Genomic DNA, 144,179 nt, shown 5'->3' on the forward strand with positions numbered 1-144,179 from the left:
GTTTTTCGCCTTTCCGTGTTTGTTGTTTTTTTTTATCCCGCCCCTAGAGCCGAACTCTCAATTAAGCATAAAGACAGCTCCGGTGGGTGTAATCGCCCCAAACTCGGCAGAACTTAAGGTCCCACCCAGGTAGCCGGAACAGGTCTTTCGATTAGCCGCCATGCCTTAAATGAGAGTTCCCCGAAGGGATCTCCCAACCGGGACTCCGGTCTTTACGCCTTGCTACTAGTGAGGAACCCCCATAGTGGTCCCTCGCCGGGACTACGATGTTACATTCCCACCGCCATGCCTCTAATGAAGAACCCGCGAAGAGATTCCCACCGGGACTTCGGTCTTATTTACCCGTCCACTCTCGGTTATGAGATTTCGGAGCATTCCACCGTTCCCGGACGAGGCTAATCCTGCACCGAAGCCACCATAATTCTGTGCTCCACAGCGAGTTCACCTAACTGCCGGTGTACATCTATGCAACCTGGCCCCCCCAAAGCGTGGCCAGAGGTTTTGCAGGAAGTGCAACGGGTTTCCTTCTGGCAGTTATTTTTGACATGATCAACCTCTCCACTCCGTGGCGCGAGTGGTAGTTAAAAATGTGGGGAGGTTTTCGTTTTTTGTTGGTTTGTTCGTTCGTTGTTTGTGTATTGTTGTTTTATTTATTTTGGTGTCTGAGTTTATGTTATTTAGTGTTTTTGTTGAGTTAATAGCTGTTGCTATGGATTGTTTTGCTAGCCTAGGCATTCTACGATTTTTCGAGTTATTTCCTTTATTTTCGTCTTTTGTATTTTTACGGTGTGAATAGTCTGGAAAGCAATTTATGTTAAGTCCTCTTGGAGTTATTAGAGATTGTTTTTGTAATAAACTAGCTTCCATTCAGTTGTTACGTGTTTGCATAGTAACATCTGAAAGTCGTTTACGTTCGACTTGGAATAAATTGTAGGTCGAAATTTGTTGTTTACGTTGTCATCGAAAAATTTATTTTTTTGTATTTGGACATGGAACATTTTTTTCGTGCGGTTTCTCGTCATGGCTGATCCTGGAGGTTTGAAGGGTGCGAGCCCGCCTCCTGTTGATGATTTTTCTACTCCCGCTAGGAGACGGGTGTGGTGGGAGGAGGAGGAACCAAGTACCCCGGCAGAGTTTTCTGGTGACAGTGACCCGTTGTTGAGTGTGGACATTGATATGCGCCGGTTCCATTGCTTTAATTGTAGGGAGGTCGGCCATGTCAAGAAGAACTGTCAAAAGGAGACTCGCTTTGCTTCATGCTACACCCTCGGCCACGCTCAGAGTGGCTAGGGATGCAGGATTGCATATCGAAATTGAGGAGTACACGTTGATGAGTGTGGAACTACGGTGGCCACGGCATGGGACAGCTTCGTCCAGGAGATGTGGGACGCTCCGGCGTCCCATCGTCGATGAGCGGACGGGGACTCCTGGTGGAGCCACCAGGAGGGGAGTAAAGGTCGAAGACCCAGTGAGGGATCTCTTCGGGGATTCCCGATTTAAGTCGAAGGCATCGTATAGAACGTAGTCCCGGTGAGGGGACTCCTTCGGGAGGCACTGCACGAAAGGACCGAGCCCCGGTTGCCTGAGTGGGGCCTTGGCAACGGCACAGCCGGTCCCAGGGTTACTGTTCAGATAGTTTGAGGCACTTTCACCCTCCGGGGCTGTGTTTATGCGAATCCGGCTCTGGGGGGGCGGGGCAAATAAAGAGGACAAAAAAAATAATTGCAATAATTACTCGATTTATTATTAAATACTCAAAACATTACTGTTAATTAGTAAAGGAGAGCGAGAGTACATTATATTTGCTTATATTTATAAAATAAATATAAATGGTTATAAAAATGGTAACATAAATGGTTATATCGGCTTATTAGGTTATTTATCCTACTAGTTATTGCCCTTATTTCCTACTATTTTGGGTTATTTCCAGGTGAAAAACTTGCAAACTTTTGGGGAGAGGAGAAAACAAAAAAGTACTCAGTAATTGGCTGTGTTGGTCGAGCCACCGAGCTACGTCGGTGAGAATACCATCGCAACCCTTAAAAAATCTAAATTAAAAATCACTTGAAAATGATTTTTAGAAATTTAACTGAAGAGTATTTGTAAGCCCCAATAGCGAATATCTCGTTTAGTATAATAGGAAATGGGACAATTTTGTAATCTTTGTTAAAATTATTTTTTACCTTTCTTTTCACTTCTTTCAAGAAAATTGTAAAATCTGAAAATTGGTTTTTAGATATTTACATGAAAATTACATACTCCAAAAATCAAGAAACTTCTACATATACTGGACCTTAGTGACTTTATATGTCTTAGGTATAACTTCAGCTGTGAGTGCTGTGCATCATTCCTTCAATTTTTATTTTCCGATTTAATGCATATTCTTTTCTTTTTCTTTTTCTTCTCATTGTTTCATCGTTGTTCTTGCTATTTATATCTTCTTTTATCTTACTTTCTCTTGTTCTGCTGTTAGTTTTAAATATTTCTCATAATTATTACATATGTCTGTGCTGGTTGCCATAAAAATTCTTTCTTTGCAATAATAATGGGTAATTTTTGAGGAGTTTGAGGGGAAATCCTTAATATGTGGTTAGGAGTGCCTTCCAATTTAGTCAAGGTTTATATAAATATAACCGATTGTAAATAAACTTTGAAACAACAAACAAAGAAAAAAATAAAAATAAATTAAATATTTATATAATACTACTACTAGACCCGGGATGTTTAGCCGGTCAGACCTCGCTTCAATGCCCTTCTCATCTATCCAGAGCGCTCTAATCCCTGGACCCCACTGTATTCATTAAACTCATGTTTGTAATAATAATAATAATAATAAATCAAAATTAAGGCCTGTTCAATTTATAATAATTATTAGCATATTGTAATTTTTTCACAGCAGTGTTTGGTCTGTACAGACCTTAACTGATCTAAGAATGTGAGTTTTAAAACAGTCGGCCTCCATCTTAATAATATTAGTTGTACCTGTACTTCGTACGGGTAAAAAAATATTTTGCCTACACGACAAACACCACTAGGACGTGACCGTAATTCGTTTCTCATTTTTACTTCCTTATACGAAGTAAAGGAAGTATTGTGATCGTGAAAAATTTCGGTTTCCAGAATTCAACGGAAATATCCAATTTGACCATTCCTGAAACATCGAGAGGTTTTCAACGATGCAATAACATACGTGTTATTTATTTTCATTGGTTTCAGAGTTATGGACAAATAAAATGTTAATTAATGAAATATTTGGATCTTACAAGGGGAAGGCACGTCGGTTCGAATTCGACTTCATTTCTTTTTTTTTTCTTTTTTTGTTTAAATATATTGATTTATTAATAATTATTAAATTATTAATCTCTGATTGTAAAAAAAAAGATTTATGATAAACAATAATTCAATAATAAAAAAAAATATCAAAAGTTATTAATAAAATAAAATTTCATGTACTTTTCATTTAAAAAAAAAAGTATATGTAATTTAATAAGCGTACGAAGAAGTCAAGTGGTGTTCACATCAATTTTTTTTATGTTAGTCTTAAAAGATGAAATCCAATGGAAAATTTGTTCGAGAAAAAATAACTTACAGCAAGACATTCCTTTCATGTGTTTTCTTTTTTTTTAGATAATTCTTGTGGGCATTTCTATTTTATCAGATAGCTTCCCTAAGATGTAGTAATTTATTGCAGCCTAGTTTAGTTTGTTGTTTTCATGTAACTTTTCTATTATCTCTTTATGAGAGGAAATGTATCAGGGTAATTTTAGAGGTTTATGAGAAAAATAACAGTCATTATTTGTTTTTTTCTTTATTCAACTCGAAGTTTTCTAAAATCGTAAAATTACAGATTTTTCCCAATTTAGCTGATACACTTTCAGTAATAATTGTTAGTTTATTATGTGATTTTCAATATACTGTTATTTATATATTTAAATACAAAAAATACAAAAAAAAATTACAAACATATATTTGATTACATATAAAAAATTATTTTTTAAAAAAGCTTTTTAATTTAACTTATATTAATATTAACATTAATAAAAAAAGGAAACAAATTAGAAAAAAAACTCTGTAAAAAGTGAAAAATAATAATTAAATCAAATTGAAAATTTTAAACAAAAATATATAATATATTAACAAAAATAAAAATGCACTGAAAAGTAAAAAATAAATTATATAAATATCTAATAAATAAAAAATAAATAAATGTAATAATTATTAAATTTTAAAATTAAAAGTAATGAAAATATTTAGTTAAATAAAAGCTTGGCGCAGTTTTTATAATTCATTTAAAACAACACAGCATTTATTTTTACAACAATTAAACTTCATTTTCAATAACGACGCGAGGAGGCGGAAAGGTCTGCTGGAACCTCTCCAGTTGAGAGTGACTAGCTACAAATAACAATCTGGGAAAATGCACTCACTCGCTTTCTTTGTACGTGTTCTCACATAGTTGAAGTTCATCTTCGAATTCTGCTTCCATTCAAGAATGCGCAGCCCGGGAAAGTGTCCTTTAAACTCAAAGGAGGCCTCCCCACCCCCCGCCAATACGTCCGGCACAGCAGGTCAGCCTCCCCGGTTGGATCTTTTGTTTTAATGTGCCTGCTTCAAGCCCCCCCGACAGAGAACCAGGCCCGACAAAGCCGTCCCTAGCCCCCACCGAGGGAACCGGGTCTCGGTCTTTTCATTACCCAGTTGTTATAATCCCCAAACGAAGGAATGATCTTGTCCTCATAGCTGCTTGCCTTAACGAAAATATTAAACTACTAAGTTACCACGGGGCCTCAATGGCCTCTTAAAAGGGCTACATCATCTTTACCCTTTAGCACTATCTTGGCAAACTCCTCCATTTTGTTCCAATTGTCAGTGGATCGCAGGAGAAAAAGAAGCAGATTCTCCAGATTTAATTCTTGCAGCCTTGCACGTCGTCTATGTATAGTCCATCTATTACAGTGGAACAGAGTATGTTCGGCAGTATCCGAATCCTGGCAGAACATGCAAAAGGTGCTGATCTTCTACCGAATCGATGTAAATAATATTCGAAGCTACCATGCCCAGAAAGTATTTGAGTAAGATAATAACCAACTTCCCCATGTCCTCTATCAAGCCACATGCCCAAGTCGGGTAGCAATCTCCTGGTCCAGGTAGCTTTAGTGGAAAGATTCCATTTGTCCTGCCATATGCGCCTGATGTAGGCTTGGGCTTCTTGTTTTGGCATGCCACGATACCTAAGTGATCGCTCTTTAACTAAAAGGTCGATAGGGGGGAACCGATGATAATACACAAGCCGCATCGTAAGAGATGGTGCGTTATGCAGAAGTGATGTTTATAAGAGCTTGCCTATGCAGAGTTCTAAGTCTTGCGACATTTCTTGCAAAGTGCTTTTGCCATATAGGTGCAGCATACAATAATACAGAGGTTAAAGTTGAGGCAATGACCCGCCGCCTAGATGCACGTGGAGCTTCATGTCCAGCCAACAATCTTGTTAAAGCCTTTGCGGTATTCTTGACCTCTTTACATTTCTGTGCGAGATGAGGACTAAACTTTAGAGCTGGGTCTATAATGACACCAAGATATTTTGTTACTGCCACACGATCTAGTCTACGATCGCCCACGCGGAGATTTAGGTCTCTGAGTCGCCTTCTTTCAGCCAGAAAAATATAGTGACATTTATCTAAAGACAAAGATAGTTGTCGGTCCGAGAGCCAGTTATTAACCAATGTTAGCACTTCATTACCGGCAACTTCAAGGTCACGTTCAGTTTTAGCTTCAAATCATATAGCCAAATCATCGGCACAAGCAACTATTTCCGAGCCTTCAGGTAATCTCAGTCTGAGTATTCCATCAATTACTATTAGCCAAAGCAACGGGCCTAACACAGACCCCTGCGGCACCCCTCCATGAAGCTGATATCTAAATTTACCTTCAAGCGCCTCGACCAAAGTCCACCTATCAGTCAGATATTCTCGTAGATGTCTTTTGATATAGGAACTAATCTGTTTGTCCGTGAGAGCTGCCATAATCGTATCCCACCGGACCGATCCAAAGCCATTTTTTATATCTTAACAGAATAAGCAACGAGATTCTTCTGGTACGCCACGTACCAGATCTGACAGACAATACCCAGTTGGCAATTTTATCCAGAGCTTGCAGCGTGGATCTATGTTTCCTGAACCCAAATTGGTTATCATGAAGCCCGTCTTTGGACTCTAATTCTTGGATAAGTCTGTTCGCTACCAAGTGCTCGGTAACCTTTCCCATATTATTGATGAGACTCAACCGCCGATAGCTAATGATTTCTTGATTGCCGGACTTCTTAGGCAGGAAAACAGTCCGTGACTCCTTCCAGCATGCGGGGAAAGTCTTGTTTTGTACTTCATAATTGGCCACGTCAGTGATTTCCCAGGGGATTATCTTCATTAATCCTTTGAGGAGGGAAGCCGGGATTCCATCCGGACCCGGACTTTTTTTATCCTTCAGACCAGAAACGCCAATAGCGACCTCGTTTTGTGTAAAGCGTTTAGCGTCACAGTCTATTATGTTCGTATGTCCCTTGTCGTGAACAGGGAAGAGGCTATGAAGATGTAGTCTGGCCGTTTCTGTAACTAGGACAGGCAAGCGGCGTCCTAGTCTCTTCATTACTATTTTGTATGCCCGTCCCCACGGGTCTGAATCCAAGTCAGCACACAACTGTTTCCAACAGTTTCTTTTACTAGTCTTTATTAGATGATTCAAAGTACGCCTAGCTTGGACAAATCTTTCCTTCGCCTGGTCATATGACGCACCGCCAGCGGGCCGCAGCATTTGCTTTTTCCTACGCCAAAATTGTAACATTCTTCTCTGATCTGCATTCTTGCTAGGTGATCGCTTCCGGTTTCAGATTCAAGAACGCTTCAACTAAAGACGGAAGGATTCCATCTGCCGTCCACCAGCGTACGATCCAGCACTGATCTATGGCCTCTTGCCTCGTAGGTATAAGTGCAGTCATTCAGGCAGATCAGCCCTGTGGTCATCATCATGTCAATGAAGATTCGTTCCCTTGCACTGGTATAAGAGCTGCCAGTTAAAATGGACTTACAATTAAAGTCGCCTAAGAGTATAGGTCTACTAGGTGCCCGCTGTATGACTCGCTGCAAATCGTTGATGTACTGCGCAAAGTCCCCGATATTAATGTTTGGACTTACGTAACTGGCTATAAGGACAAAGTCCGGGAGTGCTACTGCCAGAATTCCCTTACCTCTATGAAGTAGGTGCCCGCCAAGACGGCCGGAGACACTACTGATAGCAACATCCCCAACCGCGTCAGCCCACCAATCACCTCTGGCCGCCGTTCTCAGGTTGGGCTCTGTGACTTTTTTTTTTCTCTTCTCTCCCCGACCGGATATCCAATTAAGTATACTCAGTCGGGAAGAGTGTCCTTTTACTCTCAAAGGAGGCGTCCCCCACCCTCCGACTATACGTCCGGCACGGCAGGTTGGCCTCCCCGGTCTCGGATCTTTTGTTTTACATTGCCTGCCTCTAATCCCCCGCTTTAGAGCCAAGGTCCGGCTATGCCGTCCCCCAGCGCCTCAGCAGGGAACCGGGACTCGGTCTTTACGCCTTTGGCCTCTAATCGACAGCGCCGACCCCACAAAGAGCCTAGGCTCCCGCAGGGACGACCCCGCCGACCGGGACTTGGTCTTTTATTTTAACCCAAACTCAAACTCCCCTGGAGTTCACCCCCTTCTCAGGTACACGCACACCAAGGCGTACAGGCCCTCCATGGAGTGACTGTCCGCCCTACCCTACTGATTATACTCCCATTCTTCTCTCTTCATCCTCTTTGGCCCGCAGGACCTCCCCGGCGAACCAGCGGAACCATTCCCAGTTCTCATTGTTGTACCCCAACCAGTTTATGAGATTTTCTGGTGTAAGACCATTAATTACTATTTGACCTCTGTTAACGGCCCATCTTGGACATATGAACAACGTATGTTCGGCATCGTCGTTCTCTGGACAATAGATGCACTGCGGGGTGGCTCTCTTCCCGATCCTATACAGATACTGACCGAAAGAGCCGTGCCCCGACAGTAATTGTGTCATGTAAAAATTGACATCTCCAAGTCTATTGTTATTCCAGGTTTTAATATTAGGGATTAGGCGTCTGGTCCATTCTCCCACTCTGGACCCTGCCCACTCTTCTTGCCATTCTTGTTCTATAATCCCTTCCATCTCTTCTTTCGATATACCGCTGTGTCTGAGGGTTCTGGCTTTTATCTGAAGGTCTATGGGTAGGACCCCGGTCAGTACGCACAGCGCGTAATACGATACCGTACAGTAACTAGCAGCTACACGCAACAATGCCAGTCTATGGACACTTCTCAACTTCTTTTTATTTCGCTGTATGTTCATTGCCGCCCCCCATACGGGAGCCGCATACAGTACCGCCGAAGTGATAGCCGCGGTTATCAATCTTCGAATAACCATTTTAGGTGTGTGGACCGTACCAAATGCATTTCTAACATCAAGCATTATGATCATGGGGATTTTTCTAGTCCTCCATGTACCGCTTCTGCAATTTAATGCCCATTTTTTTACCTTCTCGACTGCGGTCACCGTGGACCGTCCCTTTCTAAATCCGTATTGTTCCGGATGTATACATTGTTTTTCCTCTATTTCCTCTCTAAGTCTATTTTCTAACAACCTTTCAACTACTTTTCCCATATTATTTATGAGCGTAATCGGTCTATATGCTGTGTTCTCTTGAATTTGTCCTGCCTTTGGGAGGAAGACTGTTCTTGCTTCCTTCAAGCATTCAGGGAAGCTTCTATTTTGTAAGCCGTAGCTGGCTACATCGACTATTTCCCAAGGTACGATCCTAGCTATTATCTTAATGATGGCTGCTGGGATGCCATCTGGGCCGGGGCTTTTCTTATTTTTTAATTTATTTATAGCTTCCATGACCTCTTTTTGTGTAAATCTTCCTCCCTGGCATTCTATCACCTCTCTATTATATTGCTCCTCCGTTCTGGGGAATAACTTTCTGATCTGCAACGCAGCCGTTTCTTCATTCAGTGTCGGAGCTTGTCTCCCAAGCCGCTTGGTTACTATTTTGAAAGCCTTTCCCCAGGCATCAGCATTCAAATCTTCGCATAATTCTAACCATTTCCTTCTTTTGGCCTGCTTTATGAGGAAGTTAAGCGTCTTTCTCGCTTGCCTATATTGCTCTGTCGCAATGTTACATCCTATTTCTGAACCAACTCTAGCTCGCAACCTCTGGGCCGTCCTCTTGTGTCTTTGCATAATTCTACGCTGTTCCTCTATCTCCCTGGACCACCAGTAGACCATATTATGTTTAATATTATTTCTCCTCGGTATGTTCGCCATCTCTTCTTTAACTATATTTTGGAATATTTCAGGTGTTATCTGAGTACTATGTCTAATTCTATTTGCCGCATTATTAGCCACTCTATATATCTGTTGATCAGACAGTCTGATATTGTTATTTATCTGTCTAATTTCTGGCCGTTGCTCTCTGAAGTTAAGAAAGATGGCTCTGTGATCGCTGGCTGTTTCGTCATTAAGAACCATGAAATCAGCTGCATCAGTGCGCATCCTTCCATCAATTATAACTAAATCCAGGACCGATTGATGCCCTCTTGCTTGGTAGGTGGCTGTCCCTTCATTAATACATGTCATTCCTGTCGCTGTCAGCAATTCCTCCTTGGAGTTTTCCTCTAGCGTTCGAGGAGACCGCTCCAGCTAGAACAGTCCTGCAGTTAAAGTGTCCAAGGACTACAATTCTCTTCCGAGCTCGTATAATGACTTGTTGGAGGTCAAGGAGTCTGTTCTTAAGAGATTCCCTGCTGCAGTTAGGGCTGATATATACACCTATTATAATCTTATCGCTTATCTCAACAGCAATGAGTACGTCACCTCTACCATACAGATCATAATCCACATTTCCAACGATCTTTCTAATTGCCACATCACCATTCCCATCGGTCAGCCACTGTTCTCTGGCGGCCGAATACACATTAGGTGCGGTGGCCACCAGGAAGTCCGCTTCGTATCTAGCTGCTATTTCTATGCTCAAATCACTAGAGAGTAGGCTCCTGTTATAATTAACTAGTATTACTTTAGTCATGACCTTTGTTACAGCACGGGTTCCCGGTCCTATGTGAAGTGGCTCCACAGTCCAGGCATATGGTCGCCTCCTTGCAATCTTTAATTACATGGCCGGGTTTACCACAGTTGAAGCAGAGGTTTGAACGGTCCTGGCCTCTGCACTCTCTTCTGCTGTGACCGACATCCCAACATCGATAACATTTCTCTATATCCGTCCGGATGTAGGCCCTGCAACTCACCCACCCTACTCTCAGCCTTGCTGCAATTAATTTCGTTGCATTCCTTTGACTTGTGACCACCGTGGCATTTTTTGTGTTTCCAAATACCTCCCTTAGTGATGTGCCCTGAAAGTTTTCACCTTGTCCTAGTACCTTCTCTACCGCTTCCCTGACCTCTCGCTCAGTAGTGTCGCCTAGCATCTCTTTTACATGAACGACTGTTCTGCGGTCTCCTCTTGTTCTTATATCCACCTGGAGATCCTCTGCTCTGTTCTTCAGCAGGGAGGAAAACGCCCCCACCTTCTGCGCCCCACTAATTCGGACCTCTAGTTGTTGATCCCTTCCCTGTTTAATTGACAGTATTTCGCCGGCCTCCTCAACCTTAACCTTTTCTTTCATGGTTTTCAACAGATCGGCATAAGATTTACCGGGGGCCCTTACTACGACCGTTTTACTTTCAACGACCGGGGGGGTTCCCCTTCTTGTTGATACCGACCTTGACCTTGCCCTCCCTTGTTCGCTCAGGCTGGGGAGTAACATCCTCGGCAAGGTCTTACCCTTCCTCATCATGTATATTACTATTTTTCTCACTATGATGCCCGCTGGACCACTGGGAACCACAAAGACAGCTGACTCCAGCTTACCTACAGCTCTTCGTAAGGCCTTTATAATATGAGAGGCCATTATCTTATCTCCTTCTCTGGAGTCATAGATTACCGTGTACCTAGTTCCGGTATTTGTGATCTTTCCATCTTCGAGGATGGTGGAGTCTTGTAAGATCATTGCCCCAGGTGCCGTCCCAGCATACCGGATGGCTTTAATCCATTCAAATCGATGAAAAAACAGCTGTCATCTCCTGGTCTTAGATCTTTCTCCTGGGTCAGCCTGTTCATTAGCCAGGTTGATCATCGTGTGGGTAATCTGTCTATCAGTTCTTCATCTGTCAGCTCTACATTTAGAATATCTGACATCTCGTTCCTTCCATGACTTTCGGTTTGCCTACTTTGGTCAACTGTGTCTGGAGTCTCATCATTTATTCGTTGTAAATCTTTATAAATTTCTGTCAGCTCCCTCTCATGAGCCTTGATTGCCGTTACACTGGCCTTGCCAGTTAGTTGCCTAAGCTGTAATAGTGCATTACCCAGACTGTACGTAACCTCCTTCAAATTAAGGGGGGGCCTCCTCTTCTTCTGATGAGCCTGCTCTCGGCCGCTTGGTGGTTCTCCCCTCTACTGTCTTCCACTTTGCTTTTCCTTGATTTAATCCTGTAATGTCCATGTCTTCTGAGACTTCAGAAACACTATCCCTCCTTCCGGCAGTTCCCCTCGAGGGCCCAGCCTCTGGAGAGGCCTTATCTTCTATTGGAAGCAAGCTTCGTCTTCTCATGACTCGGATTCGAAATCAGGTTGATTCCGAGTCCTATGATACCCCACACGGGCGGGTGCCCCCCAACTTACTTGGGGGGAAGTAAAATGTATGTGTCCAAATCCGGGGTCAAAAACTTTTGGGGGGTGGTCAAAATATGAGGGGGGCCAGAAGGTCAGAAATCTTTGGTTTCGGATAGATATTTGGGAATTTTGGTTCTATGGTAAAAACTATAGGAGATATGGAGGATAGGAGTTTGCCCGTGTAAAGTATCGCAAACACTTAGAAAAATTTCTACTAGTACACAGTAAAACTTCTGAAAATTTCACAAGTCCTTGTTTACTTGTATTTCAATGACGTCACAAACAAGCCAGAGCTTGTCGCTTGACTTGCAAAATTTGTCTCTTTATAAGTTAAATGTATATACTTAAACACTTAAAAAAAAAAACCTTATTCAAAGTACTTTTTAACTCACTCTGTCCGTGTAGTTGTATTTACTTACAATCCCACACCCCTTCGGTTCTTAACCGTTGTCCAAAAGGGCTGTAGCACTAAAAGTTCTCTACACTTTCCTCAAAATTTTGTATTTTCAAAAAAAAAAACACCAAACCGAAACTCAAAAAACTTTACACTTGTGTCCATTAACCATACCACTGTAATTTCCGATGTCCGTATCCAGTAAAAAATCAAAAAAACCCAATCAAAAAGTAAAATATCGCGGAGCTAGGAAACACGTCTGCACTCGGTGCCGTCCACAACTCGACTAGGTTAGGCTCTGTGGTGACTATAAAGTCAACCTCAAGATCGTTCGCAGTCTCCCCCGCCAGATCGTGGGAAAGGATGCTCCTGTTGGCGTTAGATAGTATTATTTTAGCCATTATTTAGGTAGTTCATACTGCACTCCTCCCGTGCGATGGTCCGTGCCGTTGCAGTCAAGGCATTTAGTGGCCTCCTTGCAGTCTCTTTTCACATGACCTTTCTGATCGCAGTTGTAACAAAGGGTTGACCTATCCGGGCCCTTACATACCGTACTCGTGTGATCAGCGGCCCAGCATCTTTGACACCTCATATTATCAGTCCTTATATAAGCCCGGCAGTGAAACCAGCCGACCATAATTCTACTGGAAATTAACTTAGTTGCAGCCCTCTGTTTGGTTATTACTGTCGCATTTCGAGTATTTCCATAAGCCTGCCGTAATGAGGTAATTCTGAAAGACTCAGTGTCTCCAATAACAGCCGTAGTAGCCTCGCTTAATTCTTGCGCTGTGGTACTCTCTTCCATGTCTTTAACATGTACCACTGCGCGTCGGTCGCCCTTAGTACGAAAATCCACTTGAAGGTCAGAAGCTCTGTCTCTAAATGTTGCGGTAAACTGAGCCGCATTTTTAGGATCTTTAATTCTGACTTCCAAGTCTTCATTTCTACCCTTGCGAAGGGACAGGATTTTCCCTGCCTCGTCTTTAAAGATCTTATCCTTTACAGTCCGGAGTAGATCAGCATACGACTTGCCCTGTGACCGGACAACCACCACTTTGCTGCCCTCCACAGGAGGTGTTGATCGCCGAGCAGAAGCGGATCTAGAACGCGTTCTACTCTCTTCAGTCTTTTTCGGTGCTACCATCAATGTAGGCGTCTCACTAGTCCTGAACAGATAGATAACCATCTTCTTAATCATGACACCAATAGGAGCACTTGGCAGAACGATCGCCGCATTAGGGGCCCTTAGTAAGATCTTGTTGACCGCGCCTAGTATAAACCCAGCAGCAGCCCTGTCGCCCTCTGTCGAGTCGTAGAAAACAGTATACTTATTGGTCTGAGTATCGTATTCGTCATCCATAATGACAGAAGTGTCTACAGCTATCATTCCAGGCTTCTTGCCCTCTGCCATTGCCCTTTTGGACTTGGTGATATCAATAAATTGACAGGTATCTGTAACGCCCTCTGCAGGCAAGGTAATTAATTTGGCTTTAGACATTGTCTGGACAATGGCAGACCATCTCTTAGCGGTCATATCCAGAAGTTCATATCCATCAGTTAGTTCAAGAGTTAATATGTCTTCCTGATCTGCACCATTGGGCATATCAGTCTGTGTATATTGCGAACTGGTCTCTGGAGTAGTCGTAGTCTCCTGTAGATGTTTTAAAGCAGTGTATATTTCTCTTAATTCTTTACTATGGTCATACATATAATTTAACATGTTTTTTCCCAGATGTCGTTTGTATCATCGCTTGTCCTAGTCGAAGAGTAACCTCCTTTAAGCCACCAGTATAGACCTCTTCTTCAGAGGAGGATTGTCTAATTCGTTTTTTGCCCTTGGGATCAGTCGGTTTCAGCGGGGGAAGGCCTGAGGATCCCTGTCCACTAGCATAACTTTGTTCTGCTTTATCCGCCATGGATGATAAATAAACTCAACAACTATGTAGCAGTTGTGTTCTTCAAGTAATTCCCTTTAATTTGATACCCCACACGTGGGGTAGCCAAAAATAAGGAGGAGTCAATGGTCCCCCAAAATCGAAAAAAAATTAGGGGGGTCAATCAATCGGGAATGATCCAATTCGTATAGATCCTGAACGGTTTTGATCCAGGACCAACGGGGCGTTCAAAAAAAGGGGGATCAAAACAGTCCCCCTAAATAAAAAATATATAAGGGGGGTCAATCGATAGGAAATGACCCAATTCGTATAGATCCTGAACAGTTTTGGTCTACGACCAACGGGTAACAAGATATGACCGTTTAAAGTTACCCCTATAAAAGTCTGTAAACAAATTCAGTATACCTACTGTTATTAGTGAAAATTTTCCAAGTCCTTATTTACGTTAAATACAGTGACGTCGCTCTCCTGTATTCACTTGCATGAAATGTCCACTATGAAAAACAGAAATAACTCAGTTGCCCAATCTCTAATTTTCACAAAATTTTCAACACTTACTTGTATATCCATCCTCGATGTGAATCCAAAATTTCCGTTTAAAAAAACAAAAAAGTTTTTTTTTTAAATTTTAAAAACTTAGTAATCCGTTAACCAAAAATTCTATTTTTTTCTTTAGAATTGTCCAGTAGTCCAATCACAATGTTAAACAGCACTTTCCTGATAGATAAAGCCGAATGAATTTTTATTTAATGAATTCATAATTACGATTACAATTATAATAATGATAATAATTAATAATTTTTTCAGATGGGTGGCATTTTGACGGAAATGGATTACATTTTGACTGTGCAAGATTTATAAATTTCATTTTTATTTTTAATCTTAAAGGTTATCTCGGTGCAAATTTGAACCATCAAAGAATTAAAACTTGAGTTATTTTATTACAGATAAGTAAAGTATATACATATACTAAACATCCTCATTAAACAAAAAATATATTTTAAAATACAGCAAATATCTATAAATACTTATTCGAAAACATTGTTATAAATACTGCGCCATGCTTTTATTTAACTAAATATTTTCATTACTTTTAATTTTAAAATTGAATAATTATTACATTTATTTATTAGATATTTATATAATTTATTTTTTACTTTTCAGTGCATTTTTACATTTGTTATATTATATTTTTTTTGTTTAAAATTCTCAATTTGATTTAATTCTTATTTTTTATTTTTTAGAGGGTTTTTCTAATTTGTTTTCTTTATTTATTAATGTTAATATTAATATTAGTTAAATAAAAGCTTTTTAAAAATAATTTTTTATATGTAATCAAATATATTTTTGCAATTATTTTTTTTGAATTTTTTTTAAAACTAAAAATAAAAGCCTTTAAAAAATAAAACATATTTATGTTTACACATCGAAGTTACATACGTGTACCAAATTTCAATCATTTTCATACGGCAGTTCATGAGAAATGAAACTTTTCAACTAAATGCATGAATTTAGCGTAGGGGTAGTGCGTGGTGGGGTGGGGGTTGGTCATATCAAATTCCGATACCGTAGTGCTGTATTGTCATCGATGTTACATACGTGTACCAAATTTCATTGATTTTCATTCGATAGATCAAAAGATATAGCAGTTTGAAGATTTGATTATTCCTAAAGCGAGTTAAATAAAAGCTTTTAAAAATATATTTACATTTTTTTTTCTTGTTAAACAGTCGGTGAAATTCAAAAATTCTGATTTTTTTATGTTAAAGTAGTATTATGTTGTCTTTTTATTTGGTAGTTCGTTTTACGTCTTTCTCAGTTTTGTGTTATAGTAGAGATTTAATGCGGTGCATTTCCTTGAACATGTCATTTAATTATTTATTTTTTCATTCATAACATTTTCATAATTGCAGTAATACACTATGATTATGTTCTAATTAATTAGATATAATGATAATAAATTGTAATTAATTAATAATTATATATATAATTATATATGATTAATTATAATATTAATTAATTAGATATAGTGAACGAATTGTCTTTTTAATTTTCTTCTTTCCTTTTAATTTTCTTAAACTAATCTAACATTAAATCATGAAAAAATGGAATGAAATCATTTATTTTTGAGGGTAATATATTTATAAAAACAGTCAAGAAATTTTTACAAATTTTTAATGTTATTTGTAAAATTTAATTAAATCTGTTAAAAAAATGTAAGGCGAAGTTTATAATTTATAACAAACTGGTTGAAATTTTTAACAGTCTCAGTTAGAGTTAGTACTTCTAGAGTATACTTCCATCTAGAATTAACTTCCTCTAAATAAAGGTAAACAATCCATTTACTTTAACCGGCTGGAGGTTTTAAGAGTTGTACGAGGCTATAAGAGGCTGTCGATCTGAAAAATTCTAGGTTTGTATTATAGGGTTTTTTGATATGGTACAATCATTTTTTCAGTTTGCCAGTGGTCTTATTCATTCTCAGTACTAAGTAATTTGATGCTAATGAAACGTTTTATTTACTTTGTTCGCTGAATTCACCGAATTAAAAATTCACCTGAATTGGTTTTTCTTTTATTTTGATGTTTATTATTGATAAAAAATCAGTTGAAATTTAATCAGCACAGAAAAAATAGTATGCTTTGCTAATTGAATGTACTTAACATAAAAATTGTTGTACTGTAATGGTTTTTATGCAGTACTGTGTTGTGAATTATACAAATTTTGTTCGAATGTATGTTTCATAATACATACAATTAAACATGTATAAGCCGTCACGGTTATTTATAAAATATAATCTTCAATTTAAGTACGAATTATCTTTACCAACGTATTTTGCTCTGTTTGGGAAACTTTATATTAATCTCTAAAGAAACATATTAGTTGTATGTTTCTCTCAAATACTTGGAAATCGTTTATAAATGGATGGAGTTTCATACCCTTTAGAAAGATAGTAGAAGTTATTATTATATGTTATAACTTACCTGACATTTATATCCTTCTAAACTACTGTAAAGTAGTTTATATTCTAAACTAACAAATCACAATCGTAATCAAAACATATTTCAACAGTAGACAGAGTAACTGTTAAACTTATGTAATTTGAATACTTAACATATATTAGAATGCTGATGTATGCTTATATAAATAAGCATTTACATCAAATTGCTTATTTACTATTTTAAAATCGTTTTTAAATATAACCAAAGAAAAAAAACACTTTGCATTATTTATTATTATTATTATTATTATTATTATTATATCTATATTAAAAGAACATGTCGTGAGCGATTAATAATCAACGCCCAGAAAAAACATTAAAGAAAAATTGATTAAAATTTGTATGCACGTTATTCTTATGGTTGAAGAGCGCACAAAGATAGGATTTTTTGAAATCCCGAGTGTAAAGGGGTAAAATGGAGTAACAATGAGATTTATAAGTTCTTTAATTTCTCGTTAATAAATGGAAATATCAACTTGAGTTATGGTGAGTGTAACCTTTATTTGAACATATAAAAACATATTTCTAAATTTTTCGAAATTCAACCTTAAAAAGGGTGAAGAAATGTATAACTTTTTGAAGAGTGTTTGCAAATTTTTCCTATTTCTGACTATACTAAACGAGATATTCAGTAAATTTGAGTTTCCTAATACTCTTCAGATAAATATCAGATAAAACATTTTTTTGTGTTTTTTTTTTTTAATTTCAGTTTTTTAAGAGGTGCGATGGGTGCGACAGCTCAATCAGCACAGCCAGTGCCACTGTTACTGTATATGCAAATGAGTGGCTTCAACTGCCTCCGGTTACTTGATTAAAAAACATAAAAAAATTGGTAACTAAGTTCGGTCACATCCTAATAGTGTTGGATAACGCTGAGAACCGGAAAAAATAAATTTTACCCGTCCTTCGTTTGGGCAACAAGCTATAATTTATATTTTGAAACCGGCAATCTTTAGATCACTCAAAGTTCTAGGTCCTGTACTGATCAAACTCTGAAACTCTGAACCAAACTCTGAAGTGAATACAGTACATTGATAATTTTTACAAATTGAACAGCCTTTAATTTTGATTAATCATTATTTTCTTAACGAGCATGAGTTTAATGAAAATAGGGGGGATCTAGGGTACAGAGCCCTCTGGCTAGACGGAAAGTGCTTGCTTCGTCACCTCGAGTGCTAAATATTTCTGATCGCCACAGAAAGCGCAAGTAATCATATAACGCGGGCAAAGCCGCGATGACGATGCTAGTATATATATATTAAATTACTGTTATGATGTAGTAGTACTATCTTGGTAAGTTCATGATTGTTATCATATGATTCATCTTATCATAAGTTCATGATTCGTCATCACATGTGTGTATAAATCTTACTTATACTTAAAAATGAATGTTTGTTTATTTGTCCCGTATCCGTTCTTATGCCATTCATCCAAATGATTAAACTTTTGTGAGTTGTTGTGGGCACGCCCGCAACAACTGAATTAGTTTTGAACCTACTAGGTTGCGCTGGAGTCGAGATATTTCGAAAAATTGTATTTATGGTCCAATTTGGCTCATATTTAAAATAAATATTATTTACGTGAAAAGAAATATCTCTGCAAAAAATGAACCGGCTAGGTGGCGATGAGTTTGAGATATTTTGAAAAAATTTATTTATAGTCCGATTTGGCTCATATTCATGTTCATTGAAAAAAATGGATCCGCTTGATGGCACTGGGGTTGAGATGTTTGGAAAAATTGCATTTATGGATTTGGCTCATATTCAGATATATACGTTACGTAAAAAAAATTTCAAAAACTATACCCGCTAAGTGGCGTTGGTGTCGAGATATTTACGAAACAAACAAATATATATGCAGACTTTCTTCTTCTATGTAAAATACTTTCTTCTTCTATATATATTGTTGGGTAAAATTAACAAAAATAAAATGACACAGCTCGTATTTGCCAAAAGAAATTGGACTTTAATTAGAAAAAAAAACAACTTAACCTTTTGTTAAGTCATAACCTTAAAAATTAAATGAAATAAACATAACTTAATCCTATACAGAATTTATACAAGGAATATCAGCTGAAATTACCATATCAAATTATAATATTAAATGAGAAATACATAAACATACATTTTTCAAATAAGAGTTTTGAGAATCTACAATTTAACAAAGCCTGAAAACAAAAGAACTTAAAACACCTTTTTTACAATTATATACTTATAAACATAACATCAATAAACATAGTGTTAACTGGAAAACTGTTGCATTACCGACATATTCTGTGATAATGAAAAATTTGTAATGAACAAATGTCATTATCCGAGAAAGAAAATACAACAATTCTTATTGGCACTGGCCTTTTCTGATTTATGAACATCAACATACTTATCATTAAATAATTAAAACTTGGATTTCTAGTTTATTGTAGAAAAAAACGCCACGATAATATTCCAGTATAAAAAAGGGTTAATTAAAATATAATCAAATCGTGATAAGTAATCATAAAAAAGAGTTCATTTAGTAAGCAAGCTTTCTTGAAAATTACAAAGAAGTCCAAAATCATAACTTCACATCAGGAGTTATTTTCTTTAGATAAATTTAAGAAAAGTAATATGATTTCAGTCCATGAATAGATAAGAATTAATCTCTGCGATTAACAAATTAAATTAAATGAAAGAGACAGTATTTAAAAAACATTACTTCATGTATATCGTAAAATACCAGATAAATAATAATTTGAGTGAACAATACATATGGTAATTCATTTCACAATTAATCATTTTAATTGACCTTAATCGCACATAAATTTTGTAAAAGATGAACACATGAATTAAAGTACATATATACATACAGTTTATCCTTGGCGTAGTCTGCAATGGCGTATCAAAAAATACAGAGGTAAAACTTTGTTTAGAAATTGAATAATACGGAGCGCCTCAGATTTGTAGTAATGAGTTTGGAGAGAATTCTGCATCGATAAACTTGGCTGGTTTGTACCAACTGAATCACTATCAACAGAGACGATATCTACTGAATTTGAAAATTAACTTATCAAAGAAACGAGGCAAAACGAACATAGAAATTTGTAAATTCACAAAACACTGATGAGCAGAAACAACAGGAGAATATGACGACTGAGAATAACCACAACGTTTATGAAGGCACGAAGACGACGAGAGAATTAACACATTAAGCGAGATAGACAGAATCGCCAGCGAGATATGAATACACTTACACCAAAGATGACACAGCAGTCCGTCAAACTGGCGCCGGGAGAATCGAGAACGAACACAATAAACCGAAACAAACTATACAAAAAAATACACATAAGACAAGCCCATACGAAAGAACACAATAAATCTACCAAGCCTGTAACAACTACAAGACCCAACCCTAACTTTGAATTCATTGGAATAAACGCAACTTTACGCAATGGCGTAAACATATGGCGTTTACTTATAGATCTATATAGACTTTCTTCTTCTATATATATATATATATATATATATATAAAAGGCAATGTTCATATGTGTGTCTGCTGTAGATTAAAAACACTAATGGACCGATTTACGCGCGGGGAAATGGGAAAAAGGGGGAGGGGTAGAGAAATGAATAGGGGGAATGGGAAAAGGAGGAAGCTGGGGAATCAATAGGGAAATAGGGAACAGAGAAATAGAGGAAAAGAGAAATAGGGAAATACGGAAAAAGGGAAGTAGGCAAAAGTGAAAGGTTAAATTTTGTGAAATCCTGTAATGTTCAGGAATCTAATGTTTTATCAAACTTTCAGTTTTGTTAATTTAATCTATATATACTCAAATTTATCAATAAGGAAGCATTGCCGGGTCAGCTAGTATATAATATTTTTACATTATACATGATTTCGTACATAACTAGCATAATTAACAGCGTAACTGGTTTACATTGTAAAAATTCTCCTGTCTGCACATTGTCAACCACCACATCATTCCATTTTATGGATGATATATTATTATCCAACCCTTTAAAGGCTTTAAACCTGCAAAATTGTTTTCATACAGATTTTCATATTCACTCATGCTTTCAGCACCAAACAAATGATTTTTTTTTTTCATTATTCCTATTAATACTTCAGTGGGACGCCGATTTTTCGGGATGTCCAACAATCTGAATACTTAATCCGCTACAGGCAATTTAAAAAATAAAAAATAAACTATTTAAAAACGTAATATGTATTCAAATTCAACAGTAAACGTATTTTCATCTATGTTTGTTTTTACTGGACGTTCCAATTAATTTTTTAAATATTTTTATAGCATAAAACATACGTAATTAAGGCCTGCGTTAGCTAATTATAATATTAACCTTTGAAGTGATTGATGGGAACGCATTAATTGGTCAACCATCAACTGTGTGCCAGTATCGAAGGACTTCAGTCCATAATCTATTTCTTTCCATTATTTACTTTCCTAGGTTTTATCGATTCCTTTATCGATATATCCTTTATCGATATCCTTTAGCGCGCCTTATCTTCCGTAATCCGAGTATACAAAACGTGTAACTGCATTGCAGATGAACGGAACAGTATCTTATAATCAGGTTGCTTTTAATTTTTTAGATAAGTATTTCAATTTCAAGCAAAACCTACACTTGGTTTCTTTTTTTTTAACTGTTTTCTTTTCAATTTTCTTCATGATAGACATATGGGAACACAATTCATACTTCATTATTAGCTTTTTTTTTCATTTTTGCTAGTATCTAACTTCATAGCACAAAACATACGTAATTTAGGCCTGCGTTAACTATTTATAAAATTAACTTTTGAAGTGATTGATGGAAGCGCATTAATTGGTCAAGCATCAACTGTGATATAATCTTGATTTTCCATTATTCTGATTTGGTCAAAAGAATAATGACAATTCTTTGCTTTATCTAAGTTTCATAATTTTAACTACATAATTTTCATGATGTTATGACGAAATCTCTGAGTTTTACTCACCCAATTATTTTAAGTCTATACCGTTAACCTTATAAATTGATATTACTGATATTAAGTCCCATGTGCATAGATGATTAAACTCTAGTGTTGTTAACATACGTATCTATATCATTAACATTATGTCTGCAACAAAAACGATAAACAAGATGTTTTATTAATGAAAGAAATAGTAGAAATATTAGAATAATTGAAAAATGGTATATCAGATTTATTTGTAGCGGTTAAATAACACTTAAGAACACTTAGTACTTCAAACACTAAGCAGAACGCAGGGTTTTTTTGTATAAACTAATTATTTAATTATAAATAGTGAAATATTGGTTTGGAACGTAATAGGCTTGAATATACTTTTCTGTATAATTATTATATTATTGGTGATATTTTATTGGAAAAAATTTCATAATATACATTTCTTTTCCTTTTTGTCTGATATATAAAAGCTTTTGTTAACAGTACAATGCCTTATTTTACACTGTGTGCAAATAAAAACAAAATGCTGTGTGTGGCATTCAACTCACGCCAATATCGAAGGACTTCAGTCCATAATCCATTTCTTTCCGTTATTTACTTTACTAGGTTTTATCGATCCTGATATCCTTTGGCGCGCCTTATTTTTTCCGTAATCCGAGTATACAAAGCGTGTAATTGCATTTCAGATGAAGGAAACAGTAACTTATAATTAGGTTGCTTTTAATTTTTTTTTTTTTAGATAAGTATTTCAATTTTAAGCAAAACCTTCACTTTGTTTCTATTTTTTTTAACTGTTTTCTTTTCAGTTTTCTTCATGATAGAAATATGGAAACACAATTCATACTTCATTATTAGCTTTTTCATTTTTTGCTAGTATCTAATTTTATCTGGTAGTTGAGTGAACGAAAATAGGTTTCTTATGTAAACTAACTGTTACAGTGATTCACATTGTGGGTGTGATTATTTTGTAGTATTACATTCTACTTTGATATGAATTAACCTTTTGAGTATTGTTTCTTAGAAGTAAGTCATACTAAATTCATTAGAGAAGAAGATTGTTTAGGTTTTGAGGCAACATCGGAAAACGTAGATTAATCCTTTTGTTGAATACAATTTTTTTACTAACATTATTTTTATTTCATATTCAGTAAACATTATTAAAAATAAAGAATAATTAAATTTCAGAGTTAAATTTTTTTTGAAGATTTTTCTGTGATTAATTTCCAGAATACAAAATAATGACTTAATTACTACTAACAGCGTACTGATAAGCCAATTTTTTCGTGTTTTTTAACAAAAATATTTTTTATTAGTAACATTATAAGTTAAACTGAATGTATAGATAAACTCGTACTACGCAAACTCTATCTGTATTACCATTTCAAAACAAAAGTGGAATAACTAACGTCAAATTATGCAACTAAAGCGTCAGTGATAGGTATGGGTAAACAATATTCTTTGAAAAATGTATTAAATATTATATAAATTGCTTATTTGTAGCTATGAACTGAAACAATGCTTTATTTTGACTTAAATTGAATAAAACAGCTTTATGATGACTTAATAGAAAAAATTTCGGAATAAAAAAAAATTATTAGCTTAATAATCAAGACGGATGAAAATTAATATTATTATTTGCATTATCATGATCATTATAATGATTATTTACACAGTCATAAAAAACGTTAAAATTAGATTAATTTTCTTTTGTTATTTTTAGAGAGTAGTACTCTTTCATGTCACTAAATTGATATTACCCTGAATAATTTTATTTTCATAATTATCAGCAGTCCTTAAGTGTATTTTGTTTCAATTCCGAACATTATAAAAAATTTATTTAGACGTAGATAATTTATAATTTTTTCTGCCTCAAATCCCAGTCAATCTCACCATTGGTTAATACAAAAATTTATTATTCATCATAAAGAAAAGAGTTGAGTAATGTATGATTCATACAGTTTCTAGTTACCGAAGAGAAAAAATAAAAAATTTCAACTCTAACATACTCTTTCATAAATTGTAAAACATTTTATTTAAATAAGATGTCTGTAGATATTAATGTATATTTTATTTACTTAGATACATTTTGAAGTAAGCACTTCATTAGTTATTTAAAACCTTAGACGATTGTTATTCAAACCATAAAAATGTTTATCTGATGAGGATAACGTGATATTTTTATAATTAGGGCATAATCTAAAATTAGGCGAAATGTATTTCATCTGGAAGGTTTTTGGTTCGAATCCTAGTCAAGCTTAATATTTTCTTTCATACAATACAAAATGTATTTATTTTCAAAAAAAAAAAAACAAGAAAATAGGGTTGTTATATTTGAGCTGTAGTTACCAAAAAGAGAGGAAATTATTATTTTTAAAATAATTTTAAAAATATAACTAAACTAATAGCACGTGCAATAAACGTGTTAAAACACATTTTTGTAAATATAGATCAGTGGGAATGTGTAAAAGCTTAATAGATAAATAAAAATTTATAATGTATAAATAAATCATTGTAAACGTTCGAGACCGACTCATAAAGAATATGTATTTGTATTTTCGTTAAAATAAGCCAAATTGGGCTTTACAAGTTCTCCGGTGAATGTTATGTATAAATTTTACTGTTTATTACTTTCTTTTTTCTTTAGTCTCCAAAACCACCGTAAGGTATTGCTTCAGAAGATGAATGAAGATGATATGTATGAATATAAATGAAGTGTAGTCTTGTTCAGACTCAGGTCAACCATTCCTGAGATATGTTGTTAATTGAATCCCAACCATCAGAGAACACCGGTATCCATGATCTAGTATTCAAAACCGTATAAAACTCGGTTTTATACGGTTTTGAATACTAGATCAATATCTATTATTAGTTGATATAATAATGACTATAATAATATCTATTATTAGTTGATTTGCGATGACGAGTTCACCACTTGACAAACTGGTTGGGTGAAGTTTACTACTAGGAGTAGGTAATCGTTTGAAACTGAATATCAACTCTTTGTTTAAATCAGCAGCTCGTTTAATTTAAGAGTGGAGAGAGGCATTTAAACAAATGTATTGATTCTGTTACCTTATGCACTGGTAATGAAGTAATATATTAGACTGGAATACTCTCTATGCATTTTATTGATGAAGAATTGTTATGAAATTTTCAATTCATTATCTGTAGTTTTTATTTTGTTGATTGGCAATCAATCAAACAGCTTCTTTCCTGATCACTCTACATATTCAAGTATTAGACATTATCAGTTCTTGATTTAATGTATTTATATGTATTTTATAATTTTTTATTGTATAACGAAGTTATACAAAAAAGAGAATTATGTGATTAACCGTTACACTTCTCTCATCTTAAAATTATCCAGTGTTGCACCTTATTATTTTGCAACAGAACATTTATATTTTAAAACTTTGTTAAAATATATATACCTTGCACAAAAAGCTCAAATAAAGATAATTATGCAATAGTACTGTGTTTTACTCGGCCAGAATTTGTTTGTATCGGTTTCAATTGGATGTTAACATTTTAATAATTCATATATCAAAATTCAGAACGTAAATATTTTTTGAATTTATTTCTGTTATAAATAAAAAATAATAATTAAATACTTTATTTTTGCGTATAAATTTATGCCTATATTTTATATTAGTTTTTGATCTTTTCGTATTATCTATAGAACAAAGAGCCCCATCTACAACAAAATAAAATCAATGTTACTTATTTTATTTGAAAAAGAATACCTTGATTCTAATTTCAGGTAATTTCCTAACCGTTGAAATAAATATCACTTTCCTATAACGATGCAGAAACACAGCCACATTCATCCTTATCATCCCCTCCATAGATTAACACAACTGAACCTTAACATCGCCTAGTATCCATTAACCAGAGGGAAAGAAGAAGCAGTGGGCAGGGCATGGGGACGAAGCGTGGCGACGTTTAGGGCCAGGGAGGCAGCCCTACTGTGGAGAGGGTGCAGGTCCACCTGACATGTAAGAGGAAGGTGGGTCGGCGCTACTCGATGAAGCACTGGGAACCCTCGAGGTAACGAGATGGGTCGCGAGGGGTAATGGGGACATGTAGAGGACATGTTGCCCATTATAGGATAGGATGGTGAGGGTAGCCCTGCGGGGGAGGGGGTCATGGGCATGCCAGAAGAGGGATGTCTGTGGTCTCTGTCGATACCGTGGGGACCCCGTTGGGAGAAGCCCTACTAGAAGGGCCAAGCTAGGGGGTGGTAGTCTGCTGCCACGGCATGCCTATGGTAACTGCGTTTGCTTAACGGCGGGGACCGGTTATCATAGGGGTGCTTAAAAAGAAAGAAAAAAAGTATCCATTAACCGTTATTAAGGTATGATAACCTAATTTGATCAAAGTCCCAGGACTTGTAATATCTTGTCGGTATTGTCACCCAGTATTAAATCAGTCTGATACCGACGCTTTATCGATGTACATTTTAGCTAGTTTTGCTGTTTGGAGAATGGATTATGGATCGTAAGATGCTGGATAGTATATTTGTACGAATTATTGATTCATATGACATTCTGGAAGTTTTTACAACTTGTTAATTTGAAGCTAATTTGTAAGTGTTGTGAGTATGTCTGTAACTTGTTAAAACCTAATAAACCAGCCAGGATGTATTGTTAATTACAACCCATTAAAAAATAGTGAGCTAAACACATTATCAAAGAGACGCTAGCGTTAAAAATTAAACCGGTTTTCCAATTTTTAACTTCCGTACATGTATGCAAGCGTCAGTATCTCACTGACGCCCAGAAAAATCATCAAATTTCAATTAAAAAGAGTATATTATTAATTTTTGAATGTTTTAACAAATACATAAACAGCCTATTTTTGTTGAATGAATGTAAGTCTATGAAAACATACACCAATTAAAATTTTTACTTGTAAATATAATGCCATTCGTTGCCTGCGAACTCCACACAAATTGACTGGAATTGAGTGCTTGTGCTACGTTCCAAAAGTGTTTGTGCTAAAGCATCATTTAGGTGGTATTTGGGAAACGTCTTTTTATACAGTAGCAAACACTATAATTAGATACTCCCCAAGATTATCAAATCCTTTTGAGAAGAGCCAGTCATTTTTTTCAGTAGCGTGGTGTTTTCTAAATAAATTTAACGTATAGAAGATTATTAATTGAGTCATAAGCTACACGCTACATTGAAGTAATTTATATTTTTTGATAGCGTTTTCGAAGATGTTTGAAAATAGATAAATCTATTTTTTTGTATTATATCAACAGTAGAGAATGATTTATAAAATTCTGTACAAATTGAAAAGAAAATTAGATAGAACATGTGAAAGCTACGATCCAATTTTTTATTTCATTGATTTTAATATTTGACTTTAAATAATATAAAGTTGACAGACAATATTAAAGCTGTATTTACCTAAAAATATAGCTTTATTGATGAAATAATTTATGAAATAATTTAAATTTAGTAAAACGAAAGGTTTTGTTGAATATTGGATTAAAATGCAAATATTATACGAATGATAAAAATTTAATTAAGCTCTTATTTAAAAAAAAAAAAATAAAAATTAAATAAATAATATTTGTTGTTTTTAATGTGGCTTGGATACAGATAAAAATTTACCTAACCTTATTTTATTCAAAATAAAAATGAATAATTAAATTCCATAACTATGGTAATGTGATTAACTCGTCTTTAATTCAAATATTTATTTATATTTTGTTGATACCGCAGTCAATTTTTTAAATTTAAGTTTAAATTTATTCTAACAATTTATTATTAATTATTCTTAAATTTTTTTTTCATCTTTATTTAATCTTTGGGAATTAAAAGACAGTTATTTAGCGAACAGCTATAATAATAATAATGAATATTACAAGAAATTAAAATTTATTTACTTAAGAAAAGAATACCTTGTTAAAGAAAAGAGTTCCTTAAGCGCTTAGAAACCAAGTCGCTAAACTATATCTTTTAATGTTTGAAAACAACATTTTTCTTTTAACTGTAACGTTCAATAAAATTTTCTACTTAATATTTGATAAAAAGATACTTTTATGGTTAACCGACGCTGATTATTTGTTTAAATACCCAATTTATTTCTTTTTAATTAAATAAGAATGCTATATTAATAAATTAAAATTAAATTAAATTCCTCCAACGGAAAGGATAAGATAGATTAAGTTTCCTTAAATTCGATATAAATTCAATTCGATATTTGTGTCTAATGTATAACAGCCGGTTACTGGAAGTCGGTTTCGTACGTTTATCGTTAAAGCAGTCTAATTTTGCTACCGACTTTTTTCATGAATTTTTGTAATTTTCCTAAAAATGAACTGGGTTAGCGTAGATTTCTTTGAACTGGGTTATCTCGGAAACCAGTGCATGTTACAATGGGTACACTGTGATTCTACGAAATTGATAGCGTTGCAACAAGCGTACTTGTCTGTCGAAAGTAAATATGCTTGTCGATAATTATCTGAAAAATTTGAATGTTAGCTTCATGATAGTAATACGGTTTCTTTACAGCTGGTTTTCAAACTATCAAGAGTTTCTCAGTGTCACTGTGAACAGGATGTCGGTCTAAACAGAGTTGTCGATTGGAATAATTTCATTAGAGAAGTTTTTTTGGCTATATTCAACAGCACAGGTAAAATAAAATTTGGAGAATAGTTACGATCGTTGAAATCGGTGGCAATCCTTGAGGCGCAAAAATCATGCTTGCCGCGTCTATTCACAAAAGTGGGTATGTGTAGTGAAAACTGTGAGTTTTTCATGTTGTTGACCGATCAATTCAAATCCTATCAGAGAAAACGTTAATGACGGAAGCGTAATGTACTCGGATTCCTGGTGTGCGTACCAAACCGATACTTTGGAAACAGAAGGGTTCAACCATTATTCTGTAAATCAGCAGTACCATTTCGTTGATCCTCTACAGTGCTCATCTTCAAACAAATGAACACTTATAGGATCGCAGAAATGGCGGAATGAAAACCTTGGGGGAACTGTCAAAGATCACACGGAATCCGACATAGCCGAATTCACGTAGCGCCGCTTGATAGGGGACGAGGACCTGTTTCAGGAAATACTCTGCAATAAAGGATTTCTGGCCGCCGCAAGTTGCCATGTAGCCTACAATAAGTACATTTTCTGTAATATTTTTTTTAAACTGCAGTAGGACAAAGAAATAAAAAAATTCATTCGAAAAATCTACTAATTTGAAGGTAACGATTTGGCGCAGGTATTTGATAAAAGTACCGATAAATCTTATTGATATTTAAATGAGAATTATTAAATTTAAAATTTTTGATTTCTTTTGTTGAACTTTTCATTAAAATGTTCAAATGTCATTGGTTTTCTTGCAGCTCAACTCAAGAGAAGGTTATGTTGATAAATTTTTATATTTCAAAGTATGATTTTATTGTGCAATAGTAACTCGAGTACGGTGGTGCGCCGATTTTCACAGATCGCTATCAAACGAATCCATTCAATCGTGAAAGTGACATCACTAAATGAAATTAAATTATGAAACTCATTAAACTGGTCTTAAAATTAAAAGTTTAGAACATTGAATTTAGGCACATAGCTTCGAATCAGACTTAAGCTCTTTTACTTTTTTAAAATTTAAATCTATTGATTTATTAATATTTATTAATTCGTGATTGTAAAAAAATTTTAACAATTAAAAATTATTCAATAAAAAAAATTAAAATATATCAGAAGTTATTACTGAAATAGAATTTTGTGTACTTTTAAAAATGTGTATATGTAATTTAATAGGCATTATTATATATGTTTATACGTAATAGATTTAGTGAAACATCTAATTATTTAATATTAATTGAAAATTGTAATTTAGAATCGTATTATTTTTGGATTTTTAGTTTAATTTCTGTTTAATTTTATCTACATTGCAGTTATCTACAACGTGACTGAAAAATAGACCCTCACAAAAATAACATGTACACATACATGGCCAATCTTTAATAAATTGCAAAAAATTCTTATCTTTCAGTTCATTACTACTACTCTGATATTGTCGGAGTTGATCATCAATCATTTCGTTAATTTTTTATTTTTGGCCAATCATTTAATCTCGCTATGATCTGATAAAATTCTTCTGAACTTAATTTGTGTACGCGTACTCAAGTTTTAAATTTTTTTCTTTTTATATTTACCATCCTCTCTTAATCTTTTTATTCTTTTCTTGGTCTTAAAGTTTTCTTCCTCTTTATATTTATCGTCTTCTCTTAATCTTTTTATTATTTCTTTGTCTGCAACATTTTCCTTCTGTTTATTATTTTTTTTGTTTGCAGCATTTTCTTCCTTTTTTTAACTTTTTTTTTAATTTCAATATATTAATTTTTAATAATTCTTAACTTCTGATTGTAAAAAAAAATTACGATAAATATTTAAATAATAACAATAAATAAAAAAAATTTGAAAAAAAATCAGAAGTTATTAGTGAAATAGCATTTTATGTACTTTTAAAAATGTGTATATGTAATTTAATAGGCGTACAAGGTACGCCTACATCATATCTGATGTAGGCACCACATAACTATGTGGTGCCTACATCAGATATTTTTTTAATCAATTTAAATGAAATTAATAATGAATTGGAAATCTAAAATGGATTCATTGAAATATCTTTAGAGAAATAAGGTTGAATTTTAGAGAAAGGTTTGAATTTTATCTTGAATAACAGATAAAGGAAAAACACTTTTCATAAATATTGCTAATAAAATCTGTTACATAATTAAAATTGTTGCATAATTAAACTACTAAAATGGTTTGATATTGATTTTACAATCTAATTATGTTCGATATTGATGAATGGAATTTGCTAAACTCTTCTTGATGGCAGTTTTAAATTGAGCGAGAATACTGTGTATTTTTTTTGCATATTTTACCTCACACTAAGGACTAGTTTAATAAATAACTAATCAGGTATAAGGTAGAAGTATATTTTCGTCAATTTTTTTAAGTTACGAAGGAAAATACATAGAAAATGTGTCGAAAAGAATGTTTAATCTTTCAATAAAGGAAACTAAAAATTTTATTTCCTAATTTCAAACGTAATATTTTAAATTCCGTTTTTCTAAACAAACATTGCATCTTTAAATATTTAGTTCTTATTTTTTTGATGCTTTGTATTTCTTAATAATCATATAATTAAAGTTATAATTTAAAAATTAAGAAATATCAAAATGGTAGTTGATAATTTTTTGATATTTTATATTCAACTAATCTTGTTTTGTGCTAAAAGAAATTGCTAAAAACATATTACATATACGTTTATTTTTTTAAATATTGTGTATATATGTTTGTTAAATAAACGTATAATTTTTTTAAGTAAAGGTAACCTCATAAAATACAAATTATATATATATATATATATATATATATATATATATATACTTTTTTTTTTAGAAATAAACTAGTCTAATGCGATTATAAATGCAATAGTAACTCGAGTACGGTGGTGCGCCGATTTTCATGGATCGCTATCAAACGAATGTATTTAATATATTTCATTGGTTCCAAAAGAAACACTCAGATAGGTGGTAGATTCTATTCCAAAAATTCTCAACTCTATATAAATATTATTTTACTCTTTACGTATATGATATGTTATTACTATATTTTACTTACTTTGCTTTAAGCAGCATACACACAGATTGCCCCGCATCCTGCCTCCCGATCTTCATTCTTTCCAGTCATCCAATCATCCTCAACCATTCCTCTCTCCTCAATCACACTCAACACTTCTTACCACGTCTTTCTGGGTCTAATTCTCTTCCTTTTTGCACCAGTACAATAACCTAACGCTCTTTTTGGCCCCTCTCATCACTAATCGACAGTAAGTTTTACTTTTAGTATACTAAACGGTTTTACTTTAATATATTTTACTTTATGTTATTTACTGAATCTTTAAAATTACAGGTTACTTAACTTTAACTAAAATATATTTTTTTCTTTTAAGAATTTAATATTTAAAACCCACTTACCTTAATTGATTTATCTTATCATATGCCTTAATATTTGCTATTAAACCCCTTTCATATTTATCATTTAGGACGTTTACATTATACACTTATGAAGTAAGTATCTCGTTTCTTAAAAAAATACATACTAAACTAATTCCATGTGACTAATAAAATGCTTAAGAAATAAGATCTCATTAATGTATTCTAAATTTTTATGGTCGACTTCATAAGTTTTACCAGTGTAAATAACTCTGTGACATTTAAGGTAAAAAACATAAATAAGATAATTATATTATGTTTAAAGTTTTTCTGGTACTCGTATTATTATAATTATTTATTTCTTTATTGAACTTTTAGAAATAAAGAAAGTGATACGTTATTCTTCTGTTTACTCTTGACATCAATTGCCGATTGGCTAATACCCCATATCACTGCACAAAGTTAAATAAAAATTTCTTAAATCTTATTGGCTATCAGTTTATAAATATACGTATTAAGAACTGATCAGATATCCAGTCGCCTTTGAAATGTACCTCCAAGAAAGATAATCTCAGTTCTAATTTAAAAAAATGAATGAACGCTGTATTATTGTTTTTGTGTGCTCTCAAATTGTTTTTAAAAAATGATTTCATTTTAATTTTATAAGATTTTTCATGTATGTAGATCGGGAATTAAGCAATATAATTTTGTTACAACGTTTGACAATTGGTTGATTACATAAAATTAGATATCTTTTGTTCCATAGAACGTTCAATAAACGTTTTATAAAATCTCGATTGATAGGAGCATTTCATTATTTTTCTCTATTTATAATAAGATTTTATAAAATACTAATATTAGCTTTTAAAGAAGTAAATTAAGATAAGATTATAGAAACGAAGTTTTGTTATCTATAACGTCCTAAAGAAATATTTCTTTAACTTTCAAAAAAAAAAAACATACTAAAAAATTATACTATTTTATCGATTTTAGACGGATTAGATGAACAAGTTGATTGCTTAAATTTTTCAATTATTAGTTTGTTTCCTTCCTATTACTATAAATTAATAGATTCAATATCTTTAAATATTAGTTTTACATTATTCTGCAGTTTTAATTTGCCTACATATATTGTTACGTATATGTGGAAGTAACAGTTATAACTGATGTAAGAACCGAAAGGAAATTTCTGTAAATGACATTTAATCTCTCTATAACTAGAGAATTACTGAGCTGTTTTGAATTCAGCTTTTTTAAGGTGGAAGAGATTTCTTTGAGATAACGTCCAGCGTTCTACCTACTTAATCTGAATACTTTGCTTTGTAACCGATTAGAATACTGTCGTTTACTATTTGTTATATTGTTGATGCTTTAATTTGCAGGTTAATTGAAGTAATTATGTCAATTAATTAATAAGACATGATGTTAATTACTATTTATGATATTTATATGTGGGTCAAATTCCTCCTTTTGTTTTAAATTTATTAAAAAACAAACATAATCAGAAATTTCTTCTTGCTTTTTTTTACTTTTCAACTTCATGTTTTTATATCCAAGAGATCTCCTTCCTTCTCCACGGAAAAATAAACAGTGGAAGATGCAATCTTATATTCGCTCACTGCTTAGTATTATAAATCTCTTTGAAGTGTTTTTTGTATTTTCATATCAGCTCCAAAAGAGAATATGTGAGTTATTGGTTCATATTCATTGGTTGGCTTATAGAAAAACGCTGTAGAACACTTTGATACAATGGAACAATGTGATGTAAAATTATTTTCGTAATAATAGTAATAATGATAAAAAAGTCTGCATTAAAATATTTCAATTCCGAATGAGGTATCTGAAAATCGAAATATCTTAAAAATCGATATTTTCACAAAAAAATTGTTATTGTGCTATGGCATTACATCTATTTTTATTTATTTTTCAACACAAGGTAAATGGTACAATATATATATTTTTTAAATTTATAATTGGTATACCGAAGTGTTGCTGAGAAAAATTTTTGAAAAACTTTTCGTAACATTTTTATATTTTAGATTTCATCATTATCATCATCACCACCAAATCAGAAACGATCATCAACGTTGTCCAGGTCTGCCAATATGTAAGTCAGCCTTCTTTTATAAATAATGAGAAATTTGGGTATTCTTTTGTCAAATATACTCTATTAATTTCCATCTGTGTATACTTCCTCGGTGTTTATTGCTTATTCAATTATTTTCTAATGTTCTCATTTATCAGACAGTTAGTACACGTATCACTTTTATCATTTGACACAATCGCATTTAAGACATCCTCTTCTCTTTGCGCCTTGTTAACAGCCGTGCAGTAATGTCAGTTCGAGTCAAAGTTATGTATAACTTCAAACGAGTTACTTTACGAGCCTTGTTCTTTAACGTGAACGGATATTCTAATATGGACAAGAATTTAAAGATTTTTATCGCTTACATAAATTCTCGTTATCTATACAGATCACATCACATCCTAGGTATCTGAAATGTGATAATTGTTCTGTAAAAACATTCCCGATGAGAATATTGGATCTTACTGGCTCGATTCCAAACAAAGCTGATACTTTTGTTTTGGATGAAGGCACTTTGCTATTAAAGAGAGAGGACCCACAAAAACATCATGCAACGGTCTTTAGACATCGTATTCTGTGTCAGCAATTATTACCTGATCGTTTGCAAAGAGTAAGGTATTAAGGAAATAACCGTCATTTAGAGAAATAGATGGCGTAATATTAGAATTAATTGATATCAGTTTAATGTAAATTATATTACAAAATTAGGTAAAATAATAATCTAAAATTAAGAGTAAAGAGACTAATAATTAATAATAATAATTATTATTGTAAATAAAGAAAAAAAAAAGGTAACTGTTAATATAAAATAAATATTGAAATAAAATTTGGATATTTTTATGTAAAAGGTTTCATCAGCGTGAAAAAATATTCATTATTTTATATTACTTTAACATAATTTATTTTCTTTAAAAAGGCTTTACTCGGCTATTTATGACCACTCCATTTTTTCTCTTATAGCCATTTTGTTGTTACTTCAGTATATTTCAAACCATAATTTTATTATTCTAACTATAAATGAATTAAAATAATATTTTTTTAACACTAACGCTTGATCTAAGATCCTAACAAATTTTTTTACTAAAGATGGTAAATTTTTTATTTCCATGGTACAGCGACTAAAAATATTTATAAATTTTCAGTTCATAAACGTTCTTAATATATTTTTGATAAAACGTCTGGTATCGAAATTATTTTTAAAATTCTCCGGACTATTTGGTTTATTTTTTATTTTACTAAGAAGCAGGAAATTTATATGAGTTTTAATGAAAAATTATTATAATTATCTTCCTTTCTCCAACATTCATTAGCACTTTATTTATTTTTACTGAACTAGTTGTACTCACATTCCAGTCAACCATTACGCATAAACACTTTTATTCCATCAAATCTGTCCATAAAATAAACAAAATATTTTATATGATTTGTAATGGCAGATGTTTCAAATTACCTGGCAGCAATTAAAGGTATCTCTTATATAGCAAATTTCGTGCAATATTATAAAAATTTCAAATTACACTTATTCAGGTAACTCACAGGACACGTACGATAACTTTTATACCGTATTCATAAAGGTTCAAACCGTTTTAAAATCAACACTAAATTCATATTAATTTTCAACGTACATTTTGTTATTTTTATGTTCCTATTTTATCACTTTTAAGTACCAAGTTTAAAATTTTATACAAAAGAATTTACATTGAATAAATTTCAATTTTCCTTAAATTACCAACTGATATTAATTTTCTACATATTTATTGATTTGTTATTTAATTATCAATATTTATTTTATTTACTTTTGTTATTGTTCATAATTACTACTAACAATATAGCACATAAATTTTTATAAGTACTTATCAATCGACCTCCGTAGCTGAGCGGGTAGCATCTCGGCATTTGTGAAAAGGTCCCGGGTTCGAATTCCATTCAGGTCTATCATCTTTTCATACCCCACTCAATTTTCACCGAGCTAATGACTATAGCTGTTGATGCTCCCTCTTTCAAAAAAAAAAAAAAAAAAAAAAAATGAAAATATTTATCGTTCTTTACGTCGGCGATAAATCTCTATTGGAAATCCTTTAACATACTCGAATACACATAATAAAGAGATATAAATATTATTTTTACCTCTGGAAAAGTCCGTATTAATACATCTGAAAATATATTTTCCAAACATTTATTTGAAAAATAAATTGAATAAAATTCCTTTATAAAATACTAGGGTAAAAATATATAATCGCTTACAATATGAACTTGAAATACTTTGTACGTATCATTTTTATTTTTGAATTTTTAAATATTTTCTTTACATATTTTTAGCTGAATAAGAAAAATGTTTAAAATTGAACAAAAATTTACAATTTAAAATTTACAGAATGGTGGGTATGATTATTATTCCGAAAATTTTAGATTGCTTCCATATTTTTTATACGATCCATATTAGGAAATGAAATTTCAATCAAGAGATCCGGCGTTGTGTGCAAATAAAATTATACAAAGGTTATGTGAAATCGTAAAATGTTACATGGTTTATTATTTAAACTGAATTAATTCAAATTAGGTAAGTTTTTCTTTCACTATTTAAGCCATTATAATCGTTGATAAACCCGTTATTCTTGGTACCTTAAAGGAAATTATGGATTTTCCCTACACCTTGAAGGAAAGAGCTTCCTTGAAATGCGTAAGCTTAGAAAATTTTCATTTTAGTAATTTTGAAGACAAAATCTTTATCTATTTAAAATTCAATTACAGATTAAAGAAATCAAGATGAAAAATACATTATACGTATACCCAGACTCTACTTTTTAAATTCCGTTATATTTTGAACTCGTACGAAACGTGTTCCAAGAAAAATTTATTTGATTACAAATATGTAATTTCCTGATATGTAATAACAATTCATCACTGTGAATTGTGTAGTAAAATAAGAATTTTTACAAGAACATGTGTCACCTGCAGGTAGTTGAATTTTTTCCTTAATTTTTTTTTCATTATGTATTTTTCTAAATTCATAATCTTCTTGAGAATATTAGAATATAGTCAGTCGTATGTCACACATTTTTCAGCTACAAATTATAATGTTTACTTTCAGAGCAATTTTTTATTTATTAAGATACTGTTAAATGGTATCGTTGATATAAAGTGCTAAGACTAAAATAATAACTGAATCGCATCAAATACAGTTTTATATTAGTTCTTCTGCGTCGTAAATATTATAAAATAATTGAATAACTACTTTATCACCAAAAAGTAAGATCTCAAGATTATGTAAGTTTTTTTTGGAAAATGTAAAGTAGAAGATAAGTAAAAAAAAAAAAAAAATCAAATTTTACGGAGTGTTCTACTTCATTTCTGTCATTTCGTTGTTATCGTTATGTCACCAGCCGCTGGGTCTGTGACTACTTAATGTTAGTTCAAATATAAATTTTATTTACTTATTGTTCATATATCTTGCCGAATATATTGTAAATTACTGTGTCGTTGCAATAAAAAAAAAAAGTTACATATATATGTTTTATACACATAATGTTTTATTACATTACATGTAATAAAACATTTAAAATTATTTTGGTAAATTTGTAATGACTATGAAAACATAAATTCTACGCATAAATTTTCCAAAATGGTTCTGAAAAAAAAACTAAAATATACATGCAAATTAGGCAACATTCTACAAGAGATTAAGAAAAGAAACATAAAATTTAATTTAAATAGGGCACCAAATTTTCTCTTAGTTCTTTATAAAGGGTATCATTCAAGAATATCGGTTTTAACAAGGAAACTTAAAAAAATTACATCCAAAACAGAAAAGATCGAATGTTTCCGAAAAAATTTTTAAATATTACCCCAGTAAATCCAGATTAATGACTCTGAAAATATTTATTTAAAAAATTATTACTTGCATAAAAGTGCTCCAAAATTTGTAGGGAAAATATTTTTAAATCCAAAGACGTACAAAATCTAGATTATGGTAAATTAAGTCAGCCTTTAGCTGTACAAGAAACCACTCGCAGTTGAAATCTATATAAGCTTGTTTTAAAAAAATATTTTATTCCCTTGAATTCAGATTTTATAAAACGGGTTCAGATGTCTATTTAAAATAAGTAAACTGTTTATGCGTGTTTTTTTGGCGATGAATTTCAGTGAATAATTTATATTTAAAACCGCCTGATGATTAGGAAGACAATTACAAAACCTCAATTTCAAAACCGGAGGAAAAATATATATATCAAGAAAATAAGGTTTATCATAAATTAAAACTAACACTGTGATATCCGCTGCAGGCTACCATTGATGACATACCTAGGGTCATAAGCTGTCATTTAAATATAATTCGCCGAAATCGGTCCAGTGGTTGAGTTTGGGGGATTTTAAATTAAAATGTAAAGTTGTGTTTTTGCGATATCTCGAAAATCAGTGGTTCTGGGTTGCAGGTAACTCTCATTGATAACATATCTAGAAATCCTAAGCTTTCTTCATTTTTTAACATTTTTGATGAAATCGATCTAGTGGTTGAAACTGGGGGAGTTTGTCAAGGTTTTATATTGAAATGTAGAGTAAAGTTGTTTTTTTCCGAATTTCTAAAATATGGTGGTCGGAGGGGCGCATGTGACAATTGATGACATATGGGTTGTAATCTTTCATTTTAAAAAAGTCTGTCTAAATTTCGGACAAGTGGTTGGGGCTGTTGGATCCTGTCAAGGTTATTACCATATATATACAGATAGATAGTGATAAACCTAACTGAATGACAAAATTAACCTAATTTACGATCTATTATACAAGTAGTAATACAAAAAAAAAAGATTAATCAATCTGAATTTGAAACGCATCTCTTTCTTTATAACTTTTAAAATACTCATTCTTTGCTGCTTTTAATAAATTGAAATTCTAAAAAGCGGGAATAAGATTGGAAGCACTTTATCTGTGATGAAAAAGTTAGTAACAGAGATGATAAAATTTTATGTACAATGTTTTTGTTTAGTTCTTTGAATGGGTAAATTAACACTATACAAAGCACACTTTAAAACGGATTGAGTTTAAGATACAATGGAAACTTTTTAATGTCTAAATTAGATTACTTCTGGATATTGAAAAATTTTAATGAAAATTGAAATGTAATAATTGTAAATGAGAGCACGTGTATATGTCAAAGATTATACAAAATTTAAATATTTGTGTAAATTTCTCCTTTTTTTCATTGTTATTAATAAAAAAAAAACATATTTTATTAAAAATTGCAGGGGAAACATAATTTAGATTTTAATTGAACTCGCAAGTTGTCTTTGATATTTAACTTCTATCGTTAAAAAAAGGAAAGACGCCAGTTTTTATCATTAAATCAACAAAATCTAGAATCTACCTAGAACTAATAAATAATAATTTATACAATATTACAGAAAATAAAAATAATGAATATTACAGAATAATTAATAAAAAAATATTTAAAAACCAAATTAAGTGATTTTTTATTATTTACTGAATATTTTTTTTATTTATTTAAGAACAAATTAAAACTGGTAGGTAATTTTATATTTAATAGCTTGTTAAACAATCTAAATTTGTTTAACGGCATTTATTATTGCGGTGTTTAGAAATTGTGAAGAGAATACGTTTGACAAAATATACATTTTATGCTCACAGTCTAGATGAATTGCTCGATTCAACTGTTACCAGAAATTAAAATCGTTACCGTTTAACATTTTGAGGGTAAACAAAAGTTACTTGATTTACGTAAACATCAGCCACCATAAAAACTATAAAAGTGAAAAAAAATCTATATTTACGAATTTTTTGATGGCAATGATACTTCGGGGTCGATTTAACATCCAGTGGATTGACTTCTTGTGACAAGGATTATCTATTATTTCACAAAAGTCTATTGTGAAATGATATGGAAAAACGCAGTTGTCAAAAGGAATTGTGTTTTTACACGATAACAGAGTTGCACGTTTGGAAGATGTGCCGTGTCGTTTTAAGTCTACCGTGTACAGTTTGGACGTAGTTCCTGTGACTTTGTCTGATTATATTGGCGTTTTGTGGGTAATGACTATCGCTTCAGCCATTGGTTTAATAAACAGACGGAAAAGCAGCATGACTAAAGTAATTTAGGTGTGTAAATAGCTAAATCGTTTGTTTCAGGGTTGGTGTTAATTACTAAAACTACACTAACATAGTAAATTTTCTGTGATTTTTTCCATTATAAAAATTATGATGGAATTGGATTATACTTGTTTATTCTTAGATTGAATTTAGAAAATTCGATATTTGAAGGGATGGAAAACAATTTTTTCTGTAAGACATATAGCAGCATATTTTTTTCTACTAAATTAATTAAAAAATATCTTGTAAATTTATTTTCATAATTAAGCTGTTTTCGTAATTATTTGTTTTTACAAAAAAAAATACAGATACATTTATTAATAACTATTTTTTTAATTAAATTCTTCTAAGAAATGAATATATGAATTTTAAAATAGAATAAATTTTATAAAAGAAAACTAGCATAGAATAATTTTGCATAATCAACCCAGTTTAGTTTTAAACTGACAATAAACGTAACAGTGTTTATTACGTTTACATATGGAAAGCTGCCCATAATAAGAGAAAAGATCCTTGGGTTTCTCACTTAGAAGACAAAAACTCTAAACTAATTTGAATGATAAACTACTTCTGAAAATTTTACAAATTGTTTAACAAAGTTCTTCTTCAAGGGAATTCATCGTATTTTTTTTTTTTTATTGTTTTGTGTCTACCTAAAATTGGATAAAAGAAAACAATAAAAAATAAATAATATACGTAATAAAATTTTAACAAAGAAAGTGGTCATTAAAAAAGAAGAATTTATTACTAACTTACCTCCCTACTTTGATAAGATATTTAATTTTAATTATTAACATAGCTTTTACTTATGCCTTTCATTTTCCAATCACTCATTTTGTAGTAATAACTACAAATAAACTCAATAAATTAGTAATGATTAGTTAGACCTCGGTTATTTTGTAGTGAATTTAATAAATTGAATTTTACAGTGAAATTGAATTAATAAAGTGAACATTAAGATAGGATACAAAATGGCATTATCTCCCGTAATTGATTGCTGACAGTTTAGTTTGTGCCAAAAATAATTATATTCATTAGTATTAAGTACTTTTGTAGTAATGTTTTGTAATTTTTTGCTGATCAGCTGCCGTAAACCTCAGCCAGCTCACAGATCCGCTTTCACCTTTATCCTTCATCGATATATCCTCCTGTTTATATTTTCCATTAGAAATTTTATTTTATATTTGTTTTAAATGTTCACCATGTAATAAATAAACGAGATATAGAATCTAAGAAGAATCTGCACGTTCAGTCTTAGACAAAATTTCTAAATCACATTAATTTCTAGTTTTGTTTAAAAAAAAAAAAAAATATATATATATATTATTTGCTTAATTCGGAATTGAACTCTGGGGAACGGCCAGTAACAGCAGCGTGGTGGTTTATCATTCAACGTTTTCAGAATACACTTCTACGGAATATAACTCACGCGCCGTGGTACGCGAGGAATACTGAATCCACGATTACGTAGGCATTCCATACGTTCGAGAGGATTTTGGACGTCTAGTTCCTAGGTATGTGTCCAAGTTGGATAAGCATATTAATCATCTCGCTTTGAATCTGCTAGACAACAGCGAGGACGTTAGGAGACTAAAAAGGCTCCATGTACTTCAACTTGATGACCCGTTATGATCCGGTTTGGCGGCTTAATGCACACGTTTATTGTTTCTTGGCTATTTCAAAGTTACTGTTTTTTTTGCTATTCTATTTAAAGTTGTTATTTACTTTGTTGTTTTAATGTTAATGTTGACTGGACATTTTAAAGGCACTATCAAATTTTATATTGTTTGTGTTATACTATTGTTTGTTTGTCATGTTATACTATTGTTTTTGTATTACTTGAGGATTATCATAGGGTGGTCCTCCTTCAAGTGATGGTCAGTGATACGACTTACTTATAGCTTCATTGTAGACGCTCATTGTATGTAAATAAAGAAATTCAGCAAAACCAAAAAAAAAAAAAAAAAACAATTTACCTAATCGATTGGAATATGGTTTCTAAATCGGAAACATTACAGACATTTTGTGGTGCCCTTACTTTATGTTAAATAATTAATGTAATATAAATATAAATATATATATATAAAGCAGTGTTGCTATTACACATATTTTTAGTAATTAAAATAATATATTGCTATTTATTTTTAAAATCCATAACATAAAATTAAATAATGTAGTGTAATGCACAACATAGAGTAAAGTAATTTATAATATTTTATAATTTAAACGATAATTTAACAAAAGAAAAGATAATTTAAATAAAAATTTAATCCTGATATCTTTTTAGCAGTAATATGTATCTCCTGTTTTTAACGTTGGATGCCATTTTTTATGAATATCAAGAAGGTCCCTTGACTATACTTCCTGGTTTTAGTTATTCGTGTGATATATTCTTCAACATACTTTTTAAACAAAGACATCCAAAAAAAATCACTTTGGAGGTGAATGGTCTCACAGACGAATGTTACGCTTAAAGATATGAAAGTAAAATATGAAAGAGTGAGTATCCAACAAATAGCTCATAAAACAGATCAAGGAATGATAGATTGTCAGGAGTTGGGCGTTTAAGATGTAGAAGACAATTTGTCAGCCAGTATGGTTCAGTTTTATGGTATCGAAAATATCGGAAACTTCTCCTCCTTCGCCAATCAATTCTAATTGCCACAGAATCATAACGCCCGAAATTTCGGAGTGGAAAATTTTATGAATCATAGTTCCACATACACAGTTTCGTCTAGTGGGATAAGATTTCACTATGACACAAAAAAAGTAGAGAACTGTGTCACAAAAAACACTAACAAGAATAATGTCCAAAGGTTGAGTAAAAAGAGTAAAAAGATGCGTAGACTTTTTCTCTTCTAAAAAATGTAATTTATAAAAATATATTTCTTTATATTTCGTAGTAATACGGAATATTACTACATGATATGATATTGTTATTGTTCATTTATTTTTAGTACAGATTATAAAATTTATTACCCTTTTTCTATGAAAATAATATTTATATAATAAAATGTACCGAGTAAATTAAATAAATTTGTTTTTCATTTTATTTTCCAAACAGTATTACATATCAGATATCAATTAATTAAATATTTAAGAAAAACTTTTCAATTGTAAATTTTAATTGATGAAATAACACGCAAATGCGATGTAGGCTAATTAATTTTATTTTGTAGTTGACAACGAATTCAGTTTTCATTACATTCAAAGTGTGTATTGCTTATTATTAGTAGAATTTATTTGATTTTTTTTTAATTTAGAATTAACTCCAATTGTATATATTTTGTATTTTTTTATTTATTTATTTGTAATTCAGTTAGACTATTTCTAAAGGTATTTTCACACCTGCTTTTACATCATACATCCACATTCTCTCTCTTTCAGTTGTAAGCCATGATGAAATCTATAAGGGGGTTGTATCTTTGTATGGTTTGTATCACGTATCACAGCTTTTTAATTACATTTACACCAATTAACTCTTTTAATTATACGCGCGTGTACAATTATATATCAATAAAAAGCGCACTTACACAAATACATATAAACTCGTTCATCTGAATAAAGCTCATAACTTTTGATACCTCTGGAAGTATAGTAATTTATAAAAGATCGATATTATTTTGGCAGAGAATATTCTACAACCAGGAAATGTCTGGGCGAGTGAAGAAACCATTCTGATGTCTGAAAGAAATTAAAAAAAGAATAATAAAACTATTAAGTGACGAAGACCGGAGAATAATTGTGTAAAAATAAATAATTGAAACATTATCATTTATAAAGAAGTTAGATGTTTTGCTTTTAATCATATCAAAATATTTGCTTGATTGGTCGTGTAAAATGATTTCAAAGAGAAAAACAAGCATTACTGTTTCCCATGGAAGTGTGTGAGATGAAAATAAAAGATTTAAACTGAGAAAAACATTTAAAATTTGTAAAAGATGATGTAAATATAATAATGACTTGAAACTTTCAAAAAAAAAGTAAAGGATTAACGGGGTGAAGGCAATCGATTAGAAAATAAAAGCAGAATCCGAATAAATCTTTTTTTCAAGAATATTTTATTTTTTCATAAAACAATAGAGAATTTATGTTTCACTTAGAAGTGATATACAAATTTTATTAAAATGTAATTTCCTCAAATAAATAAAAATTAGTTGTGTTTTACTTTTCTATCGAAACAAAAACTGTTTTGTCAGAAGAACATTGCTTATAATACAAAAGTTTTAAATACTTTGATGTAAGTAAATTAATTTTAAAACTTATGAGAATATCAGTGATCATATTAACACCAGTTTGTATACGAAGCATGCTAGCTTTCACGAAATGTTAATTCATGAAGATAATTAAGTGGCGTGGAATAATAAAAATAAATAAATAAAAACAAAGGTATAAGCGTTTGTGAATGTATGTTATTATTAAAATGGAGTAATCATTAAAATGTATAGGTAAAGGCTATTTCTGTAGCAGTTCCACCCAAACCAGTCAGTTGAAAAAGTGCAAATCTTTGATGCCACTCCTGCTCATTCACTCTCTCTCTCTCTTCTTTCTGGTTAAAAGATTTCATTTCATTCAGTTGAGTAGATAGAAATTGCAATTTGTTAAATGTTTGCCTACGTACACTTTTACTCCTTACAATGTTGTTTAAGTTTTGGAATCGTTCATGTTTCTTAAAACTCTCTTGTAATTTAAATTATTAATGTATTTATTTTACTGTAACACCAACAAAATTAGTATTACTTTTTTATTTCATATTTAATAAACTTAAAACCTTATGTAATTGTAAAGAATGATTTTGATTTCTGTTTTGGATTAGTTATTTGGTAATAATAAGTTTGTTAAGTTATGTAGAAATATCTTAATATAAGCAGTTTTGCATTCACAACATATCTTATCCTTCATGATTTTCTTAATCACTGGTCGGGATCTACAGGTACTACCTAGGCATGCGATACGCTTGGTTACTTTGATTTTTAATGCTATTATCCGAATTGGTCATTTTTCTGGTCCGTGTAAAATTTCAGATAACTGTGATAGAAAAACCGGGTAAAAACCTTACAAATGTAACGTATTATAGGCCTATCAGCCTGCTTCCTGTGTTCTCTAAAGTTTTTGGAAAGCTCTTTTTGAGAAGACTGAAGCAGTTCCTGAACGATCAAATTCCGGCTCACCAATTTGGGTGTAGGGAGCAACATGTTGCTGTGGAGCAGGCAAACAGTACTGTTAACGATATAAATAATGTTCTAGACGAGAAACAGTACTGTTCAGTGGTTTTTCTCGATGACAGTCAGGCTTTTGACAAGGTTTGGCATGTAGGGTTGCTCTATGAACTGAAAAAGATTTTACCGCATATTTTCTACGTAGTACTAAAATCTAACCTAGAAAACAGGTGTATTCAGGTTAAAAATGAAGAGATTTAGACGAATTTGTTCCTTATTCAATCAGGGATACCTCAAGGAAGCGATCTCGGACCCATCTTGTATATACTGTTTACGGCTGACTTACCAATTACGACAGATACCACAGTTGCGACGTTTGCTGACGATACTGCAATTCTTGCTGTCCACGAAGATCCGGCCAACGCTTCTCGTTTTGTTCAAGATTATATCACTCTTCTCGAATCGTTGCTTCCATGGTAGAAGATAAAAATAAACGAAACAAAATCAAAGCACGTCACGTACACCCTTTGTAGGGAACACTCTCCTCCTGTTTCTATCTTCAACGTTCCGATTCCGAGATCTCAGGACTGTAAATATTTGGGTTTTCATCTTAACCGACGACTTCAGCGAAACATATGAAATCTAAGTGGAAACAGTTGGATCTCAAGTTTAAACACAAGTACTGGCTTTCACTGTTCACTGGAAAGTAAATTATTGATTTATAAATCAGTTTTGAAGACTATTTGGAGTTACCGAATTGAATTGCGGAGTACGGCGTGCAATTCCAGTATTGACATACTTGAACCCTAGCAGATAAAAACACTGCAAGAAATGGTATTCATACCCTGGTACATAAGCAATAAAATTATCTATAATGATCTTAAGTTGCGGCAGGAAATCTCTCTGGCCAGCCTACGTTATCAAAATCTTTTCGATCGGCATTCGAATTATTTGGTGGTCAATATTGCATAGCACGTTCAGTGATTTTTCAAGATTTCTGCGGAACAGTATTCTTGGTTTGCTTTATCGTTTCAGTTGGGTGACTTTATAGTCTGATTGTACGGAGTGCCCTTCTATTTCGTTTCTTTTGATTCGTTGTTATTGTTAAGTCACCAACCAGTGGGTCTGTGACTACTTAATGTTAGTTGAAATAGATCTTATTTACTTATTGTTCGATTATCTTGCTGAACAGATTGTAGAGTTTCTATGTCGTTTTAATAAAAAAATAATAATAATAATTTTATTAATGCATTATTTTCTTTGTCCTCTCTTACAGATTTTACTCTCAGTATTTGTAATATAAAAGTAAACAAACTTTTAATGCCGTACAATGCAACCCATAATTCTAGATCATCGTGCAAGGTTTCCTAAAACTTTTCTTTCTCAAACAACATTAAAGGAAAGTTTTTTCTTCCTGGCTTTCATATATCCAGCTTTTATTACATAAAGCTGTACAGTCCCGAACTAGCATTTGTTAAAGTGACATCTATCAGACTTCTTTTCTATATAGAAGTTCTTCTTCTTTATTGATAAAGTCTTTTCTGTTTCATTTCTTCATAATTCTACTGTCAGTGTTATAGAATAATCCAATTTTTTTAACATTAAATTTTTCTGTTAATATTTAATTAATTATTCTTCTATTTGTCATATTCCAATACTTTCTTGTTTATTGTTCGTCTACTTTTCTTTTTTCTTTTCTTTTTGGAATTAATTTACTGATATTGTTTTAATATGGCTGTTCACAATGACTTTACTATATTGACTTAACATTTTAAAATGATTTCATATTTTTCAGTTTGATAAAATATTTCTGTTGGAGTTATTTCTTATGTCTTTACATTTACATGTATTATTCAGGTTTTATTATTATTGACTATTATGAAACAGATTTTTCCTATTGGCTATTTATAAAATAAATAATAATTTTATTGTAAAGATGTTTAATTTCAGTCTTTTTAATCAAAATAAATTCCATGATATTATGTTTAGATTTATATTCTATTGTTTTATGACTAAAATAACTGCTGAATCATCGTAAAAATAATAATTTTATAGAAGAAAAATATTAATGAATGACACAATTCCCGCTTAAATCTGTTAGTAATATAAAAATGTTACTTTACAATTTTAAAATTATGAAACACAAACTAACCTAAAAATATAAAAAAACAAATATTTTGTTGAAGTAACTGATAATAATTGCCTTCGCACTATTGTTGAATGCTGCTAAGCCTCATACTACCTACGACTTATCAGAGGCCTGATAAATATTTCTTAATCAAATAAAGTGCAGTGAGCCAAAGTAAGGTTAGTTTTAGTGGTAATAACTTTATTACTAACATTCTAATAATAAGCAGTATGAAAATTCATCGAATCCTGATCATTATTAAAGTAATTTTTGAATTGAAAATTTCTATTTGTAAAATTTGCTGTGAATTTTAGTAGCTATATTTTCGAATCTATATTTACCTTCCTAAATTATATAACCTTCTCTCGTAAATGGTTAGAGAATTAAAAAAAAAAAAGATATAATTTTATTTCTCAACTCTCTCGCTGCGTAGAGTTCAACATGAACCATTTGCAGAAAATTAAATTGATAATATAACTTCCAAAAAAGTATAGAAATTATAGAAAAATTGACATTAGAAATCAAAGTTTGATCTTAGTGTAAATTAATGTACTCAGTTTCAATCCATTCAATCTATACAAATAAAAATTTAAATTTTAATTTTCATTTGTTCAAAATCTTAAATCTCCAAAAGTTCTTCACCGATTCCTTTGAAATTTTTACACAACGTTGCATTCGAATACGCACGTGTTTTTGTATACCTAAGATGCCATACTTGTGACGGGTAAAAATATGTTTTTTTTTTGTTTTTTAAAACAGTGCTGTTTGTTGGACGTAAAAGTAACACAGCTATACTAAATAATTTACAATTCTATTTTAATGTTTCCAATATGTGTATCCGCTATAGACTAAAAAACTACCGGACCGATTTACGCGAGGGGGGGAAGGGAGAAAGGAAAAAATTGGAAAAGGGAAAGAGGGAAAAATCGAAAAAGGTAAGAGGGACGAAGGGAGGGAAAATTGGAAAAAGAAAAAGAGGAAATGGGGAAAAGGAAAAACGTGAAAACAGGAAAAGAAAATGGAAAGGGGGAAAGAGAAAAAAGAAAAGGGGAAAGGGAAATAAGGGAAAGAGAAATGTGCGAAGGAAATAGAAAGGGGGTTGAAAAGAGGAAAATGGGGGAAATGGAATATGGTAAAATGAAAATTTGGGAAATGGGGGAAGGAAAGGGAAACGGTAAAGGAGAAAGGGGCAAAAGGTGAAGAGGTAAGTGGAAAAGTTAAATTTTTTGAAGTTCCGTATTGTTCATTTTGTTAATGTTTTATCAAACTTTCAATTGTGTTCATTTAATCTATATATATATATATATATATATACATATATATATATATATATATATATATATATATATATATATATATATATATATATATATATATATATATATACACTCAAATCTAGCAATAGCGACGCATTGCCGGGTAGTGGTATTATTATATTTGCTTAACTTCGCAAAACAGCACTGTGTGATTTTAAATTCACGGAAAGTTGAATTTTTTATTAAAATGTCGTTAATATTTTAGTCAGAAATTTGTGCAAATCCTTTCCCATAAAATGCATTATAAGTAAGAAAATTTACAGTACTTTTTTCCACTACGATATGAAAGAGGAATTACAGAGAAAATCTCTTGAAAAGGCGAATATTTAAGTTATTACAGTTAACCATATTTGGAAAAACTGATTGGAAAAAATTATTTTCAAATTTCTTCTTCAGATTTTGTTGTCATTTTTGTTCACTTTTTTTATTAAACTATTTAAAATAATACATTTTGAAATGAAAGCTTCTTTAGGCGCGTTATGTCAGATTTTTTGTACATACGAATTTCATGGAAAAAAATCGCTGCCTCGTATTCAAAATCTGTAACGTAACGCAAGACGCTAAACATATATATATAATGAAAGATTTTACCAATCGAATTATTAATTATTCGATCATACCAATCGAATTTAACGATAAAAATCGAGATTTACACTTACAGATTAATAAGTGCAATATTACATCACGGATTTTTGATTCGTAAAGGTCATTATACTATTTTTATTAAAAAGGAAAAATATGGTATGAAGTGAATCATATGACTATCAACAAAATTCAGGTTGAAATACAATTACAAAACTCTTATTGGCCTGATTTCATTTATATGTAATACATATCAAATTTATAGAAATAATACAATTCTTAAGATTTTCGTTGTTTAATAAATGAAGTCAGGCCGGTAAGGTTTTTGTAATAAATTAACATATTTTTGCTTATTATATGGAACGCTTAAACATTGTTTATCTATTATCTGTTACATATATTTTTGAAGTGAAAACTTTCTTTAGGCGCATTGTGTCAGAATGTTTTTGTACATACTAATTACATGGTACATGGGAAAAGAATCTCTGACTCGTAATCAAAATCTGTAACATAACGCAAGACGCTAGGCATATATATATATGAAAGAGAAAAAGGCATAGAGCGGGAATATATATACGCATATATGAGTGTATAGTATAATATGTAGTAGCAGTGGTTGGGAGGTGGGAGAAAAACCTGCCGGTAATTCACAATAATTCTCCCTCTCTATCACTCATTATAATAAACAAAATAATTGTTTAAATTCAGTTCACGTGTAACATATTATAATATTTTTTTATTGAGTTTGGATAACATATGTGAAGATTTTCAATACCTTATTTATAAGCATTAAAAATAATTAAACTTGAAAATATTATCGGTAAAGCTTGCTGTTTATTGTTAAAAAATTACTTTATATGAAATATTTTGGTCCTGCAATTCTATAAGGGTGAATTTCGCTAGCGCTTGTATCTCAAAAACGGTGACCGCTAGACGCATGGGACTAGGATCTATCGTTCCGGATCCGCAAAGCATCGATTTTAGGTAAGCCTTTCAAAATCGCGTTAAAAATGCCCTCTGTTTTTGAGATAAGCCCTTTTTTTATTTAACGAAAGATATGACTGAGAAATCCCGTTCCTTATGTAAAATATAAATAAAATAACCTCAGCTATCAATAATTAGCAATTTCAACTATAAAAAATAAAAAAACCGCTTTTTCTGAAAATAATGATGACTGATTGATGCAGAACATCATTATAAATTTACAACGTTAACTGAGAGTAAACCACCGGGTTGGTCTATTGGTGAACGCGTCTTCCCATGTCAGCTGATTTGGAAGTCGAGAGTTCCAGCGTTCAAGTCCTAGTAAAGCAGTTATTTTTACACGGATTTGATGAACACTAGATCGTGGATACCGGTGTTCTTTGGTGGTTCGGTTTCAATTAACCACACATCTCAGAAATGGTCGAATTGAGAATGTAAAAGACTACACTTCATTTACACTCATACATATCATCCTCATTCATCCTTTTTTATTTTTATTTTTTTTCCTCTTTTCTCCCCGACCGGATATCCAATTAAGTATACTCAGTCGGGGAGAGTGTCCTTTTACTCTCAAAGGAGGCGTCCCCCACCCGCCGGCTATACGTCCGGCACGGCAGGTTGGCCTCCCCGGTCTCGGATCTTTTGTTTTACATTGCCTGCCTCTAATCCCCCGCTTTAGAGCCAAGGTCCGGCTATGCCGTCCCCCAGCGCCTCAGCAGGGAACCGGGACTCGGTCTTTATGCCTTTGGCCTCTAATCGACAGCGCCAACCCCACAAAGAGCCTAGGCTCCCGCAGGGACGACCCCGCCGACCGGGACTTGGTCTTTTATTTTAACCCAAACTCAAACTCCCCTGGAGTTCACCCCCTTCTCAGGTACACGCACACCAAGGCGTACAGGCCCTCCATGGGGTGACTGTCCGCCCTACCCTACTGTTTATACTCCCATTCTTCTGTCTTTATCCTCTTTGGCCCGCAGGACCTCCCCGGCGAACCTGCGGAACCATTCCCAGTTCTCATTGTTGTACCCCAACCAGTTTATGAGATTTTCTGATGTAAGACCATTAATTACTATTTGACCTCTGTTAACGGCCCATCTTGGACATATGAACAACGTATGTTCGGCATCGTCGTTCTCTGGACAATAGATGCACTGCGGGGTGGCTCTCTTCCCGATCCTATACAGATACTGACCGAAAGAGCCGTGCCCCGACAGTAACTGTGTCATGTAAAAATTGACATCTCCGAGTCTATTGTTATTCCAGGTTTTAATATTAGGGATTAGGCGTCTGGTCCATTCTCCCACTCTGGACCCTGCCTACTGTTCTTGCCATTCTTGTTCTATAATCCCTTCCATCTCTTCTTTCGACATACCGCTGTGTCTGAGGGTTCTGGCTTTTATCTGAAGGTCTATGGGTAGGACCCCGGTCAGTACGCACAGCGCGTAATACGATACTGTACAGTAACTAGCAGCTACACGCAGCAATGCCAGTCTATGAACACTTCTCAACTTCTTTTTATTTCGCTGTATGTTCATTGCCACTCCCCATATAGGAGCCGCATACAGTACCGCCGAAGTGATAGCCGCGGTTATCAATCTTCGAAAAACCATTTTAGGTGTGCCTTGGTTTTGAAATAATCCTCTTAATCCCTTTACAGCAGGAGTAACACTCCCACAAATCATATCAATATGCTTGCTGAACCTTAAACTTTTGTCCAGAAGTACCCCAAAGTATTTTGTTTCTTTTACTTCATCAATTCTCTGTCCTCTGATATTTAGATTCACAATTCTTAATGGTCTTCTACCCGAGAGGACCAGGCAACAGGATTTATTAGGAGCTATTTCTAATTTGTTATCCTCCATCCATTCATCTATTGTTCTAAGCGCTTGGTTTGCCTTGTTCTCCAGTTCATTAATATCTCTGTCTTCTACTAATATTGCGATATCCTACTATCGATACCCCTTCGGGGTAGTTCAGCCTGAAGATTTTATCATAGAAAACATTCCATAAGGTTGGGCCACGGACAGATCCCTGCGGCACGCCTCCGAATACCTGAAATATGGCTTTCCTTTCTAGGGTTTTGACCTCTATGAACCTATTTTGCAGATATTGATCTATCTGTTTTACTAAGTATTTACTTATTTGCATGGCTTGAAGCACCTCAATGATGGCTGTCCAGGGGACCGTACCAAATGCGTTTCTAACATCAAGCATTATGATCATGGGGATTTTTCTAGTCCTCCATGTACCGCTTCTGCAATTTGATGCCCAGATTTTTACCTTCTCGACTGCGGTCACCGTGGACCGTCCCTTTCTAAATCCGTATTGTTCCGGATGTAGACATTGTTTTTCTTCTATTTCCTCTATAAGTCTATTTTCTAACAACCTTTCAACTACTTTTCCCATATTATTTATGAGCGTAATCGGTCTATATGCTGTGTTCTCTTGAATTTGTCCTGCCTTTGGGAGGAAGACTGTTCTTGCTTCCTTCCAGCATTCAGGGAAGCTTCTATTTTGTAGGCCGTAGCTGGCTACATCGACTATTTTCCAAGGTACGATCCTAGCTATTATCTTAATTATGGCCGCTGGGATGCCATCTGGGCCGGGGCTTTTCTTATTTTTTAATTTATTTATAGCTTCCATGACCTCTTTTTGTGTAAATCTTCCTCCCTGGCATTCTATCACCTCTCTATTATATTGCTCCTCCGTTCTGGGAAATAATTTTCTGATCTGCAACGCAGCCGTTTCTTCATTCAGTGTCGGAGCTTGTCTCCCAAGGTTACTATTTTGAAAGCCTTTCCCCACGGATCAGCATTCAACTCCTCGCATAGTTCTAACCATTTCCTTCTTTTGGCCTGCTTTATGAGGAAGTTAAGCGTCTTTCTCGCTTACCTATATTGCTCTGTCGCAATGTTACATCCTATTTCCGAACCAACTCTAGCTCGCAACCTCTGGGCCGTCCTCTTGTGTCTTTGCATAATTCTACGCTGTTCCTCTATCTCCCTGGACCACCAGTAGACCATATTATGTTTAATATTATTTTTCCTCGGTATGTTCGCCATCTCTTCTTTAACTATATTTTGGAATATTTCAGGTGTTATCTGAGTACTATTTCTAATTCTATTTGCCGCATTATTAGCCATTCTATATATCTGTTGATCAGACAGTCTGATATTGTTATTTATCTGTCTAATTTCTGGCCGTTGCTCTCTGAAGTTAAGAAAGATGGCTCTGTGATCGCTGGCTGTTTCGTCATTAAGAACCATGAAATCAGCTGCATCAGTGCGCATCCTTCCATCAATTATAACTAAATCCAGGACCGATTGATGCCCTCTTGCTTGGTAGGTGGCTGTCCCGTCATTAATACATGTCATTCCTGTCGCTGTCAGCAATTCCTCCTTGGAGTTTTCCTCTAGCGTTCGAGGAGACCGCTCCAGCTAGAACAGTCCTGCAGTTAAAGTCTCCAAGGACTACAATTCTCTTCCGAGCTCGTATAATGACATGTTGGAGGTCAAGGAGTCTGTTCTTAAGAGATTCCCTGCTGCAGTTAGGGCTGATATATCCGTCCGGATGTAGGCCCTGCAACTCACCCACCCTACTCTCAGCCTTGCTGCAATTAATTTCGTTACATTCCTTTGACTTGTGACCACCGTGGCATTTTTTGTGTTTCCAAATGCCTCCCTTAGTGATGTGACCTGAAAGTTTTCTCCTTGTCCTAGTACCTTCTCCACCGCTTCCCTGACCTCTCGCTCAGTAGTGTCGCCTAGCATGTCTTTTACATGAACGACTGTTCTGCGGTCTCCTCTTGTTCTTATATCCACCTGGAGATCCTCTGCTCTGTTCTTCAGCAGGGAGGAAAACTCCCCCACCTTCTGCTTCCTCTCGGCCGCTTGGCGGTTCTCCCCTCTACTGTCTTCCACTTTGCTTTTCCTTGATTTAATCCTGTAATGTCCATGTCTTCTGAGACTTCAGAAACACCATCCCTCCTTCCGGCAGTTCCCCTCGAGGGCCCAGCCTCTGGAGAGGCCTTATCTTCTATTGGAAGCGAGCGTCGTCTTCTCATGACTCGGATTCGAAATCAGGGGTTGATTCCGAGTCCTATGATACCCCACACGGGGTGCCCCCCAAAAAATTTTGGGGGGGTTTGGGGGGGAAGTAAAATGTATGTTTCATCCTCATTCATCCTATGAAGTATTATCTGAACGGTAGTTACCGGCGGCTAAACAGGAAAAGAAAAGAAAGCGTTAACTGAGAGTAGCGGTTAGATCAGAAAAACCAACAATAATTTTGAAGTTTGAATCGTAAATAATGATCAACACACATCGCTGAAAGTAATGATGACCTACATCGTTATCATAAACTTAAAATTAATTTCGCTGTTTGCAGTTAAAAAAATATGTTTTACTATGAATTTTTCAGTAAATTAACTGTTTCAATATTTGAACACACATCTCCAACCCGTGTTTTACTACGTATTTTGCAGTAAATCCACTCTTTCAGCATAAAAATTTAACTAAAAACCCAGGGGATAATCATGTAAAACGCACGTTCAAATCGTGCGTCAAATTGGTTCTAGAGATCAAAGTTTAAAGTGGCTATTAAATGTAAACATTATATGCTACTTAATTCGAAACGATTGCGATCCCATACAAGTTTTCACTTAGGCCGTGCGGTCTTAAGCACACACTTTTTTATTTTATTTTAAATAAGCTATAAGGAAATCTTTTCTCTTAAATTAATTTTATAAATAGAACACTAATTTACTATGGATATTTCTTTTGAATTCTTTAAAGATAATCTTTTCTGGTATCTACCATAAATCAAAGAATTATAAACCTTTTCGTAAAATGTGAATGCAGTAAAAGATTTACTCTAGGAAATGGAGTAGTGAAAAGAATGGAGGAAGGCCTTTAAGAATATGGTATTGCAAGAAATGTTGAAAATTACGTAGGTTGATACGAAACATGGAGGTTTTAAGAAGAATAGGAGGGCAGAGAAGTTTGTAGCAAAATTTTGAAAAGAGAATTATATTGGCTGGCCAAGTATTAAAAACCCTAATTTAATTAATTTGGTGGTAGAAAGTGTATTGGGTAAAAATTGTACGGAAAAGAAAACCGCAGAGAAAATTATATGTTGAAGTTTAAAAACCATATGGCTAAAGATGTAACATATTGATAATAAAAAACTGGCAGACTAATAGAAGGGAATAGAAAATATCATCACAGTCAAATAAATTTAGAGAAAAAATGTGACCTGTTAAAAATAATAATAAAAAGTACAACATGATTGTTTCTTTGTGTAAAATTTTCCATGTTTTGCTAAGTTTTTGATTAACGTGCATCATTATTTATCTGGCTTAGAAATCTTATCTTCATTTTTTCAGAAAGTTATTACAAATATAAATACGTTTACCTATGTTTAGGAACGATTTTCTTCTTTTTAAATCTGGAAAGCGTATAAGTGTTTTAAAATAAGTTATGTAAAAATCGTTTTCTTTTACCGTTTCTATAATTTTTTATTTCAAAAACATTAAACAGCTCTTTTACAATAACCTTTTTGAACACTGATTCTTGTTTGAAGAAAATAATAGTTTTTTATTATTATTTTTATTTACGCTTTAATTGAATAATATTTTATTAAAACTTTTTCTTCTATACATAAAATGTAAATAAACAATATTCATATAATTAAATCAATAATAAAAGTTTAGATTTATAAAAATAAAATATTTAATCTATACTAATACTATTTAATATATATTAATGTATAAAATATATTATGAAGTTCTTGTCCTACATAATACATAAGTAAAAAAGGAAATAAATAATCACTAATATAGTAAAATTTTCGATATTTGTGTCCAACAGTAGAACGCTATAATCTGCAATTTTTTCACCGACAGAACAAAACCTTTAATCACAGTCATATTTTTAAGCTGTTTTTATAAGTCACGTAAAACAGAAAAATTGGTTTTTGTATCTGGGCATAGTGAGTTGTTATTTTTTATTGTCTTATTTATGTTACAATGAAATTAATCATTGAAAATATTTTTGTGTTTATCAAAACAAAAGCGTTCATACGGTTAATAAATATTAGGTAATAAATGATGACTCAACTGCTACAGAATTTCAAATATCAGGTGAGTACCGTAATAAGTATCATAAATTAGTCAATAAAAATGTTTTGCACGTCATCAGATTTATTACACTTATAAAATAAGCTGCGGATGATGTTAGGTTTCCCATATTTTCCCAATAAGAATTTAGTACGATCTTAAAGTAAATAAAGCGAGAAAAAATGTGCAAACAATACCTGATCTTATACTAGCTGATCTTATAATGGAAACGTAATCGTTCCGAATCGGGTAGTAAATCAACATAACGTTAAGTTTAGTTAAAGATTTTACAAAAAACAAAAAAGCAAACAAACAAACAAAAACAAAGAAAAATAATCTGTTGTTTGTTTATAAAAATACCTGATACCAAAACCCGGCTATTAAAAATAATTTTTTTATTAAATTGACTATAACGCGTGGCTTGCATTTTTATATTTAAAAATCCGAACATTGTTCTATTTTTTTTTTTCTTTTTTTGGCATTCGTTTATTATTTCCATGTTCAAGCTTAAGGATAAATAAAATGTTCCTTCAGTTAACTAAAACAATTCAAATTACAGAGAACCATAAAAATTATATTCATCAGAATACACAGCAGAACAATTATGTCCATTCTGAAGAAAGTTTAAGTTTACTAAAAATGAAATAAAAACATTTATTTTGTAATAATTTACTCTTTATGTTTTATAATTCTGTTACCGATGAATATTTATTTTTTTTATAGTGTTGTATTCATGTATTGGAACTGATGACATTGTTTTTATTTTTCTTCTTTTTACCTGTGATTTTTTTCTGATGCTGTGTTGGGTATTGCTTAGAACACTTACACAAGTGCTTTCTCTATACATCAAGCGTTGAAACTTTGTATACTTTAATTAGAGGTTTCGTTGGGGGACCTCTCTTCACGTGATTATCGTTAATCAAATTTACTTATGGTTCCCTAAAAATAAAAAGTAAAAAAATTAAAATTTCTATAATACGACTACTAGTTCATTAGTTTAGTTAAGCTGAGATAGTTGTTTTGTACGATTTGCAGGGATAATAAAAAGAAGAAAAATAAGGTATGAAAATTTTAACCCGCATAAATGTGGAAAGATATGGAAATGTGTCAAAAGGTCTTAATGAAGAGAATTTGTAACTTATACATGCCTGTTATATACTATCTCTTATGCGAAACAACGCCTTATTGTCTTGAACTATTTTATATCTTGAATTATTATACTCTACACACAAATTGAATGATAGTTTACGAATATATTGTGCTTTAATTATTATTATTTATTTATTTTTTAATTATGCGTACACATCTGTGTTTTAAACAGTGATATATTCTTATATTACGAGATAAAAAATAAACTTAAGTAATGTGTTTTTAACTGTTTCTGGTTTTAAAAACTTCACTCGCACAAGTAAATAAGATAGCCAGCTAAAAACAAATATTTCATTTTTGTTGTACTACAAAAAATACCTTAAGCGTACCGTAACCCATATTTTACAATTTTATGTTATGTGAAACCGAAAGTCTTTCTTTTTCTTGTTTAGTCTCCGATAATTACCTTTCAGATAATACTTCAGAGGATGAATGAGGATGATATGTATGGGTGTAAATGAAGTATAGTCTTGTACAGTCTCAGTTCGACTATTCCTGTGATGTGTGGTTAATTGAAACCCAACCACCAAAGAACACCGGTATCCACGATCTAGTATTCAAATCCGTGTAAAAATAACTGACTTTACTAGGACTTGAACGCTGGAACTTTCGACTTCCAAATCAGCTAATTTGGGAAGACGCGTTCACCACTAGACCAACCCGGTGGGTCAGAAACAGGAAGTCTGAAGCGTGTTGAACTAACGCTTATCATCAGAAAAGTTGTCTTATTTTTTTATTTCTTAATCGTTTTTATTAGCTATTAGTAGATAAAAACTAAGAACGCCAGATTAAAAAATTTTCTTGTTTTATGGATACATATCATTTATAGAGTAGATTTATTTATGCCAACATTTCATAGTCTATAAAAACGAACAATTAACAAAAAAATAAATAAATTAAATAGTCAATAAAAGAAACAAATAATCCAGCGATAGCTAGTCAAAAAAGAATAAAACAACTTGTAGTTAAAAATAAAAAAAATAAATAAAGTAAACAAAAATAATATCATTAGATTTGGCGATAGTAACTGCAAACTGTCATTCAGTAGCCTCAAGTCAAGCACATGGAGGCGTTTCAACCTTCGGTCGTCCCTGCTGTTATCTAGCAGATTCGTCGCTAAGTGGTTGACGAGATTTTCTAATCGTTGTTGCTATTTAACACTGCGCTGTCTCGCAACATCACGAACTGTCGGAAGCTTTAGAAATTCATGAATCACATCATTCTGTGTGAACCATGGCGCCTCTGCTGTTGTTCTCATTACCTGGTTTTAAAAGCGTTGTATGATATATACGTTACTATTTAAAAAAATAATTATTTGTAATATTCGATAAAGCAGTACAATAATTGCACTCCTAATGTTTTATCTGTCTAATAAAGATCAAAACTGTTTCAAAAAAGTTTTTTAAAAAAGTAAAATGCAGCTTTTTTGCTATTTTATTTTTACATCATAATGAATTTTGGGCGGATCTACGTCTATTTCGTAGCAAGCTTCAATTTGATAAATAGTTCATTTAGTTTTAATTACGTTGTTATAACCGTAAATTTTATCATTATTCTTTTTATTTACTCGTGTAAATATATGTATGTATCTTCCCTTCTCCTCTGTGATGAAATGGTAGTGCATCTGTATTCGGAAGGATGACCACTGATTCCAATTCCGGTTAGGCGTAACATTTTCACAAAATATTATTTTTTTATTTTTTTTTATCAAAGCTGACTACAATCGGGCATTAGCATTTATTTTTTTCAAAATATAAAGAAAGAAATATAATTACGCTAACCAGAATGTATCCATTGTGGTTAGTTTGAAATTAATGAGTTATTATCATAATAATGGTAACAAATCCACGATGCGTTTATTTAATTTTCAGAGATTTTCTATTCATATGCGTAATTCGATTTTATTGCTGAAATTAACCAGAAAAATTATAGAAGCTTATATTTTATGCTATTTAACTTAAACCAATTTTATTTTCGATTAAAACGCACAAATATAATTTTAGTAATAATTAACACATTAGTAAAGTATTGAGTTACATTTGTAATATGAGGATGGAAATAGAAAAGTTTCCGTAACAAATAAAAATGGTTATGGTCGTGCCTTTTTCTAAGTATGGCACTAATTTGAAGGTTAAAAAATACGGTATTCATTAATAATCATATTACCTAAATGGTTAGATAAATTAATTCATTCAACATTTATTCACAACTGGCAAATAAGGTTGACAAATAATATTAATTATTTTTTTAAATAAAATGCCTTCTCTTTCTTTGGAAGATTTAAAAATTTGAATTGCTTTTCTAAACATTTTGTACTATTGTTAATCATATGTGCTGAACTTCAGTACTGACGGACGATAATTTTTTTTAATTTTTATTTTATCTTTATATTAGTTTAAATTAAATATAATTTCTCGTTAAAATACTTATGTTACAGAGAGCATCTAATTTAATTCACATTTTTAGCTGTACCTACTTTAACTAGATTTTATGTATTGCTTGTATGTGAGTGAAATAAATTATTATTTTTACATTATTATATTTTGTTGTAAATTATCGTAGTTAATTATCGAATAAATGATGTGTGCTACGCTTAGTTATATTTTTATTTGTTATAATTTTCATTGAGTTTTACTTTGTATTATTATATAAACCTTTATATGATCTTGGAAGGTACCACTGGATGTCATTATTAATCTATACAATTTACTTATAGTTTCATTATTCGGGAAACTGATTGTAAATAAAGCAGGATAGTGAAAAAAAATTATTACTATTATTATTATTACTTCGGTTTTTCTGCCTAATTTTTAATCTTTCTTCAAGGTCCCCAACCTGTTACGGTCTTAATAGATAAGATTTTTTTTGTTATCAGCCGTTTTTAAAACTGTACTTGCACTTAACCTTACAGTAACGTAACTATTTAACAGTTATTTTTCAAACTTCTTGCTACAAATAATAAAAATACAAATTGAATACTGGAAAATTTATAAGATTGGAAAGATAATATAAAGTAATAAAATTATTATTACGGTGGCGCCAGATTGGTATTTGGAAAAAAATTTGATGTGGACAGCAGATAACTTCCTTGTACACCTTTTTTTGCTGTTTTTATTGAATTATTATTTATCGTATTTGTTTTTTTTTTGTTTTTACAATCAGAGGTTAATAATTATTAATAAATCAATATATTTAAATTAAAAAAAAAGGAATTATGTCTGATTCGAACCGATGTGCCTTCCTCTTATAAGATCCAAATATTCCATTAATTAAAATTTCATTTGCCTATAACTCTGGAACCAGTGAGAATAAGTACCACTTATGAATATCGTTAAATAGTTCTCATTTAGAGCTTGTTACAGTTAAGAAATCCAAATTATTCTTTTGAATTTTGGACCTTTTTAGACACTTTTGGTTCAGTCGATTGCAATCAAAAGGGGAGGTGCACAACTAGATGTTACAACAGTCCTAAATTTAAAATTTTAACATCCTACGGCTAATCGTTTTTGAATTATGTGAGATACACACATGTGTACGTACATACACAAATACATACATACGTACGTACAGATGTCACGCCGAAAGTAGTCAAAATGGTTCCAGGAATGGTCAGAATGGATATTTCCGTTGAAATGTAAAAACCAAAATTTTTCGCGATCACAATACTTCCTTTACTTTATACAAGGGAGTAAAAATTTACTAAAAAGGTTAATTAATCGTTACGAAAAGGAAATTCTGCAACGATAAAAAAAAATATAAAAACTATTTTGAATTTTACTCAATAGACAAGAACGTCTAATCTTTATTTTTTGGGGAATTTCTGTATCCTCTAAACTTCCGTTCTAGCGCGAAACTTTTAGTTACAATTTTAATTACAAGTAAAACCAGACGTAATAGTTTATTTTATTATACATATTCCTTCTTTCAGCATAAATGAACAAGTCATTTTTTTGTAATAAAAAATTAAATCGTAACTTAAATAACTGTTACCAACCATATTACTGATAATCAAAAAATCATTGGTCCAAAAAATATCGAATAGAGGGGTTTATAATAATTTATAAAGTAATATTTAAAATCATATAAAATTATTACTTTATTAGGGAGTTGAAAGAACTTAATTTTATAGGAAATGTTGTTGTACTCGTACTACACAGTTACTTAATATTGTTAAAATATTAATCATGACAATTTTCTACGGCTTTTAAAAATTTTAATGAACAAAATTTACCCTATAATGAAGCGCAAAAAAATAGACAGTATTTCGTTTTAAATAAATTACATCTAATTTTAGCTCGCCTACGCCTTAAGAGGATGAGGACATTTTATTTACATGCTGTTTCATAACTTGTCCTGTCCATATTATAGAAGATCTGATATCCGATTGTCGAATAATTTAAAGGGATTATTCTCATTACACATCAGCAAACACACATTACAGTTTGTAATATACAACAATGTACAGTATAAAATACAATCGTGTTGAAAGTGTTTCACTTAGTAGTTTATTTATGATTTTTTTTTTTTTATAAATTATTTTGTTAAATATTTTTTAGTACTTGCTTATGAAACAGCTTTTGTTGTACTTCCACACCCGTTAAGTAAAATATTTTATGTTTTGTTTTTATTTCTTAATAGAATTGAATATAGAACTATGTTAAAGTATATTTACATGTTATTAATATAACGTTTATAAATACAGCGTACTTATAAGTCATAATCATAAAATGTGTACTGTTCGGTAAATTAATAATTAACTATTGATTGAATTAAATTATTAAAGATTAATGTACTAAATTGGTGTATTTAATTTTACTTTTGGCTATAAGAAATTTTCTTACGACTACTTTCTATGGTATTATTTTATATATTAATTTATATATTTATTTTATCTCTTGAATGGCAATAATTGATATGGATAAAATATTGTCTACGGTAGAGTCTAGTGGAAAGAAAATTTCAAGGGACAAGCTCGTGCGTTAAATCATAATGTTTTGAGTTATTTTTTATATTTATTTCTGGGAAAATTAATTTCATTATATTTATAGATAAAGCGTTTGAACGTGCGATTTCGGCTTCAATTTTGGTATATTTTCAAGTATAAATTTGATTAAAATAAAAAGAGGAAAAGTAAAGAAAAATGTGGATAATCACCAAATTTCCTTTAAAAATACGGATGTAATGTTAAAAATTTCCATAAATGGAACATAAAACTGGATTAGTGTAATCAAGTTAAAATTGTCGAGCTGAAGTCTTCATGACAGTAGTCTGTGATCGATTACGATGTTGCCTGTTAAAGAGTTTACTTTATTATTTATAGTGGTAGTATAATTATTCATAATTTTTGTCATTTTTTGACAAAATTCGAAAAATCTAAATGATGAAATTTTCAGTAAATAATAAATTTATACCAAATAATTAATTTTAACTCCCAAATAATTAATCATAATTTAATTTATCAAACAATTAATTGCACCAAATAATTAATTCTTTAATTTATAATTTCAAAATAAATATAGTAAAATGTAATAGAACTGTGTATGTAATTAAAAAAAGTGATTAGGTTTCATTTAAAATTAAAACTATTAACATATTGATCTATTTATCTTAAACAATTGTTTTATAAAAGGATTCTCTAAAAATTATATTTTGTAGAAGTAAAATGTAATTACAGAGTGGAATAGCCCATCAAAATAAATGGCTAATACATTTATAATGTTATGATATAAAGGAAAAAAAATAGAAAATAAAATTAGGGTTGGTTAATAACAAAATTCCGGTTCCAAAATCTGTCTATTACGGTTATTTTAACGAATTATCAACCTGATGTTTTAATCTGTTCAAGGATTATTTAAAGAGAATATTTTCATCTTAGAAAAGCTTTTCTAAGAGTGCTTAATTAGAATTTTATCTTCGTATTGGTTTAGCTGCCGTTATAGTTATAATTGTTCTTAAGAATAACAATAATAATATACACGTATATGTTCGTGAGATAGATAGATGAAGATATTGGTTTAACAGAAAAATTTTGTTATTCCTTTAGTAAAAACATTTTGTTATATTGTTCAAAAAGAATATAAGAGAAATATGCAATTAATTTAAATTAAAATTATATCTGCTCATTGAAATGGGAGTGGGTTTTTCTGATTTGTTAATTATTTATTAAAACTTGATTAATTTTTACTTAATTGTTCTTGTTAAGTGAGGAAATGTTTTGGTTTGAACTGTTAAATCTACAATTTCTATTCTCATTTTTCCTGCTGCTGGCTTCTTTAATCAATTTGAAGTGGCAAAGAATTTATTTTAGGGCCAGAAAAATAGGTATTATAATTTTTTAATTAAAATTTTAAGTATTTCGCATTCTCAGAATTTACCGAATATAAGCAAATAATTATTTCATAAAATGAGTTAATAGGTTTTAAACATTGGTTAAATGTATTTAAAAATTCTCGTTCGTGTAATTTCCAAAATGTATGAACAAAATTATTCTTTTAAAGTTTATTTCATTGTATGTTCAAGATATTACCATAAAATCAATATTATACATTTTCTGTGAAATTCATGAGTTTTATTTTAATCCAAATGATCGAATTACTCTAAAAACTGTTGAAATCTAATTTCATTGTTCATTTGGAATGAAATTTTAATACATTTAATATTACCTTAATGTTCTTGTTTTGCTGGTAATATGATGACACTGTATTTGTGCCTTACTAACCCTTTTCCCATTTAGCATTCATTTGAGCTAAATTTGCATTCTCTACGTTTCTGACAAAACATTTAATCATACATTTATCGTATCATTTGTTAAGTTTGTTGTGAAATTTACGTGACAGATCGTATTTTTTAGATTATTTTTTTTTTTTTTGTTAATGATATTGCTGTTTCTATCTGCTATTATTGGAAAAAAGTCTGTTCTATTTTTCAAATAAAATATTGTGCTTTTGTATGAAATATTTTCATTATTTATTTATTTATCCTGCTTGTAGGAATGTATCTAATAGAAGAAACCAATTAAAAGAGTAAATGTGGTGGTAGAATTTTAAATGAAGCACTTTGCTTATGCTATTACTTGCATAAATAATTATAACCGTTAGTTAGCAGTTATTATAGTAGTTAATTACAGTAGTTAATTATTTATAAGGAAAATAAGTGATTAAAAAGATAACAAGATAATGCAAAGAGGGTGAGCTGTTATTAGATGTTTCATAGAAATTTCGTTTACGCTCTTAATTTATGTATATATGTTGTTCATAAGGTCAACTTTTATTTAATTAAAGCTGAATTTAAGACTCAATATTATCTCAGTCTAATTACTAAAATTAATTAAAATATCAAGAAAATTCAGGAGTTATTGGATGTACAGGAACAAGTTTTATACATTCCGACTAATTAAATATTAAACGTCGATACAGGTATTCGTTCTGATTCTTTAAATCTGTATAAAAAGTGGAAATATTTGAAGCTAACTTTTTAAATATTTTTACATAGAAATAACATTTCTAAAAAAAGAAACTTACGATAATGATAACCTCTAAATTACCGGCTTCATTTAAAATAATCTGACTGTAGCTTTTGTGAGAAAACCCACCAAGTTGGTCTACTGGTGAACGCGCCTCTTTCCATCATCAATATCTTTAAGTAATAATAATGGTTCCTCACAAAAGTTTTCTTTTTTTTCTGTTTAGCCTCCGGGAATTATCGTTCAGATATTACTTCAGAGGATGAATAAAGATAATATGTATGAGTGTAAATGAATTGTAGTCTTGAACAATCTCAGTTCGACCATTTCTGAGATGTGTGATTAATTGAAACCCAATCACCAAAGAACAACGGTATCCACGACCGTTCCAGTTCGACTAAGAAATTCTTAATGCACTCATGAAACGTCTCCATAATGTTCCAAATAAATAAAAGATTTAGGTGTTAAGCAATGCAGATATAAGTGATAATCTGCATTGTAAACTCTACTTAATCACTTCTATGCAGTGACAAACAGCAGTCAACACCAAAATGATGTTCTACATGCTCAACAAGTGGATCATTCCTCACCTCGCAGTTAATGTCTTTGGTCCTGGGTATAATTGAGTAATATTGATATTAAACCACTATTTACTAAATGTTTTTATATCAGATAAAAGTTGGATGCCGTATCCAAAATTGTTGTAGAATAAACATTGAAGCACAAATCACTCTCAAAAATGGGATAATCATTCACTGTTTTTACAGGGTTATTTGAAAGTTTCTTCCTATAGCCAAATGTACTATTGTCCATTGTTGAAATATTCAATTCTACTACTTATATTCTTTAATGCTATTCACCTTAGAGGATGGCTATGCAGGAAACTTTGTTCACAGAGAAAGATACGTGAAATGATAACTCTTGTTTTCGATGTTTCAAAAACTTGTATAAAATAGGAAAAGAAAAAATTACTGTATCTTTTTTGTCATAGGTCTTCTATAAATTCTTTTATAAATCTGTATCTCTTTCTGTAATAAATAAAATTACGCTTACGCTGTTTCTTCTGAAGAAGGAAAGTTAAAAGTTATTGTTGATAAATTTGAACATTTTGCTTTTATTTATCATTCTTGTTCATCACGATTAATTGTAATAACTGTGAATAATTTTAAATTAGAAACATAAATTTTTAGAGTTGTTGGATTAAATACATTAAAATTAAACTTCATGATTTATAACCTTGAATTTATCGAATCCACCATTAAAATATGTTATTAATTTTTACTAACCTCAACGAAGCTTCAGTCGGTGTTGAATGCAATCAGTACGTGGCTGCACAGTTGGACGATTAAAGTGAATCCGGCGAAATCTACCATGTTACGTTTACGACTAAGAGAGTAGACTGCTCTCCAGTCTACCTGATTAACGTTTAAATTCTTCATACAACTACTGTGAGATACTTTGGCTTACGAACGTGGAATCGTGTACTGGATAAGAAGAAACAGACTGACCAGAAACTCAAGCGCATGTATTGACTAATCTATAGAGCTTCTCACTTGTCTTTAACAAAATCCTTCTACATAAGACCTTCTTACAAAGCCGATATGGACGTATGGAATTCAGCTTTGGGTGACGACTAGTGACAGCAATATTAAATGATCACAGAACAAGATACTGAGGAAAATGACCCAACCGCCTTGGTTCATCAGGGATTCTGAAATACATGAATACCTGAGGATTCCGTATGTTCGGGGTGAGTATTCATTTCAGTTCGAAATATGTGGTTAGACTAAATAGACATGTTTGCCTTGTTTTTCCTATATATTGGTGTTGACAGATGATTGAAAAGGTTTCATTTATTGGACCTTAGTGATGGTAGTTGAAGGTACTCTATTTTCATGTTATTTTTGTACTATTTCTGGTTACTATTTTTTCATATGTTTACTACTGTTTTAACCATTATTTTTGTCGCCTTAACGCTATTACTATTTAACGTATTTTCATTCGTTCATTTATTTACCTGTGTTTATATTCTACTTTAAAAAACACATCGCAAGCGAATTGAATGGTTGGACAGAAGCAGTCTATAGATTGGACAGGTTATAGAACCCAACCCACCGGGTTGGTCTAATGGTGAACGCGTCTTCCCAAATCAGCTGATTTGGAAGTCGAGAGTTCCAGCGTTCAAGTCCTAGTAAAGGCTTTTATACGGATTTGAATACTAGAGCGTGGATACCGGTGTTCATTAGTGGTCGGGTTTCAATCAACCATACTTCTCAGGAATGGTTGAACTGAGACTGTACTAGACTACACTTCATTTACACTCATATATATCATCCTGATTCATCTTCCGAAGTTATACATAAACGATATTTCCCGAAGGCTAAACAGGAAAAGAAAGAAGGTTGTAGAACCCGTGATGTTAGTTCTTTTGACGTTGGTAATTGGATCTTCTTACTATAAATATGTTTACTAACATAGATATTTATGTTATTATAATCATTTACTATTTGTTTTCGTGGGGGGAAGGTCATCATCATTGGATGGCCAACTTTTATGTAATATTTTTGACATATTATGTACTTATGGTTTAGTAAGGAGAAACCGATTGTAAATTTTTTTGTAAAAAAAAACTTCAAAACACCGCAGCAGTTTAATTTTCAATTATTAAACTCTTTATTTTGAGTTTTCATTAAATTATTCATTGGTGGTTTAAAATAACTAGGTATCTTACATGAACTTGTCATTTATTTTTTTGATGATAAGATTAGTTATGATCGTCATGTATTTGCTCACTGCTATTGGGCTATTTTATGTGCAAAAGACCTGCAATAAATGAAATCTTTTTGAAATGATATCGCTTTATGGGATTTAATATTAGATGGTCATCACGTCCACAGCAAATACACCAGTGTTTTTGAAGTTAAAACCGTTAGCTATTATCATTTTTACTCGGTTGTTTCTCAATATCCATAAAAGTAAGGATACCGTCTTTTTTTGTCATACTTAAGTAAAACTTACTTTTGTTTTATAAAAATATTAAAATTTCGGTATTTGAGTTAATAAAATTAATACAGCTTAATTTAAACGTGTAATAATAACAACATGCTGACGCACATTAATAGTCACTATGATGGGTGATCAATTATTGTAGCTTGTAATAAATGTCACGCCAGAACGGGACTCGAACCCTTTATTAAACAATAAAGAAATATTTCTTTTAATTTTTTATTAATTCATCTTTATCTACTTCATCTTAACGCTTTTTTGATGTTAATATATTTTACAGCTAATTTCAATTATCCTTCTTTGCTTTAAACTACAATAAAAGTTTATTGTTCTAAATTAATTTTTATATATCTGACAAGTATGATTTTCTGTAAAAATATAGCGAAACAAATAGCTCACTGACCTCCGTGGCTGAATAGGTAGAGTCTCGGTATTTCGTGTGGAATTCCCGGGTTCGAATCCCAGTCAGGCATGGCATCTTTTCATACATTACCAATATCCGCCCGTTTTTTTTCATAATAAAAAATAGCTTAAATAAAATAAAATTGGCAAAGATTAGCTAGGAAATTATTAGAAATTAAGTTTGTTGTTGTTATTATAATTTATTACTAGCTGACCCGGCAATGATTCGCTATTGCTAGATTTGAGTATATTAAACACATATGAAACACAGATTAAATGAACACATATGAAAGTTTGATAAAATATTAAAAAACTGAACAATACGGAACAATACAAAATTTAACCTTTCCCTTTTTTCCCCTCACCGTCTTCACATCTTTACCTATTTCGTTTAAATAATTCTCTTCACGTAATTAATATATATTCTGAATATGAACCAAATCGGACCATAAATACAATTTTTCGAAATATCTAGCCCTCAGCCCATTTTTTGCAAAAAATAATTCTTTTCACGTAAGTAATATATATATTTTGAATATGAGCCAAGTAGGACCATAAGTACAGTTTTTCGAAGTATCTGGAACCCAGCGTCACCTAGTGGGTCCATTTTTTTCAAAAATATTTCTTCCCACATATTATGTATTCCAAATCGGACCATAAATAAATTTTTCTGAATTATCGCGATCCCACCGCCACCTAGCGGGTCCAAACTAATTCAGAAACCTATGCGGTTGTCGCGCAACAACACACAAAAGTTTCATCGCAATCGGATAAATTTTATAGGAACGCAAACGGGACAAACAAACATTCTTTTATATATATACACATAAATATATAAGATTATAAAAATGTAATAAATTGAAGTATGAATAAAAAATATCTATATTTCGTTGAAGGTATATTTAATTGAAAAGATAAATTACAATAAGAATAGAGATTGATCATTTAAAAATTTACACGTTTTTCTTATTAAAAATTGTAGCAGTAACTTTAGCAATTCAATTGTATTTTTCACACCGTGAGATCCTTTGCGTTATCCTTTAGATTTCATATAGAAATTGTAGTATATTGAACCAGTAGAAGTTATACGTCCGAAGTTATTAGTGGTATAAATCAATATAAAACATACCAGAAGAAACAATAAAAATTGTAGTTAATCTAATTGTTGAAAAATATACTCCAAAAATGTAATTTTCTATGCTCTTAGTTTTCATTCTCCGCTACGAAAATGTCTCTTTTGTTATAATTTACACCATTTTAAAAGTTTAAATTATGTTAAAACTAAAAGAAAATTATTTAGTTACACGTTTATGTCATATTTAATTATTGGTTGATTGTAAATTAATAATTTGATAAGCCGTAAATAATAATAAGTTTAGTAGTCGTAAACATGATTTGGATGAATACAAATACGAGTAGATTTTGAATAGCTATTATACTGCATTTAATTTGTTTTGTTTTCAATCTTCCAGTCTTCAACTTGTTACACACTATATATATATATATATATATATAGGTTAAATGAACTCAATTGAAAGTTTGATAAAACATTAACAAAAAGAACATTACGAACTTCACAAAATTTAACCTTTCCTTTTTCCTTTTACCCTTTCTCCCTTTCCCCCGTTCCTTTTTTCCCCCTTTCCTTCTCCATTTTTTACTTTTCCTATTTCGCCTATTTTTTTCCCATTTTCATTTTTATCATATTCTATTTCCCTTTCCCCTTCCTCTTCCCCCTTTTATTTTTTCTACTCTCTGTTTCCTTTTCCCGTTTTTCCTTTGCCCCCTTTCCCTTTTTTGCATTTTTCCTTCTTCCCTTTTTTTTTCGATATTTCTCTTTTCTGATTTTTCCCTGACATACATATCGAAATCATTGAAACGGAATCGTAAAATATTTAGTATATCGTGTATTTTATGTCCTACAAATAGCGCTGTTTTTTTACTGTCACAGGTGTGACATCTTAGGTACTTAGGTATATAAATAATAGGTATAAAAAACAGGCGTGTATTCGAATGCAACGTTGTGTCAAAATTTCAAAGCAATCGGTGAAAAACTTTCGGATTTAAGATTTTGAACAAACGAACATTTACATTTTTATTTACATAGATACATTTTATTTATAAAGATATCTACATCTAATTAATTATTTCGTATTTGCCTTAAATCAAATGGGTAACACTACCAATATATCAATAATAATTTGTTTTCGTTCATTTCCAGCTACTGATAGATTATTTGTTTTACGACAATGTTATTTATTGTTTTCTTTATTAAGTAGGTTTATGAAAATTGTATTATGTAACATCTTATCTATATATATATATATATATATATATATATATATATATATTTACAAAAATCTACTTAGAGGTACTTTGAGTATCGTTTATTACAAAAAAAATATTTATTAGTCATTATAATAATTGACTTATTAGTTATTATTAAGTCATTTTATTAAAATAATATACAAAAAAACGGTTACAATTTTTTCACAAAAACAAAAAAATCGAAAACCGTGTGTTATGTCCAAAATTTATCGTACTGCAAGAATAATATGTCATTCAAGATTAATACTTAAGTAGCATTAAAATTATAATTTAAATAGTTTTAAAACGAAGATAGAAAAACTTTGAACATTCTGTTAAATGAGCATTGACTTAAGGATGACCGACGAGATGGGGTTTAAAATCTGAAATCATATCTAATACTGTAATTCCTACTTCACATATTTCATCTTCTGGCCAATTAAATATGAAGAGCAAAAAAAAATTAGGCGAAGCCTTTCTAACGAACTACCATTTTGTGTAAATTTTACTCAATGAACATTTTATGTAAATTTAAATTCTATACGTTTACATAGTGTTTTAATTTTTTTGTTGAAAAAATGCAAAATATTTTCTTAATTTAAAAAACACTTAAATTTTTTGGTGAATAATTTATGTATTTTTCTCAGTTATATCTTAAAAAAATAAAAAATCTTACTTTATAATTACTTGTCTGATTTTGCAATTAGTTTGATTTTAATCTGTGTTAAATATTGCAAACTAAAATCAACATTGCTAACAACTGTAGTTGTAAATATGAATTCAATTACGTCAATAATGAAAAGATTTGACGCTTTTTATTGAAGGCTTGATAAAAATAATACCCCGTTTATTTACATCATCTAAGTTTTAAATTCTTCTTGTTTTTATCTGTGCAACTCACTGCACAGATATGTACTCTCTAAACAGCAGTTGTTAAAAAATTATCCTATTTTCTAATATTGTTTTAATCAAAAAATTTTATCTTAATTTTAATTAATTTTTTTTTTATGAGTTGTTAAATTATCAAAGAAATGATGAAATAAGATGATGATATGAGGGACGAGTAACTGTAGATAGATCTCCATTATAAGAAATAACAGGCTGGCATTCTTAAGAATTTAAAACTTCCAATTTTGGAAATGGTTCTCGACATTAATATTTTATGAAACGTTTGTGTATCGTAAATTATTATTTCATATAATCATCATTGATATTTTAATAGAATTATCCATTTAGCTCAATGTGTAACCCATATTTCTCAATTATTATAATTTATCTATAAATAGTAAAAGGTTTTATAAACCTTTTTATGTTTTATATAAGCACATCAAAGGGTACATTTACGAAACGTTACTATAGTAAAACTTACAGAAATTAAACTTACACTCACGTACAGATGTTCGCAAATTTATTTTTTTTAAATGTTGTTCAACTTGTACAAACAAAAATGTAACAGCTGTACATCTATACTCATTATTAATGAAGGAAATTTTAATTAAACTGCTGTTTCGTTTTATTCTCATACTGGACTGCACTTATTTCAGATCTGTCATAAATATTAAAAGTTATTTCATTATTGAACAAAATTTAGTTATTAACTAATCTATTATTCGTTTAAATTAACTTTTGATTAAAACATAACGCTTAATAATGTAAAATAAAAATAAGTTTTGTTTGTTGTAATAAAAATCTCGGGTTGTTAATTGTTATACCTTTTTTTTTTATTCTGTTTTTAGTCTGTTGCTTGAGTAGTTTACTTATTTATTTATATTTTTAGTTAATATTTTAACCTTAATTCATTTCCTAATAATAGATTATGTAGTTACATACTTTATATATTACATAATTTCCTTCCAAAGGTTTTTATTTTCAGTAAACCTTTCATACTAAATTTACTAACTCGAAGTTTTAAAAATGTTACAAATAAAACTAGTTTTTCAATGAAAATTTTCCTTATTTTCCTCCCTCACGTCTATATTTCCTGTAATCCACTATATTTCAAAATTAAAAGCTCTACATAATTTTCCTGTGATACCCCGATTTAAAAGCCGCTATTATTTGAAGTTTTAATTAAATTTTAATTGTTTTTTCACTACTTTAAAGTAGTTACTTAATGAGAATTTACTGTCTGATTTTTCCGAGACTATTCCGAATTGATTATCTCATTAGGTAGGATTAGTCCAATCTGGGATGGTTTGGTCAGAAATTATAAAACTGCCACTTTCACCAACTAAGAAATAATAATCCTAAAACTACAAGAATTAGTAGTTGGTTTATACTCAAGATGATAAAGTAGAATATTTAACATACCATAACTGACTTAATTTTTTATTTATCTATTTTTGTCATATCTATCCCTGTAATTTTCTTATCTTAAACAATTGTACCCTACTTAACATAAAATGTTTGTATATTTAAATAATTTTTTTTCATTTGAAATTTTTCAGTCCCATTTGTTTTCTTTATATCCACTTATTTGATTTCGTATATTTCGTTCCTGTGGAATGAAAATTGTTTGAATTTGGTCACTCTGGAAATATTAAATATTAAAAAAATTTGTTTTGAATTAAACTGATTATTAAGGTTACCTCCAAGTTTCACTTCTCATTGCTTAAGTATTTTCTTTCCGAAATTTAGTATGTTATAACAACAGCTTATTTAAACAGTACAATAGTTGTGATGTAATTTCTATTTTCACTGAAATAATTTTTTTGCAATGTATCTTGATCGGAAAATAAAACAAGATTAAATTGAATTCCTTACTTTTGATTAGGTATTTACAAAAAATGTAAATATGCCATCAGAATTTAAAAAAAATTATTTAATATTAGGTGTCTTATAAAATGAAAGTAAAAAAAAAATATTGTTTCCATACAGAGCCTAAGGTACTGAATTCGTTTTCATATTTGTAGAAATAGTTTTTGTTTTTAAATTTAGTTTTAGATGATAAGGGTTTACAATTTTAGAACCTAATGAACCTGCTTTAAATTTTCTTATGTATATAAGTAATTTTGCACCATATTTACGATAAATACTTGAGATTGAGGTTTAAGAAACTTATAGATTTGATGGAGGCAAATCACATACTACCCGCTCATCTAATCATGTGTTTCTTTTTAAACTGACTACTTCGCTATTGTTTTTTACACATCCAAAGAAGTGAAATACAAACACTATTGTACAATAAATATATTACTAAGAAATCTTTAACGAAACAGTGATCAAATCAATGATTCAGAAAAGAACTAGTCTTTCACAAAATAGTAGAACAAACGTAGAATTAGTAATCGGGAATATCACGGAAGAAGTTCATTCTTAAAACTTTTTACTGGTATGATTATTCAATTAACCTATGTTCTTTTTGACCTTATAATATTGCAACAAACCCGGGTTCAAATCCCTGTCAGGAATGACATTTTTCATACACAACAAATTTCCATTAAGGTTAATGACCACAGCAGTTGATGCCCATAAATTCAAAAAATAAGTAATAATAATACTGCAACAGCAGTATTATGGAGGATATTTTAAGTAATTGAAGAAAGTTTTTTCAGTATTTTATCATTTATTTGAATTAATAATCCATATAAGCCTAAAAGTAATACTCATTGTTTTCAACATTTTATTTCTTGAAATTATTACTTCCTACTTAGCTTAACATTTTTTATTCTAATAATTAATAAGGATAAAATTTAAGATTATTTTTGGTTCTAAGAAAATAATTGAAATGGCGTATTCTTACCTTATACAAAAGGAAAACGACTGATGTCAATTTAAAAAATTGTTTTAATTACAATATTACATCTTCTTATGCTTCTTCTATTTATATATATAAACAAGATTGCTGGTGTGTCCGTTTGTCTTTTATGCAAATCTGTAGTTTTATTCTGATCGTGATGAAATTTTATTCCCTGAAGTTCTAAACAAGAGAAAGATTGTTATCTACATTTCATTTTGAAAAAAATAATCCCACCCCGCCTTTTCAATACCATAAGCAGAATTCTAACGCCCAGATTTTTCGGTTTACCTTAAAACGGTAAGAGATATCAATGTGCAAAGGCGATTTTCTATAATAAAATTTAGTCCATAAAATTTACTACAAAATATAATTATCCCGGCTGAGAACCTTCTTAGTTCTGAAGTTATTAACAAAGTTGAAAATGAATGCGCAACTGTTTTGTTCTTTACTCTGTTGTAAGTGTATCATTATTTCATATACCGTCTCCTTACCACCCGTTTTCAGCCCCATTGTTGATCTCACTCGCTCAGTGTTAGGATGTAAAATATCTGCAAACTGAACTTCAAACAGGATCCAAAGCTGTCGTAACTGAAGATCAAACGTGCGTCAAAGAGCTCAAGATACACGTCAAGTACGCGTACAAACCGCGAATAACCGCTAGTGTATTAACAATAATAATAGATTTAGTTACATCTTTAAAAATAAAAAATGCTTTATATTTCCGAATATTACCATAGAAGTTTTAACAGATATTGTTATGGAACTTTTTTCTAAGAGTTTCAATTAATTATAATTCGATTCTTCTATATAGAAATGTAATGAAATTTATGTAGAATTATTTTTGTTTTATTAAAATACTGTATACTAATTTTCTTCTTAATTTTGAAGAAATTTATTTGTGTGCATACATTTTTATTTACCTAATATTTGTCGGTTTTTGCGCAATTCTTTAAATTTGTTTTGTATCACGAGGAGTACCTAATTACAAATTTCTAAAAAGTAATAAATTTGCTTTATTATTTTTATTGTTACTTTTTGGAAATGCGGTTGTCAGTTATGTAGAAATACAATCATTTTTTGACAATTTGTGAAAAGTTAAGTTGATCAACTTATGTTTTACTAAACGTTTTGAAAGATTTTATGTATGTCATTGGTGTAAACATGTGATGTGTAAAATTTTTTATTGGGATCTAACGAGTTCCATTTAGCTACTGTAAATTAATTTTATGTATAATAAATTTTATAAGTTATTTAATATCATTACTTTTGAAAAACCTTAAGATTAAAATAAAATCTTCTTTAAAAGAAAAACAGATATTTTTAGATTACCTTGAAAACGGAAACGAGTAGGTCTTTTAGCTTCATATTTAAATTTAATTGCAGTCGACTATTTCAATGGCATCAAGTTTACATGTTCCCTTTACAATCTTTATCTGCATTTCAACATCATTTGCATAATTTCATTCCTAAGTTACGATAATGGGCTGTTGCTTTAGTAAGGTTACATCTAACAACTTGTCAGTGAAATAATTACTTTAGTTGAGGTGGGAAAAGTCAGATATGTGTTTCCTTCTATTCATAGTACGTCGTATGAAGTTAATTTTGTAGCTAAAGTTATCTAATACTACGTTAACTGAAAACATAAATTAGAGAAATTGAATAATAACGATCTGAAACCGTACCGTATGAAATTGTCTTAAAAGGGACGTTAATTCGCTTGAAATGCCAATATCGATTAAAAAAAAGACATTTTTTTTTATCTGACACTTATAAAATGGACTATATATAAAAAAAAATATCTGCCAAGAGGAAAACTAAGTAAAACAATTCCTAAAAAACCCTCATAAATGAATGTTATAAAATAAATCCATTAAAATACGATTAATGTATGAATTTGATTTTTAATTATAGTTTATTTGTAACTTATAATTATTGTATTTTAAAAGTGATGCCATAAAAATCGCTAAATGAAAAAATATTGAGTTTTAAACTATAGACCTACTGATCTTAATTTTTTTGCATTCTTGTTGAAAATTTAAATTTATTTAATCTGAGATTATAAGAATTAACGAAAAATTTTGCAAAAAATACCTTGTTTTTTCCTGTTTTCACCGTTGTCAAGTTTCAAAGTTTCATAACTTGTTAAAAATCTAATTGTGTTAACAGAATTTAATGTAATTTCTATCTGTAATGTAAGTCATAGAGGCCTAAGTACTTTTTAAATTCCCAATAGTTTTGGCAGTTGGTGATCGTTTATAACAGGTGTTGTTTTTCGGTTGTAATTTCAGGCCGGTCTCTGTAGCGCCAGTGGTAGCACCTCGGTCTTTCATCCGGAGATCCTGGGTTCGAATCGGGATTCAAACCCAGGACCGGGGTTCCTCTCCGGAACCCCTGACCAGGGTCTGGCATGGCATTTTTACGAGCTAAAAATCATTCATCTCATTTTCTGAAGTAGTATCTAACGGTGGTCCCGGAGGTTAAAAAAAGTCCTAATTACAGATAGAAATGTTTTTATTTAAATATATTAATTTTCTTGTTACTTTTTGAAGAAAATTATCTGTGTATATACATTTTAATTAATTTACCTAATGTTTTTCGGTTTATTGCTCAATTTAAGTCTATTTTTTATCACGAGGATATGTAAAAACAAATTTTTAGAAAGTAATTTGCTTTATTATATTCATTGTTATTTTTTGGAAATATCGTTGAGATCCTTACTGAATCTATAACTATTCTTCCGTGCCTTAAAACAATGAGTTTCAAATGGATTTGTGATTACATTTAAGGGAATAAAGATGTCTCAGGAAAGCTATGTATGATTGGAATAAGGCCAAATTGGAATATGGCCATTGTACTGGAGCTGTCCAGTACAATGGCCATACTAATCCTTAGTTATAAAAAAAAAGTTTATGATTTGTAAAAGGTTTCATAGTTCTAATCAACAACATGGTACAAAATGGATTAACATAAATAGAATTTTAGTTAATGGAGAATTGGCTGTTTGGTAGAAAAGTAATGCAGTAGCTTCAAATAAGCTTATAATAAAAACTTTGTCTTTACTCTAAAATTACTATATCACTGTTTTATCCATTTTCCTTCGTTGTTTTTGAAAATTCTGAAATTGACTACACACACACACACACACACACACACACACACACACACACACACACACACACACACACACACACACACACACACACACACACACACACACACACACACATATATATATATATATATATATATATATATATAAATGTTAAGTTAGTTTGTATACGGCTTCAAAAACTCAAAATGTTCTTCACCGATTGAGCTCAAATTTTAGCACGATTTATAACCCGCATCAAAGATTGTTTTCATCTATTTTTAATAAATCTATCTATCCATTTTTAATTTGTACAGTTTTTTAATAAATAAGAGGCTAATAAATCAGATGGAAATGTAAACAATGGAAAACCAATCAGATCAATGCAAGATGGCCGCTGTCAAACACAATGACCAATCACAAAGAGCCCGTATGGCCGTTGCCAATGTAAACAAAATCACAACTTATTAAGTAACAAATTTCTTTGAATTATATTTAACAGCAAAAACATCTGTATTTTATTAAAAAAAAAAAAAAAACACCAAAACAAAAAGAAAAGCCACCAAGAAGGATGACTTACAGTAAATAAATTAAAACACCCAACTTTCTTATACCCCAGATAAACTTAAGACTATGCAAACAAAAAAAGTCGAAATAACCAAATACACACAAAATAATATCCCTACATAATGATCAAAAAATTATTTGTTAGGTTATTTTTTTGCATATATATGACCAAACAATCGTTTTTTGGTCATTTAGCGTTAAAAGCATAGAACAAAATTCACAAATAGTAACACTGAAACTACACAACTAAGTATTCGTTTTTTTTTGGTTTTTTCTAACCTCCGAAACCACCGTTATGCATAGCTTCAGATGATGATATGAATGATTTATAGCGTATGAAAATGCCATGCCTGACCGGGATTCCAACTTGGAACCACCGGATTAAAGTCCGAGACGTTACCACTCGCGCCACGGAGGCCGGCAAACATATTCGTTAGGAGCCGAATAAAAACGCGACTTACCAATATGGCGTTGTGTGTCAAACCAATTTTATACGGACTATAATTATTTTTAATACGCGAAACCCTTTGCAATGATTGAACATAAACTTAAACCTCTTCAAAAATTATTCCTTTTGAACTAAGCCACATTTTGATATCATTGTTTTTCTATAACACGGCTGGAATTCTTTTCGTTTAATGATAAAAAGCGTTGTCGAAGACAATAACCGAATTCTCTTCCAAAGGACATAATACACCGCTAAACTATTTCTAAATAATTCAAATTCGTGTAATTTTTTTACGAATCGCGTTTTTATCAAAATCTCACCTTTTTCTTAATTGACCTGCGGTGTTTTGTTTTCTTTGGAGACCGTAATGAATTAGTAGATTCATACTCGAGAATCACGTTGTACACTGAAGCAACACAACTTCTCCTTACGTTAGCAGTTTATTAACATCTGAAATCAAAGCCGTTTGATTATTCTGTTATTCTGTAATTTGTAAGCATTACTCTGCTTTTGTAAGCATTTAAAATGATGTGTATTTTCTCACAACTTAAGGGCTTTTTTCGCAACCCACAAATCGTTATATATAAAAATGTTAAGTTCGTTTGTGTACGCTTCAAAAACTCAAAATGTTCTGCACCGATTGAACTCAAATTTAAGCACTATATATAACCCGCATCAAAGATTGTTTTTATCTATTTTTCGCATCAGTTACATACCCGCGACCACGAGAAAACAGTTTTCTTAACAGTCAGCTGTGTACCAGTGACCGCGCCATCTGCTGGAAGCGAGGGGAACACTCGCCATACTAGATAATGACAACCGCAGTCACATGTGAAACAATACCTGTTCCCAATTACATTGTTTATTAACAAAAAAAAAAAAAACGTATCCACTAGCATCTGATTCAGATTATTATACAATCTGAATTAAAAATTCACTTTATCAGAGGTACTTTTGTATGATCGTGTCGTGATTGAGCTGCGCCTTTCACCAAGCTCTGAGTTTATTAGAAAATGACCAACAGTGGGATATATGTATTAATGACGCGTGCAACACTGCACATCCAAACCAAATTCGCGCATTATTCGCAATTATATTGACCGCTTGCTTCCCTTCATCTCCCACAGAGTTATGGGAAAGATATCGATCGCATATGGCTGAGGATATTTTGCATAGAGTACGCCTAGAAAATACCAATATGACCATGAAATTTACAGAAGGCATTTACAACGAAGCATTGATAAATATTGAAGACAAATGCTTAGCTATTGCAAATAAAGTTGTTAGTCAATTGGGAATGGCAGCACCGACCCGAGCTGCGATTGCTTCCTTTGATGTGGATTTACGCCGCGAACAGAGTTACAACATTGGTGATCTTCAGTCATATGTCCAATCAAACATTCCCAAATTAACGCGTGAACAGAAAGGCATTTATGATCGCATAATGCAAATGATAAATGACGGAGTTGGGGGGACCTTCTTCTTGGATGTGCCAGGAGGAACTGGGAAAACATTCCTCATTAGATTGATTCTAGCAACGGTTCGATCAAAAAATGACAATTATCCTGTTGCGGAATATTAATCAGCCAAAACTCTGTAACGGCACGCGACTTGCAATTAAGAAATTGATGAATAACGTAGTGGAAGCAACGATTTTAACGGGGCCTTTCAAAGGTGAAGATGACCACATTCCTCGAATACCCATAATCCCGACCGATACACCATTTTAATTTAAAAGATTGCAATTCCCAATTCGATTGGCATTTGCAATCACAATCAATAAAGTTCAAGGTCAATCTTTAGAATTGTGTGGTTTATATTTAGATGCGGATTGCTTCTCACACGGGCAACTGTATGTTGCGTGTTCTCGAGTCGGCAAACCAGATAGCCTTTATATCTATGCAGACAGTGGAAAAACAAAAAATATTGTATATCCACAAGTTTTGCAAAGTTAAACTTCTATGAAACGTATACTTTGTTTTGTTTCTCATTTCTCATCCATGCAACCACAATGTGCCACAGCGAAGTGTGGCGGGTAGAGCTAGTATATATATATATATATATATATATATATATATATATGTATATATATATAAATACATACACTATTAAAAATTAATTTAATCAAACGTTTAAGTTGAATTTTTTCCTTAGAATGAAATTTTAATGGTTTATTAAATATGTTAACCAAATCTAATCCGGCTGTAAATAATTTCTTTTTGCACGACTACCCCCAAAAAAAAATGTAATGTATTTAGGGTGTGTATATATATATATATTTGTTCCACGTATCAGTTCAATGACTGAACTGATTCAGATGTATGACCCCGCGTTGGAATCCTTATGTTACCGAGTGTGTCATTTATATATATATATAAATATATATATTTAAATAAATTAAAATTTGGAAAAAAAACATATTGTATGTACAAATACTATGTAGAAAATTGTCACCCGCACGTCTTTAATTATCCGATATTAAAGACCAATGTTTGACATTCGCACGGTCAGAATGCACTCATTAGAAAATTAAATGCGAATTTCAAAACCCGTGCCTAGAACACATTCTATTTTTGTTTTTTGACAGTGGTATTTTTTAATTATTCACAAATTTAAAATTTGTTAATACTTACACGATAGGTTAAAAAGTTTTAAATATAACCCAGAAAGTAAGCGAATATTTTTGTAATAAGTGTTTACATATAAATAAAAAGTCATACCTTTAATGGAAAAGAGAAAAAAAAATTGAATAAAATTCATATTTTCTCGTTTAGTGACTTGTAAGATCTTCAAAATCTGAAGAATTGTTTTCACTTATTTCTTATATTCCCCTTTGTCGATTTCATCATTTTCTTCCTATCCCTTTCACATATTAAACGGTTTAAAAAAGTATTTAAAAGTTTATAACGTTAAAATTGCAGCCTTTTACAGAGTTATACCTTCTGTGTTCGCAAAAAACCTTTTGATGGCTTTATGACCAATATATTTTTAATTATATTTTAGTATTTATCGATTAAGATAAATTCAAAAGTATTTTTATCACGGTAAGATGCCATTTAAATCTACATTAAAGCAATAAAACACAATAAGTTGTAATATGATGTATGGTAAGATATATTGAAATTTTTAAACTATTTTGTGCAGATTATTGTATCTACCATTGCTTTTACCAGTCTCTGTTTAGAATTCTTGTAATTAAAGTGTTATTAGCAGCATTAGCATATATATTATAAGCCGGTTTCTCTCACTCATATAACGATGTAAATCCCTTATATTTAGGGATTAACCAGGTATTACTTAAACAGATATGCTGCTTTCTTGTTTACATTTTCTACGTAACCTTTTCACAAACCCCTTTTTAAGTTTTATCATATAATATAGTTTAAAATTTTAATAAAATTTAAATAATAAATTTTTATTTCAAGCAAAACAATTCGGCATAGTTATGTGAGACTCTGGCTACCGAATCAGGGCTCGCCCTTTACAATTGCTACTTAGAAGGCCAATTAAAAAACCATTTAAGTATTTATAGTGTGTAAATAAAAAACTGTATAAAATATTATTCTAAAATTATTATTTTACTCTTTCAGTAATATTTTGAAATATTGGTTCGATGGCGGTTGTACATCCCCACGTTCTTAACAAATTTTAACTGAAAGTAAACAACATTAATGACATATATTCGTAAGTCATCATAAAAAATGTCATAGAAATAGGTTTAGTCAATAGAAAGATATAAAGAAAAACGACAATTAATGATAAAAGCAAAAAATAGGCTTATTAAATTCTCTTATTAAATTTCCCAAAATACATAACCAAAATGGCATATATTAATTTAGTGCACCTAAATCATCTCATTAGTTCAATCCAGAAACAACGAGAAAGTAAAAAAAAGAAGATTTTTTCCGTTCCCTTTTGAGAAGGTTTCACCATAAACCAAACAGCGTCAAAACGTATTTTAGCAAACTAAAGGACATTAAATTATGTGAAAAAATTTACCTACCAATTGAGTAAAAAGTTCCGTATCTTTTACCCTTTGATCGATTCGTAGCAAAATTAGATAGCATCAATAGTCCGATTACAGAAATCATCCAACCAAATTTTATCCGAATTACTACATACAGTTTGGAGAAATCAAGCAAAAAACAGGCAAACGTAGTACATACTTCTTAAATTTTTCAACGCCAACATTTTATTTTTTGGGTAGAGAAAAGTAAAATGAGACTTCAAGATCACCAAAACCCGACTTGTAAAATTTGACCCAATTAGCATACTTTAAGTTTATTGTATAAATATTCAGCTGGGATAGTAACAGTTAAAGCATAGTTACATTATGCGTTCGTTCAAATTTAAACTGGACTTATGTTTGAACTAACTGCAGCTAGATATATTACGTTTTACCACGCTTTAGACTGTATCACATTTTTATATTAGAGTTCTTGAAATCTACGGTCATGTTATTTATCTATTTTTCTCAAATGGAAGAATATTTATATTTCTTTTATATAACAATACTTTTCATATTACTTCTATTTATATTATTTTTCCTTTATATTTTTATTTTATGTTTTATTTTACGAATTGTTCCTTCAGATTTTTAGATTCATTTTTTTAACATATACAAGTTGTTAGTACACTATTAAATTACTTTCTCATAAAAAGGAACTGATAATTTTGATCGACATTTATACACTCTTCTGTAAAAAGTGTTCGTGAACATATGTACTACAAGCTGTTATGTGTTGTTTATAGATAGCTTTACTATAATTCATCTTAAAATAATCAGAAGAAAACCAATGTTTTTGGCTTTAAAATTATTATTTGAAGGAATATTGAAGGAAAAATCTATGATCGTCGGTAAAGCTTCCTAAAACCATAAACATAGCTTTCTATGTTCTGGAATTAGTCATTAAAACAGAAGATAAAATTCATATGGAGTTGTTTTCTTTAACTTCAATTACGCTTTTTGGACATATTTACATTAATTTCAGATTCATTACATTAATTTTCACCATTCACACAGCATGAAGTATACTAGGGTAGGAATGTAATAAAAATTATGAAAGTTAGTCTCTAACTCGTCATGAATAACTGTAAGCTATTCCATAAATAAAAATATTGGTTTCTTAACACACTTTCCGTATTCATAGAGTTTAATATTTGAGAACAGCCCTCAAATACTAAGATACTCAGTTTGGATAAATAGATATTTCTCGGTAAATAAATATATCTTTCTACAAAATTTCCCTGTAACGAATTTTACCTGTACGATTTTACCTGTACGAATTTTGCAACTACTTCTTCAGTCTTTCCTCTCCGATAAAATTTTATTTGTTTTACGTTCTCTGTTGGCTTCAGTATTACATTTTTCATAACACTTTTTATATTTTTCCTTTTAGATTTTTAGGCAGAAGTGTTGCAGATATAAGTGCATATGTGCACTTATATCTGCAGTGATTGTTTCGCGAAAATTTCTCTGCTGTCACACAAAAAGCATTATTTTGAATAGTTCAAGCAGTTAAAAAATTTATTTCAAATTACTTTTAAAATAGAATTTTGATCTTTAAAAGCGTGTAATATTTATCTGCTGGATTATTTTTGTACATATCTACATAAAAAGGTTAATTGCCTCATACAATAAGAATAAAAATAAATTATTTATTCCTAAGCAAATCATAAAAATTTCAGGGTACTGAAAAAAATATTTTTATAGTTTTTAAATAATGATGAATCCAGAATAACAGAAACTTATGGAAAATTCTCATTTTAACATTAAGTTAGATCACACAATATTAACGAATATTCTAAATTAATCGATTTAGTAAGAAAAAATGTAATTAGAACTTTGTAATGGAAGATAAATTAGAAATTATAAGGAAAGTAATTCAAGACATCGGGATATGGGAAATACAAAGTGATTTATAAACTAAATTATTAAATGTACACGACAGAAAATACTTGAGAGCAACTACCACTACAAAACCATCAGTTCAACTTCGCTAAGCTTTTATAACTTTCCAAAACTAATAACGCACAAGTAATGACATAAATAAAATATTTTAAAAATTCTATTCTGATAATCTACACAGTTAACAACTCTATTAAATATTTCAATATTTGACAACTTGATAACGACGTTGACAATATTTGATAATACTTAAAAGCGAAAGTTACACTGTAACTTAACCTCCCAATCGTTTTACTTTCCAACTTTGTGTCAACGAAAGTTATATTACTTTGAAATTTTTATTTTTATAAGTTTCTTAGAAACATAAAACTTCGTAGTAGTTTTTAAATAACGTATGATAGCATTCAATTATTATTAAGAAGTATTACTTTTGCTGAACATTTAAAGCTTCAATTATAGATCAGTTTCAATAAAAGTAATATTTTGAAAACAATCATGTTTCAGTTGAAATATTACATACGATATAATTAATTTTCATGGTACAGAAAAAACCAATACCACTTACACCATTTTAGTTTCCAGTTTTTTTTTTCTTTTGATCGGAAGAAAAACTGATTTGTCAGGAAGCTTACAATTTTAGTTCAGTCTACTTCACAAAAAAATTATTTAATTCTTAGGAATAAGTAAGGTTAATGGTCTTTCATCGTTTGGCCGATGGATCTCATCATATTTTACTCACTGTGATAAGCTCCTCGCATCGAGATAGCTAATAGACATAATTACTATATAGAGTGGCTGACCAGTTCTTTCAATGAACTGAAGAATATATGTAGAATTAATTTTTTCAAATTACAGGAATCAAACTTGAAAACATATTCTGATGATAGCAACGAGGATGGTGGCCATGACGTGTACGCAGTACTATCAGTGTAAACTATCTATTGGTGGGTAAAAATTCACTATTTTTGTTGTTCACTTAAAGATACGCTTTTGATTATCATCTTGCTTACGAAGTTTTAAACTGCTCACAGATTAAGGAGACATCGCACGACGTCGACGAGAGGATTTAGCAAGTCCTCTCTTTTAAGGAAGTATAAAAAAACACAGAAGTTCTTGAATAAATATATTAAAAAAAGAATCTACTTGTTAGAAATAAAAGTAACTAAATATTAATTACTTAATATATTCACTATCCTGATCATGTATACGAGTATATATGTATAGTGACGTTAACAAACTAGTTTCTCAAACAAAAATTCCCTGTTTCTTTTGTAGCTTTAGATTAATATCCAACTGCTTATTGAACTTGCAAATACTGTGCTAGTTAAGTTCTTAATTTGTCAAGAAGTACCAGTTTAATTGATTACTTTTTTAAAAATACAAAGTTAATAAGGATTTTAATTAAAGCAAATGGGGGAATCCTTGGAATATTTCCAGGGTCATATAAACCTCAAAAAAGGGAAAAATGGATATTAATTTTTAAGAAAAAAAAAAAATTAAAAAGTGTTAATTAAAAATAATTTTATTAGTATAACAGAATATTTATATTCAGAATATTATAATGTAAAAACGATGTCGGTTCAGCCTGGAAGTAAAAATATTCGACGATTACTACAACAGAATATATATTTATTTGTACTATTCATATCGTATTTTAGGTTAATAAAGTGGTAGGCGTTAATTGTACATGCCTACCTCAAATCATATAAATATTTAGAGAAATTAAAAGGTGTTTTGATGTCAAACCAGTACCCGCATGGTAATTTATTTGAAATTTAAATAGTATTTATGGCACTTGATTTTTTATTTTTTTATTTATTCTTTCGTTAATTTTAATTTTTACATGCTCCTTAACCATTGCCAAATTTGATGTTTAGAAAAGTATAAAATAAAAAAAAAAAAAAAAATTAAATATGATTTTATTTATCAATGAAAAAATTACAAAAAAAGTACCGAAATTTCACTATTTGGAAACTATTGAATTAAAGTATAAATTATTTGGAAAATTTTCCATTACAAATATACCAATAAAAAATTATCAATGAAATGATTATAGAATATAATGTAATGCAATGGAGGGCGCCCTACGCTTTTGTTGTTCGTGATATAAATAGTAAGAAATTTTATTAATGAATTCATTCAATGTGCATTATTATAATTAAACGTAGCTGAGAGATGTAATAAATAAACGTTCCCATTAAAGAACATTCACTACCTTGAATAAAAACATGTTTATTGACCATCATTATCAATATGAAACGTTATTTGAATTTAGTCAAATAGATTATTATAAACAATTTTGTAATAATGTAATTAAATAAATTTTATAATAATCTTTCATAATTAAAAGTTAACAAAAAGGGTTTATTCAGAAGAAGATCGTAAAGTAAGATCATTAAGAATGACTAAATATTAGGAAAAAGTAAAAGCTAAGAACTTAAAGGCCAAAAGATCGGCAAAAAAGACTTGAATTATTCTGACTAAAGTGGTCCTTTGCGACCTTAAAAGTAAAAAAAAAAAAAACATTTTTTCTTGGTTTAATGTGAAAGTGAAATTAGTTTTTTTTTAGTACATTTTTAAATATATTTTTGTTTGAAAATTTTTCCAAACTATTTATACTTCAATAATATCGAAATAATGATATTTTTATACTATTTTTTAATTTTTCCATTAGTTAAATAAAAGCGTTTTTTTTTAATTTCTATTTTATAATTTTTAGTTTCAATTAGACTAAAGAAATTACTGTCGCAGTTAGACAGTCTAATATTATGAAACTTTTCGGATATAATCTCAGAGAAACGTGCTAATTTATCACTTTTAAATATCTATTGCATAAATGATTACGTAACTCCACACAATTTATACAATCTTAGCTGAATTTCTTCTGAAATATACTGATGTAGCAAAATGAATAACCGACTCAAACACATTTGTGTATAAATTTAAGAGCTGTGATTCACTGACACTAGATGACAGTTTCCATATTAACTCATTTTCACATTATAGGCTGCTCATTTTCTTGCGTAGCAGAAAGCAGAGAGCACGAGAAAGGCTCGTACTCTGCGTCGAAGTCTTTCGTACGCATGTGCGGTTGTTTGAGTTTCCATTGTTTGGAAACAAATGTTTTTTGTAAAAATATATTTTTTATGGAATTTTTTTGTTGTCACAATGCATTGTTATCGACAAAAAAACAGGTGTGCAAATTCTTAGCTTTCTATCTCATCTGGAATTAGGTTAGATATTGCTGACAAAATTCTGACCATCACGCCGTGCGACACAATGCACAGAGCAAGTTAAATAAAAGCGTATAAAAATGCAAATCATTTTTAACTTGAAGTTGTAATTTTTTCTCTAAAAAGTGTTTAAAAATTAATACAAAATCAATAACATATGTATTAAATTTATTGTTTTGCGTTTCTTTTTTCATTTTATTTTGTTGTGCTTATTACACTGTTGCCGCTACATATGAGGCATGTAGTGATATTTCTACGGTTGAATTTGGGTTATTAGAAAATTATATTTTGAACTGGTTTCTGGGGTAGTGACTACCGTAATGCTTATTCGGTTAGATGCACTTCATGTAGAACAAATATCTGCATTTTAAAGATTGAATGTGGGCTTTCATTTTTTTTAAACGTGCAACAGTTAACCCACCGGGTTGGTTTAGTGGTGAAAGTTGGAAAGTGGTTTGCGTCTTCGCAAATCAGCTGTTTTCGAAGTCGAGAGTTCCAACGTTCAAATCCTAGTAAAGGCTAACTTTTATACGGATTTGAATACTAGATCGTGAATACCGGTTTTATTTGGTGGTTGTGTTTCAATTAACCACACATCTCAGAAATGGTTGACCGGAGACTGTACAAGACTACACTTCTCTTACATTCATACATATGCTCTTTCATCCTCTGAAGTAATGTCTGACGGTGATTCCCGGAGACTAAACAGGAAAAAAAACGTACATGAGTTACTGAAATCAAATTTCAGTTTGCGAGTATTTCTAGAAAACTTTTTTTTTAATATTTCTTTCTCTTTTTCTAAAACTTTTTCTTTGGAAATAAGAATGGATAGTTTTATATTAATATTTTTGATTATTAGATATATATTGACCAAATACGGTTGATTTTGGGGAAGCTTGCTTTTACTGATGTTCTGTTTAACTTTCTCGGTATCATATGAAGTGTATCATCGTACTCTTACTGACATAAAAATCCTCACGTAAAAATTTACTCAAAAATGACCACTGTAAATTTCACAAATATAACAGAAAATATTATTACAGCCCTGTCTGTTGATACCAAATATAACATCAATACTCAGCTTGTATTTTGAGATCATTTTCATTTTTCTAGATGGAATGACTTAAAATGTAAGTAATAAAATTAATATTTTGCTATAACTTGTATACTTTTTGATATTAATAAATAAATCAAAAATGATTTTTTTTTTAATTCAGTACAATAATCGGCCAAAATTAATTTTAAATTTTGTACATAATCTTTTAAAATTGATGATTTTTATTTATTTTTTCATGAACACTTGTTCCAGAATAATATAAATAATATAAGTAAGTTGGCAGAATCTTTATACCAATCTATTATACCTACTCTAAAATAGTTATGAAAAATCTTTTATATATAAATTACATTGGAATACAATAAAAGTAAATATTACTTATGTTAGTTAATGGCCAAAACAAGAAAAACTACTAACACACAAGTTCTAAAATACGAGTCATGTTTTTATACTGTTATTTACTTACAAGGAATGAAACAAAAATACTGGGAGAAAACTCTTTAACCTATCTATTTTCTGTTTTAAGATATTTCATTCACTACTATCTGTCATTTGTTAATTGGTACTTGGATAATGCTTTAAAAATACTTTACTACATTTTATCCATCAAACCATTTTCTGTTAAGTTTTTATTATTTACTGTAATTATTTTCTTTGTTGACAAGCCTATAAATTTTCTTTATTTACTGCTTATTTTATAGGTTTTTGGAAATACACTCTTGACGCAATCTTTTTCTCCACTTCGTGAAAAATATTACAGGATATCATTCACATTGTTGTAAAGAAAAAATGGGTCACTTGAGTTCTCGCTAGTATCGTTAATAACGATCCACGTAAACCTAGATTATAATATCATATCTTTTGTACGCACAATGTAACTTTGCTGCATCGTTTATTGTGATGCTACGCCGTAAAAAAAATAGTACTGAACGAAACCGTACTGTAGACAACGAATCGTTCAACCGTTTTAACGTAGAAAGTGTAAAATAACAACTCTGTGTAGTTTGTGTTTATTTTTACAGATCTTGAAAGAAAAAAATTACGGATTTTTTAAAAGATTTTGGTATAGTGAAAGATTTGGGTATAGTGAAAGATTTGGTATAGTGAGATTTGGTATAATGCAAAATGATAATGAGGTAACATTTGTAACTGAAACATTGTAATTTGACATAATTATTTATAACAATTCTTTCGATCATTGTTTATAATAATTCCTTCTTTATAACCATTCTAAGTGCTTCAAATTGACAAAATGATTTTTTTTTAAATATTCTGAGTGATATTTTGTAAACGGAACGCGCTTGGGATGTGACAGAACTTTTGATCTCGGTTTTGGTAAGTTGAACTTTCTGCAAAGATTTTCATCTATTGAAACTTATTTTACCTTAAGGCTTTTTCTATTAGTTTTTGTTATACAAAATTCCCGCTCATATGTGCATAACACACACACACACACACACACACACACACACACACACACACACATATGTGTGAATATATATACAAAAACACATAATCCTTGATATCCTTGCTTTTATTCAGTATTAAGATTTTGGGAATTTTATTTATTTCCCCCCCGTAACATATTAATAGGTGAACCAATTATTTTTTATTAAATTTTTAATAAAAAATTATTACCCTTTATGGAAGTCTAATTATATAATTAAAATCTATGTTATATATAATATTTTGTTATTTTATATTCCACAAAGAAATACTACACCATAATCTACATGCAAAATAACTTGGTTATTTTGGCCTATTTAAAAAATTATGATTTAAAAATGTTTGTTTTTCAAAAGACATTATTTTTTATTGCATAGAAATAATACACAATACACAAACACAATGTGGTATGTCTTTTGAAAATAAATTAAAAATCACAAGTAATAAGAAAAATATTTATTATAATGTTTGTTGATCTTTTGCAATTCATGTTATCTCTCTTATAAAACTTGGACCGATTTTAATAATAAGTTGTCATTTGAAAATATGATTGTAAAATTATACGATGTACTCGTAAACTTGCAGTATAAATGAGATATGCATGTAAAATTTTTGGCTCGAAGTTGTAAAAATATATACTTTCTCAAGTTTTTCTTTCTTTATTATTAAAAGTAAAAAATTTTTTTTATTCAGAATAAAGCATAATTTAAGATTTTTATTTCTTTTACTATTGTCCATGAAAAATCATTGTTTATTTAGTTGTGATGCTGAAGGAAAGAACAAACTGTTTTCTACTTATATATATATATATATATATATATATATATATATATACCGCTTATTTTATTACCGTTTGTAAAGTTTAACATTTTAGCCAGTGAGTGATAGGGAGTTTTAGATATTTTTGAAACTTTTAAACCCCGTTTTAAATAAAACAAAAAGATAAATTTTTTCATCTAGATCTGAGTGTGTATTTTAAATATAGGTTTTAATGATATTATTGAAACTGAATAGTCAACCTTAGACTAATTATCGACAGTTTTTCCTGAGGCTAGTTGTGAGACAACATATAAAAAATATAATTAATATATACATATATTTTTTTTTTTTGTTAGGTTAGTTTTTAATAGATAATTTTATAAAAATAATAGTTTGAATCTACAATTATTAATGAATTATTAAATAAGGATGTTCTACTGTTTATCTAATTTTGGCTTTAAGTAGATTCCAACAAATAGAAACACAGAATAGCAGAGAAATTTTACTTTTGTAAGTAAACCAAGAACTTTGCTGTACAATTCATATTTCCCTATTTATAAGGAATTTCTCAATAAGGTTTCTGTGTCAGTTGGATTATTAGATTACCTGGGGAAATCTCTAACTCGACGCAAAAGCAGTTCCAGTCACGATTCTAAGTATACAGATAAAATAACAGTATATGTTTCATATTCATATTATTTGATATAAGCGCGACTATTTGATGTAATCTCAAAAGGTTTTGATCCACAAATTCCTTTGCTTTGATTTACCTATAGAAGTTTCATAACTTCTATACAACGGAGATTGCTCTCTTGATGTTGTAATTAGGTAGGAAGGGTAGTGTACTAAGTACCGCAAATCAGTTTTAAAGTGAAAGTATTAGGATTTAAAGTTATCAGGAACTGGTCAACTACCTTTAAGTTCTTTGCAATTCAAGATTTTATTACTTTTGCTATAAATATAAGCTGATATAATTTTAATAAGTAATGATGTTTTGTTTTTAATAAGTTGATGATAACGATCGATTTATTGATGGATTGTTGTAAGAATATAAGTACTTTTATTTACTTAAATCAAATAGTTTCTTTAATTAAGATCTCTTGTTAACAAATTAATATATTTTGTATAGTTTATAATAGATACCGTAGTTTTATAATTGAAAGAAATTGAATAATCATTGTTTTCCTTTATGCTATAATTTCTTACGGTGAAATATTATTTAAGTTCGTTTAAGTAGTTTAAAAAACTATGAGATAATGTGTTTACCTAACTTCTGTTTAATCTTTGTTATTCTGTGAAACATTTAAAGCAAATGTGGACTAAAATACATCAATTAATTTATGTTCAAATACATTAATCAGATTTGATTTTTAAAAGTGGGAAGTAATTTTGAATATTCAGCCATTTAATATGGTGAACAGTATGAAGTATTGAGGCTGACTACTTCAGAACTTTTACAGTACTGTCACTGATATGGATGCAGGATACTTAATGTCATTTGTATATCGAAAGGGTTTAAGCATGGTAATATGCAAAGCACAATTCTGCTCAATTTATGTAAGACAATTTATGTAAGACGAGAGGAATACAATTCACGTTTCTTTTTTTCTAAGAAACTTATTTATAGAATATTTATTTCCGATTATGATTTTTGTATCTTTTCAGTTCTTCTTCAGCCGTTTGGTTATGGCACGTAACAAAACAAACTTTGTAACAATAAAACGTAAAACTGAAAAATTACCACAAAAATCTGTCTGTATACATTTAAATATATTTACATACTCATATATGTAAGTGTTCATTATCTGCTCTTTTAATTTTCTTTTTTTAATTGTAAAAATTTCCGATAAAACTTTACCGAACAGTTTAAGTGAATTTTTGTTTATAGGTGTACCTTTTTCATTTTGCAAAATTTTTACCACTGTTTACCAACCATGGCAAAGTTATTTTGTAGTCGTATGGTATATTTTTTGAGAAAACAAACATGAATTTTAAACTGAAAATAAAGCAAAATGTGTTTACCGTAGAATATAGGAAATGCATTCAATCATATGTAAAACAAATTGTTAGGGATGTAGGATGGAGGGTATACTGAAATGAAACGACTAGCACTAGATAGGGAATCTTGGAGAGCTGCATCAAACCAGTGAAATGACTGAAGACAAAAAAAAATTCAAATCATCGCAGACTATTGCCTTTCTGGCAGCTTCGTCTGCGCTTACATTACCTGTAATACCAGCATGCCCTGGAGTCCATACAAATACGCATCGCTGTCCTCGTTGATTTGAAACGTGTAAAATAGACAGGATGTTTGAAATTAGGACATCCTTAATGTTTTTGTTCCGAATTGCAACAAGTGCACTTAGAGAATCGGAACAAATTAGCACTCTCTCTTCGCAATAATGTTCTGTGAAGCGAAGAGCTTGCTGAATGGCAGTAAGTTCTGCCGTATAAACACTGGCCATATCTGGCAGTTTCAAAAATGGGCTTCTCCATTTACATAAATGGAGCACCATGTTCGGTTTTATGACCGTCAGTATAATTTCTAATATGTTCTTCGTAACTACTGAAGGTTGCCAAAAATTCCTGTTGGGTGATCACTGCTGGCTCCTTTTTTATTCTGCCTGAGAGAGATCCAACCTTGTATTTACCGCTGGCAAAAGCAAGCGGTATTTCTCTTGTGGAAATTGCTATTGTATCTGGAATAGCAATTTCGTATTTTCTTCTTAATTCGTGGTACCTAATTCCGGCTGGTCTGGAATAGGTAGCACGACGTTCATATACTGCAGCCATCGGATGATTCATGAAAAGTTTATTATTTATATGGGCAGGAAAAGCCCATACGTTTGCTGCATTTCTTAACAAAAGGATCTCTCTTCTACAATGTAGTGGCATTATTCCGGCTTCGGACATTAAACTTGTCGCCGGACTTGTGCGGAAAGCGCCTGTCGCATATCTAATTCCACTATTATGAATTAGGTCTAACATTCTTAAATGCGACTTCCTAGCGGATGAATATACAATATATCAGTATTCTAGTTTCGATTGAACCAATGCCTTATACAGTCTCAAAAATATCTCTTTATCTGAGCCCCAATTAATATTCGATAAACATGTCATAATGTTTAGGGCTTTTTTGCATCTAACACTCAAGTCCTGTATGTGTAATCCCCATGTAAGGGATTTATCCAATACTAGTCCTAAAAATCTCACGTTGTCTTTATATTGTATTGGATCATTTTCGATTGTCAACGTAGATGACAACATTGATGAGGAATTCTCTTCCTACAGAAGTGTACACAGCACGTTTTTTCTGGTGAAAATTGGAATCCATTATTCCTCGCAACTTCATTGATCGCTCGTTGCAATTTGTATTTCACCATAGCAGTCTTGTTTGTGGCATACACAACTGCCAAATCATCAACATAGACGCTTTTGCTGATTTCTACTGGAATGGCTAATATCAATTTATTAATGGCGATCATAAACAAGGTACCGCTCAACGGCGAACCTTGTGGTATGCCATTTCCCAAGATTTTTATAGATGAATATTCGTTGTTGACACGTACTTGGAAAGTACGGTCGTTCATATAGTTGCTCAATAAGATTGGCAGTTTGCCACGAATGCCCCATTCATGTGTCTGGAGCATTATACCATGACGCCAGGTCATATCGAAAGCCTTCTGAAGATCAAAGAAGACTCCGACACAATGTTTCCTAGTAATAAAGCTGTTATATATAACGTTATCTAAGCTAATGATATGGTGATATGGGATATGGGATATTAATGGTGGTATCAGGTTTTCTTTTTCAAAAACCCAAACGAGTCGATTATTAATCATTTTTTCGAGTATTTATCCCATAGCGCACGTCAAGGAGATAGGACGATTGCTATTGGGATCTGTTAAATTTTTATTTTTATTTGGTACTGGAACAACATGAGCTTTCTTTCACTGCTGGGGGTACATTCCATCCCGCCATATTTGATTACACAATTCTAATAATCTGCGTTTTGCATTGGTATTTAGATGCCTGATCATATTATAATGGATTTCTTCCGGCCCAGCAGCTGTGTTGCCTGCTATCTCCAACGCTTTCTTCCATTCTTCCATTTTAAATGGTACATTATATGAGTAATTATACTCAGTTCTAAAATTTAGTAGACCTTCAAGTTCTTATTTTTTGCTCAAAAGTCTTCGTAGTTGGCCGTTTTTCTGGCCTTTTCGAAGTGATTGGTTAATAGCTCTGCAATTTCATATGGAGTGTCTTTTATTTCATCTTCATCTTGAAGGCTAGTTTTTTTTTTTGTCTTCAGTCATTTGACTGGTTTGATGCAGCTCTCCAAGATTCCCTATCTAGTGCTAGTCGTTTCATTTCAGTATACCCTCTACATCCTACATCCCTAACAATTTGTTTACATATTCCAAACGTGGCCTTCCTACACAATTTTTTCCTTCTACCTGTCCTTCCAATATAAAAGCGACTATTCCAGGATGCCTTAGTATGTGGCCTATAAGTCTGTCTCTTCTTTTAACTATATTTTTCCAAATGGTTCTTTCTTTATCTATTTGCCGCAATACCTCTTCATTTGTCACTTTATCCACCCATCTGATTTTTAACATTCTCCTATAGCACCACATTTCAAAAACTTCTAATCTTTTCTTCTTAGATACTCCGATCATCCAAGTTTCACTTCCATATAAAGCGACCCTCCAAACATACACTTTCAAAAATCTTTTCCTGACATTTAAATTAATTTTTGATGTAAACAAATTATATTTCTTACTGAAGGCTCGTTTAGCTTGTGTTATTCGGCATTTTATATCGCTCCTGCTTCGTCCATCTTTAGTAATTCTACTTCCCAAATAACAAAATTCTTCTACCTCCATAATCTTTTCTCCTCCTATTTTCATATTCAGTGGTCCATCTTTGTTATTTCTACTACATTTCATTACTTTTGTTTTGTTCTTGTTTATTTTCATGCGATAGTTCTTGCGTAGGACTTCATCTATGCCGTTCATTGTTTCTTCTAAATCCTTTTAATCTCGGCTAGAATTACCATATCATCAGCAAATCGTAGCATCTTTATCTATTCAGAAGGCTAGTTATGGGTCCAAAACATTTACGCCCACAAATCGCCTTCACTTTTACGTGAAGGCGTAAAAGTGAAATCGATCCACAAAACCACAAAAAGTGGTTTTGTCGATGGATCACACGTATTTCTGCCAGGATCGTTTTGTAGAATCTATCGTGAGACGTTTTGCATACGCCCTGTATTTCTTAAAGGCAATAAGATTTTCTGTGGTAGGACGTTTCTCTAAGGCGTTATATGCCCTTTTCTTTCTTTTAATAGGTTCACTTATTTCACCGTTCCACCATGGAACGGGTTTCTTCGTAAGTTTCCCAGATATTTTGGGAATGAATCTCGATGCCTACTCAAATATCGCATTTGTTATAGCGTCAACATCTTCCCCGATAACTCCAGTTGTTTCAGGGAGTATCGTTCTAGCTGTGAAAAAGCTCGTCCAATCTGCCTTTTCAAACAACCATCTTTTAGAGATGGGATATGATTTCTTGTAACATCAGTTACAATTTGCACCGGGAAATTATCGCTTCCATGCAAATCGTTTAAGACACGGAAGCTGTACCTCAGTGCTATCGATCCGCTTATAAGTGCAAGATCTATGCAGGACGTCGATCCATCTCTGGCATTGAAAATGGTTCCTGACCCGTCGCTTAAATTAATAAGTTCAGAATTCATCAGGAACCTTTCCAGTTCTCTTCCGCGGGGATCTACTCGATCCGATCCCCAAAGAGAATTATGAGCATTAAAATCACCCACCAATAAGACAGATGGGGGAAGCTCAGAAATTAGTCGCGCTATGTCATCCTCCTTCCAATCAAAATTCGGCAAGTATATGCTGCAAACAGTGACCTGAAGCGGACGCTTCATTCCAATGGCGACCGCTTGTAGGTTTGTATTTAGATCAACAGCTTCGGTGTTAGCTCTGGTCGATGTTAATAAATCTACTCCACCTCTAACTCTAATATTTGATCTCGCCGAAATATATCGCATCCTTTTAATTTAAAATTTTCATTTCGGCTGAAAAGCGTTTCTTGCAGAAATATACAAATCGGGTCTACATCATGTACCAAGCGTTGGAGCTCATGGTGTTTGAAAAATATCAATTGATATTCCATTGTATAATCGACTCGCTGATTTTAAATTAAATTATAGCCTAGGTTTTCCCTTCGGCCATCCTTTTTTTCTTTTCTTCTCCATGCTGCAAACAGGTTCCTGTTCGCGGAGAACGTCGTCGCCCGTGTACCTTCCGGCCTCCGAATCGGAGACCATCAAAGCCGCCGATGACGACGGGCATGGATCGGCGCCGGTTTCAAGCGCCGATGGAGAGGTGGCAACTTGGCCGAACCCTGATACGGGAGCAGCACCGGTCACCGCCTGTTGAAGGGGGGATACTCGCCCCCCTTGTGTGGATATTTGTGGCCTCTGTGGTTTAGAGTCCACCTCAGTTGCAGGAGGCTTGGGAGCCTCCAAAACAGATTCTGTAGCTATTACTTTCGGTTTATCAATAAGTTTCTCACTAAGACGGACTTGGCTTTCAACTTTGGCGTCCGTTTTTTTCTCTATAGGAGGAAGATTCATTTTAACTGATTTATCTTCGGGTGGCTATACTACTATCTTTGGCTTTATAGGATCTTTACTATTGAAAGGTTTCATTTTATTATCAATAATTCTTTCAGTCATGTTAGCCAACGTCGGAGCAAGTTTACTGATGAGTTGACTTTCATCGACAGTAACTGGAGTAGGAACAGGAACGGCAGCCGCAGCCTGAGCATAAGTTGTTGTTGCTCTAGGCTTGCGGGCGTTAACAATCTTCTTTGCTTCGAAGTAGCTGACCTTTTGCAGGGTTTTTCCTTCCTGCACAGCTACCTCGTCTTTGTAGATAGGACAGTTCCTGGATCTACAAGAATGCGTTCCTTTACAATTGATGCATGTAGGAGGTTCTTTGCATGGCTCTCCCTCATGCAACTCATCGCCGCACACCCATATTTGTGGTCTCTCACATCTGAGAGCGGTGTGGCCAAAACGTTGACATTTGAAGATCTCATTGAGTGTGGGACAAATGCCCGCACATCCAACCGATGTATTCCCGCTCTTACTTTTTCCGGCAAAGTAGGCCAGTTAAATGTGAGAACATGAGATGCTGAAGGAAGGACTTCGCCATTCCTTCTCATGTTCAATCAGCGACACTCTATTACTCCTTGTGCTGCCAGTTCCTCTACAATCTCTTGCTCCGAACAATTTAAAAGAACCCGACAGACCACAACACCTCTTGAGGTGTTGAGTGTGCCATGGGGATCAACACGTACAGCCAAATCTCGTATTTTTTTCAACCCTAGGAACTTCTGAGACTGTATATCATTTACAGTCTCTACATGAGGTCCCGTGAAAGTTTTTCTAATTTCCTTAACAGGGCCTCTAGCACATTTATTTATTTCTGGAGCGATGAGGAAAGGACTCACGTTCGAGAAATTACCTTCTTCCTTAGTGATAACTAAATATTTCGGTTTTGGAATGTTACTCTTGCAAAAGCTTTCTGCAAGCTTTTTCTAGCCTCATCTTCTATTCTTTGTGATTCTGCACTCTTTCGGCGTTTCGCCTCAGTCAAAACGGCCGGTTCTAGACAAGGGTGTTTACGTGAACCCTCTGCCACGTTTGGTTGTTCAGCTTGCATGAACATTTGATCCCTTCTGTAGTAAGGCTAGCCGCCGGGGTACACCCCCACTCCAGGGCTACCAACCCTGGAGGTCCTTTCCGGTAGTCCGCTGGAATCGGCATATGTCTTGGCAAAGAGCGGATGCGCAGTCTCTGCACTGACTCCAGGCCCCTACACACCGAGGTTTTCAGGGCTGCCATGCCCCGCAAAACATGGGCTCCTTAACTACATGCTTGCTATCGCGGGGAACATGTGGACAACGAAAGGCCTCCGTTATACCTGCAAATAACTTCGACCGTGGCCGCCACATCGCCAGCTCTAAAGGTGGTATCAATCGATGTCCATAATCGTTAAAAGTTTTGTACCTGCAGGTGGCAGCAAAATCCAGTCCTGGAATTCAGCCTGTAGATGTAATTCGGCCGAAAATGAAAGTATCCGAGAACAACACTCGGGACCCCGTTAGCCAGCTATATGTAATGTACGTGAGTACAGCTGTTGCCGCCCTGGACGTGGAACGTAGATGTTGTGTTCCGGACGTGGGGATTATCTACCTCAGGGCATTATTATTGCCCCAGGGCTCAGTTTTAAGCCCATTATTATGGGTCTTAATGTTTGATGAGATCTTAAATCTAGACTATCCTGCTGGGGTTGAAGTTATGGCCTATGCCGACGATTTGCTGGTCTTGGCGAGTGACAGGCATGAATTGGAGGCACAAGAAAAGGCCAATTTGGCATTGCAGATAATAAATGGTTGGCTATGTGAAAAGAATCTAACGCTAAATACTGGTAAATGTAATTTCATTACATTTACTGGCAGAAGGATCATCGAACGGCTAAATATCAAGGTCTATGAACAAGTAATAGCAGAAACAGATAGATTAAAGTACTTGGGGGGTCACCTTTCATTGAAATGGTGCATTTACGGAACATACACGAGGTTTGCAATAGGGCTGATAAGATGACTAAATCTCTTAATATTATTATGACTTCTCAAAGAGCACCTAAAGGGTCTAAAAGGAGTGTTGTTGCGTCATCGGTTATGTCGTTGATATTATATGCTGTCCCGGTATGGTGGCCTTCAGTACGGATAAAGAAGAACTTAGCATGCTTAGTTAGGACCCATAGGAGACTGTTGCTTAGCGTGGTTTCCGCGTACGGGACAGTCTCCTATGAGGCGTTATGCGTTTTATCAGGAGTGCCTCCGATCGACCTTATGGCTCATTTCAGAGTCGAAAGAGATGAGTCAACAGAGGCTAATAGAGAGGTGGCAGGAGAGATGGAGCACAGCAGGCCCTGGAGACAGGACCATAAGGCTAATCCCCAATCTAAGGAACTGGATACATAGAAAACACGGTGAAATAAACTTTTACACGTCACAGTATTTTACAGGACACGGTAGTTTTAATTACTATCTGCATAGAATCGGTAGAAGGGAAACTGCAGCCTGTATGTACTGTGACTGTGATGATGACGTCGAACATACTTTCACTGTATGTCATAAATGGAGGGAAGAGACAGATGGTATTGACCTGTCGTCTGATGGAACTGGCAGACTAATCAATAGCATGTTAAACAGTGAAGAAACTTGGAAAAAAGTTGAGTTGGTCATCAAAAGAATTCTTATGCAGAAAAACAACGATGAGAGAAGACTAGGATTTTAAACTTTAGCATAGGGCAGGGTGGACAGCCTCAGTGGTGAGGGCTGACATGCCGAGGTGTGTCGGTTACGATGATCCACTGGGGACTCCTAAGGGTTTTTTGTTAGGTTAATATCAAGATCTGAAAAGACCCAATCGCCACGTCACGACAATACATGGTATTGACGTGGCGATATACGGATGGGGCAAACGAACTCAAAAGAACTGACCGGTGGGCCGACCTGCCATGCCGGACTTATAGCCAGTAGGTGGGAAGGCCCATTAGAGTAGAACAGGCACTCCCCTGGGTGGCGCAATACCAACCAGTCGGACCGGCCCAGGGGAGTAGAGTTCAAAAAAAAAGGTCATTATTATTATTAATATTTTTTTTTTTTTTTGAGGTTATTAGGGGCATCGACTACTTTGGTCATTAGCCCCATCCCACTTAAAAAAAAATAAAAAAAGGTTCAGTGATTCACATTCTCATGAATCATAAAAGGTCAAAAATTACATTTTTCTATAACTGCGAATCCAAAAAAATTACTTCCTAGGCTTTCCTTTTGGCCATCCTTTCTCCATTCTTCTAACGGCGTCAACCTCTGATGACAGCATATCTGAGGCCTCAGACATAGCATCGTCTTCCTCTCTTTGGGATACCAGTGACGTTCTGCGGCTGACGTCAGGAGACAAAAACTTCGTTGGTGAAGTTAGCATCGTTGCTATTGAATCTAAACTAGCAAGTGATGCACTTTCCGCGGCTGATGAGCTGGATTCTATCTCTACTGCAGTGCTGGGTCCAGCTGAAATAGATGCTCTCACTGAAGCTGTTCTTTGAGCTTTTGGAGGCTCCATTGTTGCAGTTTTTATATCATCTTTATCTGGTGCCTTCTCGATAATAACTTGCACCTCCATTTCGGTAGACTCGGATTTTCTTGTCACAATTTCTTTAGGCTTGTGACTAGTCGACGGAGTGATCTGTTTCTCTTTGTCAGATAAGTCAAGATTTTTAATTTTTACGTTAGTTGGTGGCTTTACGATCGCAGATTTGGCTGGATTTTTAAACGGCGCTGGTGCGTCTCTCGACGTCCTTGAAATTAAGCGAAATAAGAAGAGGGTGACTTCCCTGTTGAGGCGGGCTGTCGTAAGGGTGGTGTAGGATTATCCGTACCGCTTCTGCCAGGGCCATTGAGGTAATTGCCGGATTCATGCCGATTAAACAGAAGATGATTCAGCTTAAACGGATTTACGATCCGTTTAAGCTGATCGATTCGTTTAAGCTGATTTACGAGGGGCATTTCAAAAGCTTCTAATATTTTCTTTTAAGATACTCCAACCGTCCAAGTTTCACTTCCATATAAAGCTACGCTCCAAACATATACTTTCAAAAATCTTTTCCTGACGTTTAAATTAATTTTTTATGTTAACAAATTATATTTCTGACTGAAGGTTCCTTTCGCCTGTGCTATTCGGCATTTTATATCGCTAATACTTCGTCCATCTTTAGTAATTCTACTTTCCAAATAACAAAATTCTTCTACTACCGTAATCTTTTCTGTTTCTATTTTTACATTCAATCTTTGTTATTTCTACTACGTTTAAATGAAGTAGAAATAGTTATCAATTATGATAGGTATTTTATATTACTATTAAAATGTCTGAATTAAGTAAAATTTTGAAATTTATTCTTTTATTTTGTGTTTCTTTTTCTAGGTAAAGCATTTTTGTCCATTCTTTACACATGAAATATAATATAATTTCAAATCATACATTTAATTATCTTATCATGAATAGTAGATACACTAATATAATTTTTTAACTTTTTTTGGGGATTGTGAAAAAAATGTTTTACGGAAGTTACAAAAAAACTTTATTTTTACAATATTTGGTCGATTTCATTTTAAAAGTTTTAAGGAATAAAGTCATATTAATAAAAATAAATTGATTATTTATATTAATGAATTTCTCAGTATGTAAAAAAACATAAAAGTTTGATAATTTACCATAAAAATACATCATAGAGATGATTTCAGTAGTCCATTAATTCATGATTAATGTAAACGGAATTTATGATGCAATAAAAGGATATGGTCTGTAAAGTTTTTATATTTTTCTAAATCATTTTCATTCAATTTGTTGCAGGAACATAATATAACATATGTTTAGGATGCCATATTGTTTTAAATAATTAATTATCTTCGTATAAAAATCCTTTTTTTAAGTTATTTTTTTTTATATAAAGTTCTATGTTTGTTTTTATTGTGTTCGGTTTAGCGTGTTTTATGTTTCTAATCGTTATGTTTTTGGTTTGCAACATTTAATTAAATTGTTGAAATACCTTCTGGTTTAGTAACCTATTGGGTTGCCTAGGCTATTTGAAAAAACTTTTATTTCTTTTATTAAAAGGTTTTTTTGGACCTATAAACTACATATTTGTGCTGGACTAGTGGATAAACGATAATTTCGATTTAAAAACAAGTAAGTAACCCAAAAACAGTATTTGAGGTGTTTGCTTCGTTGCTAAGGACTGTCTGTTTGTTTACTTTTATGTTTATGTTTATCTTTTACTTACTCTGGATCATTTAACATCAGCTGATAAAGAAGGGTACGAAGGGTACCTGACTGTGGAGGATATCAATTACCACCTCGAAAACGTTTACTGCGGCAGCTATCCGTAATGGTGAGAACAATGTAGACAAGTTAGACAGCATTTCATAAAATATAGATTTCCTAGTTCAACAGATTGGAAGACTGGCTTACGGACCTAACGAAGATTCCGGATTTACTTAGACTTTTTTACCACTTCAGGTATATCATCTACATAAACTTTGGTAGAAAAGAGCTAAGATTCGATGTCAGATCACTCGCCCGTTTTGCTTATAGCAAACGACGGTGCTGAGGAGGAAAATTTGGTCTATCCTCCATACAGACGAACAGATTGGGTATTTCATCAGGACTGGAACTGATTGACCCATTTCTGCTCGATACCCCTAAGGATATTGACTACGCAACATACTTTCTAATATCGGTCATGCAGGAAGGTACATGGCGATCTACACTTGAAGATGTACATTCGACCAAAGACAATGCCTATCCGAGAGAAGTGATATAACTAATTGGCTCGAAACGGCGTCTCAGATGAAATTGGGAGCGATTCAGGAGGCTAGAAGACAGAACAATTCTTAATAGGGCTGCGTGGAGGCTGAGGAGGTTGTTGATTGCTAGCAGAAACCAAACTTCAAAGAATACATCAGAAATCTTTCTAGCCGGAATAGAAGCATATTATGGAAGGCTACGAAGGGAGTACAATCATTCCCAAAAACGCTTCCTGCCCTATATGGACGTACTGTATCATAGGTGATGAATGACAAAGAGAAGGCCGACCTATTTGCTTCACACTTAGTTGAAACATTCCAACCTCACGTTAACGAGGGTCCTAGGGACGAGGATATTGAAGAATTCTTAGAGAGCTCAATGCCAGTCAGCTTTCCGATTAGACCGAACTCAACAAGGAAGTTACTGAAATTAATCAACCAGGGAAGGCAACCAAAGAAAGCTCCGGGTTTTGACTTAGTGACAAAATGCTTGTCATGTTACCCCTTAAAGGCATCACGTATATTAAGGATCTCTTTAATGCTTTCTGCGGACGTCTTACTTTTCGGCGCAATGGAAGGTATCATAGGTGGCAATAATTTTGAATCCAGGGAATCCTGCACAGCAGGTTTCTTCTTACAGACCAGTTAGCTTATTACCGGTCATATATAAATTGTTTGAAAAGCTGCTACTTTGCAGGCTTAGGCCAGTTTTGGAGGGTAAGGGGATAATTCCGGACCAGCAATTTGGGTTCAGGTACTGCCACTCTACCATCGAACAATCCGATAGTGACGTCAAGGTCATCAGTGGGTGTCTGGAGGAAAAGAGATTCTGCTGGCGGCATTCAGAGACATCCAATACACCTTTTATAGATTATGATTGCCTGACTTGCTCTATAAAATAAAATTAAAACTTCCTCAACACTACTACCTTCTGTTAAGGAATTGCCTTACGGGACATTTCTTTCAGGTAAGATGTAATGATGAGTTATCGAAATTCTTTGACATTAGTTCAGGTGTCCCTCAGGGCTCTGTACTAGTTCCTGTGTTATATTCTATATTCACAGCGGACCATCCAGCCGTGGAAGATTGCAACATAGCCACATTTGCCGATGACAGTGCTACCCTTGCTGTTAACGAAGACCCTGAACCATCCTCACGGGAACTATAAATGACAGACCCTTTCTGCGCATAACAGAAAAAATGGAGGATTAATAATTCTGCATTGAGGTTAATTAGGATAAATCAAAGCATGTCACTTTTGCTAAAGGGTGTCCCATTGTGTACTTAGATGGTGTCTTGATCCTACAAACAGCGAGTGGGCCGTACCTAGGATCTAGGTGAAGACCTATATCGGCGTTTGACCTGGAAGTGTCACGTGAGAATGAAGAGAAGACAACTAAACGCGAAGTACATTGGCTGCTACGGAGAAACTCACGCCTCACGTTATCCAATAAATTACTGATTTACAAGGTTGCCCTACGACCAATCTGGACTTACGGTGTGGAGTTGTAGGGAACAGCAAGTAATAATAACATAGATAACATACAACGCTTCCAAAATGAAGTAACGAGAGCAATTGCAGAGGCACCGTGGTTCACACGGAATGATTAAATTCACGAATATCCGAGCTTCCCACGATTCGCGAGGTTGGGAAACAGCGCAGTGTTAAGTTCTAGCAAGGCTTGAAAATCGCTCAACCCTTTAGGAATCAATCTGCTTGATAACAGCAGGAACATCCGAAGGTTGAAACGTCTCGATGTGCTTGACTTAGATGCTACTGCAGTTTGATAAATGACAACGCCATATCTAGTGATATTATTTTTATTGTTTATTTATTAATACTTTTTTTTGTGGGCTATGTAGTGTTGGCAGAAATATTTTTTCTAATGCTCTTTAAAATTACTGATTTATTATGATTTACTTATTACGGGAGTCCCATAAGAACCCAGGTGCTTCTTGCCAAGCGACTTACTTATGGTTCCACTTAAGGAGCCGATTGTAGGTAAACTGGTTGTTGACCAAAAAGAAAAATTTCGTTTAGTTTAATTGTCCGTAAAGTGTAACTTACTAAAAGAATAAAATTAAAATCCGCCTTATTTTTTAATTATTATTAAAAAAAATATATTATTAAAATGTTTATTATTGTCTATTCAATTTTTTTTTGTTTGTACAGGTACTTAAAAGGTATCAGTATACAATATGCATTTTTTTTAATATAATATTAAATTAGGAAAAAATAATTATTTGGACTCATGTATTCTGGTTAACCAGCGATCCGTTTCTTTGAAATACAGAAGTTTATGATAAAAAAAATATTTTACAGAAACTAAACTTAAATAATTAAAATATACCCGAATCATTATATAAATATTTTTTTAGTTTAGTAATATCCCAATAAAGTTAGTTAACCCCCTTTTTTATTTTACGCATAGAAAACAACTTTTTATGTATTGGTGGGATAAATGAAAAGTTTAATGATAAATTTAATGATGGTTCGGTTGATATTTTGCTATTGAAAATACATTGGAAAGATGTTTTCATGCTACGTTGAAACTGTTGTAAATTTGAATAAAAAAAAAAAAACATAGCTTATGTGCTAAACTGGAAAAAAAATCCGAATGGTCAGTATGAGTACAATAATGTATTTTGTACATATACATAACGTTCACAACTATACGATTATAGTAGTCTGTTTAAGCAACTTATTTTTATAAGTAATACTTACATGAAGAAGAAGCTCCTTCACAAGTTATTTCACATTTCAGTTCTTAATTTCACTTTCGCCTGTAAAAGAACAATCAAATTGCACGTTAATAAAATTTAAATAAATTTTTATCCATCAACTCATCAATTGTGTTATTATTTTAAAAATATTATAAGAGATTTAAGTTTTATTAATTTTAAAGATTTTTGTTTCTTTTTTTTACAACTACGTAAAAAGTTTCCTTTTAGAGTTGATTTCATGTGGAATTAAACATTATTTAGAATTATAAAGCCGAGCCTCTTTCTTCTTATAGAATAAATAATTATGCACTCGTTAAACAATGGTAAACCATTTAGAACAAAATGTACACATCATTGAATATCAAACAATAATAGTGTTTTCTATGGCTGTATTCTAACGTTTGAATTACGCGGCTGAAATCTGTATCATAATGAAACTCATTATCAAACGGATTTTCATTATGGTACAGGTGTTCAGCCAATCAAAAGCTTGTTCTTTGCAACCAATGACCAAACAGAATCGAGTATTGTTTAATGTATCATCTGTTTTTTTTATTTTGATTTTAATCTGTTTCAGTAGTTACCAAGCAGAGGTTAATTTGAAACTACACTGATGGATAAATAAATTTCTATATTACACTGTTTATCCATTTGTTAATTATGTCGGATTCTAAGGAAGAAATTTCCTTAACACTGATCAATATTAAAAAAAAAAAGACATAACTTATGACTAATGCAAAATAACAGACCTTTGCCCACAGAAATGTATTTTTTAAAGTATTTTTTGAAAAAAAAAACTATTCCGTAAACAATGTATTCTATCAGTTATTTAATAAAAACTGCAAATATATCGCGTAATTATTAATATATTTTGTAAAATTTATTTGATGTTTTATCATCCGAGATAACATATTTAGACTTATTAAAGTTTTGATTTTATTTATAAATGTGTTTGTAGGATTTTTTATTTTACTAAAATTATAATCATCTATAAATTCATTAGTTTTACCTATATAATTTTCTATACACATAATAACAGCAATTTTGGCAAATATATTTGCAGTTTTTAGAAAATTCTTGTATCAATAATACTCTAATTCAACATAATGTACTATTGTATAAACTTTATGTTGATGACACTTTAATTATGTATAATGAAAATGTTCAAAACAAATATATCGCGTAATTATTAATATATTTTGTAAAATTTATTTGATGTTTTATCATCCGAGATAACATATTTAGACTTATTAAAGTTTTGATTTTATTTATAAATGTGTTTGTAGGATTTTTTATTTTACTAAAATTATAATCATCTATAAATTCATTAGTTTTACCTATATAATTTTCTATACACATAATAACAGCAATTTTGGCAAATATATTTGCAGTTTTTAGAAAATTCTTGTATCAGTAATACTCTAATTCAACATAATGTACTATTGTATAAACTTTATGTTGATGACACTTTAATTATGTATAATGAAAATGTTCAAAACAATTCAAATATAATATTAAATGAATTTCATAAAATTGATAAATACATTAAATTTAACATGGAAATAGAAAATAATTGTTTGAACTTTTTAGATATAAAAATCCATAGTAGTAAAATAGATAGGAAAATCAAAATAATTAATTATCATTAATTTCATCCTTGGTCCCAAAAGATGGCCGTTTTTAATTCATTGTTATATAGAGCCATAAAATACCTCAAACATGATAAAATTTCCTTAAATAAAGAAATAGAAATAATTAAAAACATTGATGTTGCTAACAATAATAATGTCGATATTATAAACAAATCATATAATAAAATAAATATTAAAATCTATTTAAATAACAATACAAATTTTTTTTTAAAAACATTACATTATTTAAAAATATACTGAATATAAATATTTAATTTAAAGAAGTAATAAATTTAATCTAAAAATTATCTCTTTGATAACACGGTTCCGTTTTATTTCATTTTAATTCACCTTAGTACATATATATTCCTTCATTATACTTGTAGGACCGGACACTCATGACAGTTTTTATATTTTAACTGGGATTTTTTTAAACTTTTGAATTTGATGTAATAATTTTATCTCTTGATGATGGCTTTCAAGTAAAACGAAAGATCTTGAGTAAATACAAACGTGCTGGTAAAATGGATTACATTAATTGTTAATTTATTTATTTAACGTAAATCATATAACTCTTTTGTAATAATGCTTAAAATATACCACTAGCATCATAATTTTTTTCTTTTAATTACATAGAATATTTTAAAATAAAAATCAATTCCTTAAATATTAATATTTTCTTTTATTTACACAATAAAAATTATATAACAAACATATATGTATTTTTTTTATTTTTTTTTTTGGTAGGTTATCAATTTCACGTAAGTACGTTTAGCTTAAATTTACATACACTTATATATTTATTGTTTCATTATATTGACGTACAAATAGTGTTCTTTATTTACTTATGTCATTAGAACAGTTATTGTCCAATTTCAGACATCTACATAACTTTTTATGTTAAAAAATGCTGTTTCTCTTAATCAAACTAAGGTTTGTTCTTTTATCACTAATCAGATTTAAAAAAAAATAATTTACCATTGTATTATCCAGTCATTTCTGGGCAATTCAGTAAATTACCTTAATGTTTTATTCTGATTTCCTCTTTTAGTGAGTGAGTGAGTGAGTGAGCGCGCGCGCGCGCGCGTGTGTGTGTGTTTGTGTTGTGTATGAATGTATGTTTTCCAATTAGTAGCTTTTACTAAATACATACGTAACAGAACCTTAACAAGTTGATGGATGAACAGCAGATGACAAATGTTACTTCTAGTTGGTTGTTCCATTCCCAAGTTCACATCAGTCAGTTGCTAAGTCTACTGTAAGATTAACAGTTTATGTTTAATTTTTAAATAAAGATTACTTTCTTTTAATTAATAATTAAAATTAGCAAGTGAATGAGGCGTTACACATACGACTATTAAAAGTTTTTTTTTTTTTTTTTAGTGAATAATTGCAAAAATAACATTTCAATAAAGCATAAAGAAGCTCAGATACTCAATTTTGAATTGCATATAAGTTTACATAATTCTATGCTGTATAAAAATACAGACGTTTTTCAATGAAAATTTTTATATTAATTTTCATTTTGTTTATACATTAAGTTAGCGTCGATTGGAAAATTTTGGTTTTTCATCTTAAAATAATTATATATATCATCTTTGTTGACTTTTTGCCGACAGTAAGGAAATTTTTGAACTCAAATAAGACTTTTAACATAGATAAAGCTGCGTAATAGAATAACAATAAAATAAACACAAATAATACTAATAGAATACGGCTAAATAATACAACAATATTTCACATTACAGAAAACAATATGGTGTTCAAAAATAGTGTCTATTTTATGCACCACCAAAAAATTATTTAACCGCACACGAGATGTTGCTTCTTGAACTAGTTAATTAAAATCTAAATAAAAAGAAAGATCTACGCTAAATCTCTTTTAGAAATAAATTATAAACTAAAAAATGTTCAAAAACTCTTTACATAAACGGTAAATTTTAAGTAATTCTTTTATAAAAAATTTGTGAACGTTTTATAGTTTATGATTTATTTCAGTAGACGTGTAGTGTAGCTAAACACACTTTAAAAGAAAAATTCTTTTGGCGCTTAGTTTTAATGGCGCTTAGCTTATGTTGACTATTTTTCAGCTTAATATTCAAATCATATCGAATTTTATTGAGTTAATTTTTTTTTTAATGAAATTTGAAGATAATATTTTTTGTTTAACCTTCAAGGTGTGTTCGATTTTATGTTTTGTTTCGTTTTCTTTTTCGTCAAATTGATAAATTTATTTAAAAGATTGAGACCTGCAAATTATTATGATGGGCTACCAACGAACAGACATGATTATTAGGATTGTTTTGGTGTTCAATAATTGAAGGTTAAACGAAAAAACTAGCAAACGGGTTATGTTTTCTTCTTTCAAAATTATTCTTTTTAAAATTATTTTCGTCTTTTAATTCTTCTCGTTAACTTTTAAACCTCTGTTCTTGGAAAATTTTATTACAAAATATTGTCTTACTTTTTATTAAGAAAGTTTTTTAATTTTTCATATAAGTTTAATATTCAACCAATAAAAAAAATTGACCGGATTACAGAAACGGGAGTATATTTGTTCACTATTTAATTTTCTTTTCATATGACGATCGTAATATTCAGAGAAAAGTATAAGTTTATTTTGTTACATTTTTCTACACTTTTATATAAATGAAATTTGAATAAATGTGTATTACTTGACTTAACCTAATTCTTTAACGTTTTATAAAAAAATATTAATATTAAAAAAAAAATACTAAAAAATATAAATAAATAGAGAAATAATTGAAAATTAAAGTACTGGAATTAACTAAAATAAAATTAAAAGGAAAAGGCAAGTAAGTTTATTAATGTTTTTAAAAAGGTTGTGACAGTCTAACTACTTAATATTCTGTATACTAAAATAAATTTTATTATCAAAATACGACTCTGCTAATAATAACTTCACGCGGCAAGCAATTTCAGTTAAATGTTACCTTTGGGATATTAACCGAATTGTAATTATTCACTTGTATAGTTATACTGATATAAAATACCGTTATACTGATATAAAATACCTTGGTTTTTTACCGTTGAGAATTAGTATAATAATTATTTTCATTTTGAAGTTTTTTAAAAAGCAAAAACATAAGACGTACGTTGAGTTTTGTAATTAGACATACGAGTATATCTTATGTATAAATTAAAGTTCCAATTATCAACAATAATTTTTCTAAAATAATTTACTATAAATGCATTTATAGTCAAATCAGATAAGACTAACCCTCCGGTTATCATTAATAATGTATATATAGATAAAACAAACAAATTTATAAAAGAAAATAAATTTACAGAAATAAAGGATCCCACTAAAAATTTAAAAAAAAGAAATAACGCCTATCATTAAAAAAAGTAAATACATAATTAAGGATGAATACACCAAAAAGTGTTGTAAAATAACTAATACTGATGCTCCAATATTAAAAGCACTATCTAAAATTCATAAACACATATCCATAAGATCCCTTATAAATTATGTTAATACTCCTACATATTAATTATGTTAATTTTTTATCTAATTAATTAGAAGAGTATATAAAAATTGAGAATAAATACTGTTTAAAGAATAGTTAAAAGTTAATAAATATAATCAATACACAATCAAATTTATAACATTGGATATAAAAGATATTTATACAAACATAGACACTAATAAAACCGTAAATGTAATAACTAACTAAAAAAAAACTGAAATAAAAATATAATTTATGAGATATCGAATTTATTAGAATTATGTATGAAATACCACTATTTTAAATTTAATAATAAATATTATAAACAAGAAAAGGGACTAAGTATGGGATCTCTACTTTCCGTTATTTTAGCCGATACCTTTATGAGCAACCTTGGAGTCGAAAAATGGCAACCTTTAATTCATTAATTTATAGATCGTTAAAATACTTAAAATATAATAATATAAAATTAAATAATGGATATGACACTAAATTAATAAATAAATAATACACCAGAATAAAAACATAAAATACTCATAAAGAACAAAATAAAGCTAACGAATAACTATATAATAAAGAAATGAATACGACATATATAAAAAAATGTATATATATAAAAAATATATGGACAATGAAGATCCTTTTATAACAATAAATCGTGATAATAATTATAATTTAGAAAAACAAGGAGTGTATATTATTAATTGTGAAAAATATAACTTAAAATATATTAGACTGACAAATCGTTCATTCGCAATAAGAAATAAAGACCATATTAATTGTATAATTAAAATTAATAAAGAAAATATAATTTCACTAAAAAAATTTTAGAAACTTAACATAATTATAACCCTAACGAATATATTAAAATATTAGAATACACTAATAATTATTATAAAACCAACATATTAGAAAAATGTCATATATATTTGAATAATAGGGAACTAAAGAACGAACAAGTCAAATCCAATAATGATATCCTATATAAACAAATTATACAATAGTTATTAATTAATAGGTTGGTACTATTTCATTTATATTTCATAATATCCTTAAATATCTTACGGTCATGACGTTAGATTCTTATTGACGGATAAATTTTTTTTTTTGACGATCGACGGTTATGAACGTAGCAGTTTTAATTTGAAATATAATTACACATAGAGAAGTTATACATATGAATTTTGAATTACCATCTTCTATGAAACTGCTGATGATGGATCAGTGATTCCGAAAGTACTAGAACGTATATATTAAAAATTGTTGGTAACTGGAGACTTTAATTTAAACAAATTTTGTTATTAATACCAACGGTGCCAAATGCTTAGGAAATTAAAAATATTTTACGTTTTTTATTTATTATTTTCATCTTCAATGTTACGAAACAAGCTTTGAAATAAAATAATAAAACCTCCATTAAAAAAGAATATATTTAATAAATTTAGATTTCTCAAGTCTATATCAAAATAAAATTAGCTGCCAAAAATTTAGTTACCTTTTTTTTTTAGTGCAACCTTTAAAAAAATTAAATTTAATAAGTAAAATTCTAATGGAAAAATGATTTAGGTTCTACTACTCGTATTGTAAATCCGGTTTTACTATTTTTATAAATTTATATTATTTTTATTTAAAACGTAGATACCGCTGGAAAAATCATTACATATATAAAAAATTACATTGAAACGCTACAACGAGAAATCTGTATTTTGATAAAAATAATAAATAAAAAATTGCTTAGGATATACGAATATCAAGCTTCTGTTGCGTTTTTGAAATGCTGAAATATTTGTTATTTTTCCCTTCAAAGTTATTTCAAATAGTTTTCTTGAGTTTTTATGGTAAAATACATAGAATATCGGAGTATAAAATAATAAATATATAATGTAATATTTCGACTAGAAATACTTTTTCTACAAAATTGAAAAAAAAAATTACTAAAATCAGTCCACTTGATGTAGTGTATAAATTTAGTGTAAATAACTAAAGATAAAAAATACATTGGAGACAAATTAAGAACCTCGTTTTTTTACTGTGAAGTCAATTAAAGATAAGTTTTCATATTTCATAAATATTTTATTACATGAACATATTGTAAGCAAAATAGTTTCATTCTCATTTAATTATTTTATACAATGTTTTTTATATTTTAATGTGTAGTGTAAATGTGATAGATAATTACCAAAGCAGAAAAAATGTTTAAAAATTATAATTTATAGAACTTAAGATTTTCAACTTAATGCAATTTAATTCTATATTGATTGCCTTTGTAAAATTTTCGTATTAAAATAACTGTTCATTAATTAATAATGTTTCACTATTAATGACAGATAAATTTTCTTCATTTTACAAGTATAAACCAAAATATATTACATTTTATTTGCGTTTTAATTTTATTTTATATATTTATACATATACATATAACACGAAATAGTACAAAACAGTGATCATTTTTGTTTGTTTAACCTCAATCGGATTACTTCGTTTTACATTTATATGCAAATGCAAGTACTTTACAGATAGTAATATTTAAATTAAATATAATAGATTTAAAATTATAATATCGAACGATTTGTGTAATCTATCCCGTAATAAGCAAAGATAAGAATAACTTTAAGGAAAAAATAATATTACGGAGTTTTTTACAATGATATATAACTGCGATTATATTTCAACTAGTTCTGGATAAAATAACGTTATTTTCTTTTTAGTAAGTACTTATCAAACCAATGGGATGTTGAAGCTGTAATAATAAATTACCACCTCAGACTGACAAAAGAAATGAAAAGGAAAAATAATGAATTAATGTGGGTTTAAACTAAAGGATATTAGCAGCTCATGATTGATTTTGAAGTAAAGAAATCACAGTTATTTAATGATACGTAAAGAAAATTGATAGAGCCACAAGTAAAGGTTTGGTTAAATGAACTGGAAAAAAGACAAAGGTTATTAGAAATTTTATATAGTTTGTTTACCAGTTACTAAAATATTTTATTTGTTGCATAAAAAATTTTCAAAAGTTATAAAACCTATAAACGTTTTTATAGTTTGTTAATTGAATTTTTTGTTTAATTTATTATTTACTTATTAATTTCGTTGAGTAAAGGAACCTAAAGGAAACTCCTCTATCCAATCAGTAGTTAAAATCGTATTTCGATTACGATCTATTTCATTTCACCAATAAAGGTAATGATTACGACTGTTAAACTGATCCATGCTATCAAATGAATTTTTAATCTGTCTAATAAATTATATAATTTTAACAAAAATGCCACTATTGTTGGTAATTGAAATTTTCTGACCAGTTTCCAGGCAATGCTGGGCTACAAAATTGAAAACCGATCGTAGTGTATTAGAAACGACGGTTTTCAAAATGTGTGTAATACATAGGATAGTTCAAATACCTACTTTATCAACAATAAAGTAAATTCATCACTGCTGAACAACATAGGGGACCAATCTCCAATAATTTTATTAAAGTTTAAAAAACATTTTGCGAAAGTTCACAATCGTAAGAACATATTATTGAACGATTTATTTTATCTATCCCGTAATAAGCAAAGATTATAATCAGAATAACCTTAAGGCAAAAATAATATTACGCAGTTTGTTGCAATGATAATAATATTAAACTGTTATCCTCTTCATTCTTAAAATTTTGTCTACGGTCGGTAATATATTTTGATTTGATTGAGGTTCCAAACTATCATTATTTTTTTTTTATTTTTTTATCTGCCTCAGCTATAAAAGAGACGTAGCTAAGACGCGATGAGCAAGTTTAATTGATTTAAATATTATAAAATTAAATTTACGCTATCTGCTGAGATTGCCCAAAACGGTAACATATGATTTTTTTTTCTTAATTGTATTTCTTATTTTAAAGTCCCGAATCGAAATACTAGTTTCATAATATTTTTAAGAACTTTCTATAAGCAAATTAATATTAGTTAATACTTTTCAACACATATTCTACGTATTATTTTCCCGTAGTGTCTACTGATGATGATTGTTGCACAATTGAAACTCATCTGTGTTTAGATTTTAAGCAACATTTTGTATAAACGGTTTTTGGAGCATAATCTTTTTTTTTCAAAAAATTAAAAAGTGAATAACCATTCATTGTTCTAATCGAAATGAAGTATATTTTAGGAGGGGGTTTTAAAAATAGATAATCGAACAGTAATGCAACAAAAATGTAAAACCATTTATAGTTCGTTTTTAAACAGATATTCTCGTTATAAATACCAGATAATTCATTTTTCTGAACAAAAAAATTCGAGCGTTCTTTCATGAAGACGATTCCACAACTTGTTACCATCATAAAATCGTTACGTTGTTATAAGGCAATGACATCAAACAAATTATTTATTTAAAAATTGTATTACCCATAAGGTTTTGAGTTCATAAACAAAAATTAATGAAAAAATATTTCAATAACGTTAATAAAATATTGTTTCTCATTATTCAACTATAACTTAAGGCAACAAATTCGTTAGCTCACTATTTCCTTATATCCTCTCTATACGACTAATGAAAATTTCAAATTTTTATAATTCTTCACTCTACTAAAAACAACTGCTAAAAACATTCTATTATTGCTGAATACTGAATGAAAAAATCATTTTTATAAGTTAAAATATATTAGTAAAATACTTTTATAAATAAATGTTTAAACAAAAGTTTTTATCGTTACAGACAAAAACATAAAAACATTATTGTGCCACAAATACAAATGCTGTACTATAATGTAATAGAACATTAATATTAGAAAGAATGTGTTTATATAATTAATACAATATAATACAATAAATACATTTTATTGAGACAACATCAATAATTAAAAGAATTTTTTTCCTTCCTTGAAAGAAATCAATTTTTACAATTATCTAATAAGTTAAGATAAATTTAAAAATACATGATAGATAAATTAGAAATTGATAATTCGGGTTCCCGAGAAACATAATACAAGGCAATTGTTTCTTTTTAACTTGGGACGCATTATAATTTTTCGCAACTAAATTATTTCTTTTTTTAAAAATAATTTTGTATCGATTCATTCCAAAAAATATTAATACGTGGAACATAAAAATAGCCATTTCCGTACTCGAGAATATGCTGAATGAGTCTGATTAATTGATTTATTTTTATATTTATATTATCATAGCGCATGCCCGACTCATGTGATGGCTATTAAAATCACCTATTAGAATCAGCGGATGTCGATAGAAGGACTGACCGATTTATTCAAGATAGTTATTTGTATAACGTATAACCTAACACCATCATTAAGTACAATTTAGCATTCACCTGGTTTCTTCAGCTTGTATAAAATTACGCAATACAAAATTCCATAATTCGTATGATTAATAATGAAGAAGGTAAAACATATCTCGTGATATTTTCACTTTACAACGTAAAGCACTACTATCGATGAGTGTAAATAATGCTACAACTATATTTTTCTTTACAGTATTCTCACAAAAAAAATATTAATGTATATAAATAAGGCAAATATAACAAAATAAGATTTGATATATTCATTTTAAGCAATAATTCTGTTTTTGAATCGTTTTGTTGGTAAATTAATTTCCAATTTTCTTAAGTTATTTGCCTGCTAAAATGAAGAAAGGCATGCTTGTCTCATCGGTAAACGTTTATTATAAAAAAGCTCTCGTAAGATGGTACGTGTGAAAAAGAGACTAATTTATTTATCTCGTGAAGCGTAAAAATTTAACTGATTACATTTAAATATATGTACGAGATGTGATTAAGTGCTCTAACATTTTGATCTTCCCTTGTATTATCTCCCGATCGAAAAGAGAAAGTAAATAAAAGTAGCCGAGTCAAAGTGTTGTTCCCCAAACATTTTCGCAAAGACTCTGTTTTATTCTTTGATGCGAAGAGTAGCAGCACTCCAATTATATTATACATGTAAGGATTCCCTAGCGGAAAAGTTTTCTTTTCTTTGCTAAGACCACAAAAAACTTTATCTTATAATGCATTTAAAATTAAATTAAATACTAAAGTATTTTTACCATATCACTCATTCATGTATGGACATGTTGAGTTACAATCTATTTTTCAGTCTCTTATGATCGTTAGAATCCAGCATTAAAATAAAGGAAACAGAAAAAATTCTCTAATATCAATGCAACATGTATTATTTAACGTAACAAATAAATTCATGGCTTTTTTCATAAAGATCAAATCGTATTTTATTTTAACTGAGATGTTAGTAAATTTTAGGAATGATGACTTTAAATTAACGAAGAAGTTATTTGTTTTACATAAAAATAGGCCTATTAATAATAATAATAATAATAATTGAATAACATATTACGTAGTAATACGTATTGAAAAGTTACGTTGTTCAACTGAACAACGTAACTTTTATATTAGATCATTAGCAATACATACATTACATAACCGATACCTCATTTACCTTAACAAGTTTTAATCTCGGGCGAACATACGGAAATCTACATCAACATAAATATCAGAAATACATTTGAGCTTTTCTACATACTCATGAATATTCGAAAACTATTGGATAACGTATTATCCCGGAGGTGCTCAAATGAATGAAATAAACATTCATATCAAATGTTTGGAACTTGATTATGTTTTTGTATCTAACAAAACTTTTATTTAACATTAACTAACCTCTTTTCGGTTAATTAAAAGAAAACAATCCGAGATACAAATCATGATAATGAACTGACTTAATTTCGGTCTTGATTTATTAGCCGTATTTGAAAATTCAAAAAAATGTTTATAGAAAAACATATAAAATAGATAAATATACTGAGAATGTCGTATCTTCGATAAAGACATTTCCCCAGAATTTTAAAATTACACCAGATAACGAATCTGTAAAGTAATAAGAGAAATAAGTAATCACTAAAATAAGAACAAGGCAGAAGTATGAACTTCACATTATGTATTAATTGTAAAAGATAAAATAATTAAAATAAAATCATCTGGCAATACGCATTTTAAAATAAAAGAAAGATGTGCAAAAACTGTATATAAAAAAATAAATTTTAATATTATATAAGCATTTACTATTCCAGACATTACTACAGTAATCCTTGTTTCACGAAATAGTGCAGCAATTATAAATATGAATTCAGGAGGTCTGAATTATGTCTCAGCAGTTTAGGTTGAATCATTCTGTCACTCCCGTGTGCAAGTATAATTAATGTTTTATGCATGTAATAATGTACTGTAAGGTATAACCGTTGCCAGCAATTAAACATTTTATTGGATCTTTTATAATTGATGTTTAGTAAAGATAACATCATTTGTAATGCTTCACCAAACTGTTCAGTTCAGTGAAAGAAAGCATTTCAACATCCTACGGCTAATCGTTTTTTAATGATGCGAGATACATACGTACGTGCAGACGTCATGCCGAAACTAATCAAAATGGATTCAGGGATGGTCAAAATGGATATTTCCGTTGAAATCTGGGAACCGAAATTTTTCGCGATCACAGTACTTCCTTTATTTCGTACAAGGAAGTAAAAAGATTATTAATTTTCGTAGTTATATTTCTGTTGTTATGGGAACAGAAATAAAATGAAGTAAAAAGATTAATGAATCTACATATTATATATTTATATTCATCGTTTGTATCAAGAAGCTTGGTGCTTCTATACTTATTTATTTTTATAAAAACCTTCAAAAATAGTTATATCTGTAATAGTTTTTTAACAAAATGTAAAAAAATAATAAGTATAATAAATGTTAATGTAAATAATCTACTGTTTATAGTACACAATTTATTATACAGTTGTTAGTTCAATTTCTTTCAGCTGGTAGCGCTCAACAACAGTTGCGCACAGCCATCCAATGCACTGCATGATCCGCTCTGCGCCAATAGCAGATAAAATAAAAAAATGTGAGCACATACAATAAACAAAGTAACGCACCATGTGTTTCTACTGGAAAAACACTGAAGAATTTATATAACTTCTTAACAAGAATTCTATTGACAGAATTCGTACTTTCATTTTGGGGTTAATTTTACAAATCAGTTGTTGTTATCTTCATCTCAAATATGTCAATTAGTTATTCAAATATAACCAGTTATTCTACCCGTAGTTTTCACTACCATTTATTATTCTGACTGTCAAGAAAATTATAATTTTAATACAATGAAAATTCAATTAAAGAATTTTAATTTTCTCATAAAAATTTCGCTAATAATTCAGTATGAGGTGAACTTAGTAGTATTTTGTAGCATTTTTCATGCATTAATCTACTATGAAATCTCTAAATAATAGAGTAATAAAAAAGTGATAATATGTAACTCAAACCGTGAAAGTTTTATATCTAAATTCTTAACTCTTGATACCTACATTTGTATAAAAACGTTGGTACTTAAATGTGATCTCAGAGGCTGAAGGCGTCGCAGAATTTGCCTCAATTAAGCTTGAATACCAGATTAAAGCGTTTGTCTAAAATTCCTTCTCTTCCATTAATTATTTAAGTATATCAAGTTAACTTAGTAACTTGACCAAGTTATTAACAAATTACACTGTGGGCAATAAATTTTCTAATTTGTATGATTTCATGTATCCCTTTCGTTTAAAATAAATTATTGACGTGTAATTCTATCCTATAAATATTTAAATACTACAAAGATCCATTATTATGATAGTCATAAAAAATAATAATTTCATTTCAATTGGTTGTTTCCATTAAAAGTTACAAATAATTAGTAAAATAATAGTAAATAATATTAAGTTATTAGAAATATATATAATAAAATTCAGTTTTTTATCTGGTCTATCTTGTGTTTTAAAGACGTTAACTGATATTTTTTGTTTTTCGTATAATTTGCTGAGAAAATATGTTATCCTAAAATTTTCAGTTAAATTTTTCCTGAATTTAATTTTTGTTAATGGTGAATTGCACCAAAACTTGTTTTTTGCTGCTACGGTTTATTTACCATCTGTTTCTTCCATATTGAAACATTAAGTAAATTCTAAACAAATAATTGCTTGAAAGAGGAGTATCCACTTTTTCTTGAAGAATGCAGATAACTACTAGTATACATGACTGGAAAAATACATAACGAGAGATTAAAAAATAGAAAAATGTCTAACAACCAAGAAAGAGTAAAAGAATTAAAATAATTAAAGAAATGAGGGGTAATGACTGAATTATACACAATCGTCTTCCAAGTTAAGTAATTATTATTATCGATGGGAGGGAGATTTTCACCTTACTCATCACGAACTAATTTTCAAAACTAATAAAACGAAACATAACATCAATAATATCCACAAAAAAAAAACTAGTTAATGAAGTATAAATATCATTCCTAATTATCATGTTATTATTCAAGTTAACAGAGTTTTCACCCGTCATTAGATAGCATCACCCAGGTCCAACACAGCCCTTTTCAGTCAACTAACATCTTTTTGCTGTTGTCTAACAAATACATAGCAAGATGGTTCACATGTGAATTTAGCTTAGGTATACATTTCGAGCTTATTCGTTGTTTCTCCTCACCGGCGACTAGTTCGCACCAGAACTTAATAAGAAGAATTTTTTTTAAATTAAGAAGCTTTTTTTATTTTCTACTTTTTAATCATAATTAAGTGAAATCTGCGGTGTTGAGGTATCTTTGTTGCACGATATTGCTATTCGCGCTGACGTCAAAGTGTCAATCGAACTTCACACTGTTCTGATGTCTAGGTATCTCTGAATGTCCAATATTGCCTGCTTGGTTTTTTATCTTCATTTGCTTTCTTTTCTTGATATTTTTTACATGATTCATCTAACCGGCTTTTTCGTTGAGTTTCTGTCTCTTTCTTCATCGTTGTAGAATTTATGTTTTTCCTTTCCTACATGCTTGCTGAGATTCGGTGTCTTCAACACTTCTTTTAAAATGATTTCTGAGGGAGTATATTATTCCATTTATTTTTATTTTATCCGCCGAACTGAGGTTATTAAAATCATTTTTGTTTTTCGTTTTCCTAATGTATACGTTGTAATCTGTTCAACTAGTAAACAATAAGCAACCCCCAGACGGCTCAATGAGATGACGACGGTAAATATGAGATGTAAACGAGGTGTAGTCTTCTACAGGCTCAGATCGACCATTCCTGATAAGTGCGATTGAATGTAAACCAATACAGGTATCCTCTGTCTAGTATTCAATTCCTTTTGTTTCGACCTTTCATCTGAAGGTCCCGGGTACGAATCCCGTTCACGCAAGGCATTTTCACACGCTACACAACAAAATTGCTATTTTCTCTCATCCTCTGAATTAATACCTAACGGTGGTCCCGGAGGCTAAAAAAATCCAAATTCGCCAGGATTTGAACCCCAAAACCTTCGACTTCGAAAATCAGTTGTTAAGCAACTACTTGCTGCAAAAATGAGTTAAACCACTAGACCAGCCCATACACACACACATTTACTTTACATTACATTTTAACGAATTAAATTTTCTTAAGTTGTAAAATACTCTTCGTAAAGGGTTAACTTTATAACTATATTTTTTATTTTTTTAATTGTATAAATATTTACAATTAAAAATTGTAAAAAATCTTGTAAATTGTAAAAAAAATTACAAGTTTACGTCGCTATGTAAACTTTCACCGTTGTATGATGTCAGGAAATGAGTTTAATTAAGGTTACACATTCCTGTTAATGAGTTTAACACGGTTGAACCACTGTAAGTTAAACAAGAGCATGTAAAAATAATAGCGTAAACAAATTTTATATATATGTGTAGAGAGAGAGAGAGAGAGAGTGAGTGAGAGAGAGTGAGGGAGTGATCGAACGAGAGGAGGGTAATTTTTTATTCATATAAAGTTACCTACACAAGATAACAAAAACTACTTTTTGATTGGTTTAAAAGATATATTAATACAAATAAACCTTTTTCTTAAAGTAATTTTAAAACTGTTTAAGGTACATTTCATTAACACGACAAAAAAATTTAATTTTAAAAAGGTGTTGTAAACATTTTTTTTTTATTTTAAGCTCTTTTCTTTTGCTTTTATTTTAGTATATTTTTAAACTGAATAATAATACATTCACGCAATTTCTAACAGTGAATAATTTCTAAAAGGAAATATGAACATTTTACGTATTTTTTTTTTTTTTTGACTTTAAGCAACAATCTAGCAGCATATATAGCTGCTTAATCTGTCTTTTTTCGAAAATAATAATTATTTTTAATAAAAAGTTTTAATGAAATTCAGTATGAAAATACTTACTGAAAATCGTTCATTGGATGCGAATAAATAAATCCTATTTCAGTCGTGATTCCCGAATTTAAAATAAATACGAAGTTTTTTTCTCTTTTTTATAATCTGTTTGTAACAGGTGGCTGACAGTTTATTTTTAGTCTAATATTTTATTGAGAAATTTCACAACTTTATGGAGGAATAACTGTGAAAAAATTTATTATCTGCTCGACTTAGTGGCTGTAAACCTTTCCTAGACGTGAATTAAATGTTATCTTATTTTTTATTTTTTTAAATTTTATACTGTTAAATATAATCAGTTTTTTTACGATACATTTTTTTAATGGATAATTATACAGTTTCTGTTTTATATATATGTATATCTAGATTTTTATAAATATTTATGAATGACAGTTGCCATCGTGATTTCCAAATCTTCGTTTTAATTATTTCTAATCGAATTCACATTGATTTTAACTGAAATAGCGTTTTTATTTAGATATATTTCTGTATTAAATTTCTTTTCCATTGTTCATTTTTTCTTTTAATATTTTATTCGTATCTTACCTTTTCTCTGTCTTGCAGACAAAAACATGAGACTTTTATTTCTTGTCTAAGGTAACTTTTATCAACTATAAACTTCACCTTTCAGATACGGGGTCATTGATTGTATGCAACAACTATGTACTGCAGCAAGATTCATCTCCATACTTAATCCCCATTTTTTGTAATAACTTTTAAAATGTATTACCGTTTTTTTGGAATCCTTTTAATGCTGTTGGGAGAACAAAAACATTGTTCAAGCATAATAGTCCTCTGATATTCATATCGTCAATTTATATACTTTCCTCTTAACAGTCTTTCATAAATAGGAAGAAAATAGATAAAAGTGACAGCTGACAGCCTTGTTTCAGTAATCAAAAAGTGACAAAATCTTTCATTAACTTTGAGAATATTACACAAACGTCTGAATATATTTATCTAATTCACAGTGTGTATGTAAGTGTACAAATTTCAAGAATAAACCCATCTCATATAATTTTTAAAATATAGCTTTTCAGTCGACTGCATTGAAAGCAGCCTTAAAATCTACAAATAAACAGTGCAGTTTTATACGCCTCATTGCAGTTTTATTTTATGACGCTACACAAACAAAAAATGCTATGAATCAAAGAACACCCTTAATTCGGCACGAAATTCACAAATTATTTTACTTTTACTCATCTACTTTTACAACCTTTCTAATAACACACCAAAAAATATTTTTATTATGCTATTAATAAAGGAAATCTCCTTGTAATTTTTTACATAAGTACACATTTTTTTGTGTATGAGGAAAGTTAGGGCTTCTGAAAAACTAGATGGCACCTGCTATGTCTCAAAAAATATTATTATAAAAATTAAACAAAACCCTAAGAATTCTCCGGGTGTTGATTTATAAAATTCTGCAGGTATACCATTCGTCCCCGGTGCATTTTTTATTCTTAGTTTTAATAATTATCGTTAATTCCTCTGTATATATTACCGGTAAATCAAAAATTATAATTTATAATTGTTTATGATGGTCAGTTTGTAGCAAGAAAGAAATGGTTTTGAAGGTATAAAGGAATGTAGGTAGTTCAAGTAGTCAAGTATTTAGCCGTTACATTCACTAAAAATCTGTATTAAATGCTCATAAAAATGAAACAGTGGAGTCGCTAAATTCACATGGAAAAATGTAGAAATAAAAAAAATTAAATTCCATTTAAGACCAAATAAGAGGTATTTAATACAGTAACGAGGACGATATTTAGCTGTAATGAGGTTATCTGCAAAAAGATTTTTCATTAAGAAAATCTTTTCGTTATTAATTTCAACTTCAAATTCACGCGACAAATATTATTCATTAATATATTATATTAGTATATTATTCATAAGTATTATATGTTATTCAGCTGAATAACATCACGTGATAAATAATTATCACGTTATTATTCATGTATTACCACAATAATTATTTAATATATTTGAGAACGGTAAAAAACTTTTGTCTTTTATACTAGTATATTTAAATTACCTATACACATGTACTGAAAATATTAATGTTAGTTTTCGACTATTTTACTGCGTATTTTAGTTGTAAATATAATTGAAAATAAATTAGGCCGTTATAAGTGATGTCTTTAAGTAAAAACTGTGAGTGTGAAGTGAGTGATTATTGTGGAATAAACAACTTACTGTCTATTGGACTGCATAGAAAGTTAATTTAGGGAGATATCTCTTGCACGTGTCAGAAGAAAGCGAAGTTTCATGCCGTATTTGATAGTATTAATTGGGATTTTAGAGGTAAAAATTATTTTAAGTCATTTAAATAGAAATAAAATATCAGTCATATTCAATCGCGGGGTGAATTATGGTAATTAAACTTTATTATTGGTAGGGAATATATGCAGCCCTTAATCGTATGTGTGTACATAATACCTACTTACGAAAATTCATTCAATTATTTATTAATTTAATTACATTACCGGTATTTATTTTATAGTTATAATTTGATGTAGTTTTGGTTTGTTATATTTACTGCTAACCCGAATATAAATATCTCTGATATTTATTTTATAAACCGGTAAGATATCATCTACAATTAGCGTTTGTGCAGAAATATTGTACTAGATAGAGATGATTATTTTTATTTGCAAACTTTTTTAAGCAATCTTTCATGTTTAGGATCAACGTAAAACAATTTTTATTTCTTTTTCTGACCGATAAGTTTGGTTTGTCATTAAAAGTATGTTTATTTAATAATATTGGAGGTTTGTATTGATATTAAACAAATTAGGTTGTATTATTATTATTATTCCAACCAGATTTTATAATGTATATAAGATTAAGTTTGTGTTTTACTCTACGTCATTAAACTCCAAAATCCAGGCATTAAATTCTTTTTCCCTGCTTTAAGGTAGCACGCAATCGTAGTTAAACAATATTAATTAAATTGTAACATGTAGCGTGTCAATAATGTTATAAAATAAGAAAAAGCATCAAATGCGGGAAAACGTTTTGAAGAACATCCAAGTTTTTTGACTATAACCAAAAGGTTATAATACATATATTTTATAAAAATATTTGGTTAAAAGTATTATAATAATAATAGTAATAGCTTTTTTAAACAACGTGTAAATAGTTATGTTTTTTAAATAAATAATAAAATATTTGATTTGCAAATGACTTCAGAGGTGGTAATAAATTTGACACACAGACACACACACACATACACACACAAGCAAACAAATAATCATTACTAAAATGCTTTTCTCATGATCAAATGAGTTAATTTAATCTTTTTTTCTAGTCATTTTGATGTTCAAATTATGATCTCAATAAACTTGAAGAAAATTTGGAACCCAAAGGAAAATCTATGGTTACGTATTTCCGCATTCGTGATAATTTTACTGGATATTAATTACGTAAAGTCTTTCTTTACGTTCTTTCTCGTAAATGTATAACAAATGCTGCTTTCTCGCCTTTTGCGTACATAACAATGCCGTTTTTCAAGGTTATTTTGTTAGGCTTCCAGTATCTTAAAACTGTAAAGTATACAGTAAAATAATTTTTTATAAAAAATAAATCCGATTGGTCAAAATTCTGTAAAATTTGAAATATACTACTGTTTAACTCTTCTTTAAGTTTCACATCATTCAAGTCGGTTTAGGGTGGTAATTTTTAGGTTATTAATTTTTCCGTTCACTATATAAATTTTTAAATTTAAAGATAATTTGAATATTATGTTTTTACACTTCATGAGGCTTTTTAAATAGGTATAACCTTCATTTTAATGTTTTTTTATAAAAATTTTAAAACGTTATACAGAATTTACAAAAACTAGTTAGATATCTGCATTCCCTACAGTGTAAAGAAATCGTTTGAACTGGTGGAGAATATTGATAAAAAATTGTGGGAATTATAAGTTAAATGAATAATAAAAGTATTCAAGAACGTTACCGTTTTTTTATCTAAATATCAGGTTTAGTTAATATCAGATAATATGCGTTTGATTATTCAAACGCATATTATCTAAGCACGTGAAAAACTTTTATAATTAATCACTGAGAAAGAGCTTTTTATATTAACATATATATTTTTTTACTATAAATACTTAGCAAATTCGGCTGAACTCTGACGAATTCAAATGTGTTTGAGTTTCATAACGATCAGTTGAAACCCTTAAGGAACTGTATTGAAATCCTTACAGATTCCTTACAGAATTTTAAAAATTCAAAAAAGGAAAACACAATTGCTTTTTGAACAAACAGATACACATTCTATATCTGATTCATTTTTGGAGTACAAAAATAAATAGAATCTGGAAGAGATGTATAAAAAGAAATTTCTAAAAAGAATTCTTCAAAAATTATTGGTATTGTGTAGTCTATCCTACAGCACAAATTTTATTCCATCTTTAAAATTAATTCATACCATGAAAGTAAAATTCATAAGTTAAATTGATTTATTAAGATTAGTGTAGTAGTCGTCGTACTTAAATTACCGCAGCAGTGGTTAGAAAATTTAAAACCTTATCACCGAAATTATTTATTATAGAACAAGCATTTCAAACATATTGAAAGAAATATCAAAGATTGGATTTTTAGTGTAATAAAACTAACTGCGTGAAATAGTGTTAAGTGTAGATTAAAATTAAGAAAATTTATATGAATGAATTATTAACATGATTTTATGAGTGTGGAATTTTTGTACAAACTTATTTAAACACTTCAATTTTATTTTATTCTTTAAACTTTATATATATATATATATATATATATATATATATATTACAGGAAACAGTTTCTAAGTTATGAAACTACTCATTATTTTCTCTTAGATCTATTTAATTTCTCTTCATGAAATCAAAAAGTTCTGTGTAAGAGTGACTGGGTAACAAACATTAATGAAATTGTATATTAAGTATTTCTCATTGATGTGGTTTTTGTTTCTCAGTTGCTAAGCAAGTTTAATAGATATATACTTTCTGATTACTTACTCCTACAATGAAACCTTTCAACTATATTATGAATTTTCCATTACCAGTGATACACCACTATTATTCTTTGGAATATATTGAACCGTTTTTTTACAATAAGTTCCCGGATAATTATATGAAATTCTCCACAAAAAAGGAAAATTTCATTATTCTTAGTATGTTGTAATATTAGTAATATTAATAATGTTGACTGTTGACTGTTAGATATGACTTTAGTGCTTATAAATAAATTATAAAAACCCAATTCTTTGGGAAAATTCTATTTAAATTTATATATTTTTGAATAATTTAAGAGTTACCATTTGATAAACTTATAACAAATAACTCAATTTAAAAACCACTCATGTTTAGGGAATTTTGCGAGAAATGTAAGTTGCAAATATTGATTTTAAATAGTCTCATTATCTTCAATTTGACTGCAGGGATGTTTGTCGCTAGCGGAATACGGGCGGCTAATACTATTTCTAGGCAGAGGACAGAGGGCCTTTACGTCCTCGCCCTCTCATTTATATGAAGATACCAAGACCTTCTGAAAGACTTATTAAACCAATAACCGGCAGCAGCGTCAGGGACCTGTAAGACGAACTGACAATAGGATCCTTGTCGCCTTCTTTAAACAACAATTTAACAATCCATTTTTCCAACATACAGTGGAGCTCCCGCCAAAAAACATTTTATTAAACACCCGTGTGATAGTTCCCACACTTAACCCTACCGAGCGAATAAGGAGTTCCGTCAAAGCCCGGGGCCTTACAACTGCTTAAACTACAAATAGCCTGACGCACTTCGACCTCAGCAATCACCAAAGACAGTATACCCCCGCGAAATAGAGCAACCTCACACCTTACCCGCAGATGTTATGCGGTCCCCTCGCTTCGTTGTCGTCAGGAAGAAAATCGTTTAACAGTCTGCGTAAAATTTCAGATACATCTGAAACTACGCCATGCCGCGTCGAGAGACCAGACAGAAGATCGTCTTTTCTACGTTTATGTCCCAAAACCCTATACATAGAACTCCAGGGATCCTTGTTCCGCTGTTCACTGACAAAGGAATGCCAGGAATTCCTATTCGCCATGCGAACCTTATAAAAATAATGAGATCTTCAATCTCTATACTGTGCAACCAGGACTACCCGCCGTTTTGGATCACCCTCACACTGAGATGCACTCCCTAAATGATTGATAGCCTGCTTCAGAGCTGTTAATTCTCTATTTCACCCCATGCTGAAATAGAGAATGGTGTTCAGTTGGAACTAAAGCTAACATTAGTTCTAAAGCTAACGTCTCCAGATACCGATCAAGAACACGAAGTCTGGCTGACTAGAAATCAACAAACCTCCTCCAGTCCGCATGTCTGTGCAAACGACCCTGTTGAACCGGAACGTTACATCGGTAACGATCACTCAAGCCACAAACTATCTCACAAAAATCAATCGATCGCTTGAGCAATTAGCAACCACTTTCCGATCACTAACATTGGCAGGAATAAACCTATCAATAGTTACATCGATGTTCATTCCACTAAACAACCGATGCCCATCTACTTTACCAGTGTAGGTGGGCAACTCTCCAAGCATATTAAATACCTTTAAAACATGCTGGGATAAAAAAACATCAACCAACTGGCCAACATCACCAGTGAATTCCCTATGCCAAAACAGTGATTTAGCGTTAACATCCGCTCCAATAAGGATTGGATTATGACCAGGGAAACTGAGAATTTTATTCCAGACCTCAAGATGACGATCAGCATGATCCCTGAACTGAAAATAAGAACTTGCAACATAGGATCCAAGTTCTGAACATGTACGCAAACAGCGACATGATGATTATCTGAGAGCTGTCTCAAGAAGACACAATCTGAAATCATATTCTAAATAAATCTCTTGTATAACTTGTAACAAATGTAAATATGGTGAATAAAAACATTTTTTTATGGTGTTTTTGAAGCGTTTTACTTAGTTAATATTATTAATTGGATTAAAATTTGGTTCAGTTGGCTACAGCTTCGAAAGAATTCCTGTATCAAAAATAATATTTATGTTATTATTATGACTTACCATTCTTATATAAATGTAATGTTCAATTTTATATGTAATATTTAATTTTGTCATACTCTGCTTTCCTATTAATGATTTCTGTTTATTTCTCTAGTTATTGTAAGATTGCATCAATAATATGCAGCTTGTTAAATTATATAATATAGTGCAAAGTATTGAATAAAATACTAACATAATATAGAAAACATGTACATCTGAAGCAATTTTTACTATATTGTTAAATTTATAAAAAATAGTACTTTATTCTTATGTCATATTTACCCCAAGTTTCAAAATAGGCGGAACTTGGAATTGCATATAGATATACTATATATTACGTAAAATCCACAAATAATTTAAATAATATGAGGGTTTAAATAATAAGGCATTAAATAAAATATTTAAAATATCAAGCGAAAAACCTAAGTAGAGTTATAAATATAGTTATCATTTTGTAATAAAATTACTCTTATTAAATTACTATTGTAGTTAGGTCAAAAAAAAAAAAAAATAATAATAATAATAATTATATCTGCAGTAAAAATTCCGAGCAAACAAATTTAAAAAAAATTAAAAGTATATTTCTCTTAAAACATTAAAAAAATGAATTATGTTCAAACATATTTCCTATTTAGGCATAAAATACTTCAGTATGCGGAATAGAGATTCAGTGTTTTCAAATAACTGTTAAATTTATTGTGATATAAGTATATAAATGTTAACATTATAGGCTACTTCTACTGTGTATGTAAAATGTAATCTGGGTTCCCTTACAAGCTGCCACTACTTGCCTCCTCTAAACCACTCCTAAAACCCGGCATGGGGAAACGTGCTACTGGTTGCCACAAAAGTAAGACCTCAAAATTATACAGACTTGTTTATTCTATTGTATTCATTTATTTTAGCGATTATTTAATTATATAAATTTGTCGTTTAATTATTTATTTTATCTGTTATTTATTTATTCTACTGTATTTAAATTAATTTTATGTTTATTATAGTACGAACTTAATACCTCTGCAGTATTCATATTTTTTGAATAAGTTTAATAATGAATGTAATTTATAACTTTTACTCACGATTCTTTAACAATTTATTTATTTATATATTTTTTTGTACAATTTAATAATTTAAGTTTGTAGTTTTGTAGGTCTACAAAGCACAAAATAATATTGGTTATTGGTGCGTACGTGCTGTTAAGAAATAATTTTCGTAAATAACTGCGCCATGTCAAAGAAAATCATAACATTATAGCCTATAATAAATAAGCAACTCATTTCATATACTTATGTATTACGTCATTGTTACTGTTTATTAAAACTTTATTTTAACATACTTGACAAAAAACATGTACTTTTAAAACTTTTTGAACAATATAATAATTTTATTTGTAGTAACAAATTACCAGAATATATTTCATTACGAAAATAGTGACGTCGTAATCAGATACGGTGCAAGACATTGCAAATTAATTAATTAATTGATATGAATTTTGGAACACTTTATTTTAGTTGCTAATGTGAGAAGCAGCTGTGTGATAAGAGCAGTGGATAGGATGCCATAGCGTACTACAGACCCGCTTTTAGATTTTACATACACTATTATAAGTTATCTGCATAGTTTTAAAGAGACATCGAATAAAATTTAATACAATCTGTGTTTTTAAAGATAAATAAATAAGAAAAAATCTGATGTGGACACCACATGACTTCCTTGTACGCCTATTAAATTACGTATACACATTTTTTTCTGCAGTTCATTTAAACTTATTTCATTTAAAAGTGAGATAAGATTCCCCAGTTATTTAATAAAGCGGACAGTTGCTGAAATATTAGTTTTTATTAACATCAAATATTTATACAATTATTAAACCAATAATCTTACATGAAATATTAGGATAGAGTAAAAGTCTCTTTATTACTCTTATTACTAGATTAATATTATTCGTATCTTCGTGATTTGCTGATTAATAAAAGTTTCAGAGTTCTGGTATGTCGTACAAATAAAATTGTGTAGTAATTGAACTCTTCCGTTTAGTGAACTCCTGTATACTGGTTAAAAAATGTTAATTTCGACCTTACAGGGTAAAATATTCAGTTTTTATTATTGAATTATTTGATGAATAATCAAAAATGAAAAAGAAATAATCATACAGGAAAAAGAAAGATAACATGAAGAAATATTTCTCAAAAAAAAAGAACGACAAGAAGATAAATATCTAGGGGAAGAAAAGAGTTAAGAACAAGGATAGCATAAAACTATTAAGAAACATGATAAATATACTGAGGAAGAAAATGTTAAGGCCAAGAAAAGAAAAAAAGATTAAGAGATGGTGATGAATATAAAGGGAGAGAAAATTTGAAAACTAGAGAATGTGTTCACAAATTGAGATCAGAATTATATCAAACCAAAGAAAGATTAAATGATTGGCAATAAAAACAAATAAACGAAGTGAAGATCAACTCCTACTTAGAGAGATTATTGTCCGACAACATCGGAGGAGTAATGAACTAAAAGATAAGAATTTTTTGCAATTTATTAAAGATCGGGCATGTATGCCTCATTATATATGTTGATCTTGAGATGATCTATTTTTCAGTCACTCTTTAGTAAACTTTAAATGTACATAGAATTAAACAGAAATTCCAGAATAATTAAATAAAATTAAACTAGAAAACCAAAAATAATACAATTCTAAATTATAATTTTCAATTAATATTAAATAATCTGATGTTTCACCAAACCTATTACATATATTTATATTTATAATGCCTACTAAATTACATATACACATTTTTAAAAGTACAGAAAATTTTATTTCTTTTTATAACTTCTGATCTTTTTTCATATTTATTTATTTTTTTTTCCTGAATTTTTACGGGCATCAAGAAGAACCGCCGTGAAGCAGTATATTAGTCGCGCCAGGATGCCGTGGCAGTTGACTCCTTATAAACAGGCTACAGGCATCCATTGGGCTTACCCATAGCCTCGCGCCCTCAGTTTACCCTTGAGGGTCCCCCATGCCATCATTGGACACACCCCGACTCACTGCTCTTGAATGCAGACAAGCCAGGATGGCCTAAGCAAGAGGGCTACCTCCCGTCACTACACGTGCCCCGCTTCGAGACTCCCATATACATAAAGAATTCCACTTAGAGATTCTTTAACACAGCTTTAAAAAATTTTCCAACTTTTAGAGACTTCTAAGAAGTCTACTGGCGTGTAAAAATGCAACTATCTTTTCTTCATTTCCATTATCCAGATCAGCAGTAATGCAGAACCTCTTTCTGAGGTCCTCATATATTGTACACTCTTCTACTAGATGCTTAATTGTAAGTGTTTTATTGCAAACACCGCACATTGGTCTCTCTTCGCCGGTTAACAAATATGAATTTGTCAATCGCGTGTGACCGATTCTAAGTCTGGTCGCAGCTACTTGTTCACGGCGAGTAAACTTAAAGTGCACTTAGAGAATCGAATATTAGTTCCGATAGTGTTCTGTGTAACAAAGAGCTTGCTGAATGGCAGTAATTTCTGCCGTATAAATACTGTCCATATCTGGCAGTTTCCAAGAATGGGCTTCTCCATTTACATATATGGAGCATCCAACACCATGTTCGGTTTTAGGACCGTCAGCATAAATTTTAATATATTCTTCATAACTACTGATGGTTGCCAAAAATTCCTGTTGGATGATCACTGCTGGTTTCTTTTTTATTTCTCCCTGAGAGGGATCCAGCCTTGTATTTACCGCTGGCAAGAGCCATAGCAATATTTCTCTTGTGGAAATTGCTAGAATCTTCCGTAATTCGTGGTACCTAATTCCGGCTGGTCTGGAATAGGTAGCACGATGTTCGTATAATGCAGCCATAGGATGATTATTAAGAAGTTGGGCAGGAAAAGCCCATATATTTGCTGCGTATCTTAGCAAAAGGATCTCTTGTCTATAATGTAGTAGAATTATTCCGGCTTCGGACAGTAGACTAGTCACCGGACTTGTGCCGAAAGCGCCTGTCGCATATCTTATTCCGCTATTGTGAATAACGTCTAACTTTCTTAAATGCGACTTCCTAGCGGATGAATATACGATACATCCGTAATCTAGTTTTGATTGAACCAATGCCTTATACATTCTCAATAATATCTCTTTATCTGAGCCCCAATTAATAATGTTCGTTAAACATTTGATAATTTTTAGGGCTTTTTTGCATCTAACACTCAAGTCCTGTATGTATAGTCCCCACGTAAGGGATTTATCCAATACTCACATTGTCTTTATATTGTAGTGGATCATTGCCAATTTTCAACATAGGACTTTGATGAGGAATTCTCTTCTTACAGAAGTGTACACAACACGTTTTTTCTGGTGAAAATTGCAATCCATTATTCCTCGCAACTTCATTTAGAGCGTTAATCGCCCGTTGCAATTTGTACTTCACCATAGCAGTCTTGTTGCTGGCATACACAATTGCCAAGTCATCAACATAGACGCTTTTGTTGATTTCTACTGAAATGGCTAATATCAATTTATTAATGGCAATGGTAAACAAGGTACCGCTCAACGGCGAACCTTGTGGTATGCCATTTTCCAACATTCTTTCAGATGAATATTCATTGTTGACACGTACTTGGAAGGTACGGTCATTCATATAGTTGCTGAGCAATACTGGCAGATTGCCACGAATGCCCCATTCATGTATCTGGAGCATTACTCCATGTCGCCAGGTCATATCGAAAGCCTTCTGAAGATCAAAGAAGACTCCGACACAATGTTTTCTTGTAATAAAGCTGTTATATATAATATTCTCTAAGTTGATCATTTGATCGGTGGTAGAGTGGTATTGTCGAAAACCTGGTTGATATGGTAATATCAGGTTTTCTTTTTCTAAAACCTAGACGAGTCGATTATTAATCATTTTTTCGAGTATTTTTTCCATAGCGCACGTCAAGGAGATAAGAAGATAGGTATTGGGATCTGTTAAATTTTTATTTTTCTTTGGTACTGGAACATGAGCTTTTTTCCACTGCTGCGGGTACATTCTATCCCGCCATATTTGATTATACTGTTCTAATAGTCTGCGTTTTGCAGGGTATTCAGCTGCCTGATCATATTATATTTATTATTATTATTATTTATTGTAAACAATTTTTTTACAATCTCAGGTTAATAATTATTAATAAATCAACGTATTTAAACTAAAAAAAAAAGTTAAAAAATAAATTAAAATCAAAGTTAAAAAAAAAATTGAGATGAAGTCTGATTCGAACCGACGTGTCTTCCCCAAAGATCCAAGTATTTCATTAATTAAATTTTGTTTGGCTGTAACTCTGTAATTAAAGAAAATAGGTATCGTTGAAAAGCTCTCAATGAGAGGTTATTACTACATATAAGAAAAAGTCCAAAATCCAAATTGTGTTTGATATTGGACTTTTTTGGACACTTTTCGTTCATTCGATTGCAATCAATAGGGGAGGTGCAAAACTAGATGTTATAACAGTAATAAATCCAAAATTTCAACATTTTACGGCTAATCGTTTTTGACCTATGCGAGATACATACGTACATATGACATGTATACATGTCACGCTGAAACTAGTTACGATGGATTCAGGGATGGTCAAAATGGATATTACCGTTGAAATCTAGAATCCGAAATTTTTCGCGATCACAATACTTCTTTTACTTCGTACAAGGAAGTAAAAATTATTGAATTTTTTTTCGGATCGAATCAGACTTCATCTCCTTTTTTTTGTTTTTAATTTCTTTTTTTTAATTTAAATATATTGATTTATTAATAATTAATTATTAACCACTCATTGTAAAAAGATTTTTCGATGAATAATAATTCAATAACAAAAAAAAAAAAAAATTTAATAGGCGTGCAAGGAAGTCACCTGTTTTCCACATCAGATTTTAGAATTACTGAATTCTATAATTAAATGATTTAATTTACACTGAGGAAAATTTATTAACGTAATATTTTAACTTGATAAGGTAGAGTAAAATATAAGAACGAAAGAGATATAGATGTTTTGTGTGTGATTGGTTGAAGGAAAATATTTTACTGAGTAGATTCTTTTATCAGTAAAAGTGCTGAGTGCTGAGTGTTACTTCAGCACTAGGTTATAAAAAAACTTCACCCACACAGTAAATTTAATTTAAAGGTTACGATTGACAACTCTCCTCATCTCCTCTTGTCCTTGTGGCAAGATTGCTTGCTTCAAACAAATCTTTAATGTAATCAGGTTCAACTGAAATTTGAAAAGTCAAATCATCTTGTAAAATGGGTTATAATTATTTTTTTAGGTTAACGACATTAAATGAAAAAGTAATTTCAATTCTAAGTAAAAGCATTTTTAGTAGTAATAGATATTATTGTTAATATTTTCTCTGTTTACAGTAGTGTTCGATATGCAGATCATTTCAGATAAATTATCAGAGATATAAATTGTATAGAATAAAAGGTCAATCATTAAATCACAAATTAAAAGATAATAGTAATAATATTCACAGTTACTCAAATGCTTAAATGAATACGAATTAAAAGTATTGATTATACGCATATAATCAGTTACTTTTAAGGTTATATTTTATGTAGTTTTCTTAATCTACCAAAAAACGTTACATAAAGAATTAGTGTTTTATGTAACATGTGAGTTGTTACTTACCTAGTAAAGTATAGTACATGATTGGTTAAATTACAGAAGAAATGATATGGAATGGTATGAGTGGAGTAGTATATGAAATAAGGAATAGTATGGGTTACTCAAAAGTTAATGCACAAAATATATTTAGCTGTGCTTTTTGTCCTTTAAAAAAATATAGAAGTACAAGGAGATAAAAAGAAAATAAACATTTTCATATGGATTAACTTTCAAAAAGTACTATCGAGTAATGTTTTTTTTTTTTGAGCTAGTAATAGATTACACTCGATTTTTGCATTAAAAATCTGTTTTAGAAAAATACGTTTTACACGTACTATTGATAGTTAAAAATTTATAGAAAATATGTAAATAAAGAGAGCAACGTATTGCAAATATTCTTTATAATTGCACGTACGCGTATGTTGTTTACTTGACATTTATTAAATCAGAATACTGTAAATTATTGTGTTTTATTGTTCAGTCACAAATTATTGTAATAATTTTGTTTTATTTTTTTAATCTATTAACTTATTTATGAAACTGCCTATTCGATTCATCGTTTCGGTTTTTAATACCTCCACCGTCCCATTCTCATTCATGCATTCACTTCCGTTGCAAACAGTAGTTCCAGATATTTTTACATCATCTTCCCACCTCGATTTAGATGAATATTTTACAAATAAAACTTTTATCTCCTAATATTTTTTTTATAATATAAAAATTTAATTGAGAACCATTTCTTCTTAACACATGGTCAAATCACTAATTTGTTTTTAATTATTGCAACAGTATGTGTTTCAGCATGAAATAATTCATTATTTCATATATTTATTTATTGAAATTATATTTTTTCTCTTAAGATCTTTTTCTCAAACAATACTCGATTAAATCTTTTTGAGCTCTTTATCTTGAAAATTCATTTTGTGTTCCCAGCAGTATTTACTGAATTACCGTCATCTAAAATCTGAATTTAGATTTTTTTGACTATTTTGGTTCACACATATTGCTGTGTACATTACGCCCATCGATAAGCTCATAGATTAAATTGGTTTCCTCATAAATTATTTGATAATACGTACTCTGGACCAAGTTGATGTTTACAATAATTAGAATAATTTCTCAGATTAAATACCAAGAAAATTGAAACCATTATTGATATGATTTTTTATGCGATAAAAATAATTTTCTTATGCACCCGTAATATTTATCTAATGAAAATAAATGGCTGAAAAATATTTTTTAACTTGTGATGAATAAACTGTTTTTTTGAGATTTTTCATTCGATTTGAGATGTAATAATTATATTATCTAGAAATGAAAAAGTTTTTTTTTTGTAGAGATGGAGAATCCATTTTACAGACGCCGAAGCAATGTCGGAGTCGCTAACAGGTCCCGCTAGGTTTTAGGAAGAGCGTATACCTGCGCACTACCGACTACCCCTGGCTATTCACCCTCCCTGGCATAGCTAATAACGCATTCCTCAGGTAGGGGAAGATCGCCCACACACACAGTCATACGTCATATCATACTGCAAGTACAGATCTTAAGTTGAAACACAATACAGATTCTTACATGTGATCATTAAATAATCAGTACAAAACACAATACAAATTATACATGATACTAGTAAAAATACAGATAACCATATACAACAAACAACGTAAGTTTTTTTTTTATACATGTAAAACTAAACATCATATTATCATTCAGAATAGGATACATGCTTGTTACATAATACCTAAAACTAAACATTACATACGTACTAGAAGATAAAAACATAAATACAGAGAATGTAACACCAGAAGCGCAACCCACAGAAGCTGTGCAGAGCTGTACCTCATTTCCCAGATACAGTACAAACATAAAAAACCAAGCCACCCAGGCTGCCATCCTACACCTGTGCGAAGTGCCCGCAGCTTCATCGCGCCAAGGCGACCCCCACGCGCCCAGTGGGTAGAAATGAAATAGTTAAAATATAAACATTCTTTTTGTTAAAGCACTGGCTTTTTTATCTGGTTTCTTGTTACAATTCGCGGAGTAAAAGTATGTGTGAGATTAGAAAAATCTATATTACAAAAAATATATAAATTAAATTAGATTATTATATTATTTAATAGATTATATATTTTATTATTATTTACTATATTTTTTTTATTATTTACTAGATTATTAATTTTAATTTTTGTATATTTTACAAGATATCAATACGTAGAGTTTAAAATTATTTGTAGAACAACCAACGACGGTAAAATATTGGATATTTTATTTAACTGTATTTTAAAAATGAGCTCTGTTTAGAGAAAGACGAAACTTAAAAATTACAAAATATAAAATATCAATCATATCCTCTAACAATTTTTGATGATATAACTTTCATATTCTAATGATTAAAATGTCAATAAAATTTGGGATAAAGACCTAGCAACTTGATAATACGTATATCACAACCAGCTTCCTCACTTATTAACGTATAAATTTCTCTTGTCAATGATTTTAGTACTATTTTACATTTGCACTTAATTTACATTTATTACTTTGGAAGTCTGTTTTAAAACATTTAATCTTCCTAAAAAAAAATTCTCAATTAATAATATAATACTCGTATTTCTTCAAATCACCATCCTGGTAATTTTTATTTTACTGAAAACTGTTACGTTTATAACACAAAAGTACTTGTGATTTGCATATGTAGATTCCTACTATGTAAGTTTAATTTTAAGCTCATGCAAACGTTAGAGCCGGTTTAAAGAGCTTCTTTCATGTTTAAATTCATAAGCACGTATTATGAAAATGAAGTTCCCTTTTTTTCCTTATTGTTGTATGAAATTTTTTCTTATTTATAAATTAATTATTATGAAAGTTATTAAGGTAAAATTTTGTTTTTAAATAATGAATATACCACTTGATTAAAATAAAGTGTCTTATATTCCGTCCTCTAACATTAACTGATCGTTAAGTTAATTGAAAAGAACTTCTTAACTGCTTGCTAGTAATGGAATTAAATAATAGTATTTAGAATTTCTTAGATTACTAATTAATTTTCATAAATTTTGTAATGAGCTGTAAAAAACTATTTTTTTAATCTTGACGTGTTTATTTTTTCATTTTACAGGGAGTCAAATTTTACTATTTAAAACGATTTATAAAATGGTTTTATATATTTTTTAATTTCATTGATAATACTATTTTTTAGGCAGGTAGCAAAATTAGTATTACACAATTTTAAATGCATATTCTCCTCATTAGAAAAAAATTATGATTAATAAATTAATATTTTTAATATAAACATTTTAATTAAGAAAGAGGTAAAAATATAAAAATTAATTACATCAAACATTCATCACCATTTTATCCGATAATAGGAAAACATGTTATTTTTATCCAGAACAGTAAAAGGCGTGATAGGAATGAATTATATAAAAACCATAGGAGCTTTAGGATGAAAATCAATTAAAATAACATTACAAACGTCAATTCATATTTAAATTTATAATGCAGGACAGTGTACCGATGACTCTTTAGTATTCTATAAATACTTTAAAAAGACAACTGATGTTTGTAGCAGGAGCAATTTAAAAAAAGGACTATTAGACCCGTCGAGTTGAATGAAACTGTGTATCTCACTTTTTAGACAAAAATATAAAAAAAATAATAATTTATCCTACCGGTATTTAACTAAGCGCTCACCGATACACACATGCGCATGCGTACGTACATTAGAAGTAAATTTGTACCATTTCAATTTTTTTTTTTTAGATTAAAGAATAGTATCTATTTACCGTAGTACAAGATGTTCATGTCATGATTAAAATCAGTAGTACAGTCTTATAAAATTAATCTTTATCTAATTTCTATTTGATTTTGGATAAATCAATTTTTTTATTCAAAGATAAGAACTAAAACATATTAATAAATTTAAAAATAGAATTGTTATAGTGATAATTCATGGAAAATATCTTGTCTTTACTTGTTAAGTATATCGAACAATTTTTCGCTTGTAAGGAAATTTGTTTCTGTAAAAACACTTGCCCATAATTTCAGGATCCCGTATTGTATGATCAGAATATCCAGACGAGGTTAAAACAACTTGTCATTGATGACAGAGCCCAAATTTTCCGGTAAAACCTAACTCCTATCTAGCAAGAAATATAAAATTAATGAATTTTAATACTATCCTGCATTTTAAATGCACGTAGTTTTCTAATGTTTATTTGCAAATAAAATATAGTTCTCATCTTTTCTGTTTCCTATAAGAATTTTATTTCTGGTTCAAAATGTGGTAATCTTTTTTATCTACTAAACTATTCCGCTGTTGCTATCTAGATTCCAAAAGTTCCAAAAGTAACTTTGATAACTTCAAATCACGAATTAAATAATTTAGTCTATTTTATTCAGTTACGTAGAGGAGTTTTTTTATCAGATACTTGGTAAAATTCTTTAAATTTTTTACTACCCACATCGGTAAAAGATGTTTTTGTTTTCTAGCTCTGTAGGAAGAGATGTAGATACAAGTAGAGATAACTTCTCTCCGTGCAGTATCAATTTTCGAGCTTAGAATATATTTATGTACTTTATTGAGTTTCTGCATTTAAATGAATAAACCAAAATAGGTGTCAGTATAATGATCCTAAGATTCATGTTACTCTATCAATGCAGCAAGATGTATGATTCGTCTTTCTCCTTCAATCATTCATTTATTTGAATTTAATAAACAGGGTTATTGTATGCAAATTACATAAGGCACTTAGCTTTTCTTGATTCCAAGCACACATTTAAATAAAGCAGTACGATTTAAATATTAAATATACAATTTTAATCAAATTAAATAGAAATAGTATTTCTTTCAGCTTTAGGCGTAAATTTACCCCAGACATTACAAAAAAAAACTGTCTAAACATCTACGAAAATTTGAATAAGTTACGTTGTTAACGAAAAATTAGATTATTACAAATATCATTAATTCATTAAAATATAATTGTACACTAATAAGCTACCGTAACGCAATATGCAGTAAGAAAAGTAAAGCTAGACTGAATAATATTTAAATTCCCTAGAGCAGATTAAAGAGAGCCATTAATTTTGGATACGTTGTATGTGTGTACTTTACACCACTTACTAAACAGAACATTTTCTGTTGTTTAGGCTTTCTTTTAATAATATTATTATTATTTTTTTTTTGTAAAGTATGAAGAATTATTAAGAGATAAAAACACAATGCCTGTATTGAATTGTAATTGGTAGTTAATCAAAATAAATTAACGTTCCAAATCGGTAATATTTAATACAGATTTGTCATTTATTTTAATTTCTTACGTCATACCACAATTTTAATATCATATTTGAAATCAACATCTAAATTACAGTCAGAAGACGTCTGATAGACGGGTTTCATTAACAATAGATTTTCCTATTAAAGAAAAAGCCAATTGAAGAACTAGTGAAGCTAATTAGCTTTAATAGTTCTTCGGGGAAAAACAACTCAAATTTTTTACCGAACTCCCTGGCGGATCGCCAGCGTCTTTGTCATTCATCGGGAAGTTTCAGGATTCGTATACTTTTTAGGATTGTTTTTTCATACGTTTCAAAGTTTTATTCATTAACTTAGTGTAGTTGGTAGTCAATTTTTTTTAACTGAAGGGAATAAAATTATAGTAATGAATGAATTTAATTATTAATAAAAAAAATTATGATTAATCTCAAATACTTACCTATCTTTCCAAAAAACTTTTAAGATATATTAACTAAAAGAAATAAATAATAAAAAAGCTTATATATTTACATTTTACGTGTTCAAATTCTGAACATTTTCATGCAAACTTTACACTTTTTTAAATAATATGGTTTCCTTTTTTAGATTAATTGCTAAATTATTAAATACTTAAATCGTTTATAAAAAATAAAGAGTCTAAGGTACAAGATTTTTTAACCTAAGTTGTTTTCAGGTCGTTATAATTTCTTAAAAATTATATAAATATCTAAAATAAATAACATTATATTTATAAAGATTATACGCGCAGGTTATGCATTTTATTACGACTGGAACTTAATAAATAGTAAATTATGAAACTAATAAAGTACAAATAATATAGAAAAGAAGTTCACCATTTTAAAAGATTAAATACTTGAAATATGATGAACCAATAACTAGTTCCAATTTATTTATAAAAAAGATGTAAAGTATTATATCACAGCTAAAGTATCAGGTTGCTACAGTAACAGAAAAAACTAGGAAAGGAGGATCTACTATAAGGAGGAGTTAAGAGTTAGGCAAGGATTTTGCCTAATTTTTTTTTTTTCATCGTAGGAAAAAACTTCGTTGAATTACTAATCATATAAAAATAATCATATATCATGATATTATTTGAAAAGTTACAGAAATTATAAAGAAATGGAACAGTTAAACTAGAAACAGAGGCAATAAAGGAAATGACAAATAAAACAAAAGGCTAAAGACCAGAGAATAAATAATTGGCGAGCTCAAAATCAAACAAAATATGGAAATACTGATATTCATCTTGTTAAATTAATTTTAATTGGTCAGATTATTTATGTTTTATCTTATATTCTGTATTATACCATATATATATATTAACATTTTTGAAATTATATATATGATTATACATATATATATATACCTTCATTATATTATATAATGAAGGTATATATATATATTTATATAATATATTGAATATTTATTATTCATTACTTATAATTTAGTAAATTCTATTCCAATTAAATAAATAAATTTTATATTTATATATATATATAAATGTATAAAATACCTTACCAAGGTTTAATTTATGAATTCAACGACATATTTAATTATATACTATATTTATATTTTACAAATTTATTTATAAATTGTAAAAATAAATAAATATATATTTATTTACTAATAAAAGGATAAAGATAACATATTTTTTTTTAATATTGTGAAAGTAAATGGTAAAAATAATAATAAAGTAAATTAAATACTACTAATTAGATTTAATTAGTAAATTAAGTTCATCGTTTTATTGTAATTTCGTTGTTAAATAATATCTTAATTTGCTTCAAATAATTTATTACTATGAAATGTTCAAAATTCTTGCAGAAAAATGTCTTGTTTATTTCCTAAAGCAACAAGAAAACAAGTTCAAATAAACATAATTAAATTATTTACAACTGAAAACATCCAGTAAATATATAAAAATGCTTTACATATGTAACACCAATTATAACGAAATTTTAGAGAAAGAAGATGAATACTAGTATGATTGCATTATACAATAATATTTATTTACTCAAGTTTTTACCTAAGAATGTTACCAGTACCGTTGGTTATGAGTTATAAAAAAACTGAATTTTAAAGTTATATTTGAGTGTAAATAAATAATGTGCAAGTAAGTTTTGTATAATAATACGAGAAAATAACAGTAAGAATGTTAGTTACCAGTAATGCATCAAAAAGTTAAACATATTATATTAAATTTTGCATGTAATTTTCCAAATCTTTTGTATAGCTCTATTTTATTTTATTTAAGATTTATTGTATTTTGTATGATTTTATACATGTATTTATATGCCTCTGAAGGTATTTTGAAAATTAATACTTATTAATGCAATTAAAAAAGCATTACGAAGTGATATATACAATTGTTTCCATTTTGATTCTTAACAAAAAGTAAAGAAAATTAAGTAACTTAATTGGTAAAAAGGATAGAACGAGGAGTCATATCAAACAAGAGAGAGAGTGTGAGAGAGAGCGCTTGAGTGATAGAAATCTGAAAAGGGTCACTAAAACTTAACGCTCACAGTACCTATCCTCGCGACTGTAGAAACCCCGTTGGAGAAATAACAATTAACGATAAAATTCTTTAATTTTCTACCCTGAAGCCGGTTCTTATCTTCATTCATACTTCCCTTCATTCTGCACCGTTCATAACTCTTTAATATTTAAAGAGAGAAAAGTATTTTATAATAAC

Source organism: Lycorma delicatula, chromosome 3 (assembly GCF_047948215.1).
Source record: "Lycorma delicatula isolate Av1 chromosome 3, ASM4794821v1, whole genome shotgun sequence".
Lineage (NCBI taxonomy): Eukaryota > Metazoa > Arthropoda > Insecta > Hemiptera > Fulgoridae > Lycorma > Lycorma delicatula.